Here is a 144,179-nt window from a genome sequence, read left to right as displayed (position 1 = left end):
CAGTTTTGTGCTCAAACAGTAATTCTCTCTCTCTCTCTATAAGTATATGGGTAAATAGAGATAAAAGATGTACCAAAGAAAGTTTATTTTCTTTCTTTAAAATTTAAAATTTTACCCCCTGATACCAACACTCTTTTAAATGATGAATGATTATCTCATAGCTCACAGTCATTGGTGGGATCTTCTTTTCCTTAGAGAAAAATTTCAGGAAAAATAATTAAGCTTTGCATCTTCTTCCCTTTTTAACCTGGAGGTCCTGCTCTAAATGATGGGAACATATATAGAGGTTTGTCAATTACTAGTGCCACCATTAGTTCATGCTATTGATAGTAGCTAAAATTAATTAGCATTTCCTATGTTCCAGACACTGTGCTTTAAATACCTTCATCTCTTTCAATAATCTCCCAATAATTCTTATGAGGTTGATGCAATTGTTGTTGCTATTTTATAGAGAGAGAAATGAACCACAGAGAGGTTTAGTAGTTGGCCTACACCCATAAACTTGTGGCAGGGCGGAGTTGTGTGTCTAAGCTGTACACCCTCAGAGCCAACTCTTCTAAGTACAAAGCTGTGCTTCCTGATGCACAACCTTGCAGGATGCGTGTGGACCTAAGGAGCCAACTTGAGTCTTTATCTCAGGTCTGCATCTAAACATTTCGGTGACCTCAGATTCCTCCTGTCCCTCTGGGAATTGGTTTCTTCATTTCTTAAAGCAGAAAACTAATCCTTAATCTATTTGCCTCACCATGATGTATGGATCAACACTTTGTACAAATTATTTCAAAAGAATTATACGAACGTAAGCTGTTTAAAAAAATACATTGCAAACAACTGAAATGCTCAATATTGGTTTAAATCCCTTTAAGCTTAATGTAAAACCATCCTCATGAATTTTTAGTCTTCTAGAGACCCCGTCCTTTGGGAGACAGTATTTCAGATAACCAAAGTTTTAGAGAAAGAATGAGTGGCACACGGCCTTGGGAATACCTAAGGAATTGGACCAGATAGAAGTGACACGGAGTCCCAGTTCTTTAACACACCAGCTGTGGGAATTTCTGAAACTAATGTTTTCTCCCTGAAGTATAATTTCCCCAAATGTGAAAATAGCCATAGTCAAGATATTAACATGTTTCTTTTAATAGCTATTTATAGAGTTCTTAAGGCATGACTGATCTTGGGCAGGTAGATCTTGAGGACACAGAGATAAGCAAAATAGACATATTCTCTGCTCTCATGGAACTTAGTTTCACAGGGATTATAGATAGAGACATCAAACAAAGAAATACAAGCAGTTCTGGAAAAATCATGTAGGCATAAATTGCCTGACATGAAGTAGGTGCTTAGAGACGTAGAATTACTGTTGGGTACAAGACCAAAACTTCCGTTCCTTTCTTTCACAGCACTTTAAGAGTTCTGAGTGTCTAGGGAGGATGAAGTTGTTTTTGCAATATACAGAATCCACTCATTCCTGCTACTGTAGGCCCACCTAGGCATGATGTCTTGTTTTCACAGAAAATGATAAGTTGGCCCTGAAATATACCTTGTCCCTATCCCTCTACATGCTCGTGAGTCCTTAGACCTTACATACATTTTTGTTCCTTTCCTGGCTGGGCACCCCTGAGGTGAGCTCTCTGGTGAGCAATGGCATGAGGTACAAGTACACAAAGTCATGCTTCAAGTGCTTGACTCTGAAGATATCCTATAAATCATAGAGAATTATTAGAATTATTAGAGGCTTAAAAGACTGTGGATATGCCTTTATCATCTCATCCTGTGCCCATCTTTGGAACCAGTGCCAACTCTGTTATAGAGAATTTGCTTCCAACCCCAGGCTGATGCTTCAAGTTGGTCAAAATTACCCTTAGTAACCATCTCTGAAAACCTCATTCTGGAGATCCACCTACTGAGTTCACTGCTTCGCTAGTCAAGTCCAATGTTGCCAGGTTATCACCAAGCATTAGAAGAGATCACTGTGTATTTTACTGAGCAGCAGAAGAAAGCATTGGATTGAATTAATGCACCATGATGAATCTTCAATGCCCAACAACAGGCTTGGTGTGGAAGTTGCTCACACTCTCTGAGGCATGCAGCAACAAGACTGGCTATGCAAATCTTATCTCCCACCAAAGTCTCCCTCTTGGTTCTTGACCAAGGCCCAGAGAAATAAGACCCTTGAATTAAGTACTCTCTGAAGAAAGATAGGTCAAAGTTGATGATAGTAGCTTAAGACAAATTCATAAGAGATCATGCAAGCACAGCCCTTGAGCTCTGGATTGTCCAAAGTACCACACTCTTGGCTAAATTTGTCACTGAAGGAGTCTAGTCACTTTTCCTAAAAAGCACCAGGGCAGTCTCTGCAGGGAATTGTGACAGCCAGGCACAGAACAGAGCTGGCCAACTGTATTTTCCATCTAAGGTCCTACATTAGGTGATAATTCCAAGTGGCTATGAGAAGCAGCGGTGGTTCCTATATTCTGCTTATATTTGGAAGTAAGAGATATCCTCTTCCCTCCCAGGGATTGAAACAGTTTTGGGGAAGGAGGATTCTCCAAGAGAAAGATTCTGTACTTCTTCCTATTATGGTATTGGGGACAGGGGCGATTAAAATTGAAATTAACCAAGGTTGTAACTTGAATACATGGAAGCCATGCACATTACTCTGGAGTGCTGGTATTGCACAGTACTAAGAAACTGGACCCTGGAGCAGCCTTCCTTCATCTAAAATCTGTCTTTGCCACTCACTAGCTGTGTAATCCTGGACAAGTCTCCTCTCCAGCTCCTGGTCTTATTTGCTGTTCTCCAACATGGGAGTGGTTATAATAGCAACTCAATTCCCATCATTTTTATAAGGATTAATTGAGTCAATTGGAATCTGCTTGTCATATAGTAAATTCTCAATGTGTAATGGCTATCTTTCTTATATTTATACCTCTAGTCTTAAGAACGCACTACTTACCTTCTCTTCAATACAGGAATTCAGAGATATTATTCCTATATCCCTACGCATAATGTGTGAGCTCTGAATTGGTGTATATAATGAATCCTCCATCTTCAAATCCAGTAACAACTTTAGATATATCCAAGAATTACATATAAGCCTATTTATAAGAAGGTGTTCATATAGTGAATAAGGTTAATTAGAAGGGTGAAATATCATTCTTTAAACTCACTTCACCAAACTGGCTCCGGATTCAGTGAGGTAAAAAGGGCTTTGTATCTACTAGAACCAGTCCAGGCGCTGCAGTCCATTCTAATTCTGCACACTTTTTCTGACTCCTTTGGGCAATGCTGAACTATATAATCCCAAAGTTCATTTTTTAATTGTCACACTTTCTGAATATAAACCTTGGTTCCCGTAACCAGGAAGAGAGTCAGTTAGTGATTAAGAACAAGATTAAAGTATTTCAGGGTGATTTATACTGAAAAATCCTGTTCTGTTTGTTGTTTAGGAGCATATTAGAATGGAAAATCCATCAGAATCAATCTGATGGATCAAGATCAGAGTATAGAAGAAAGGTAAGCTATTGCACTTTCATCTTACTCTGAGCAGTCATCCAGAGTGCTGGAACAGTGTGATGACAATAATATTCTTCCTGGTTCATTGTTTCTTCTAATCCCCAGCAAGATTCACAGATCAATACGATGACAACAGATAAAGACAAACTACAGAGTTTTCCAGAATAGCGAGCATTAACTTACTATGTGGAACTCTTTTCATTGTACTGAACAAGAAGTACAACAAAGGAATTTAGGTAGTCTTGAGACATTTGATTTAAAAGAATTTCCTAATAGATTAAGTTGTGAAGTCTTCTTGAAAGACCTGCACAAATGGGTTCTGTTAACATTCTTGGGCAAGTATATTCCTGCTGAAGGAAGGAGAGGGAACAGTGCCAACATTTATTGAGTGTATCCTATGTACAAGGGGCTCTCTGTGCCAACTTATAATAATCATCTTGGTTCTGTGAGATTCTATTGCTTATGCTGTACAGATAGTGACACCAGTTTCTGAGTGGAGAAATGTCTTGCCCCCAAAGCTTCACTAAATAGTGGAGCAGGAATTTGAACTCAACACTATGTGAATCTAAAGCCATGAAGCTGTAAAGGTCCACTCCAGCCTTAACATGTAAAATTCTTTTTCTGAAAGGCCTCTCAAGAGAGGAGTAATTTCAGATTGTCTTGGCATGATGTTAAAATCAGTTTGTTTCTGCTGGGCAGATGGTAATAGTATCTCCTCCTCTTAAATTTTAACCACATGAATCATTTTGCCTCTGGCTCCAACCTACCTCTCCAGGCTTACCTTTCACCTTATGCACCATCTTGTCCACTGGAATTCTCCCCATTCAATAAACATTCCATGTCCTTGTATGGATCTGAAACTTTGCACATACTGTTCCATTTGCCTTGACTGCCTCCTTCCATTTTCTCTACATAACAGCTCTTCCTCACCCTTCAAGATTCAGATGATATATTGCCTCTCCTAACTCACTCGGGAAAGTTATTCATGATCCCCTCTGGCTCCCATGACACTTTGTTTCTAGAGATTTTCAAATTATGTTGTAAGGAATCTGTGTATTCACTCCCTTCTCTAGTGGTCCTTGAATTTTTTGAAGACTGGGACCATGTACTATTGATTAAATAGACCTACTGTCTATCCCTGTGCCTGCAATATGGCATATGATTGATTAGATGTCTTTGAATAAGGGAAACAGTGAATGAGTAGGTCAAATAGAGTTTCTCCAACAAGGAGAAAGTCGGAATCATCAAAATGTTGGGCTCAGAGGAAACAGATCTTAAGTACCACCATCCCTGCCCTACCCTCAGCATCTCTATTTTCTGACCTTTTTGCTACTTTAGCATTTCCCATTTTCATCTGTTAGCCTTCTGATTCACTTCTCAACCATCATCTCTACTCCTTGACCTACATAGACATTTCTATCATAGCTTATCTTCAAACTGGTTATTTCCAAAACAGTATCAAACAGGAAAGATGTGATTATAACTTTGCTTTCACAAATAGCTTGAAAATCTGGCTAAATTGTTGCTGTTATTTAATGGGGCCTGGAGTGATGCACTTTACCATAAAAGCAGTATGATACTAGTGGAAGAGAAAAGCATGTAAAGTCAGAAGGCCTGACACAAAATCCTGCCTTTACAACCTAAGTACTCTACACAAGTTGTGCCCTCTATGCTGCAGGCTGTCAGCCAAGACGGTGCATATGGGCTGAAATCCAGTGGATATTCTGTTTGCCGAATCTTGTGCTGCAACCACCCAGAATGTGCCTTGATAACTCACACTAAGGTACAGTATAGGGTAGCAGGCAAGTAGGCTGTTTTATATTGTGTAAATTACTTAATTTCTCAAGCCTTGAACTTTTTTCCTGTATGTGGATAATAATACCCAGTCTACTAATGGGTTTATTAATTCCTTCATTCATTGATTCAATCCTTCTAAAACCTTATTGAGGATCCAGTCTAGTGGCTAAGAACTTAAACCTTGGAATCAGACATCAATACATGACCACATTTTTATGTTATCATTATTTAGCATTTCATCTGAGGTGGGTTGACATTTTCCAAAATTCAGAAAAGAAAACACCAATGGAAAATACATGTATATAATCTTAAAAAAGACAACTAGAATACAGTCCTTGATTTACTCACCTAAAGAAGGCTCACCAGACTATTCACTACCCAATCGTAGATATCCATTCCACATCGTTGGGTAATTTCTCTTCTTCTCACATTTCTTAGATCTCATCTACTCCAAGGCAATGTTTAGAACAAGTCTCCTCATATTTGGGGTAAAGCACGAATTATGAATAGGACAATTTGTGGGGAGAATGCAGTCTGCCCTTGTCTTGGGAGAGAGCCACTTTGAAGTGGAGAATGTTTACATGAAGTCACCCAGATTCCCCTTTACCCACATGGATAAGCAGAGGGTTATTTTTCTACTGCAATCCATTCTATTCTTTGGGAGCTTCCATTATTTTAAAGCTCTTCCTTATACTGGGGTTTCTTTTCTAAATTCTTTCAGCTGGACTGCAACCCAAACTTTCTCTCTCTCTCTCCACTCTCCCTTCCAAACCTTCTCATCCTCCTGGATTCTCACTCCTGTAATGGATATCACCATGTAGTTACCTAAGCCAGATATCCATATGTCAGTTTAGACTCCTTCATCTTGTTTGTTCATTCAGTCACTCATCCAATATTATAAATTGTGTCTCCTAGATATCTGTGGCACTTACCCTCTCTTCTCCCATTCCTGATGTCAAGGCGTTGTTCAGACCTTTAACATGTTCCCTGGACTGCTTCCTTCATTTTTTGACCAATTCTTCTCGATTTCATCCTTCCCTTAAATACTAGGCTGGCCTTTCTGAAAGGCAGCGAAACCTCATGGCCCATTTTCACCTGTTAGCACTTTGGCACACAGATGATAGTGAAATATAGTAATGGACTCTTGAAACTGACACAATGTTATAAGCCAATATGACCTCAACAAAATAGCTTAAAGGCAAAAAAAAAAAAACATGCACCCAAATTTTTCTAACAAAAATGCAATTGTTGTATATACGTTATTATATCCTACTTTAAAAAAAAGACTTTGATTAACTTCAATTATTTCTGGTAAAAACAAAAAAAGTACTTGTGGCTATTCATTTCTATGTATTTCCTGTCATCAAATGCTTTGTAATCCACAATTTAATAATTGCAAAATAACCCATCATACGGATATATTTGTGACCTATATAATCATTTATTCTTGGAATTATAGGGTGTTTCTGGCTTTTCTGGGGTGAGCTCTTCCAGGTGGGAAGACCTGTTCTAGATTCTAGTTATTAGCACTGGGCCATTGGTTTCAAAGCATATAATTTGAAAACAATAAGATAAGTCATATGTGTAATAATAGGAGCTGAAATGCCAATTTTGTTTTATGCACTTATTTCTCTTCGTAAAGTTCTCCTGAGAAAATTACAACTCCCAGCTCAGAAGAACTAAGTAATGATAAAACACAAGAAATGCATTTTTTGAGTGTTTAATCTGTGCCAAGCCCCAAAGGGAGCACTCTCTTTGATCTCCGCTGACTTTTACAAATATACTGAGATGAAGGTATTATTAGTCCCACTTTCCAGATAAAGGAGCTGAGCCTCCAAGAGCTTCGGCAACCTCCTCAGGACATTCCTAGTAAGTGTTGGAGCCCAGATGCAAACCAGACCTGTTTCATTCCCAAGCCTGTACTCTTAATCAATAGGATGGAATCCTAAAATGGGTTTTAGAATGCCTGACTAAATGAACGAATAAATGAAGGACCCTTTGGTACAGACTCGGTATTATTATTCACATTTTATATGGATGATGGAGGCTTGGAGAATAGTTTCTGTGTAAATAAGGAAAGTGTGCCCCTTTCAGGCAGGTGCAGCCATGGGTCCAGTGCTGGCAAAGAGAGGCCATACTTTCATCCATGTTTTCTTTTCAGGGTAGAACCTATAAATACCTCTTAAGTTCTAGAGTAAGCATTGGACCTCAGGTCCTCCGACTTTATGTTCTGTCCCCCTTCACTAGACAGCATGCTGCTTCTCCACTCCTCAAGGACCCCTCTGTGCCCAATCAGATGTCACCAAATGTAATCATATTTCTAAGCTGGTGGTAAACAGGAAGTAAAGAAATCACATCCTCAGGCTATGGATGCCCATGATATGAGTAATAATTACCACAATTTACTAAAGATTTATTAAGTGTCTGACATTATGCTAAGTACTTTATAAGCGTTAGTCTTATTTACCATATACCAGTTAGATGGGGAAAGTAATTCTCATTTTGCAGATGATGAAACTGAGATCCAGAGCATTTCAATAATTTTCCCAGGTTCACATAACCGATTTCAAAGCTCAGGCTCGCCATACTCTGAGTAGTCCTGGAGTATGGTGCTTGTCAGAATTCTCCTGATACCTTCCCATTCTTCTTGAGCCTTCTTCTTTTGGGGCATATTTTCTACGAACATTTTTGGATTTAATTCCTTAACGTCTAAGGTACAAGGCTGACCATTCTCAGAATTTTCATTCTAAAGCTATGAATCCTAAGGTGTCATGGCTATTTTTCTCTAAGGTTCTGATGATTTCTATTTTATTAATCTATTTCTCCTTGTTGACTAGAATTGAAGAATCCTGGTCTTTTCCTAAGTTTTGGGAGATAAAAGTTATCAGCAAATTACAGATTTATCAGCTGAGCTGCCTCAAGATGTGTAAGTCTATCAGTTATTTTCATGGTGGTTGAAGTTCCATGTCTTTGCCATCATATCCTCTGAGATAATTCTCTAAATTGTGTTACAAAAGCATTACCCATGTTATCTCTGAGTTGTGGGAATGAGGGGGCGGGCTAGATAGGGATCTGTAGTGTTTTTTTTCATTTTATTTTTGTTAATCTCCCCCTTAATATTTTTGCAGAAATACTTTCCATCTTGTTTCTTCTACCCTCAGTTGTCTGGATTCCTACACAGCAAGCATCTTCCTGACACACACAATACTCCCATCCCTTGTTCCAAACTCATGCTCACTTTCCCAATAAGAGGATGAACTTTGTTTAAAATACGTCAGATGTGACAGAAGTGGTGAGGATTTAGCAAGGTATGTTTATAAAGGAATTCATTTGATTGTGGAATCAATACAGGAAGTTAGGAGAAGAAGAACTTGGTCAGAGATGGGAGATGAGAAATTGGGGGGAAAATGTTGATTGCATCAGAAGACAAAATTTTGTTTACTTTGCAAATTTGCCAGTTGATTCCTTATTATGTTATTATTAGTATAGTACCATTCACAGAGTGATGCTTAGTGTATTTATCTTTTCAATCCTATGCTTTGAAACCAATTGGAGAACTTATATAATAAACTGTGAAACAACAAGGACAACAAAGTAAAAACCCATAGGTTTAAGTTTCTGCTCCATCACTTATTAATTTTCTGATCTTGGGTTAGTGATTCAGCTCCTCTTATCCTTATTCTCTGTTTCTTTCTCTGTACAATGTGCAGATAAGAACTCCTAATTGGGATAAAACAAAATTCGTTATAGAATATTTTAAAAGGGATTTCTAAATGAATTTAAGGGTTTCAGAGACCTCCCTATCGAATATTAAATGGAAATTTTATTTGATAAGGTCTCAGCTATAAAAGGCTTTATGGTCAAAAACCTACCTGATTTAAAAATTTACCACTATTATATGCTGGTTGTGTGATACGGTATTTGCTTCTTTGAACACTGATTTTCTCATCTGTAATATGGGGATAATATCCACCTTCCTCATGGTGAGGGTTAAGAGAGGTGATGCATTTGAATGTGTCTAGGGTATTCTAGGCATCCAATAAATGTTATAGGTTTTTTTTTTTTCTTAGCCATTTTGTTGGGGAAGGCTGATGAGGAGAAGTAGTGAAGAAAAGTGGAAAGACTAGAATTTAAGAAAGATAAAGTTTTTGAATCTGAGATCTACTGCTAGGTGACCTTGGACGAGTCAATTAACCTCTCTGATTTTAATTTCTTCTATAAAAGTGTGTTATATTACCTGTATTGCACTGTTTGAGCTACAGGATGCAAGACAGCTCTGCAAGTCTAAAAGCCTATGCCATTGTAGATTTTCATCATTTTTATGAACAACATTTTGACGCCTAACAGATGAATTACTGTCTGACCTTTAGACACTCAAATATTAAGCATCTGAGAAATTTCTACCTGTATGCTGACATATTTTTCTGGATTTTACTCACCTATTTGTAACGTTCTTCTTCCATTTCAAAACAAAAAAACACACAAAAAACACCAAGAACAAAACAAAACTCAAATACTCAAACATAGTATCCACCATCCACCTCTGAGTTCATCCCAAACTCGGTGCAGATAATAGGTAGACCTTGAGGCTTAATTTGCTTGCAAATTCTTGGTGGATAGTGATGCTGAAAAATTGGTTTTCGAGAAGAGGAGCGATTGTGGAGCTTGAACATGTTCTTGAAATACTTTTGGGAAGAGAACCAAGGTCCCAGCCATCCAGCAACTGGAAGAGAGAAAGGGCAGAGCTTTGAGTTTCTTACCATGGCATCTTCCCTGGCATAGTGGTTGAGGACCTGCTGCCCACCTGGATGTCTGTCAGCCCAGCCAGGAACATCGAAGACCTAGTGATTGATCACCAGCCATTGCTCGACCTCCTGTTTGTGTCTCTGCATCTCCTGCCAGCTGTACGTGTTGAGGATTTTTCTGGGCATGTCCCACTTCTCATTTGCCTCCTGCTTTACAGAAGCGTCAGTTTCTCAGTTGCTACTGGCTTCCAATTCCCCTGATGCTTCTCGCCTCGGTAGGGCTGATTCTTTCTTACAAGGCTCCCACTGCCCTCATGTTTTTCTTCAAACTTCATCATCATTGAACCCCTGGGATTTCTGAGTTGACTCATGAAGTTTCTAATCCTTACCTCTGATTGTAACAAAATGACCCTTTTCCTATACTTTTATCCCATTGCAGTATGATGCCTACACAAAACACTCTTTAGCTTAGTTGTCTCTTCACAAACCTGAGAGCGAACACTTTCTCAGCCTCTAACTTCTCTATCTGTCCTGAGTCTTTTTCCCCTGATGGAGGCTGGAGCACCATTTTTCTTGGATGTTAGACAACATTTCTCTCTTGACTACTCCTCTCCTTCTTGGCTGATTTCTTAGTAGCCTCCTCCTTCATCATTGAATGTCCTATAGTGTAAAGCTGGGGCCAATGACAATTGGACTGAATGTTGTGGCCTGCCCCTGGGAAGAGAGGCTAGGCTAGGGTCACATGACTCCCCTTCTCTGCATCCTGGCTAGATTGGTTTCACCAGCTGTCTGGCATGCGTGGGAGTGGAGAAATTTAGATTTGCCAATTCAACATAATAGGGCTTTTAAACTTGTTTAAAAATATTTTTTAAGGAAAGATTTTGTTTTATCAAAAAAAAATCTATGATAAACCATTTTATCTCTTTTATTTCCCTTTGAAAGCCAACTAAATCTGTCAAATGACTAAAGGTAATAGAAATTGACATTTGTTGGAACACATTATGATTTACAGAAACCTCGTCACATGTTTATCTGATTTAATTCTCACATTGATCTCTTCAGGGAAGTGCTATTACTGCCCATTTTCCAGGTGAGAAAAGACAGGCTGAAAAACTCAGGTAACTGCCAGAGTCACTGTGTCAGTGAATAGCAAATTGGGGTGTGAAATCAGATTTTCTGATTCTAAATCGCAAATTCTTTTCACTGTATTCTCCAAACCTAGAGTCTGGACATATACATGTAATAATAACTTGACTCAGTGGTTGAAAAGAGCTAGAAGAAGACATTCCAGGGTGGGAGAGGGGGTGCAGGGTGAGGGACAGATCTTAATTTTAAGAAAACAGTGAGCATGAAATAATAGAAAAAGCCCTTTCTTCTATTTGGGAATCAGTCCTCACTAAGTCAGTAATTCAGCCCAAGATATAGGTACTAAGGGTTTTATTCCAGTGCTATTTATAATTATTAAAAATCAGAAATGGACGAAATCTCCAACAGTAAGAAAGATGGCTAATTTATTATGTATATATTGAACATTATACACATATTAAAAACAAACTTCTTATATTTTTAATGGTAGGCACTAACATTTGTAAAATAAATGAAAAAGTTAGTAGTTAAAATTCTATTTACTCAAAAGTATATGGTCGGAGGGAAAATGTTGGCATTAGTTCTCTTTAGATTATACTATTAGTGAAGTTTTTTTCTTCATTACGGCATTTTCCAAAATTTATACAAGTGAATATATGTTATTTTTATAATTTAGAAAGACCAGGTTTTTTTTAATAGGGGGCCAAAGAAAAAAAGAAAAAGCAGGGATTTTGGAGCCAGATGTGTCTGGGATCCTATTTCAGCTCTATTACTTATTAACTTAGAACATCATGTAAATTCCCTTACTTCTTTGGGCTTTAGTTTTCCCATCTGTAAAATGAAAGAGTAAGCACAACGCTCAGGATTACAGTGAATTAACATAAGTGCTATGCTATTTACAGAAACCCTCAGTAGTGTCCATGATTTCTGGATGGGAGTTTCACAAATCCAATATACATATATTTGGTACATTTGGTAGGTTAAATACTAAAATTCAAGATAGCTCTGTAATTTCAGTGTAAGTGAAGTTTGAGGGCAACAATCTGGCTGGAAGTTTGCTGGGGGCAGGGTAGGGGCTTGTCTAGGGGAGATGGCTGGCACCTTATCTAATCTTGAGGTAATGTCATCTTGTCATATCACACAATGCAGACACACTGGTGGGAAGTCTGTGTGTGTGTTGAGGGAGATAGCTAAAGACCTTCACATCCATCCTCTGGTGTTACCATTGGCAACATTTAGTTCATAGCAGGGGCTCTGTAATTGTTATTTTCCTGTCTATGCCTGCATGGATACCAACTAGACTATCAAGATGGCTATCCATTCCTTTATTTATTTATTTATTTGAGGAAAACTGGCCCTGAGCTAACATCCATGCCCATCTTCCTCTACTTTATATGTGGGACGCCTACCACAGCATGGTGTGCCAAGCAGTGCCATGTCTGCACCCGGGATCGGAAGCAGCGAACCCTGGGCCGTGGAAGCGGAACGTGTGCACTTAACCGCTGTGCCACCGGCCGGCCTATCCATTCTTTTAAAACATTTGTACCTATTTCATTTTGGAGGCAAGGAGGTTCTTTAAAATACTGGAAACTTCATAAACTTTAGAGCCAGAAATGTCTAAGTATTCTTGCACAAGATTCTTATTATCTATGTACCTCAGCTTTCTTATTTTTTAAAAAGGGGTGAACAAAAGCAATAACCATAAATTTGTAGACAGGACTAAATTATATTATATATGGCAAGAACCTAGTCTAGTGTCTAGTAAATGGAGTAACTCAATAGATGTAGCAGCCACCAGTATTATTATTGTACGTATGTAATTTTTCCCTCAGAAATGTAGTTACACGCGTCTGTTGGTAATTCTCTCACCTCCCCAGGCTTCACTTCAATTTCCTTTTTTTTTTTAAATAACTTAAATGACCATTGCTATTAAGGCCCAGGAGCCTGATCATTTCGACAAAGTTTGTTTGAAAAGCACCCCAGGTAGCTACTGGTGCTTTGGCTTTGAAGAGTCTCATGGTTCCAGTGTAGACATTCAGGAAGGACTGCTTTAGTCACAGGGACTCCCAGCACCCAGCTGGTCTCCTGACAGCTGCCAATTGGCTGGCCTGGTCCTGCCATGAGCAGGATTCAAATGGGGCAGCCTAGCCTCATATTCTTACCACCTCATCACAACCACTTACTCTTGTGGTCTCAGCTACTGCCTTAGCTCATGCAGAGAATGGAGAAAGGGAGACCTAATCCTGACAGGAAAACACAAACACCCAAGATTTTCTATGTTCAATTTGTCAAAGAAGAGATGAGAATGGCTAGACAACAGAGCAGGGAGTTAAATTCTAAAGTCCAGGAGCACAGCAATTTTGCCTAGTTGATTCCTCACTCTATTTGTAGAAACTGTCTTAGGATTAAGTCCTCACTAAATATTTGTTAAATCAGTGAATAAAGGCATGAATGGATGAGCAGAAAGATGGGACCAAGTTTGAGCTTTGCCAGTGACATTTAGCTGTTCTTTCAGGTGCATTTCTAGAGAGAAAGAGTGAAGAGAAGAGACATTTGTCAAGCTTTTTCATGCCTCTGTCATATTACTTACCTCATTTTACTTAGTTCTCACCATAGTGGTATATGATAAGTATTATTAGCTCCTTTTCTTAGGCAGGGGAAATCAGACAGCGAGATTAAATATTGTGTCAGGGATTAGATTGCTCAAAAGTGGTGGAATGGAGATGATCTCTTAAAATTTTTCTCCTAAGGACTCTCTAATATTCAAGGAAAATAAATGCATGCACTGGTGGTCAAGCTTCAAGTAACTTCAAATTACTGGTTAATTCAGTTTTGTTGTAAAACTTCATGGCAATTTTGATTCCTGTTCAGTAATATCCAGGATAGTCTCATCTCAATTTTGGAAGATACTATAGGTTTACTGCTTGGTTTCATGAGACACTTGGCTCATGGTCCCCAGGACGATGAATGTTGCATAATGTCATTCAGTCTCTAGGACATGGAGGCCACATCTAGAGGTACTTAACACCCTTCTCACATATCCACTGTGGATGCCTGGGGTCAAATTTCTGGGCAAATGTTATTGTAACATGCTCATTTCTCGAAATAGACTCCATCACACAAGTGAAGTTTTGATTCTTTTCTCTCCTATTTCTTATCTTTTTATTCTCTACTCCTTCACCTTGTCCTCTCTCTCTTTCTTTTCCTCTCCTCCTCCCTCTTTTCTTCATTATCCTTTTTTCTTCCTTTCTGTGGACCTTTCAGAGATTAGTAAACTATGTCCCCTTCACCATGTCTCTTCAAGTGAAGAGAAAACTATCACTGTGTTTCTCAAGAACTCAAGGGTACTTCCCCTAAGTGCATCTGTAAAAAGTCTATATGTGTGTGTATGTGTGTGTGTGTATTTCAAAGTGAAGATTGAAGATTTAACTGACCAGAGTAAGCTTCTCTGTAGGCAAAATCTAGAGAGGTCTTTGTGTGTGAAGATAGAAATCCATTATGGTGATTCATATGGTAGATGGAGGCTTGTTGACAATGTAAATTAAAATAAATTTATTGGGTATTTTGAATTCAACATTTTTTACCTCATTTTCAGCACCTTTATTATATCAGCCCTGAATATAGAATTAGAAACTTACTAATTAAGATAAATACTATGCATCTTCTAATTATTATAGCAAAACCACTTGCCTTTTTGTAAGAATTAAAGATGGCAAAATTTGACTTTCTGACAAAATGGAGCAGGAAGGTTGTCTGTGTTAGAGTTAATTAAAATTCAGAAAGAACTTGTGGATGATCAGAGTGAGATTTTATTGATCAACGATCATTGCATCTCTTGGATCTCTTGGCTCTAAAGAGAGAAGAAATCTTATTATTACCAGAGAGTTTTTTAAGCTCATAGTTCACAGCTATTTAAGAAGAAAATTACTAGGTTCAATTTTCTTCCCAAATGTTTATGCTTTTAAATCTGGAACCTTGGAGCTTGCCCCATGGCCCAGTGATAAAGTGCGCTCAGTCTGCTTCTGCAGCCAAGGGTTTCCCTGGTTTGAATCCTGCGCAGAGACATGGCACCACTCATCAAGCCAAGCTGAGGTGGCATCCCACATGCCACAAATGGAACGACTCACAACTAAAAGATACACAACTATGTACTGGGGGGCTGTGGGAGAAAAAGGAAAAAAAATAATTAAAAAAAATAGAGGAATTCTTTACTGGGGCCGGCCTGGTGGTGCAGCAAAGTCCACATGTTCTGCTTCAGCGGTCCAGGGTTTGCCGGTTCGGATCCCTGATGTGGACATGGGACCGCTTGTCTAGCCATGCTGTGGTAGGTGTCCCACGTATAAAGTCGAGGAAGATGTGCACAGATGACAACTCAGGGCCATTCTTCCTCAGCAAAAAGAGGAGGATTGGCAGAAGATGTTAGCTCAGGGCTAATCTTCCTCAAAAATAAATAAGTAAATAAATAAATAAATAAAATAAATAAATCTGGAACCTACATAAAAGTTTCAAGAATAGACAAGTGAATACTCTTACATCTACTGTCTAGATTCATCAATTGTCAGAATTTTACCACATTTGCTTTATTTCTTTCACACTACATGTGTAAGGACACCTGTATCTTTCTATCTATCAATCTATATCCATCTATTTACCTATGTACATAGCTATCTATTCATCTATGAATCTAATTTATTTGTTTGAGTAAGGACTCATGGGTTCTTTTAAAATCAATGGACTTTTATCCATTCCTATTATTATTCATCTTGCAAATTTTACCAATTATGGTCAAAGGAAGCCCTGTCAAACTGACTTCTTATTCTTTTCATATATCCTCATGAGCTTTTGAGAAAATCCTTGTTTCCTGGCATACAAAGATGTACCAGGTTCACTTTTCCTGCCCCTTCCGTGGAATCAGCCATTTGGTTTATATTAACCGGAAATTTTATTTAGAAACCAAGATCTTGGAGTGACCGGAAAATCTCCACAACTTGACTGTGCGTATGCTTCCAGAAAATTCCTCGTGGTCCCAATGTGTCCAGAGAGGATTACAATACGTTGCACAAGTGATGAAGTCACTTTAGGCCAATAAATGTCTTTATCGGGCTAGTCCAGAAAAATGGGACCAATTTATAGCACAGAATCCTCCTACTTCCTTTATTACAGTCTCTCTTTTGGCATTTTTATCTGTAGTAACGAAAGAAAAATCCAGTGTCAGAGCGGGAAGAGACACCTAGTTTCATATTGCTTTATGAGAGAAAACTGATGATCAGAGAGGGCAAGTGAGTAGTCCTAACTTACACAGCAAGTGAGTGGGAAATGGGGGCACTGTGCACCCTTCTTATGGGTTGTTGTGAGGAGTAAGGAAATGCATGTAGCTCAATGTATGGCATAATGGAAGAATCACTAAATGTTAACTGCTAAAAATAGTTTTGTGTAACAAAATGCTCAACAGTAATGAGAGTGACTGCCACGAAATGATGCTGGGGCATCCTCTGTCATTTTATTTTCTCTGTAACAAGTAAACTCTGAGGTTCTTATGCCATATAATGGCAAGGGGTAGCAATAAAAGTGCTTGATTTGGGATGTTCTTGCCAACATTTAGTGTCTGGAACTACTTTTATCAGAATAATTTTAAAGAACAATTACAACAAAAAACTAGAAAAGCATTATGTTCTAGCCTATATGAAATCATTATGGCTTTCCAAGGGTCAAAGAATTCAAAGTCATCAAGTGAATTATCAGGTGGATTTAAGACTGAACTTTTGCCACCACTCCCTTTTAATCCTATATTTTCCGTACCTCCCAGATTAAACACTCAAGATGACAAACACATTTAGCTAACATTTATGGAGTTTCTACTCTTGGCTATGTTCTTCACATCTGTTATTTGTTTCTTCTTCACAATAGACAGGTAGGTATTTTTACTCCTATCTTACAGATGAGGAAATTGAACATCTGAGAGGTTAAGCACCTAATTCTGGGTCATATATTTAGCAAGAGACTGAAGAAGTGGGATTTGATTCCTGGTCTGTATGAATCCAAGAAACTCTGCTAATTTTATCATAGGCAAGTAAGTATGAATAGTGTTAAATATTCATAGCTAGCGTGTTTGAGTGATATGGGATTTGCCAATCATTTCAGTTGGTTGTAAGAGTCCTTATTTTGCTCCTTTTTGGCCTTTGTAATTCCAATCTAGTAAAAGGAATTTCCCTCAGTAATTATAGTATAGGTTTTTAGGAAGACTTTTTGAAAGGCTAAAGGGAACACTATAGTGACATCATGTTCATGAGTTTATTTATCCAACAAATATTTGCAAAGCTCCTTTTACAAGCTGGCTGTTGAGGATATCGAAAAGACCTAGACAAAATACTAATGCTTAAGTGTTTTTATTCAATGTGCGAGAGAAACATTTATAGGTTGTTATCATATCATAGAAAAGAGAGGGCCCAAAATGTCTTTGGGAATTCAGGGAAGACTTGGTGGAAGTGACCCTAAGGTGAGGTTTGAAGAATGAAAAGGTCCTAAACAGACTTTTTGGAAGTGGAGATTCCTAAATGAAAGATTTGCCCTGCAAAGCTAGTACTGGGACACTGTCACTGCCTTCTAGCCTACTCAGGGATGGCCCCAAGATGAGGGGCTTCCTCCACATAGAGATGAAGGGCAAGTGGAGAAATATTGGCTATAACACAGCCTATTCTCTTGTGTTCTGTCCCACCTCCAATAGAACATTCTTGGTATTTCTCTGACCATGAATTCATTTTCCTCTGTCTCCAAATAACCGCAAGTCCATTAAAAACATGTTTCATTCTGTATCCTCAAGCTACCTTCCTTTCTTTTCCTTCACTCTTGCCAAATTCTTGAATGCAGAGTTTTTAGTACTGATACTGTTCTGAAGAACGCACTCAGTTCCGTGTAAACTGGCTTCTAGCCCCATCAAACACAGAAACGTCTCCACTGGGTTACCACGACTGCTTAGTTGCTCAAACCAGGAGCAACTAAGGTTGCTGAGGTTGAGCTCAGTATTCAACCTCTTCATCTCGTAGCATTTGACCCAGTTCAGCAGCCCACTCTTTCTTCTTCTGGCTCCTCGATACTGAACTCTCTTAGATCTTTGCCTTCTCCAGTCATTCATCAGCTTCTCCTCCTGTCAGGTGAACATTTGCTAAGATTCTGCCTCCTTCGCAAATACCTTCTCTCCTTGTGCAAGAGCATTGACTCTCATTCTTCAGGACAATGGTGTATCAGGTCTCTACCTCTAGTTTTGATCTTTTACTATGGCTCTAAATCATATTTGGCAATCTGGTGAAGCCTATAGAATTATTCTTGCAAAGGTTTTTTTAAACACAAAAAACAGAATACATAATATTATTAAAAAGTTCAAGTATATTAGAAGTATGATTAAAGGTCTGAGGATCCTTCTGCTCTGTCCAACAGAACTTTCTGCCATGATGGCAATGTTCTATATCTGTGCTGTCCAAGACAGTAGGCACTAGCCATACATGCCTATTGATGACTTGAAGTGTGGCTAGTGTTGAAATGTGGTTACTGAGACTAAATTTTTAATTTCATTGAATTCATTCAAATTTAAATATAAATAGCCACATGTAGCTAGTGGCTAGTGCATTGGATAAGTGTAGATCTAAATATTTCTTTCCTCATACCTGCTAGATAACAGTTAGCAAATTATACTCAATCTGCCTCAACACTAATTGAACTGTATTCTAAAACAGCCTGTCATCCTGACATCTCTTTTAATATTAATGCATTATTCATCACCAGAAATCAATTTTGGTGATTGATTTTGTTCCACCCTCTTACATGTCATTTTCGCCTAAATATAGTAAATATTTATTAAATATTCACTCTGTCTCAGGCATTGTGTTAACTCATTTATGTACCTTATCAAATTGTATAGAAAGTATGATGTGGTAACTGTTGTTTGTTACAATTTGTAATAGATTAGAGAAGTAACATAACTTAACTTACATGCTATCATACTCATATCATTAATTGACAGACCCAGTTGTTTCTAGGTTTATTAAAAATACCTATTTTTCACATAAGGTCAAACAGACACACTAGGAAGTCAGGTTCTTTGCAATTGGCTGGAATTTGTTGATTTCTGGATGATACTATGAATTAAACATATGGCAATCAGAAGCTCCGGGTGGCAGTTATCTTTGTCTTTAAAAAGTAAAAACTGGAAAGAGAAATTTGCCTTTCAAAGAAGATGACAATTATTGATAGAATGTTTGATTGTGGAATCTCTACTTATTTAGGTATAAAGATAAACTGGTTTATTTTCTTTAATGACTGCTACCTCCCATGCTCTTTGGGACCTCCCTTTCCAGGTGGACAGTGAGTTTCCTTAATATGATCACAATCAGATGACTTAGCTATGCTGTCATTTTAGTTATTAAAACCACCTCATTTGGGTCACTAAAGCAAGGCACTTTCCATTTTAAAAGTCTTATATTTTGAAAGTCTCCAAGTTAAAAGATCTCACATGCATTCCTGATGGGAATGTAAAATGGTGCAGACCCATTTGAAAATAGTTTTGCAGATTCTTATAAAGGTGCATGTACACATCATGTGAATGATGCAGCAGCTGCACTCCTGGGTATTTGTCCTAGAGAAATGAGCGCTTAGTTTCACATAAAAGCTGAACACAAAAGTTTATAGCAGCTTTACTTACCATACCCCAAACTGGAAACCACCCAGATGTCCTTCAACAAGGAGATGGTTAAACAAGCTGCAGTACATACTTACAATGGAATAGTATTCATCAATGAGAAGGAATAAATTATTGAAATATACAACAACTTGGATGACTCTCAAGGGCATTATACTAAGTGGAAATAAAGAAAAAAAAACCCTCAAAATGCTATATACTGTATGATTCCATTTACGTAACGTTATTGAGGTGAGAAAACTATAGTGATAGAGAACAGATCAGTGGTAACCAGATATGAGTGCTGGGGTAAGGATGTGACTATTGACAGGTAACATGAGAGAGATTTTTGTTGTGGTGATGGAACGGTTCTGTATCTTGATTGTGGTGATGATTGAATCTACACATGTGATAAAACTTTATAGAACTGTACACCGAAACAAACAAATAGACAAAAGGATTGCATACAAATACTGGTGAAACCTGAATAGTGTCTGTAGCTGACTTGAAAGTATTGCATCATAGTCAGTATTCTGGTTTTGACTATGTACTATGGTTACGTAACACGTCATTATCCGGAGAAGGAGAAGCTACGTGAAGCCATGGGAAACTATAATTTTTGCAACTTTTGTGAGTCTCAAATCTTTTAGAATAGGAAGCTGTTAAAAAATCAACCTCATATTCAGTGTAAAGCTTTTCCCACCCTGCCCAAAGACCTTGCACGTGTTGATCTAGTGACTGGAGGTGCTTTCCTCTCTATTCCTTCTGATGTTGGAGTGGGAGGTGAGAATAGAAATAAGAAGCTTCTGTTTATAGCTGCTCTTAGTGAATTAGCTTCTCTGTCTTTGTTGTAAATACTGTTCCCTTATATCAGAGTTTCCCAACCTTAGCAGTATTGACCTTTTGGGTCAGATAATTCTGTATTACTAGAGGTGAAGGGGTGGTGGTGCTGTGCTGAGCATTGCAGGATGTTCAATAGCATTCCTGGCCTCTAACCACCAGATGTAGACAGCAGGCTCCCCCAGCTTCCCCTGCTAAGTAATGACAGTCAAACTGTCTCTAGATATTTGCCAATTGTTCCCTGGTGGAGAATCACTGCCTAGATCCTCACTCTCACAAGGGCAAGGATGGTGTGGATGGATGAGGCTCCCACAGGCCTCATCAAGGAAAGAAAATTCAACTCCAAATAACTCTTGGGCTTTTGGCTACAACTTCTAGCTGACTCATTGCTGTTGATAAAATGCTGTCCCTACACTGTGGTGGTGGCAGGAAGCATGCAACCACCAACTTTTTCTTCCTGCCTGAGTCTCTCTAGGGCTTACTGGATTGCTCTTCTCCCCTGAAAGAGCTGTAATTGCCTATTTGGGCCAGGCCATGACACCACATTAGGTTAACCAAAAATAAAATATTTGTAAATATAGTGCTATGGAGGGAAATAATACATGGCTCAGGCCCATCTTCTCCAAAAAGCCTTCACCACCTGGTATAGCTTTACCCTTTAACTCCCTCTGATATCTGTAGTATACTCCATTCATTTGGCATATAGCCAAGGTGATTTGGATTGCTAATTACTTAATGAACTATGTCTAGTATACCAACTGAAACAAAGATTATAAAATATCCAATGGCCCTAAAGGAATGAACCTGAGAGAGCCCATAGTTCAACTCCCTGATTTAATAAGTTAGGTCCTGAGAGATTGGGACTCACCCAATGTCACATATAGAATAAGTTATAGAACCAGGCGGGACCCAAGGTCTATAACCCAGAGTCAATGGCCTTTTAATAAAGTATTTCCCAAAGGTAAGGATGTTTGACCCTTATATATTGGATATATAACATGGCAGTTGAGTGTTAACTATGGACCCAGATAGATACGAGTTCACATTTTAGTTCCACAGTTAAACCTGCTATGTGACCTTGGAAAAATAGTCTCCTCTCAGACTCTTATCTATAACATGGAGATTATGATAGAACCTAATTCATAGATATATTGATGAGAGTTTACTGAAATTATCTATGTAAAATGTTTAGCACAGTACTTGAACTATAGCCAACAGTTTGTCATCCTCATTCTTATCTTCATCATCATCATCACAGCAAATATTTTGGAGCTTAGGAAACTCTTTTACATGCACTTAATCTTCTTTGCATGTAGGTGTTAGAGACATTTTATAGATGAGAGAACAAGTACAGAAAGACACTTGACTAAATTCACACATCCTGTTAAGATGAAAACACAAACATAGGTCTTCTGACTCCAAAACTCAAGCTTCTCCTGCGAAGCTTCCTACATGCCAGCAATTAAGTGGTCATCACTGGATGAATGGATCAAGAAGACATGGTGTATATATATATATAATGGAATATCACTCATCCACAAAAAATGATGAAATCTTGCCATTTTGACAACATGTTGGACGTTGAGGGTATTATGCTAAGTGAAATAACTCAGACGGAGAAACACAAATTCCGTACCTTTTCCCTCATGCTTGGAAGTTAAAATAACAAACACATAGATGCAGAGAACTGATTGGCAGTTATCAGCGGTGAAAGGCAATGGAGGGAGACCAAAAGGGTAAAGGCACACATGTGTACGGTGACAGATGGCAACTAGACTTTTGGAGGTGAACACGATGCTGACTATACAGAAGTTTAAATATAACGATGCACACCTGAAATGTGTATATGTGTGTGTGTGTGTGTGTGTTTAAAGTTATGCACTATAGAGACCAATGCTACCTCAATAAAAATGTTAAAAATAAAGATTTTTGTATTTCATGGCTATCCTGGGGCTTTGCATTTATATGATAGGTGTTAAATATATTCTGGGTCAATTCTACTATTGTTTCTTGTCTGTTGATCCCCCTCCTCAAACTACATTTAGCTAAGAATTCTTAGAGGGTGGGTTCTTATTTCAGATATCTTAATAAGCCACACACATATGATTTGGAGCTGAACCCCTGACTTGTTTTTCACAAATATTCATTGATGCAGACCATGCTATAGTATGCAAGGGAGATGTGATGGGAACTCTGATATGTAGGCAGCCTATTATCTCTATGCAAAGGTCAGAAAGAGTCCCAAATGAGAGCATAGGTAAGCCAGGTGGAGAGGGGCAGGAAAAGATTGCCAGACCAGGATGCATTAAATGCCCTTTTCTATTTTGATTCTGGGCAAAAAAGCATACCAAACCAAACAACAACAGAGCAAAGAGGAGAACACAAAAGGAAGATTGTGGGGGTATCTGCAGGTAGACAAAGTGATTGAAGAAAAGTGTACTTTTACCATAAGATTAATAAAAATGGCTTGGTTCTTTATTTTTGTTGGTGCATCACAGGTAATAACAACAACTCTTTTTTAATGAGGTTTTGACATGGAGTTTAATTTTATATAACTTTTTTGTTATTTTTCAACGAAAACTTCCTCTGAGGCTTGAGCCACAGACATAAAAAAGGCTGTTGGAGGAACTGAAAATGAAGGCTGGTGTGCCTGGAGTTGTTAAGTGAGAGTGTGACAGCACATGGAAAGAGTTAAAGAGGTGACAGGTGCAAGATCACACCTATACTTCGATGGGGTTTGGATTTTATTTGAAGTACAGCTGGCCACAATTAAAATGTTTTAAGTAGTTAAGGAACATGATATACTTTGAGATTTTAAAAGATCATTCATTCTGAATGCTGAGTAGAAAGAGGTTAGTGAACACTATAAGTTCAGAGTCCAGTTGGGGAGATTTTGTATAGTCCAGGTCTAAGAGGTGATGGTGGACTGGATAAGAGGAGTGATCATTGAAATTGAGAGATTGCACAACTGAATTAATTCTTCAGGATTCTTCTCTGATATGTTGCTTTTCTAACCAGGAAAAAACATAAAATTGAATTTTAAAAAGGCCCAGTGTTCTAGGTGTTAAGTTCTCACACACTCTTCCAATCCACCTTCATATCAGTTTGTCAATTTGCATTCACTCTCCAAGGCTCATGTCTAATGCCTTTTCCTCATCTCACTCTTCCCTTACCCCAAGATTAATTTCATCACATGCTCTTGTAACACCTAGATCTCTTCATTCATGAAGTTTTTCACAACCATGATTAAATTATGCATTGGTTAATGAATTATTTAATATGCATCTCCCAGTGTAGACCAGAAACTCCTTGTGGACAGGACATGCATCTATCCTATTCATTTCTGTATACACAGAGCCTAGAATAATGTCTTTCGCATTATAAAATAGGATGGGTAGGTGAATATATGATGGGGTGGTTTACAAGTATCTGGTTTATCTTATAGTGAGTCAGAGAAGTCTTTTTATTTTAAATAGTAGAGAAAAGGATAGGTGATAGTTTGAGTTTCAGAAGAGAATAAAATGAAAGAAAAGCTCAATCTTTCCCATAAAAGAAAGGTGAATACACCTGCCACAAAACAGTTCAGTGTGTTTGTCTCCCACCACTTGGCAACAGAAAAAGAGATTATTCAAATATAGTTGAAGATGATGTTGTTGCTCTGAACCAGGTAAAAGAACAAATGATCTGTGGAGTAGCTCCTTGTATATTAGAGCCTCACCTCCTGATGATTTTGTTTACCCCTCCCACAGGGCACAGAACAAATCTGGAGCCCTCTGGATGGATACTTACTATGGAATGCAGAAACATGATGCAGAATCTCAGACTTAATATGCACATAATTGCATCTCTGAAGGGGGTTGGTGAATGTGCAAGAGTTCTTTCCTGTTTAACTGTGAGCACCATTGTCATCACTGAGTGTGCCAGAGTGTGAGTTCTGAGGACACATGATAACCTCCTTCTCTGAAGTGTTTCTCTGCAAATAAGAAGCAGAGGAAACACAAAGTGGCTTTGGGCAGGGTGACAACAGGGAAATGGGAGCCAATGTTTTCATTTTTTCAATAGAATCTTGAACTTAGTTTTACCAATATACCTTGGTCAGATTACCTTGGTCACCAGGCATAAATTGAGGGAGCAGGTAAAGATTTACTGATGAAGAAGGCATTGCAGAAGTTGGCTAAATGACAGACCTCGAATGAGGTACTTTGGAAAATAGTGCAATTGTTTTTAGATGAGAATAATGTATTTAAGAAGTTCCTAATGAAGTACAAATTTTTGCTTAGTCCTCTTTCAAATGGGTGAATTTCATTTTCTTTAAAAATTGAGTATAATTAACATTAAAGTCTCTTTAAATATTTCAATATTCACTTTAGATTTTCACTATTTCACATGCATTTGTGTAATTAATGTGTATAGATATATATTTTCTCTCCGATTTATAAAATCTCTTAAAGGAGCTTTCCACATCCAGGCCCAAAAGTAACTGATCAAGCAGGTTAAGGTTCAACATTTAAAGATCACTGGTCTTCTGCTAAAAAATACACTGTCCCTGAGCATAAGCCTTGTTTGCCTAGTCTCCACCCACCAGAGAAGAGCTAGGGTACCTCGTTATTGAGTGACCCTAAAGAAAAAAAGAGTTTTTTTCTATAATGTAGACCCAAGGCTCTGTCAACGCACTTTTCAGGCTTGGCATTGAATTACACATGTCTTAAGATGAGAAAGTTTCAATACTAGAAGAATGAGTGGACAGTCTGAGTACTATAAAGATATCTAGTGTCTGTTCTTTTGCTCATCCATTCATGGGAGCATGTTACAGCTGACCTTGGATGCAGGGAGGGAATGCACAACAGCACAAGCTTCCATCCCTGGCTCCAAGTGAGTCAGCATTATGGACTTCTCTGTTGTCTAATATTCTACCAGGGAGCATTTCATTGCCTTACGCCACAGACTGCAATATATTCTTTTTGTTTGTTTGTTTCATAATTAAATCTCTGGGTTCAGAAACAAAGACCTGGTGGCAGAAAGGAGTGTGATGACTTGAAAGTAGCCATGGGGGCTGAAGCAGAGGGCACAAGGGCCAGAGTGGTACAAGGTGCAGCAATATAGGACAATACATTAAATTGATCCCCAGTTGTGGGGAGTTAGCCATGTATGTCAAACCTAAGAAAATAACAACTAGTTGCCTGGGAGAATTGGACATTGAAATAGTAATAATATCAAAAAACACATCAAATAGAGAAATTGGGCAGAGGATGAAAAGGGAAAAAAGGCTTTCTTGACTTCCTGATTCTCATAATAAAGCCATGCATCACCTAATGATGTTTCAATCAATAATGGACTGCATATGCAACAGTGGTCCCATAAAACTTTGATGGAGCTGAAAAATTCCTATCACCTAGTGATGTGATTGCTGTCAAAACGTTGTAGCACATGTTACACACATGTTTATGATGATGCTGGTAGAAACAAATCTACTGCTCTGCCAGTCAAATAAGAGTATAGCCTGTACCATTATGTACAGTACATAATACTTGGTAATGATACTAAACGACTATGTTACTGGTTTACATATTTACTATACTATACTTTTATCCTTATTTTAGAATGTACTCTTTCTACTTATAAAAAAAGTTTACTTTAAAATAATACTCCGGGTTATACCAGCAGCAGCCTCATATATATCATGTTGCCTAAGTGCAATAGGCTATGCCATATAGCCTAGGTGTGTAGTACACCATACCATCTGAGTTTGCATGAGTACACTCTATTATGTTCACACAATGGTGAAATCAGCTAACGACACACTTCTTAGGATATATCCCTGTCACTAAGTGATGCAGGTCTGTATAAGCCCTGGATGGATCTGGCAAGAGCCCACATTTCTCCTGCTGGTGGATCTATAAGCAATTTCTCCTGCCTAAAATAAAGATTGCAAGTGGGAGTGTTGTATATCGGTTGGTTTTCTCTGTCTTATCTTGTCCAACATGCAGAGATGCTCAAGCATCGTTTGTTCTCCTAGAAATAGCATCATTTGCTCTCTAGAAACAGCAACCAGAGCTCTCCCTGGGCAAACTTATGACTTCCAAGGCATTCCTTCCTTGGTGTCAAGACAGGCCAACTTTGTAGTTCCACAAATGGAGTAGGTTATGTACAAGTAAATAAACTTGGGAGATTTAGACACATGATGTAGGGGAAATGTGAAATCAGTTCAAAAATGTACTTGGTGAGAATAAAGATGTATGATGGAGTAAATTTGTACTTGCTGTTTGCTAGTCAATAAAACAGTCACTTTCCTGAATTTAATAACTCAACTGCTTTCTCTCTCTCACTCTGCAGCGACTGGTATTTGCACTTGGTGATGCATATGACTGCATTTCCATTACTTGTTCAATAAAATACTCAGAGGATAAGAAGGAAACCCTCTTACTTCCACAACTTCCCAGACCACTCAGCACTGAGTTAGAATTTAGATAATCCTTCCTCCACGTCATTTGATTTCTGCCCTCTGTACTATAGGGTTCTGATCTATGGTTGTACAAAGGAAGATAGCTTAATCAGCGAACCTTCTGCTACTTTAAGGTAAATGACTCTTGAGAGTTATGTTACACCTCTACTTAAAATTCTTCAATGGATTCCCATGGCTCTGGTTGGACCAATCCTGATGATTTCCAACTGACTTTCCCTGCATTAGCCCTTCCCTATGCACCCTGCCCTGCCTTGTACTATTCCGGCCCTTGCTTCCTCTACTTCAGCTCCAAAGGCTTCTTTCAAATCATCAAACTCCCTTCTGCCACAGGGTCTTTGCTCCTGAACCCAGTGTCTCAACTGCTCTCTCATTCTTCCTACCCTCACTCCTTCTCACCTGGTTAGCTGCTACTCACCTGCACATCTCAACACCATTATCACACCTCCGGGAATCTTCCCCACTAAGTCAAGGCCTCCTGTTATATGCTGTGTAGCAATTATTACAGATGTAATTTTACATTTATTTGTGTGATTGCTTAATTAATCTCTTTGTCTTCCACAGAAGCCCTCAACAACCTTAAGGACAGGGACTGCCTGACATGGTAAAGACACTCAATAGAGATGTGCAGATGGAAGGAAGGAAAAATGGAAAGAAGGAAGGAAGGCAGGGAGGGAGGAGAGAAGGGAGAGAGTGAGGTAGGGAGGGATGAAGAGAAAGAGAGGGGGAGGGATGAAGGAAGGAATAGATCTATCTGAATATAATTCATTCTAATTAGATACAAAGGTGATTTTTATCAATTATATGAAAAGCACTTTTATATTCTAACTATGAATTATTAAAATACTTACCAATACTTAAGACTATCTACTGAACAATAAGAAATGAGCAACACCCTTCATGGGCATTATTCCATTTAATCCTTATAACAGCCCCATGGGGCAAGCACTGTAATTAATCTTATTTTGTAGATGAAAAGCTTGGGGCTTAGGGAGGACAAGTAACTTGCTTGATGTCACAGGTAGGAAATGAAAGAAAAGTTTTCAGACTCAGGGATGACTGACTGCATAGTCAATGATTATTAATTTCCATGCCAGGAAATTCAAAATAAAGGTGAATTAAGAGGCATTAGAAGAGAAGGGCAATCACTTCTCAGCTTTTGGGCAAAGATCAAGTGCAGAAGACATGGTCAGTTGGCATTTGTGGAATATCTTTAATAGTTTCCCAGAAGCTGATGGAATAAGTATTAACATAATTATCTTTCCATCTCAGCAAGAACAGATGCCTGGGGAGGGGAAAGTGAGAGGAGCCTATGACAGGCACATCAGCAACTTAGAAAGAGTTCCTGATGACTAACTTCTACTCAACAATCCTGAAAGAGTATGCAGCTCAGAGAAATTTCACTTGGGAGGAGTCACGGTGAGATTTAACCTTCCAGAAAGGACAGGAACTGCATTAAACATGGAAGAAAATTATAAGAAATAGTTTTGAGATTTTGTGGTGACTTAGCATGAATTCAAACAAAGAGAAATTCACCTCTGCTGTGGCTATTTTCATGAGGTCGTCCTGGACCCTGTGTCCTCTAAGACTTCACTCCTCTTGTTCAAATTAGGCTGTGAGAAATTGTGTGCATATTCAGTTCAACATTAAGGAAGGGTGACTGGATTAGAAGTCAGAAACCTAGATTCAAATTTCTACTCCATCACTGAATACTCTGCAATGAAATTGTCAAGGTCATTTATACAATTCCTACCTCAATCTGTAAAATTGATATGGGACATGATATTACCCGACCGCTGTGCATCAAAGCATATTTTGGATGATCAAATGAAGTAGGGCAAGTGGAACAGTTTCATAAGCTGAGAACGCTCTTTCAGATGCTGGCGATTATTATTATTATTATTATTATTATTATTATTATTATTATTATATGAGGGTTCCTCCCATTCTAGAGCCACCAAAAGTAAGAGTGGCCATGGATTCACACAGACACAAAATATGGAAAGAGACTCAATGATTTGAACAATGACAGGAGCACTTTTCCACAGATGAGAGGCTAATGAGTCACAGGGGAAAAAATAATTTCTCCTGTTCCAACAAGTAACACCCACGGTCACGCTGCATGTCTGACTGTATTAAATCCCCTGGGACCACCATGCACATCTCAGGCTGGAGGGATAATACAGAGCCAGGGGTTCTAAGTAATCAAACTTCTGTTTAACCATGTGAGCACATAATTCGTATTGTTGGAAATCATACCAGATATAAGTATACCGTCTGTTTCTTAAACGGTACATAATAAAGGACTTGATTATTTCCCTGCTAATCACCAACATTAAAGACACCGAAAATAAAGGAGATTGAACTTCAACTTTATTGAGGGCAAGACTATACTCAGTATGTACTTCTTCTTTCTTGATTTCATGTATGAAACTTTGCAAACACACAGCAATGTTGAAAGAATTTTGCAGTGAACATATGTATAGCCATCACTTAAATTTCAACTTGAACAGTTTAGTAAAATTGTTCCATTTCATATCTATCCATTAACCTATCTCTCTATCCATTAATCCCTCTTAATTTTTCTGCACTTCAAAGGAAGTTTCCAGTGGCTTACTTTTAAAAATAAACCTAAGATTATCCAAAGAACAAAGGATATTTCTCCTCCTGAATAGAGAATTGGTGAAAATAGAGCAGGAGCTTCATCATTAAGGGAATTTTGCTATGTTAAGGGAATATAACATAGTTACCTTTGTGAAAAATCAATTATTAACTCAAAATAGAATAAGTCTTCTTATGCATGCACTTATCTTTCATTATTTTTCTTACATGTATATATGTATTTTTGCTCTTTATTCTCTTTCATTTTTCAGCCTTTATTAAGCACCTACCATCAACTAACTACCTATCAGACATTGGGCTAGGTGATGTGAATAACAGAGGCAGGATGGGGCCAGCCTGGTGGCACAGTGGGTACGTGCCCACATTCCACTTTGGTGGCCCAGGATTCGTTGGTTTGGATCCCGGGTGCAGGCATGACATCAATTGGCAAGCCATGCTGTGGTAGGCATCCAACATACAAAGTAGAGGAAGATGGTCACAGATGTTAGCTCAGGGCCAGTCTTCCTCAGCAAAAAGAGGATGATTAGGAGCAGATGTTAATTCAGGGCTGATCTTCCACAAAAATAAATAAATAAATAACATTCAACAAGTTAAAAAAAAAAAGATATGCAGGAGCCTGGCCTTTTGGAGCTTACAATATACTGGAGAAGACAATCAATAAATATCTAAATGGAAGAAAAATCAAGATAATCACATATAAAGAAAATAGGGTGTTAGGAGAGAAAATGATAAGTAGGGAACTAATTTAGATAGGGGGATCAGGGAAAGATGAATGTGAGAAGATTTTTAAGGAGCCTGCTGTGAGAGTATGATGAGCAGGATCATCAGAAGCAAGTGCAAATGTCCTGAGGCAGGAATAAGCTCCTGTTCAAACAATAGAGAAGGAGGTCTGCCCAACTGTGGCACAGTGTGCTAGGTTCTGTCCTCACTGTCACTTCAACTTAATTTCTTCAAGAGTATGTTTCACCTTGTCTTTTCAGCAGTAATCAAAAATAATTTCCTGCTGTTTGCATGAGCCTAGCTTTCTCTGAGAAGTCTTCTCTGATTTAACTGAGCAGGTTACCTCTCCTTTTATAAGCTGTTGAGCCCTGTACAACTCGCTAATAAAACTTATTTGTGCCTGTACATTCACCAGACTGAAAACTCCATGAGACCAGTATGCTGTACTCACCATTTTATTGCCAGCATTAGACCAGTGTAGGACATTGACTAGGGTGTGCAATAAATATTTTAATTATTAAATAGACAATTAATTAGAGTAATGCTATATAAGCCTGGACAGTTAAATTGGGTTTCAAATTCAAAAAACCATAAAATTCCAGGCTTGAAACTATACGCTTGTTTAAAGAGACTACATGGGTCAGCAGAGAATCTCTGAGTTGGAGTACAGTGTAATTGGAATTGGGCTCTGGAAGGAGCCTTCTTGAAGCCATAAAGGGAAGATTTGAAGAGTGAGTGGCATGGAATTGAGGAGACCAGAGAGTTGACCACTGCAACAATTTTGGTGAGAAATAAGAGGAACCTGGGTTTTGCTGGTGGTACAAATATGAAACAAAAAGGAATAAATGGAGACACTTGTAGGGGCTGGGTCCATGGAACATGCTAAGTAATTAAGCATTGGGGAAACCTAAGTACAAGCCAAAGTTCTGATTGTAAGTGGTGACATTAACCACAGGAGGAGAAGTAGAAGAGTGAGCCAAAGTGAAGGGTTGCTTTTACATGTCTTAGATTATGGTATTGAAAGAAAACCTAAGTGGACATGTCTAGCAGGTAATTGGAGGAAATGTCCTTCTAGATCTTGGAAGGGAAATAAAAATAAAAGATACCAGCTTGGACAAATTCTCCAGAGAGTTCACAAGTAAAAGAGTAGAGGGAGGAGAGACCTCATCAAGATAGAGGTGTCAGCAGACTCTGAATTCATCTCTTCCCATGAACACAACCAGGTTACAACTATTTTTTGAAAAATTACCCTGGATAGAAAAAACTGAAACCTAGATAAACAGAACCCCCACAAGGGACAGTCCTCACTAAGGTGGAAGAGGAAGAAATTCCTTCTGGAGAGGAAAAAAGCCACCTTTGAGAGCAGCTGAGCTTCTCAGTTGGCCAGGCAGGAGACACCCCAAGGTATGCAGCCCTCTCTGGAGGAGTGAGGTGAAAAGGCCCACCTCCTAAAGGGCTCATGCACAAACTCACTCACTGCAGCAACCTAAAATCACAAGAGAGAAGGCTGACAGTCCTTTGCTGAAAGAAGGCTCACCTGGTGGGCTCTGGGGGCATCTTGGTGAGAGGAGGGACATCTCCAGAGACTGAGACATTGGTGGAGGCCATTATTCTGACCTGGTCCAGGGGTGCTGACACAGACCCTGGTGGGCACTGTTGAGGTGCTTCCCTTGGCCTGTCAGCCCAAGGATCTGCCACATCCACTAGAGCACAGATTTAATCCAGTTCAGCCAGAGCAGGCAGCCCACCCTAGGGACTGGCCCCACCCAACAGTAAGTCCTCAGGCTACTTTTTAGTCTGCATTTACTGGGTGCCTTGATCCTTACAGGTAGGCAAGTGTATCTGACCCTGCAAGTCAGGGCCTGTATGAGGAGCAGGTGAAAGGTGGGGGGCATTGTTGAAGAGATGGGCACCTCTGCAGTGTTGTGTCAGGGTATGCTCCCAGGGGTTGGGAAGTGTGCATGGGCCAGGACTGTGTTGATGGTGTGTGTGGTCCTGTGGGGGATGAGCCTTATCAGTGGCAAAAGACCTGTGCTTCACAAATAGCCAGAAAAGGGTCAGTCCCACCTTCCAAAGCCTGAAACAATTGAGTGCTCCCATGCCTAGGGCCAGCCCCACTCAGCTGTACTCCTAAGAGAAGTGAAAATAAGCTTGTAGGCCTGAGGAGTAGCACAACTGTAAGCCCCTGAGCCTAGCAACCAGCTACACTGAGTCGCAAAACAATTAAGAAGAAAGATGCAATAGGAGTGCTGATAGACTTTGTAGCCAAGAGGCTAAGGTTCTACAAATCAGATTTACAAACAGCTGGCCAGGGAGGGAGAGACTAGACTTCCTGGGTACCTACAGTAAGAGCAACCCTGACACAGCAGGAAGACACAAGTAGCCCACAAAGGTGTCACTCCTGGATCATTTGAACTGGTGACGAGAGGGAAGCACACTGCTGGGCCTCAAAAGGCATCTCTTACATAAGACCACTTCACCAATGTCAGGAGACATAGCTGACTCAACTAATACATAGAAATAAGCACAGAGAAAGAGGCATAATGAGGAAACAAAGGAATACTTTCCAAGGAAGGAACAGGACAAAACCCCAGAAAAAGGACTAAATAAAACAAAAATAAGCAACCTACTCGACAAAGAGTTCAAAAACATATCATAAGAATGCTCACAGATATTGGGAGGTGACTGGATGAACACAGTGAGCTCATCAACAAAGAACTGGAAAATATAAAAAAAGAACCAATCAGAAATGAAGAATACAATACTGGAAACGAAAAATTCACTAAAGGGACTCAATAGCAGAGTAGAGGATGCAGAAGAATGGATCAGCGAGCTAGAGGAAAGACAAGAGGAAATCATCCAAGCTGAACAGAAAAAAGAATTAGAAAGAATAAGAACAGTCTAAGGCAACTCTGGGACAATGTCAAGCATGACAACATTAGTATTATAGGTGTCTCAGAAGGAGAAGAGAGAGACAAAAGGGCAGAAAATTTATTTGAAGAAATAATAGATGGAAATTTTCCTAACCTAATGAAGGAAACAGACATCCAAGTGCAGGAAGCACAGAGAGCTCCAAAAAGATAAGCCCAAAAAGGCTCACATCAAGACAATTATAATTAAAATGTCCAAAATTAAAGATAAAGAGAGAACCCTAAAAGCAGCAAGAGAAAGGCCACACATGACATACAAAGGAAAACCCATAAGGCAATCAGCGGACTTCTCAGCCAAGACCCTACAGGTGAGAAGAGAAGGGCACAACGTATTTAAAGTGCTAAAAGGAAAAACCTACAGCCAAGAATACTCTATCCATCAAGGTCGTCATTCAGAATGGAAGGAGAGAGAAAGAGCTTCCAAGACAAGCAGAAATTAAAGGAGTTTGTGATCAAGAAACCAGTTCTACAAGAAATGCTGAAGGGACTTATTTAAGTGGGAAAGCAATGACCACAAATAGAGATAAAATAAATGATCAAAAAACAAAAAAGAGGCAATAAAATCACTTGTAAAGGTAAAAAAATAGTAAGGTAGAAGAACAACTATCTGTGAAGATAATATGAAGGTTAAACAACAATTGTACTAAAAACACCTATTTCAATGATAAGATGGTAATGGACAGACACACAATAAACTAGAGACTGATTTCAAAAACATAAAATGTGGGTAGAAGGGAGTGAAAAATTAGAGCTTTTAGAAAGAAGTCAAGCTAAACACTCAATGTACACTGTTATATACATAGAATATTAAATAGGGTCCTCATGATAATCACAAATAAGAAACCTACAATAAGTAAGCAAAAAATTAAGGCAAAAAAATTACACATATTACTAAAGAAAGCCCTCAAACCACAAGGGGAGAGAGCAAGAGAAAAAGAGCGGACCAGAAAAGAACTACTAAAACACCCAGGAAAAAATGTAACAAAATGGCAATAAATGCATATTTGCCAATAGCTACTTTAAATGTCACTGGACTAAATGTTCCAATCAAAATGCATGGGTTGGCCAATTGGATAAAAAACAAGACCCACGCATATGCTGCATACAAGAGACAGACTTCAGATCAAAAGGCACTCACAAACTGAAAGTGAAAGGATGGAAAAAGATATTCCATGCAAATGGCAAAGAAAATAAATCAGGGGTAGCAATACTCATATCAGACAACATAGACTTTCAAACAAAAACTGTAACAAGAGACAAAGATGGGCACTACATAATAATACAGGGAACAATTCAACAAGAAAATATAACACTTGTAAATACCTATGCTCCTAACATAGGAGCACTTAAATATATAAAGCGATTATTAACAGACACAAAAGGGGAAATAGACAGTAACAATAATAGTAGGGGACATTACACTCCACTTACACGAATGGATAGATCATTCAAACAGAAGATCAATAAAGAAACACTGGCCTTAAATAACACATTTGACCAGATGGACTTAGTGGATATATATAGAACATTTCATCCAAAACCCACAGAATGTACATTCTTTTCAAATCCACATGGAACATTCTCCAAGACTGATCACATATTAAGCAACAATCAAGTCTCACTAAATTTAACAAGATCAGAATATGACCAAGTATCTTTTCTGAGCACAAAGGTAAGAAACTAAAAATCAACCACAAGAAGAAAACCAGGAAAGCCACAAAACTGCAGTGAGTAAACAAAATGCTACTGAACAACGATTGGGTCAATGAAGAAATCAAGGAAGAAATAAAAAAATTCCTGGAGACACATGAAAGTGAAAATACAACATGCCAAAATCTATGGGATACATCAAAAGTGGTTCTCAGAGAGAGGTTTATAGAAATTCAGGTCTACCTCAACAAAGAAGAAAAATTCCAAATAAACAATCTAACAGTGCATCTAAGGGTACTGGAAAAAGAAGAACAAACAAAGCCCCAAATCAGCAGAAGGAAGGAAATAAAAATCAGAGCCGAAATAAATGAAATAGAGACCAAAAAAAAGAGAAAAAAATGATAAAACCAAGAGCTGGTTCTTTGAAAAGATAAACAAAATTGACAAACCCTTAGGTAGACTCACCAAGGAAAAAAAGAAGTCTCAAATAAATAAAATCAGAAATGAAAGAGGAAAGATTACACCTGAATACTCTGAAATAGAAAAGATAAGAGAATACTACGAAAAGCTATACGCCAACAATTGGATCATCTAGAAGAAATGCATAAATTCTTAGAAACATACAACCTTCCAAAACTGGACCAAGAAGGAGTAGAGAATTTGAATAGACCAATCACCAGTAAGGAGCTCAAACAGCAATCAAAAACCTCTCCCAAAATAAAAGTCCAGGACCAGAGGGCTTCCCTGATGAATTCTACCAAAGATTCCAAGAAGACTTAGTATCTATCCTTCTCAAACTCTTCCAACAAACGTAAGAGGAGGGGAGGCTTCCTAACTCATTCTACGAAGCCAACATTATCCTGACACTGAAACCAGAGAAGGACAACACAAAAAAGGAAAATGACAGGCCAATATCACTGATGGACATCGATGCAAAAATCCTCAACCAAATACTAGCAAATCAAATACAACAATACATTAAAATGATCATATATCATGTTCAAGTGGGTTTCATTCTGGGGATGCAGGGATGGTTCAACATCCACAAATCTATCAACGTGATACACCACATTAACAAAATGAAGAATAAAAATCACATGATCATCTCAATAGATGCACAGAAAGCATTTAACAAGATCCAGCATCCATGTATGATAAAAACTCTAAATAAAATAGGTGTAGAAGGGAAATACCTCAATATAATAAAGGCCCTATATGACAAACCCACAGCAAATATCATCCTCAACAGGGAAAACTGAAAGCTATCCCTCTAAGAACAGGAAGCAGACAAGGATGCCCACTGTCACCACTCTTATTTGACATAGTATTGGATGTCCTAGCCAGAGCAATCAGGCATGAAAAAGAAATAGAAAGGATCCATATTGGAAAAGAAGAATTCACACTGTCACTCTTTGCAGACAACATGATTTTATATATCGAAACCCAAAAAGAATCCACTAAAAAATGTTTAGAAACAATAAATGAATACAGTCAAGTGGTGGGATACAAAATCAACATTAAAAAATTGGTTTGTTTCTATACACTAACAACAAAGTAGCAGAAAGAGAAATTAAAAATACAATCCCATTTACAATTGCAAAAAAAAAGAATGAAATACCTAGAAATCAACGTAACCAAAGAGGTGAGAGGTCTGTACACCGAAAACTATAAAACATTGTTGAACGAAATCAAAGAAGATGCAAAGAAATGGATGGATATTCTGTGCTCTTGGATTGGAAGAATTAACATCGTGAAAATGTCCATACTTCCTAAAGCAATCTATAGATTCAATGCAACCCCTATCAAAGTTCCAACAACATTATTCTCAGAAATAGAACAAAGAATCCTAAAATTTATATAGAACAACAAAAGACCCCAAATAGCCAAAGGATTCCTGAGAAAAAAGAACAAAGCTGGAGGTATCACACTCTCTGATTTCAAAATATACTACAAAGCCATAGTAACCAAAACAGCATGGTACTGGCACAAAAGCAGAAACACAGATGAATGGAATAGAATCTAGAGCCCAGAAATAAACCCACAGGTTTATGGACAGCTAATATGCAACAAGAGAGCCAAGAGCATATGATAGAGAAAGGAGAGTCTCTTCAAAAAACGGTGTTGGGAAAATTGGACAGTCACATGCAAAAGAATGAAAGTAGATCATTACTTTACACCATGCATAAAAATCAACTCAAAATGGATTAAAGACTTGAATGTAAGATCTGAAACTACGAAACTTCTAGTAGAAAACATAGGCAGTATGCTCTTTGACATCGGTCTGAGCAGCATATGTTCAAGTACGATGTCTGACCAGGCAAGGAAAACAAAAGAAAATATGAACAAATGGGACTCCATGAAAGCAAAAATCTTCTGCACAGCAAAGGAAACCATCAACAAAATCAAAAGACAATGTAACAATTGGGAGAAGACATTTGCTAACCATATATCAGATAAGGGCTTAATATCCAAATTATACAAAGAACTCATACAACTCAACAACCAAAAAAACCAACAACCATTAAAAAATGGGCTAAAGATCTGAATAAGGATTTCTCCAAAGAAGATATACAGCTGGCCAACAGGCATATGAAAAGATGTTCAACATCACTAGCTATCAGGCAAATGCAAATCAAAACTACGATTAGGTATCACCTCACTCCAGTCAGAATGACTATAATTAACAAGACAGGAAACAGCAAGTGTTGGAGAGGATGTTGAGAGAAGGGAACACTTGTGCACTGCTGGTGAACATGTAAACTGGTGTAGCCACTATGGAAAGCAGTATGGAGTATCCTCAGAAAATTAAGAACAGATCTACCATGTGATCCAGCTATCCCACTGCTGGGTATTTATCCAAAGAACTTGAAAACGCAAAGGCATAATGATACTTGCACCCCTATGTTCATTTCAGCATTATACACAATAGCCAAGACTTGGAAGCAACCTAGGTGACCATCAAGGGACGAATGGATAAAAAAGATGTGGTATTTATACACAATGGACTACTACTCAGCCATAAGAAATTATGAAATCCCGCCATTTGTGACAACATGGATGGACCTTGAGGGTAGTATGCTGAGTGAAATAAGTCAGAGGGAGAAAGTCAAATGCCATAAGATTTCACTCATAAGTAGAAGATAAAAACAACGACAAACAAAAACAAAGCAATAGAGAATGGATTGGTGGTTACAACGGGGGAAGAGGGGGAGGGCAAAAGGGCTGATTATGCTCACATGTGAGGGGATAGACTATAATTAGTTTTTGGGTTGGGAACATGATGTAATCTACACAAAAGTCAAAATATATTATGATGTCCATCTGAAAGCTATATAAGGCTATAATCCAATATTACTGCAATTAAAAATTTTAAAAAAAGAAAATAGAAGGAATATTTGGAAAGCAATGAACACTGCTGGGAGTGTTTCCCATGAAAATCCAACTTAAAAAAAGGCACAAAATGTAAGAGCATTTTTCCTTCAAAAATTCACCAATATTTCACTTCTTTTCTTGGTCCTTTCTAGACTTTGGTAGCCATGACACAAGAAAATAGCACTGAAGTGAATGAATTCATTCTTCTCAGATTTAGTGCCCAATACAAGTTGCAGTGTTTCCTCTTCATTGTATGCCTAGTGATCTTGTGACCTCCACAGTGAATATTTTTTGGAATGATTGTACTCATCAAGACACATTCCGGACTTCAAACACCCATGTACATTTTCATACAACATTTGGCTTTTGTGGATATTATACCTCTTCTCTCCCTCCCAAGATGCTGCAAAATTTCACGGTAGAAAATAAATCAGTATCTTTCATGGGGCTGCATCATACAAATTACTGGTTTATGCAATATTTGTGACCAGTGACTGTTAAATCCTGTTTGCTATGATAGTGGACCATTATGTAGCCAGCTGTAATCCACTTCACTCTCCCATACTTATGTCTCAAAGAGCCTGCATCCACGTGGAAGCTGGTTCAAATGTCATGGGCTCAATAAATGCTTCTGTAAACACAGGTTTTACATTTTCCCTGTTCTTCTGTAGATCCAATACCATACATCACTTTCTGTGATGTTCCCCCAATTCTCACTCTTTCACGGTCCGGCATTGATATCAACACCATGTTTGTTGTCTTTGTGGGATTTAACTTGGTATTCATTGTATTGCTTATCATCTTTTCTTACATTTACCTTATGGCCACCATCCTAAACATTTCTTCTACTGCAGGGAGGAAGTGTACCTCCCACCTGACGGCAATCACCATTTTCTACAGAAACCTGTCAAAAATGTAATTTCAACCTCATTGTAGTAATTCCCAGGAGAATATGCAAGTGGCTCCATGTTTTATGGAATTGTGATTCCCATGCTGCATCCTCTGATCTATAGTTTGAGAAACAAGGAGGTAAAAGATGCTCTAAATGTGACGGGAAAAATTCTCCCAGATTGCACCAAAATTGTTAAACTTTAGCTCATGAAAGCATCCAGCAGATATGTTTCACCATGTTTTAATGTTTCTGAATATGGAACACATTCACATCCTAAAACAACGCTATCTCTTTCAATAGATATGTGCTTAGAATGCAGGAAATATGATAACATGTCATTGGATTAATTTTCCCTTGAATACAGTTTGAGAAAAATATCTCATACTATTCATGAAGAACAGCATTATTGAGATTAAAATATTAAGTATGTATAGACTTTATGGAGAACCTATTTGTTTAATTTCAAATATATTTCAAATTTAAAACACATCCTTAAAGCCTAGAAAACTCCAATTTAGTATATAATCAATATTAAAATTGAAGTTCATTATTCCTCATTCATTTAAATATGTTTCCTAAATTGTCTACAAAGAAGCTGTTCATAAATTCTGTTCCAAACACTGTATAAACCTCTAATGTAAAATTAACATGCTTATTTGGAAAGCATCTTATGATTTATGCTGTACATTCTACCAAATATTCCTCTACTAGTTTTGTTCTCTAGCACTTTAAAACAGTTATTTCTTCTGTGATTTTATTACTTCTTTTTGTCATCAGTTATCCTCTTTATTCTGAATCCATCTCTTTCTTGCATAAGTTATGGAAACTCCTGGATAAATTTTCTATATCTCTCTCCAGTAGAGACGGAAAATCTCGACTGTAGATGGATCTGGAAACTGAAACAATAGTCATTCATTTATGAAAGAAAAGGAAAAGTGCAGTTCATGAAACTTCATGGACAGACATGTTCATTTCAGGATGATTTACAAGAGCCAAGAATAGGACACAACCTAAGAGTCCATCAATGGATGAATAGATAAAGAAAAGGTGAATAAAAAAATATTATTCAGCCATAAAAAAGAATGAAATCTTGCCATTTACAAGAATATTCATGAACTTTGATGGCATTATACTAAGCGAAATAGAGTAAGACAAATGCCATATGATTTCACTTAACTGTGGAATCTGGTGTAAACAAAAAACCCCACCAAGATCAAAGATAAAGACAGCAAATTGGTGTTTTCCAGATGGGTGGAGTGGAGATGCATAGGAGCAGGGGGTCAAAAATTACAAACTTGTAGTTATAAAATAAATAAATCATGGGAATATAATGTACAACATGATGACTGTAGTTAATAATACTATTATACAGAATGGAAAGTTGTCAAGAGTGTGAATCTTAAGTTATCCTGATATGTGGTGATAGATTTTAAGTAGACTTACAATCGCGATCATTTAGCAATAGATACAATTAATGATTAATTACGTTATACACCTGATACTAATGTTATATGTCAATTATACCTCAATAAAAAGCTATAGGATATTTTGTCCAATGCAAAAAGTATGATTGTGATAAGATAATAGCAGTATTTATATATATTTAAATGCAATTATAACTAAAATTCAAGACAAAATACCTTGTAATTTAATATGCACTTTTCAGATGGAAGTGAAAATTTGTTAGTAAATTGTCTGATTCAGGATTAGACTAAAGATATAAATAAATTCAGACTTGGTTCAAAACACACATGTTACAGTGCACATGAACCATTCTCAAAGATAGACCATATGTTGGGAACAAAACAAGTCTCAAGAAATTTATGAAGATTCAAATCATATTAAGCAGCTTTTCTAACCACAGTGGTATGGAATTAGATTCAATTAAAGAAGAAAGTTGGAAAAGTTGTAAGTAGAGTGGAGACAAAAACATTCTACTGTACAACTATTGGCTCAATGGAGAAGTCAAAGGAAAAATCAAAAAATACCTCGAGATGAAAATGAAAACAAAACTTACAATAACTTATGGGATGCAGCAAAACTAGTACTAAGAGGGAAGATCTATAGCAATACAGACCTAACCCAAGAAACATGAAAGATGTCAAATAAAAAATTTAACACTATACCAAAAAGAATGAGAAAAAGAACAAACAAAGCCAAAAGTCAATAGATAGAAGGAATTAATAAAATCAGAAGAGAAATAAATGAAATTGAGACTACAAGGATAATGCAAAAGATCATTATAGTAAGAGCTGGTTCTATGAAAAGATAAACAAAATTGACAAACCCTGAGAAGGCTCACTAAGAAGAAAAGAGAGAAGACTCAAGTAAATGTAATCAGAAATGAAAGAGAAATTAAAATTGACGCTTCAGAAATATGAAGAATTGTAAGAGAATACTGTGAAAATCTGTATGCCAATAAACTGGATAACCTATAAGAAATGGATAAATTCTTAGTATCCTACGACTTCCCCAAACTGAATCAAGAAGACATTGAGAATCTGAGTAGATCTATCACAAGGAAAGAGATTGAAACAGTAAGCTAAAACCTCCTGAAAAACAAAAATCTGGTACCAGACAGCTTCTCTGGTGAATTTGATCAAAGATTCAGAGATTCAATACCTATTCTTCTCAAACTCTTCTAAAAAATTGAGGAGGCCAGGATGCTTCCTAACTCATGTTTGGAGGCCTACGTTAGCCTGATACCAGAAGCAGGTAAGGCCAACGCAAAAGAAGAAAACTAACAGGCCAACATCCCTGATGAACATAGATGCAAAAATCCTCAACAAAATGTTAGCAAATTAACACAAAAAACATTAGAAGATTCAAACACCATGATCAAGTTGGATTTATTCTAGGGATGCAGGGATGGCTCAGTATCTGCAAATCAATCAATGTGGCACACCATATCAACAAAACAAAGAATAAAAATCACATGATTATCTCAATAGATGCAGAGAAAGTATTTGACAAGATCAACGGCCATTTATGAGGAAAACTCTTAATAAAATGGGTATAAAAGAAAAGTATCTCTGCATAATAAAGACCATATAAGACAAATCCACAGCCAATATCACATCCAAAGGTGGAAAACTGAAAGGTATTCCTCTAAGAAGAGGAAAAATACAACAATGCCCACTCTTGCCACTCTACTTTGTCATAACACTGGAAGTCCTAGCTAGAGTAGCTAGGCAAGAAAATGAGATACAAGATAACCGAATAGGAAAGGAAGAAGTAAAACTGTCACTATTTGTAGATGACGTCATTCTCTATATAGAAAACCTTAAAATATCAAAGTAAAACCCCTCAGAAATGAGCATCAAAAAGTAAAGTTGCAGGGTACAAAATCAACATAGAAAAATCAGCTGCACTTCTGTATACTAACTGCCAAAGTAGTAAAAAGAGAAATCAAGAATACAATCCCATTTAAAATCTCAATAAAAACAACAAAATAACTAGGTAGAAAGTTAACCAAGGAAGTGAAAAACCCATATGGTGAAAAGTATAAGATGTTGAAGGAACCTTAAGAAGACATAAAGAATCCATGATCATGGATTAGAAGAAGTAACAGAATTAAAATGACCATATTACCTAGAGGAATCTACAGATTCAGTGCAATCTTTATCAGAATCTCAACAACAATTTTCACAGAAATAGAACATAGAGTCCTAAAATTTAAATGGAACATCAAGAGACTCCAAATAGCCAAAGTAATCCTGAGAAAAAAGAATACTGGAGGTATCACATTGCCTGATTTTGAAATATACTACAGAGTTAGAGTAATCAAAAAGCATGCTAACTGCAGAAAAAGAGACACTCAGATCAATGGAACTTAATCAAGAGCTTAGAAATAAACGCACACATCTATCTGGGGCTAATTTTTGACAAAGGATCTAAGAATAGAGAGAAAGTCTTGCTGGTAAATGGTGTGGAGAAAACTAGACAGCCACATGCAAAAGAATTAATGTAGATGATTATCTTACATGATACAGAAAAAGCAACTCAATATGGATTAAAGACTTGAATGTAAGACCTGAAACCATAAAACTCCTGGAAGAAAACATAAGCAGTACGCTCTTTGATATCTATCTTAGCAGTATATTTTTGAATATCATGTCTCTACAGCAAAGGGAAACTGAGGAAAACACAAACAAATGGGACTACATCAAACTAAAAAGCTTCTGCACAGCAAAGGCAACTATTAACAAAAGAGAAAGACAACCTTCTGATTGGGAGAAGATATTTGCAAACTATATGTCTGATAAGGGGTTAAGATATAAAAGATATGAATAAATCATACATATCAAGAAGAAAAAACAACCTGAACCAAAAATGAGCAGAGGATAAGAACACACATTTTTCCAAAAAACATATACAGTGGCCAAGAGACATGAAAATATGTTCAACATCACTAATTATTATGGAAATACATTAAAACTACAATGAGATATCACCTTGCACCTGTCAGAATTGTTGTTACTGAAAAGAAAAAAAAGTAAGTATTGGAGCAGCTGTGGAGAAAAGGGAACCCTCATACAGTGCTGCTGGGAATTCAAACTGGTGCAGCCACTGGATAAGTGTAAGCATATTTCTCAGCAAATTAAAAATAGAAATGCCATATGATGCAGCTATTCCAATTCTCAGTATTTATCCAAATAAGATGAAAACAATAATTCAAAAAGTTACATGCACCCCATGTTCATTGTAGTATTATTCATACTAGTCAAAACTGGTAACCAACCCAAGTCCCCTCGATTGATGAAGGGATAAGAAGCTGTGATCTATATATACAATGGAACATTACACAGCCATAAAAATTGATGAAATCTTGCCATATGCAACAACATGGATGGGCCTTCAGGGAGTTCTGCTAAGTGAAATAATTCAGACAAAGAAAGAGAAATGCCATATTATTTTACTCATATGTGGAGGATAAAAACAAACAAACAAACAAACACATAGACAAGGAGAGCAGATTCTTAGTTACCAGAGGGGAAGGGGGCGGGGGAAGGCAAAAGAGGTAAAGGGGCACAAGGGCCTGGTGACAGATAGAAACTAGACTTTTAATGGTGGACAAAATGCAATCTATACAAAAGCAGAAATATGATGGTACATACCAGAAATTTACATAATGTAAACCAATGTGACCTCAATAAAATAATAAAAAATAATGAAAATATATACAGAAATTATTTTCAACAGAATGAAAATAAAAACACTACCTATCAAAATTAGTGGAAACAGGTAAAGTAGGAATTACCGGGACATTTCCAGCATTGATACCAAGCAATGGACTCTCTCTGATCATTGTGATCTGAGCCCATTAATCACAAAGAGTTAGGGGTGGAGAAAGGAGTTTTAATTTGATTAGCTGGCATAACTGAAGGCAGATGAATAGTGTCTCCAAAAACCTGCCTTCAAGGATTACAGAATCTTGAGGCAGTTATATAGGGAAAATGGGCAGTAAGGAGGGGATTAGAAAATGTCAGCCTTAGGGCATGGGGAACTCCAGGGTCTGTTGTTGTGCTTTTCTTCTGTCAGTGATGATGAATATCGTGTAGGCGTATTTCCCGCCTGCGGTCAATCTGTTCATGGAAAGAACCTCGTCAAAGAAAGTTTTAACTTATCAAGCTATAGGGGAGTGCATATGTAAGGGGAGACCATAAATCAGGAGAGCATGTGAATTATTTCAGAGTACATGCAGAACAGCGAGTAGTCACACAGAGGAGGGGCTAGGGTCATTAACTGTAACAAGATGTCCTCATCTATGTTCACCTACACAACCACCAATAAAAGAAGAGATAAAAGGACTTTATTCCATGACTTCAGGTTCTATCTGAAAGAAGCTAAAAAAAGAAGTCTAAATAAAAATCATGTAAGAACAATGTGATAAGTAGAATAATGCCCCCTCCTGAAACACTTCAGATCCTTATCCCTGGGACCTGTAATGTTACTTATTCGGTTAAGGGTTTTTGAAGATTTGATTAAATTAAAGATCAGAGAGGAAGAGATTATCTGAAATGATCTGGGTGGGCCCTAAATGCAATCACCTGTCCTTACAAGAGAGAGAGAGGTAGAGGAGATCAGAGAGAAAGAGACTGAGAGAGAGAAGGCAATGCAAAGACAGAGGCAGAGACTGAAAGGATGTCCACAAGCCAAGGAATTCTGGCAAAGCTAGAAGTGGCAAGAAATGAATTCTCTCCTAGAGCCTCTAAAGGAAGTGTGGCATTGCTGCCATGTTGATGTGGGCTCAGTTTGTGGTAATTCATTACAGCAGCTGCAGTTAAACTAATACACAGAAGAAAGGGAATCATAAAAATCACAGAGGAAATCAATTAAATAGAAAACAGAAAATTCAGTTGAAACAGCAAAGGGTTCCTTGAGAAGATGAATAAAATCAATAAACTTGCCATATCAGAAAAAAGAAAAACAACAAATTACCAATATCAACCATTAGAGAGGTGACAACACTACAGATTCTACTCTAAGTGGAAGTGGCCCGAACTAAAAATAGACTCAGACTGCTCAGTCTTTTGAGATGTTAAAATGGCTTGGCTGGTTGTTCAGGTACCTGGAAGAAACAAGATAGGAAGAGCAGAGACAAAGAGATCTGGGAGAGAAGCATGTGGAGGGAACTACGGTCTGTGCACAAAGTATGCAGATCTTTGTACCTTATTTCGGTGCCAGCAGATATCACCTACTGCAAAAGGCATTGACCAGGTAAACAAGATTTCTTGACCTGTTGGTGTTGGCCAGTCTTTGTGCTCAGTCATCTCAGTGGTAGCACAATGGACCCATGAATAGAGTAGCTATGGTGGCAAGGATGGAGGCTATGGATGAAGCAAACAATATGAACTCTCTCTCACCAAGGCTGATTGAACAGACTTGTGGCTACTGCTGAATGTTCATCTTCTTTTAACTGAGACTGATTCTGGACCCTGGATATAGTCCCACCCCTTGAAGTGACTAATCAATCAAGTAGTATTGAGTTGATTATATCAGACCCCTTCCATGTTAGAGGAAAGAATATTTTGATTTTTACTAAGATTAACCCAAATTTCAAATATAGGTTTGCTCTCCCAGCCTATGATGCTTTGGTTATCATCATATGAGAGCTCACAGAATATCTAGCGTATCATCATGGATTCTGCCTGACCCCATCTCAGTCTAAGGGACACAGATTATGAAAAGAAGAAAGAATAAGCACATAACCATCAAGCCAACATGCTCTCCTAGTGCTGTGTCATACCAAAGCTACTGGCTGGCGAATGCTCAAATGTCTTCATGAATAGTGTTAGTGTAACAGTTTTGGAATGATACCTACCGGGTTGGGACACTCTTTTTCAGGATGCTCTGTATACTTTGAACCAATGGCGTACAGTGTCCTTGATAGCTAGAATATATGAGTCTGGGGTCCAAGAATTGGTAGTAGAAGTAGCCTGTATCATAATAACTCACACAGACTCACTCAGGGAGCTTGTGTTTCCTGTCACTTTGAATTTAAGACTGATATAGCTTAGTCTTAAGCTAAGTAGCTGCCTTTTATTGGCCAACTTGCTTTTTCTCTGTCATTTCCTCACACTTACATGGTGGCTTCCTTCACCTCCCAAAGAAAGTATTCAAACTCAAATCCTGGTTTCAGGTTCTGCTTCTAGAAAATGAAAACTGGGAAACCAACGTGGCCCGAAAGGCAAGAAGATAAAAATATCAAAGCTTAAATGGTTATAAAGAAATGGAATATCTTTGTTCTATTTCTTTTGCCAGTATGTTTCTGACAACAAAGATAGGGGATCTTCCTTTGCTTGACATGTAGAATGGAACCAACCTTTCTTCTGCATCCCTATGTTTCTGTATGCACATATGTGTGTGATATTTAAGTGTTTAAAATCTGCCTTATAAGTTGAACTTGTATTTGGAAAAAAAATAAGATACATTCAAAAATAATAACACTATTTATGCCTTTTTGGTAGAATCACAGACAATTTCTATACTCTTTTTTCAACTTGGGTATACTTTCCAAAGAATTATAATAATCATAAATAGTTGTGTTATTTAAAAATCAAAGTTAAAATTTCTTAAAATGAATTTTGGCTAACTACCTTTCCATCCTCATAAGTGATTGCTGAAGGAGTTATATCTGTAAACCTAGACATCCAGATCTGATTTGCTAAATCACTATTACACAAGGTGCAATATTTTCTATGTAAATATGAAGGGGCTCTCTAGTGTCTAAAAAGAGAAAGTATAGTCTTGGTTCCTGCTAAAGAGAACACTAAAGGTATAAGTAGGAAAGCGCAGACTTCAGCATGGATTGCAGTGGGCTGCAGTGTAGACAAAAAGAGAAGGGACAAAATAAACCTTTTTTCAAGCCAAAAGTGTCGTGCAAAGTCCTGTTGTAGAGCGAAAGGAGAGTATGGGGGATTGCTGACCTCCCTGGACCTAGAAGAAGTAGTAGTAGCATCAGCCTTATTGATATATAGAAAGCAGAAGTTGTATACGATATTAGGGATAGGAACAAGACGGTTGGGGCGCAATAGGTGAGCCTCAGGTGGCTTACAGGATACTTAATGAAACTCACGTCCCAAGCTCCAAAATTTGGGTTCTGCAGTTACTCAGAGTACCAGACTTTTGGAGTTCACTTTATTGTCACCTTTTTCATGAATCTACCCTTGTGCCCAGATTGCTGTCAGATCCTGGGGCACTGGACTCTTTGATATTTTAGTGGGTACCCCCTCATTATGGACATCACAAGTGTAGACAAGAAAGCGTAACTACAAGGCACAGTTCTCTACTAGATAGAATTCTTCTGAAGACTTGTTGTATACAATAGTCCCCCCTATCCACAGGAGATACTTTTCAAGATACCCAGTGGATGCCTGTAACCACGGATAGTACCAATCCCATATAGACAATGCTTTTTCCTATGCATACATATGTGAGTTGCAGCAGCAAAACTAGCATGAATTTCTTTTTCCTTCACAATTTTGTACATAGAAGATTCATTCTTACTGTAGATCTTAGTAAACTCAGCTTAAGATTTTTTGTATTTCCTTATTAAGTTGAGAACTTTTACCCTTTCACTTAAAGGAAGTCCTTTACAGCTTCTCTTTGGCACATCTGAGTTGCCAGCATCACCACTTTTGTATTTTGGGGCCATTGCTAAGTAAAATAAGTGTTACTTGAACACAAGCACTGCAATACCATGTCAGTGGATCTGATAACCATGATGGATATGAAGTGACTAACCTGTAGTGTATACAAGGCGGATCCGCTGGACCAAGGGATGATTCATGTCCCAGGAAGGACAGAGCAGGAAGCATGAGATTTCACTATGCTACTCAAGAAAAGACCAAGAGGCGGCAGTATATCCACATCAATGAGGTCAGCTGTAGCGACTTTCAGTCTCTTCAAATTCCTTTCATCTTCCTACTGCAAATCACAACAGAAAATCTAAAACTAGACCCTCAATATCCTGACCACACCTCAGGACCACCTTTGCCTGTGTAATCTTCAGATATGCCTAATTACACACTCTGCTAGCAACACAGAATGGAATTTCTCACAATAGATTGCTCCTGAAACCCTTTTTGTTAATTGATTTCCTGAATCAGAAACCCCCTTTTAGGAACATAAGGAGCATCACTGAATCTAAGATTTGCCCATTAAACAATTCTAGTGTTTTTCAAGAGGATATATTACCCTATGTTTTATAAGCATGGGAGTGACATTAACATATGTTACTTGTACCTCCACAGCTCCTGCCACCAAAAGTCAAATATTTGAAGTAGAACAGTAGGACTGCTTATTCAGAGAGTAAAACTACAAGTGAGTGAAAAATCATTGAGATCAAAAATATACAAAGTCATTTTTGAGAGTTCTGTCCTGTTACGCTGGAGAGAAATATGCTTAAATTATTGCCTTATCTGAAGATCGAGTAGATCTATTAGAAGAGGAGTTTTCAAGTAATGCAACCACACACACAAAGAAAAAACTCTAAAAACAAACGCTAAAGGTGGAATTTCCTATCCAAATGTATTATATGGGAGTATTCTTCTTATGGCAAATCTCATGCATAACAGGATGCAGAGGTAAAGAATGGAACTCAAGGAGGTTCCCTGAAATTGGAGATGAGTAAATGTCGTCCCCACACCACAGCCATCCTGGGTGCTGGTTAGACACCCCATGTCCCTGTTTCCATCCCAGTGACACACAGGAGGCCATAAGGGAAGTGAGCAGAGTCATGCAGTGATTGGCACCCTCTGATTAATTGGGAACCCCACAGGGCACTGGCTAAATGCTACCCCTGAGGATTAGAAATGGAAATCAAGTGGCTGCTTTCCTCCAGGTCCCTTTTCCTTCTCATAGCAAAGAACCTGGTCTTGGAGACAGAGACTAAATCCTATGTCTAATGAATTTGCTACTAAAGAAAACTTCCCCAGCCTCAAGGTTTTCTCAGGAGGGATTGTGATGCCTTTAGCCAGGCTCCATCCAGCAGCAATTCCAGAATCATCAAGGAAGAATTTAGATTTAAGTAAGACTAGAGAAGCAAGGTAGGTACTGGACATAACTCCACAGGAATACACAATGATTGATTAAGGTGAGAGTGTGATAGACAGTAACAGTCGTCGTCCCCAGGTGTACCACCTTCTCTCCTCAGCACCCTACACCAGGAAAAGCATTTCACCTTAGCATGTTTAGGGCTGTGCCCCCTTTTTCTTTCTCTCAAAGAGGAAAGAAAGGTCAAAAGTGGCATGAATAGATGCTTGAAGGAAAAACAGTCGGAGTGGAGGATGAACTGTCATTTCCAGGGTGTTGTGACCAGAGAATCAATTATGTCAGATGGGCAGCTCATCAAATAGACAAGAGAATTACAGAAGGTAAAAAAAGAGATGAGAGAGAGGATGGCAGAAATGAAAGGCAAAATTCTTCTAAAGTAGAAAACTGAGTGGCTCCTGACAGTTATAAGTGCTAGAAAATTAGAGGACAGATGGAGAATAGTCACATTGAATTTGATAGGCTTTTGGTAAATGGAAAAAACACAATCCCTTTGTTTGAAGAGATGAAAATTATTTTTTAAAAAAATAGAAAGGAAGATGCTCAAAAAGACACATAAATGCCTATTAACACAGGAAGAAAACGTGTTAAAACAAAATTGTGTTAAAACAAAAAGGAATCATGTTTAACCTGTGAAAATGGCAAATAGCATTAGTGGATTCACAGTCACCACTTCCCCTGTGGCTCTCAGCCCAAGTCCTAAGAGGATTATTACTCTAACTGGACTTTTCTTTTTACTAATTTGTGATTAATTTGCAGCTTCTACCATCCCAGCTCTAAATGCCCTGTCAAGGAGGTTCCTGGTACAGGTAAAGACCCTAAGTGATTAACAGGAATTCACCTTTGCTTCAGTAGGGAAATAAAGTTTATAGAAACAAAAGATTCATTATCATGTGGAAGTCCATGAGAATGAGCAGATCAAATTTTAAGGTTTATGGCCTTTAGAAAGATGCTTCCCAAAGGGTGTTGAGATTCTTGGGTGATCTTGTCAGTCTTACTGTATGCAATCAACTTTCACTCAATTATGTCACAAATTTTTATCACACTTTCTGTATATGGTTCCCTTAGCTATTGAACTTGGCCATCTGGCCTTAATTTAAGAGCTTTCTTTTTCTATATTCATTGTGCATATTGTAACTCAAATAGAGTGATGAACCCCTTTTCTGGGGGAAGTGGGTATATTTGAAAATATGACCCTATAAAGAAAACCAGCTTCTAGTATTGGAGATAGAAATGAAGTATCTGGGAAAGTAGTGGATCTGAGACTGAACAAGTTTGCTTGAATGTGAAAGTAGAATATCAAAATTAGTAACATCTAGCCACCATCCAGAAGCCAAAGGCCCTCACAGCTGACCTAACTCAGAGAAACCACCTCACCAATATAGGGCACATTCTGAGAAGTTGGGTGGTGGGCAGAGAGGTTTTATAGTCCTTTTGACAGAAGTTTGAGTCCACTGGCCTTTGAGACCTCTTTAGGATATCTCCTTAGGACGCTAATCAAATCCTCCTACAAGAACTGGCTACTCCCATAAATCGTTGGACTAAGTGGAATAATGATCATCATTTCTCCTCTCCTTCAACTCTGTACACTTGCAAAGACATGTAGTATGGTGGAATGGTGGTTAGAGGGTGCTCTCCTAGGCCCGACAGTAGGAAAAATCTGAGGTTATTTTGCTTTGCACACTTTGGGCTATGTACCCTAGCTATGGACTGAATCAAGAGATACAACAGAGTCTTCCCAGGCTATCTTCATTTATTCTTGTAACTTGTGAATATTGTCATCATTACCAGCAAGACCAGGGTGAGGTCTTGAAAACAGAGAAGACCACAGTGCCCTGCCTGAGCTAAGAGAGAAGAGGACATGCGATCACTGGCTGAGGACGGCAGCAGGATGGAAATAATTAGGCTAGCCAGAAAGTTACCATAGAGACCAGGGAAGCCAGAAGACAATACAAGTTCCCTCACATGATCCCACGATACACCTCCCATTCCACTCACCATAAAGTCCCTGAATGCCCCTTCCTCATACCTCAAGAGGCCAACCTGGGCAGAGTATGGAGAATAAAAGGCATCTGAGAGATGGGACATTCAGAGATGATCAGTTCAAGTGCATTTAAGAATTTAAATGCAACGTGGTGGCCTGTGTTACTTAGCTGCATATGGGCCCACCTGGTAACATCAGTTATAGAAAAAAAAATTAAAATATAGATTGTTTGAATATCTACCTGAGATATGAATGGATTTCCCATGCTTCATGTGTAATTTGCAATCTGACGCCACAGTCTGGTTTCTCCAAGGGATCCTGATGGAGCTTCTCTCTGGGTGCTCTTTGCAAGGTTAGCCTCTCAAATGCTGTGGCATGGTTCACTACTCTGACCATTATTCTCTTCCTTCCTTCTTTCCTTCCTTTCTTCCTTTGTTCCTTCCTTCCTTTCTCCCTCCCTCCCTCCCTTCCTTCCTTCCCTCTTTTGTCTCTTTCAATCATTACAATAAATGAGAGCAGGTGAGGCATAGCAAGAAGAATTGACTTAGACCTAGAAGAGACGACACCAGCCCTCAGAGCCACTGTTACCTGCTCTGAGACTTTGGACAATTCCTGAACTTCTCTGATCTGATTCAATTTCTGTAAAATAAGGATAACACACCCAGGTTTGAACTACTGGTGTACATATTAAATAAAATAATAAATATGAAATAATATTGGTGTATTTCATAGTGCCTTGAAATCTTAAGGCATAGTTAGTCTAGATACTAATAAAAAAATCATCAGTTTATTGCCCACAATATACCACTGGAGGGTGTAGATTTGAACAGGACCCATGCCTCACCTTGAGCTTTTATTATCTAGTGCAGTAAGGCCTCAGATTCATCCTCTGGGTCCTGTTCTGGCTTCTTAGAAATCAGTTTACTTCATGCTGAGAAAGAAAGTTTAGACTGAGGAAAATCATCAGGTTTGGTTCCAGTCTCTTACCCTAAATGAATCACCTGATCACATACAATTCTCTGATCTGTGAAAGCAGTCCCTGCACAGAACACTATTTCCTCACACCCCAGGTAGACAAGAAATACAACACACACACACATGGGGACTGAAATGGATCTTGCAGTGAGCATGTGCCTCTCCAAACTCCCATCTTGGACATTTCCATTATGTTCTCAAGTACAATGCAGAGTCTTTAATGATCCACTTGCATAATGTGTGCAATATTGTACATAAATCTCCCAGCTTGTTGACGTCATTAATTTAGTCTATATCCTTGTAGTGGGAAATTGAAGTAATCAAGCAAACTATGAACTCCCAAAAATATGCTAGTGAGGGCTCTGGCATTAGCTAGATAAACTGGTGACATTAGGCAATGTGATTGAAAAATAACTCTCCTTCCACCTTGTTTTGCTAAAACCATTCTCCCACAGACATATAAATGTGTACTATATGATGTAAATATAACATTATAATATATATTTTAAGTTAAGCATAAGGATAAACCTCCCATAGGCCCCACTGTGCTTGGGTATGGGGAAAAGGAGTCCAAGGGAAGCAATATGTGAATAAGAGAGAACTTCACTTACACTACTGCACACATATTGTGTTTAAGGATCTAAAACCCTTAGGACATTCTAAATATTTCTCTATAAAACCAACACCAGAGTTCAAAAACTAACTATTTGCATGGTTAAAAGGAATAAATGATCTACATTTTTTTACCCCTGCTTCCTTCTCAAAGGTGAAATCAGGTCCAAATATATTGCTTTTCTTAAGGAGGAAAAGAAAGGAAAAATAGACTCTGAGATTTCTCTCCAGAGATTTTGCAGTGGGAAGATACAATTCAGCTCCTTCTCTCTGGTAAGATATGCAAACTCTCTGTGAGCAATTATCTGACACCAAGGTACAAGCAGCTGCAGGGCTGCTTTCACTCTGGGCAAACATCTTAGAGGGCGTGGCTCTTTGTTTCTGTCTGTTATGGAACAAAATCAGAGTGAGATTGTAATGAGGATGGGCGAACACCCCAAGTCTCATTAACTAGGAAAGGTTAATTCAGGGAGCAGAGGAGTGACCTTTATTTCAGAAAGTCTTTTAATTTTCTTTAAATATTACTCCGAATGCTATCCATATATGTTAAATCTCACTGTTAAGGTTAAACAAAGAAATATATTCTTAAAAACTGGTATTTTGATAACTGAAGTGAGGAGATGATACTCAACACAGCCTGATCCCTGATATGTAGCCCATGAGAGTTTTAAAGAGATAAAATCAACTGAGCCTCTCCTATGCATCTTGCATCGGGTACTAACAGTCATTCATTTGAAAATATGTCTTAGACATGAGGGATGGTTCTGGGTTCTCAGGATTCAACTGTGATAGAAGCAGACGATACCTTCTTCTCATGATGTTTATGATGGAGACAAAAATATATAATAAACAAGTATGGAAAAATAATAATAGGGAGAGAGAACGAAGCTTAGCTAACAATAAGAAGTTACAAGGAAATTAAAAAAGAAAAATAAGCCAGACGCTAAAGCACAGAGCGGGGACAATATTACTGAGTGTGGCCACAGAAGAATTTTCAAAGGAGGAAATTAACATTAGAGCTGAGTGTGGGATGAGAAAGAAACAGACGTTCTTCTCAAACTCTATTATTGCATATTTGGCACAGAAGAGTAAATGACTTGAGTTAAAAAAGAGCTTGAACATAGGGGTGCATACATCTTTCTGCATCTGTGTTTTAATGTTCTTTGGATAAATCCCCAGCAGTGGAATAACTGGAACATATGGTTGTTCTGGGGGAAATGGGTGATTACTCAAATGTCTATGGTGATGATTAGGCTTTGGGTGGTGAACATGATGTATTCTACACAGAAATAGAAATATAATGATGTGCACCTGAAATTTATATAATATCATAAATCAATGTTATTTCAATAAAACAGAAAAGAATGAGCTTGATTTGTGGGAACAACTCAAGAAAAGCTAAAGGTTAATGCTTATTTTCCGCATTGCATAAATGAGAAATTTGAGGATCAAGAAGTTGAAACAAGTTGCCCAAAGCTACTTTACAAATATGTAACATGACTGGGAATTCTTTAAAATTGATTTTCATTTTGGAATACACAAGTTATTTATATTTCATTAACGGAAAATAGAAAGGTGTACGTAGGAAATCTCACTTCCCATTTTTCCTGGTCCACGCCATTCCATCCCTCATCCCCACTTCCTAGAGCTAACTAAAAATGGCTTACTTGTGATCTCTTGGGGATAATTCAAGTTTTCATGCAAATGCAAGCAAGTATAATTTCATACTATATCCTCCTTCTTTATCCAAATGAAATACATTACATACACTTTATTTTATTTGCCTGTTTCACTTAAAAATATGTCCTGGAGACCTTTCCAAGACAGTACCTAGAAAGCTTCTCATATTGCCACATGCTACTCCCCACTATACGTGAACAATAGTTTATATAATCAATCTTTTGGTGGAAACCTAAATTGTTTCCCAGTCTTTGGTAGTACAACAATGAAGAACCCTGTGGCTATGTCATTTTGTGTAGGTGGTACAGAATAACTTATATAATTTGCTACATCATCTTGAATTGGAGGAATAGATTTCTACACTGACCAGAACTTCGAGGGCATTTAAAACTTCATCCAAGGAGTAATTTATAGACATTTGGCTGTTAGCCCAACTAACAAATGAGAAATATAATTGCTGTATTAGATTTAACTTTTGGCATGATACTTAATGTTAAAGAAATTAATCTTTGGTCTGGGAAATAAATGGCAACTGTTGTATCAATCTGTCCTCTGTCTGTTGATTTTGGCCATGAGGAAGACTGAATTTTGCTTATTATCATGTTTTTGTTTTTTAAGGTGGCCAAATATTCTGACCCTATTTTTTGTGGCTTATAGATGACTGTGTCATAATTACAAGGGCTTTCTCTAATTCAAGTTGATAACAATTCACCCATTCATTCCTCAAGCAATATTTTGGTTTTCTTTTTTACGTCTATATCATCCCACCATCTTGAGTTTCTCCTTTTGTATGGTAATGAGATATGGCTCTAACTGCCAACAACTGGGATATGAATTCAGATCTGCCCATGCTCTTCGGCTGTGCCCTAAAGTCAGTCAGTAGACCCCCAAGCAAATCTACCCAACGCTAAAATACATCTATAGCCCAGTCAAAACTAGTTTGGTAGCCCTAAGTGTCACAGGTTTTGCAGGGCTCCTGGCTGACTCTTTTGGGACATGCTGTTGTTCTCTAGCCTATTCTAAGGGCTGACACCCACAGGAATGGAGTATGTAAAAGAAGAATAAAGAAGGGAGTGAGCAGCTGTTTCAGGGATGATTCTTTTGTTTATAGCATAAGCATGCCATGGTGTGCTTGAGAGTCACCTCACTTTCTATCAGAAAACCTAGGTCTCAGTCCCACATTGGGCCCTTCCTAGCTATGAGATGTGCAGAAGCCACTCCATTACTCTTGACCTTAGTTACATCCACTATAAGAAAAGGAGTTTGGACCCTTTCTGCTTTGATGGTTTTCATATCAGTGAGTTACTTACAAGTCTACGAGGGTGCAGCCAGCATTCACTTGAATCCAGTGATATGTCGACTGTTCTGTTACATTCTAGGTAAACTGACAACAATAAAACAAACCAGTATTTCCTGCATAACAAGCACTCACTGTTCTAGGCACTTTGCAGCTTATGAATACATTTCACTCTCCCAAGAAGTCAGAGGTAGGTGCTGTTTTTATTCTCATTTTGTGAATAGGGAAATCGAGGTGTGAAGTCTCAAAGCCACCCAACAGAAGGAAACATGTGACGGGGGATAAATGAGAGAAGAAAGCAATAGTGGCCTTAATTGATTGCAATTAAAATATCTTATCATTTTAAAGTTTTCAAAAGCACATGGTCTTGGGAGCACATTGCTGAGATCCTGCCGAGGGCCTCACAGCAGGCAGATTCAAGTAAGGATCTTCCCAGCATATCTATCTCTAAAGGAAAGACTCGTTGCAAATGTATTTATTTAGAGATGTACATGATGACAAATCAGTAAAGCATGAAAAAATATGGAGAAAGGGTATCTCTGAACATGTGAAACACTAGTGCAAAGCTTTGAGTCAACAACCAATAGGAGATGTTTGAGGCATTGAAGGAAAGCTGCTATGTATGGAATGCAGCTTCACTAGCTGCTCCAGCTTTCTAACCAACTCAGCCGCACAGGGGGATTAAGGAAGTCAATGTGAAACTTCTGCCTGCAAACTCAGGTATCACAGGGCTGAACATAAAGGAACATCAGAGATCATCTAATAATCCACAATGCCCTCTGGATTTCTGACAATGTCTCATGAATGACCAGAGATTGAGGGCAGGGCTTGATAAACAGAGTCTGAGCAAGCAAGATTCAAGCTCCACACTCAAGCCTCATCACTACATCTTCCAGGTATCTTTTTCTCATCTTCAGGTCTTCATCCAGATTGATTTGAGGCAAGGGCTTGATCATTGGCCAAAGTTAAAAACCAACTGCGCCCCAACCCATTCATTCGATCTGGAAGAACACCAAAGCTCAGAAAGGGTAAATGGCTAGCACAAAGCCAGATTTAACCAAGGACAGAGCCATTGCAAGAACTCCCACCTCCTGATTCCCATTTTGTGGCTCTTTCCAGCATGCCATATCATACCCACCCTTAACCCCCATCAATGTTATTCTAGATATTTGATAATCCTTTGAAAATGCAGTGTCATTGGAAGGTGATTTTCATCACCTTGTGGTCTCTACCTACCTAATGAGACTACAATAGAGATCTGTAGATCTTGCTCAGGGTAATAAATTCTCGACTGGCCTCAGTGGAAGCTGAGAAGACTAAAGGAAGTCTTTGGCAGCAATAATTCTGCCAACTGGTGCCTCTACTGGGAGTATTAGTTCCTGGAATCTCAACAAAGGAATTCAGAGATGATGCATGTGTTTGCCATGAAAAGGCTAGATGTCCACTGCCTTTCCCCTCCATTACCACCACCCCCATCCTTTTTCCAGTCCTCATTACCTCTCACTCTAAACTATTGCACACATCCTGTCATTGTTGTGTCTGCCTCCAGCCTTTCCCCATTCCAGTCAGCCCTCAACTGTAGTGTCTCTTTCATCATCTTTCAAGTAAAGCTCTCATAGAAACAATCTCCTCCACACAGTCTGAGACTCTTCCACCAAATGAAATTGTAGAAATTCCAAGATCTCCAAGAATATTTTGATCTTTGGTTTCTGTCAGCTATGGAACAAAATCAGAATGGGATTGCAATGCAGGAGGGAGAACACCCAAAGTCTCCTTAAAGGGGAAAGGTCGAGGCAGGGGACAGGAGAGTGGTCTTTCTTTTAGAAAGTCCTTTAATTTTATTTCATTCCTTCTCCAAGCACTATCCATATAAATTAAGTCTTATTGTTTAGTCTAAGCAAAGAAATAGATTCTTACACACTGGCATTTGGATGGCTGAGGTGAGGAGATAATGCCCAACATAGACTGATCACTGATCTGTAGCCTGAAAGATGTACAGTTGACTGAGCCTCTTCTATGCCTCTTGTGTTGGGCGCTAACAGTCGTTTGTACACAAAATATGTTTTAGTCGTGAGGGAAGGTCTGGGACGTTGGGAGTCATCTGGGATAGAAGCAGACAGTGCCCTCTTCTCTGGATGTTTATACTGAAAGAAACTCAATGTTTTTATTTTTTTAATTTTTTTTTTGGAGGAAGTTTAGCCCTGAGCTAACTGCTGCCAGTCCTCCTCTTTTTGCTGACAAAGGCTGGCCCTGAGCTAACATCCGTGCTCGTCTTCCTCTACTTTATATGTGGGATGCCTACCAAAGCATGGCGTGCCAAGCAGTTCCATGTCCACACCTGGGATATGAACCCGTGAACCCCAGGCCGCCCAGAAGTGGAACGTGTGCACTTAACTGCTGCACAACCAGGCTGGCCCCAGAAACTCAATTTTTAAGCAAAAGTTAAGTTAAAAAAAAGTCAGTGAGAGACAGCGATGTTGAGTTAATGATAGGAAGTTATGAGGCAACTAAAAGAGAAAAATAGGCCAGAGTCTAATATGGGCAATGGGAACTTTATGACATAGAGAGCCAGAAAAGGATTTTCTGAGGGGGAACTTATCATCAGAACTGAGCGTGGGACAACCAAATACCGGTGTTTTCCAAAACCCCAGTGATAACACATTTCCCACAAAAGCCAAAGAGTTGTAAGTGACTTCAATCAAGAATGACCTTGATTTGTGGGGGAACAACTGAAAGAAGGCTCTAATTCAGTGCCAATAACAAGCAATTTGATGCTCACATAGTTGAATTAATGTGCCCAAAGTAACTTTACAGATGTGTGCCACTGTTTGGACTTCTTTCAACTTTATTTTACTTTGGGAATAGGCAAATTAATTGCATTTCTACAAAGCTGTAGAGAGAGGCAGTCATTGTATGTCTCGCTTCTCCCTTTTCCATGGACGCACCATTCCCTCCCTCATCTCCTTCTGTGGCCCTGAGTAAAAGTGTACCCTAAAGTCAGGCAGCAGCCTCCACATCAAATCTACCAAAACACTGAAATACAGATATAGCCCAGTCAAAATTGTTTTAGTGGCCATCAGTGTCACACATTTCTTCAGGGTTCTTGATAGGCTCTTTTGAGACACCTAGTTGTTTTTGTAGCCTGTTGTAATGGCTAGAACTCATATATCTGTGGTTTTTAAAAGGACAATAAAGAAGGGTACGAGCAACTATTTCAAGTAAGCTTCTTTTGTGTATTACATAGAATATTAAGATCAAATTTTCTCAAATTGACATTGAAAGCCTGTCACAATCCATCACTAACACTGCAATTCTCATTTTAACTCCAAATTCCTGCTTTCATTCATTCAGTGACCTGGAATTTTTTAGTTTTCCTCATTCTCACTATACAATATATTTTTACAAAATATTTGCTCCTCTTATTACCTCTGCCCATCTGTTCACTGCTTATCACTGCCATTGGAACTGCACTCTATCTTTCATGGTCTAATACCATGTCATCTTCTTATGAGGTCTCAGTGATCATCTCAAGAAAACTACTATTCTTCCAACTTTGACTCAATGCATTGTATTGCTTATACCACTTTCACAACAGTTTTAAGATGTTGACTTGTTTCATAGTTATTTTTGAAGTTATCTTGTTACCATTATAGATTATCAGCTCTCTGTGGGAAGAACTAATCTATTGATATTTTTAACACTAAAGTACTAATGCAATATCTGTGGTACAGCGAGTGTTTTGTACTATATTTGATGAAAGGACAGGACCGAGGGATCCTTAGTATACTTCCTTCTAGTTTAGAATCAGCCCATAGAGAATAGATCAGAAATTGAAGGGAGAATTCTTTATGACATGTCTGAAGAATCTTCCCAAGCAGAGAGGGAATGGTGGAGGATCTTTAGGATGCAACCAGACAATAAATTGAGATCAACTAAAATTAGAACTGAATGACCCCATGAAAATAGCATGAACTTTAGCCATGAAGCCAGTTGCAATCATGTCTTATTTCCTGGCCAGTCACTTTCCAGCTGTGTGACATTGAGCAAGATTCTTCTTGTCTATTCTGACTCTCATCTGCCAAATGAGGCTAAGATTCTTCTGTAAAGACTGCTTGAGAAATTTCATTTAACATTGTGCAACATAGTAGTTAGGCAGTAAAAAGTAAAACCACAACTACAAGAATCAGAAGATCACTGCAGAGCTGACCATTCATTACACACCATCAGCCCACAGAGACAGGAAATTGACACTTGCAGCAGCAAACAACTCTCAGAATCAAAGGTGGAGTCTTATTTTGTCAGCTGAAGAGTTTGCTAGGCCTTCAGAAGGCACCTTTCTCCCACCATGAGAATTTGTTTTTCAAGCTTTGTAATTATGATCAGATCTAAAGAGGCAAGTGACATGAGAGTGTTATCAGCATATCTCTTCCAAAAAAAAGTTCACCTAGAACTAAATACCTAAGGACACTTCTAATTAGGGTGGAAGAGGACAAACAGGGATAGGGATGACCCTGAAATGAGGCACAAGGTCTGAGACTGCTAAGATTAGAAGGGAGCTTGGGGTTTAACTGAGACTTGCACCCATCCACCCTGCCCCCTCCATCACAGAGAATATAAGACAGAGTAGAATGTGAACACCTCTGGGTCTTAGCTGGCCTTTGATCAATTCATTCATTCTGTACTCATCAAGTACTGACTGGGCCCTCATTAGTGCCTGATGTGGGAAATACAGGGTTAAAAATGCATGATCCCTGCCATCAAACATTTCAGTCTAGTGGAGGAAAAAGACAATAGTGATGACAGTACACACAAGATATGACAAGAGCTACAATCACAGTATGCCTGAGAGAAAATGAGAACCCAAAGAGAAGTTCCAGCTCTGTCAAGGTTGAGCTTGAAAAAATAAAAGTACTACTTAAACTGAGTTTTGAAGAATGAGTAGGAGTCCCCTAGAAAGGTAGGGTAATGTGCATGGGCAAGGGACAGTGTCCTCCTTGTGACTCCACCTATTGTCTAGTGTAGGATTGCGGAAGTTGGAAAATGGCATCAGATGGTAAACACTGGTGGGCAGACATGGAACACAGTCCTCTCTTGAGTATGAGAACATTTAGTACAACGCTCTGCACGTTTCTTCCCAGGAGATTAGTGTTTATTATTAAATCTCATGTTCTGTATGGATCTAATCTCCTTATGTGATAAAACAGAGTCAAAATTACACTTTGCTATGGTCAGAGAATAGGACTGAATCACTTATCTCAGCAGGGAAATCAGACATGGCCTCCATTTATCTAAGAGCTGGAAGGAACTTCAGATATTATCTAAAGTAGTTTTCTTATCTTGGAACCCTGAACGGCTGAAAGAAAAATTTTGTCTTCACTCAAATCGTAAAAATAATGTCTATTTCATAATGAACACTGTATTATCAAGTTCTGCCAGGCAATCTTATTACTCAAGTTTTGTGTTTGCAGTTTTGAACGTCTTGGTACCAAATGATTAAACAAAATGATAGCTTTTGGCTTCTGAGTACCCTTTAGGCTCTCCAAGTACTCGAGTCTAAGAACAAGTATATCTGATGCCATCCTTCAATGAAAGATGAGGCTATGGAGATCCAGAAAGAGGATATGGTGTTATAATGTATCCAGCTCATCAATAATGGGCACTACAACCCCAGATGCCTGGATCAATGTTTGCTTTTTCACTGTTCAACTACTCCCTCCTTTGAATGGGCAGTCATGAGACCCATGACTTTCAGGATCTCTAAGTACAGATAACTTCATAATTCACAGGGGTGCAATTTAGCTTTGTGATCAGAGTTTCAGCTTCCAGTTTGTCTTGGATCAGGTCTGTACCCTATCTCTCTGAGAGACAAGCATATAGGACAGGGATAAATGACTACAGCTTAGGGTAATAAAAATAGCCTTTCAAGACTCCATACTCTCTGACCTTCTCATATCACAGAATTTGTGACTCCACACATAGAGGAGGGAGGTACTTTTTACATTCCAATGAGATGGTGTTGGAGGAGCTCATCAAGATGTGACTACCAGTTGACCCATGAGCTGGACTCAAATAATTGGAGGCCCTGCACTCCTCCCATGACATTGGGTTGTGTGCTCTGCATGCCCTCTCCACTCCCAGAATCTACCCCAAGGATACAACCTTGAGATAGCAATGTGGTAATGAAAGTATCTGGAATGTGTGTATAACTGAACCCAGGCAAGGCCCCCTGTATATATGACTGAACCCAGTCAAGGCCCCTATATACACTTTAGCATTTGGCAGGCACGTGCAGAAATCTCCTCATCTTGCAGCTGCCCAACAGAAACCTTGTGAGCAAGTTCCTTTGCTTCTTAAGCATGTCCACTACCAAATCTGGAGTGGGCTGCCTCTTTTTTCAGTGTCTCCCTGCCCTTGACATAAGGTTCCCATTTTAAGTTACACCCTGGAAGCTCCCTGAGAAGCTCATACCCACAGGTGGCACCATGAAACTTCTGATCCTAAAGTAAGTATTGCTTATTTGTTTAATTGAAGAAAGGGAGTAACAGGTTTCCTATTAGGAAATTTTTTAACGCAGAGCAAGTGATCAATTTGTGCTTTGCTTTATATGTATTGGATACTTAATAAATAATCACTTAATGGATGACACATTAATGTTACCAAAAACACCCATTTAATGTAATAAATAGTCTAATTTAGAAGTGGGAGATAGATGAACCACAAGCTGTAGGGATCCATGTAACTCTAGAACCTGGCTATTCTGAATAGTCTCCTGGGAAGAATTTGATAAAGGGAAACTCTTCAACTCCACACCAGACTAATTGAATCAGAATTTCCACAGCTGATGCTGAGAATTCAACATTTACAAAAACTCTCCAGGTAACTCTGATGATTATCTAATCAACCCAAGTGAGCTCTTGCCGTAGTTTTCAAAGCAAAAGATTCTAAGTTAAATGATGGAATCAGCTGTGGCAGTCAGTTATAATCCTCCATGACATATAACACCTCCTAGCATCAACGTAAGTGAGACCAGCTGTCTCTTTTCTTCCTCCAACTATTTCTTATGGTTTGGACTCTACTTATTCATCCATTGAACAAATTATTAAATGACTGCCATGCTAGACCTGGGGATATAAGAGTGAACACAATATAAATTTCCATTTGATCATGGACCTTGTAGATCTCAGTCACTGAAGAACCACAGGAGATTTACCCAGGATTCTTTCCTGCATTTAAAGCTGAATTTTTTTTTCATTGAATCTCTTTACTTTTCACACTTGCTACAGACAAGTATTTTTGAGTTCCTGGCCCAAATGTTGGAAAGTAACCACATCCAACAGCTCTTAAATTTACATCTCCTCCATTCCAAATAATAGCCAATTCCAGAAGAATATCACTGGTACATTTTGGGTTGGGTAGCTATCCTGGACCAGCCACTATGGCCTGGACGAGAGAGGTCACAAAACAGGGTCACAGTTGCTCTAATGTAACCATATCATCAAAGAATAGTTGGGTCATTCCATTAGAAAGGCATGAGAGACACACATTTCAATACATTTCACCACACTTTTCTGAGAGTAATTCCTGCACATCAGAGCATGAATGCTGTGCCATTCATTTGGACTGCACAAACTGTTATTCTACTTATTGTCTGAATTTTAGCTCTGTTCATATAATTGAGTTATTGTTGTCATTCTTTCATTATTCACTCATAAAACATTTATTAGGCATTGATCTTGTCCAGGTCCTGAGGATAAGAAGAAGAAACATAGCGCTGTTCCTCTTGGAGCTCACAGTTTCGTGAGAGAGACAAAGATATAGACACATAATGATAATTAAGTGGGATAGAGGCATGCACCAAGTACCAAGGAAACACAAGAGAGTTAGGGAATTCTTCACAGATTTCCTTAAATGGGTCTTAAAATATCCAAAGGAGTTTTCGAGGTTAAGTAGGTTGAGGGGGCTCCAAAACAAAGCATATTATAAAAACAAAGTTAAGGTCTGTGTACTAGAAGGAAGTTTCAGGGTTGAGAGTTAAAGTAGTAACTCTAACTAGATTAGTCACTACATAATTAACTTCCCAGCACTGCCACTTAAAAACTGTGTAAAACTGGTCAACTTACTAAAATTTTATGTACTTATAGGATTATTGTGAGGATTAACTTTTCTAATGCATGTAAAGGGTTTAGGCACATCTTGAGTGCTTAACAAATGATTTATTATTATTAGTGTTATTGTTATCATCATCATCATCCTGTCAAACGGATGTGCTACTCCTGAGTGTGTTTGTTTTACTTATGAGAGGAGAACCCTTTGTTTTTTTAATCATCATTCCACAGAGATGGTGATTTAGACTTGGCCCAGGGTACAAAGAAGTAAATTCAAAGATCACAGGCATCATGTTGCTGACAAGGTCATGGTGGATCTCATGGGACAAGTGGAGGAAATTCCGATGTAACGTAACTCCCACAAAGGCACATGCTGCTTTTGCCTCATTGCAGACTTTGATCATGAAGATTCAATTCTGCTTTGATTAGTAAAAGACTCACTAGCTACACATGTCATTCTGCCCAATCCCCAGCGTAAGACTATAAACCAGAATCCAATTACATTCTTCCAGAGAAGTATTTGAAAACATGAACCAATCTTGAAAATCACAGCACACCACATGGAGAGCTACATTCCAACTTTAGAACAATTCCCTACATTTTCTTATGACTTAGGCTCAAGAGATGAGATCAATGCCCCCTTAGGTTTTGTAAGAAATTACAGGATTCTTCCTATTCCTTCTTCTCCTTTCTTTATCACTTCAATCAATCACCACCAATGAGGATGGTAACATTAAGAATCAGAATATCCATCACAAGCCATATTCTTTGCTGATTCTATTCATACTTTCCTCAGGCTTGGCCCAGCATTCCTACTTTTTCAGACTTGCTTCTTCCACACAAGTAATGTTCTCCCTGCTAACATCAGCCAGTCACTGTACAGGTGGGTGGGAAGGCAAATATGAAAGTTGTAGTCTCTGTCCCTAAGTGGATGATCCCTGTCTGATAGCACAGCCAGATGATTAAAGATAGACACAGTCAATGTAGTACGAACCAGCACAAAGCTGGCAAAAATAGATGCTCAACAAGTTTTCAACTGATAGACCTTTACTTGCTACACTGAACCACACAAAACTAATTGTATTTCACTAGTTTGACATTCAAAAAACAGCAATTATATATCATTCAACCTAATATAGGTTCCGATAACATTAAGCATTGGGTATTTTGAGAGTACAGTCGTATGAGTACATGGACCAAGAAGCTGCTTCTTTAAAATTCAGTTTTATTTTTTTCCTGATTAGTAAAGCAATACATCAGAGAAGAATGGTGAAGAATGATTCAATAGTACAATCTCTCCATTTCCATGGTCACTCTTTTCCAATCCAACATCCTCTTACCTGGACTATGCAAAAGCTCCCTAAATTGTCTCTCCATTTCTATTCTTCTCCAACCTCTTTCTACACAATCCAGATTGAATGACCTTTCAGTATCTCAGAGCAGATCATGTTCCTCAGCTACTTCAAATCTGTTAATGGTGACCAGTTGTACTTCAAAGAAAATGCAAACCCCATCAAGATACCAGTAAGATCTTCCATCTGTTAGCTCTTTAACTCTTTTCCTGCCATTTTACCACTCATTAAACAACTCCAAGCACAGAGACGCTCATTTTCACTTCCTCCAACAAGATTTTTTTCTTTTTTTGAGGAAGATAAGCCCTGAGCTAACATCTCTTGCCAATCCTCCTCTTTTTCCTGAGGAAGACTGGTCCTGAGGTAACATCCATGCCCATCTTCCTCTGCTTTATATGCGGGGTGCCTACCACAGCATGGCTTGGCAAGAGGTGCCGTGTCCACACCCGGGATCCGAACATGTGAACCCCGGGCCACTGAAGTGAAATGTGCACACCCAAGTGCTGAGCTGCTAGGCCGGCCAGCCAGCCCCACAAGAACAAGCTTATTTTTTTAATGGTAACTCAGGCTTCAGAGAAAATTTGCTTCGAACACAGCAAAAGAATTATATTAATTTCAACTCTATATCAAAATCTTATTAAATAGCTGTCATCATTATTACTCATGCAGTACCAACAAAAAGCAAAGAAATATGTTAAAAGTATCTTCTCCTTCAGGTGATTTGAATATTTTGGAGGTGGCTTCACCTTCTCTCCTTTGTGATTTTGTCTTTGCTCTACTGTTTTCTGGTTTGGTTTATTTTTTGGCCCAGAATCAATCTGACAAAGGGCATTTAATAAGTCCTGGTGTGCTGATCCTTTCCTGCCCCATGCCACCTATATGATCCCTGCTGTCATTCTATCTTCCTCTGACCTGTGCATAGATAGAGTAGGTTGTCTAGATTTCAGAGCTCACATCACATCTGCCTTGCATGCTACAACATCATCTGCAGCAATGAGTATTTGAGAAAAAAAAGTTATGAGTTCAGGTTCAAACCATATGTATGTGGCCTATCAAGAGTATCTGAGATAAGAACCTGCCTTGTAAGAATTTTTAGCTGGATGTTTCTTGGGCACAGGGATCAACACATAAGAAACAATAGAACATTTGGCCCAGAAAATATTTAACATCTACTGTAAAAATGCAAAGCCTCAGGAAATAGCTATCACATACAAAAATCTTAACTGGAAGGTAGGAAACTTTGGAGGAGAAGCATGAGTCTTGTATCAGAAGACTTATGCGTGTGTTTTCATGTAATAGGCTGTGTAAATTTAATGAAGTGTCTCTCTGAACCTGTTTACTCAGCTATAACCTACCCCCAAACCTACCCCCAAAGAAGATTAAACGTATGTGAAAGAGTTTTCTAAACTCCGAAACACCTTGCTGTGATGATGAGGATGTAGATGATGAAGTGTTTGCTATGGGGCAAGCACTGGGCTAAACATTTTAAATATGTTATATCAATTAATTCTCACCAAACTATCTATTAACTAGATTCTACTACAATCTCCATTTTATAGAAGACGTTCGGAGAAGTTACAAATTTTTCTCAATGTCACATACCCTGTTTAATTGGGGAACTGAAATTTGAAACCAAATCTATCTACCTCCATAGTTAATGCTCAACTCCCATGCTATATTTCCTATCAAAAGCTGTTGCTTTTTGGAAATACTTTTATTAAAATGTTGCTGACCCTGGCTTATTGAATCTGAGTACAGACTAAGTCAATAACTTATCCCATGTGTGACATTGGGGTGGGTCGTAATAGATCTGTACCTCACCTGTTAAAGGGTTGAACTCTATGCTTTCTCAGGTTCATTCCTTCTAGGTCATTTGACATTCTACAATCTTTGTTTCAGTTAGTTTGCTTGAAATAGTTCACAATGTAATTAGCAATCCAAGTCACATTGACTGTATGCCAAATAAATAGAGGAAACTACAGATAGAAGTGGGTTAAAGGGGAAAGATCTCTAAGGGATACAGCAGGTAAAGGTTTGTTGGAGAAGGTGGGCCTGAACTATTTATTATTTTCCTCCATAGTCACTATATTTACAAAGATTTTGTTTTTGCTTAAGGTAATGTGGTGGCATGGTGGAGTAAAAGTTGGCAATTACAGGCCCTTCATTTGAGAAGAGGAAGCCAGTAAGCCACAGAGAAAGGCAGACAGGGAGAAAAGTCAGTGGCCTCATGTTTACTGTAGACCACCACAATGTAGGGACAGCATTTTGCCATCATCAATGAGTCAGCTAGAAGTTGTAGCCAAATGCTCAAGAGTTTCTCGGAGTTTAGTCTTCTTTCCTTGATGAGGCCTATGGGGACCTTATCCATTCACTCCATCCTTACTATTGTGGACATGTGCATGTAAGGCAGAGATTCTCCACCAGCGGTGATTGTATCCTCAAGCTAACAACTGACAAATATTTAGGGAACCAGCTTGAATATCATGACTTTGTGGGGAAATAAGGAGAGTTTTCTATGGACATCTAGAGGGTAGAGGTCAGGAACACTGCTGAACATCCTACAATGCTCAAGACAGCCCCCTCACCCATCAGCAATAAGGAATTATCTGGCCCAAAATGTCAGTAGTGCTAAAATTGAGGAACTCTGATATAAGGGAAGAGGAATCACAAGAAAGCAAAATCAGCTAAACTCACTAATGTCAACTATGAATAAAATATTCATATTTCTACTTTCTCTTGCACTCCAATAACAAAAGGAACAGAGAAGAAAGCACCTCTACTTACTAGGTCAACTCAGCCAAGGTTTTTTTCAGGAAGGGAAAAGTTAAACTGAGTATGAGATTGATTTTCTAATAACTTCTTATTTTCAGAGGATAAGGCTCACAAGAGATGCAAAAATTATAGTATAGAGTTCTCATGTACCCTGAAACTAGCTTCTCCTTCTCCCAGTACTGACATGTTACATAACCATAGTCCATAGTCGAAACCAGAAAATCGACCATGATGTTATACTCTTAACTCAGCTGCAGACATTATTTTGATTTCATCAGTATTTACATGCCCTCTTTTTCTTTGTTTGTTTTGATATACAGTTCTATAACATTTGATGACATAGCCTCAAGAAACTACCACCATAATGAGGACATGGAACTATTCCATCAATACAATAAAACTCTCTCATGAGTTGCTACTCAATAGTCACATCCTGACTTCTTAATCAGTTTGGTTGACCCTATGTGAAAAATTAGTACTTTTAATAAAACTAGAAACACCTGGATCTGCCGATTAATGATGTGAATATGAAATCATACAAGGTAATTTATTTGACCTCTGCAATCTGTTACAAACTGTAACAAACAATAGTTCCCACTTCACACTTTTTTGGGGAATTGCTAGTATATACAAAACAGTTAATACAATGCTCAGACACAGTGACTATTTAATTAATCTTTTCTATGTTTAGGAGAAAATGGCAAGTAGAGAGTGAAATAAAAGATAAGTGAGGTTTGGATACCTAGTGACAAATAATGCATTGATAATAAAAAAGATGTCAGGAGAATGAGCTATTTTAGAATAAGTTTCAATCAGTTTTGAGGCAAATTGAGTATAATTTGCTAACTGTCATGTAGCAGGTATGAGGAAATAAATATTTAGATCTGTACTGATCCAATGCACTAACCACTAGCCATATGTGGCTATTTACATTTAAATTTGAATTCATTAAATGAAATTAAAAATTCATTCCCAGTAACCACATTTCAACACTAGCCACATTTCATGTCCTCAATAGGCACATGAGACTAGTGCCTATTTTACTGGACAGCCCAGATGTAGAACATTGCCATCACGGCAGGAAGTTCTAGTAGACCATGCAGATAGATCCTCAGACCTTCAATCATCCTTTTAACATACTTGAACTTTTTTATAATATTACATATTTTGTCTTGTGTGTTTTAAAAGCCTTTCCAAGGAGAAGTCCATAGGCTTTACCAGATTGCCAAATATGATTTAGAGCCACAGTGAAAGATCTGAACTAGAGGCATGCACCTTGAGAAACCCTTGTGGTGAAGTAATGAGAGGCAACACTGTTGTACCAGGAGAGAAGGTACATGCGAAGGAGGCAGAATCTTAGGAAATGCTCAAGTGATGGGAGGAGAAGCTGATGAATGGCTGAATAAGGCAAAGCACCAAGAGAGTTCAGGATCCAGAAGCCAGAAGAGGAAAGAGTTGTCTGGTTAACTGGGCCAGATGCTACATGGAGATTAAGAGGGGGAATACTAAGCAGGAACTCCTGGTTTGAGCATCTAAGCAGTCATGGTAAATCAGGGGAGAAGTTTCTGTGGTTAATGGGAATAGTAGCCATTTTACATGGATGTAACTGAGTTCTTAGGAATGGTAGGAGTACTTGAAGACTGTTTTTGTCAGGAAGTTGCAGAGTGAAGGAAAAGATCAGAAGGTAGCTTGAAGATATAGAATGAAACATTTTTTAATGGCCCTGTGGTTATCTAGAGACAAAGGAGAAAGAGCTGATAGTTGGGGAAATGCCAAGAATGTTATATTAGCTGTGAGACAGAGGGCACGAGAATAGACTCTGTTATAGGCAATGATTCTCCACTTGCCCTTCATGTCTATGTCAAGGAACCCCCAATCTGGAGCCATCCCTGGAAGATAGATTAGGCTACAAGGCAGTGATTGTGTATCAGTATCAGCTCTGCGGGGAAAATCTTTCATTTGGGAATCTCCATTTCCAATAATTCTGTTCCAGGGCGTTTTCCTTCTTCAAAACTCAGCCTAAGGACTCCTCCATCGAAGCTTCCCTGAATTCCTAAAGACAGTTTGTGCCCTCTCTTTTCTGTGATATCATAATATCCTATAAATTCTTCTCTCTCACCTTGAACCAAGACACTTGAGGGTTAGTGTTTTGTCCTGTTCTTATTGGTATCCTCAAATCTAGCTTGTAAAGGAACCTTGGCAAATATTTGTTGACTTAATAAACTAACGAACATTATGTCTATATATTTCTCCCTTTAGCCTTTCCAAAAGCCTTCTTGAAAAACCTGTTCCCTCTTTGCTGAGGGGAATTCCCTTTACCAGCTTGGAATTACTAAGGCCAAGAAGGGGAAAACTAATGACATTTACAACCAACAACCAAATGTAATGATTGACAAATCCCATGTCACTCAAGCAAACTAAGCATGAATATTTAACACTAGCCATACTGAATTACCTATGGTCAATTAACAGAGGATCAAGGAATCCTACAGACAAGGGATCAATTTCCAATTCAGGCCCTTGCTAAATATAAGATCCAGAATGACCTTAAGTACCAAATAGACCTTCAATTTACTCATCTCTAAGATGAGAATGAAAATACCTATCTGTATATTGTGAAGAAGAAAAGAAAATAACAGATGTGAAAGACATAGCCAAGAGTAGAAACTCCATAAATTTTAGCTGAATATATCTGTCATCCTGAGTGTCTAATCCAGGAGATACTGTTTGTGAATAATGCTCCAATGAATAGATGGTGCATATATCTGTTTGAATTAGTGTTCTCATGTTCTTAGAATAAATACCCAGAAGTAGAAGAGCTGGACCATATGGGTTTCCTATGTTCAGTTTTTTGAGAAATCTCCATGCTGTTTTCCACAGTGGCTGCACCTGTTTGCATTCCCACCAGCATTGTATGAGGGTCCCCTTTTGTCCACAGCCTCTCCAATACTTGATAGTTTGTTTTCAATAACAGCCACTCTTTCTTGCTACAAATGAAGTACCTGAGCAACCAGCTAAAGGTCACTGGCAAACCTGAAACTCAGTCCCAGAACTTTGGCCACTCATTCATGCATGTATTTATTCAATAAATATTTACTGAGAATCTAATCCTAGGCCAGACTCTACAAATACAGTGACAAACCAATCAGGCAAAATTGTGACCCTCCAGGACCTGATAATTTAATTTATTGCTCTATCCTCTAACCATTCTCCTATCTTCCTTGACAAGTTGAACAGAAAATAATCTTGGGTATTCAGGTTTTCTTTTTCAGGATTAGGTCTCCATTTCTCCATTCTCTTCATGAGACAACACAGTAGCTGAAAGCACAAGAGTAAGTGATTTTGAGGAGGCTGTAAGAATATGAGGCTATGCTGCCCCCCTTAAATCCTGCTCATGGGAAGGCCAGGGTCAGTCAATCACCAGCTGTCAGGAGACCAACTGAGTGCTGCGAGCCTCTGTGACTAAAGCAGTCCTTCCTGAATGTCTGCAATGAAACCATGAGATGCTTCAAAGTCAAAGAACCACTAACTCATTGGGATGTATTTCAAATAAACTTTGTTGAAATGATAAGGCACCTGGGCCTTGATAACAACGGTCTTTTAAATGACGTTTACAAAAAAACAAATAAACAAAATGAAGTGAAGCCCAGGGAGCTCAGAGAATAACTAACAGGGCCAGGCACCCATCTTCTTGAGCAAAACTGGAAACATATAAAGTAATAATAACAGCAGCTGCCACATCTACTGAGTACCTCTGGGTATTTGGGCCTAGCCTAGATTCTCGCCATATATAACATTATTTAATCATCTCTACAAACTTATGAGTATAGTTTTTATTCATCTTTTTTTATATAATAAGAAAGCTGAGGTGCAAGGATAATGAGAATCCAATGCAAGAATACCCAGCTTGGATATTTCTGGCTCCAAAGTTTATGTTGTTTCCAGCATTGTAAACAGCCTCCCTGCCTCCAAAATAACAAAAGTAAGGATGTTTTAAAGGAATGGGTAGCTATCATTATTGTCTACTTGGTGTCCAGGCAGGCACAGACAGAAAAATAGTAATTACCCAGCCCCTGCTACGCACCAAGTGCTGCCAATGGTAACGCCAGTGGAGGCATGTGTAGGTCTTCAGCTATCTCCCTCAACACATGCACACACCAGTGAATCAGCATTGTGTGATATGACAAAATGACATTATCTCATGATTACATAAGGTGCCAGCCAACTCCTATGGATAAACATTTTACATGCCCACAACAAAATTCAAACCAGATTGTTGTTCTCAAACTTCACTTACACTGAAATTCTGGTTCTATCCTAAATTTATGCATTTAAACCACCAAATGTACCAAATGTATATATCTTGGATTTGTGAGACTCCCATACAAAAATCCTGGAAACTACTGAGGGTTTTTGTGTAAATACCAACCACTTATGTTAATTTACTGTAATCCTGAAAATTGTGCTTGATCTTTCATTTTATAGATGGGAAAACTAAAGCCCAAAGAAGAAAGGCAATTTGCATGATGTTCTACAGTTAATAAGCAGTAGAACTGAAATAGGAACCCAGACACATCTAGATCCAAAATCCATGCTTTTCCTTTCTTTCTTTGGTACTGTACTTTATTTTTCCAAAAAGAAAACTTGATTTTCTCAAATTATAAAAATAATATACGTTTACTTGTAGAAAATTTGGGACACATCATAAAGAATAATGAAGAAAAAACTTCAATAATACTATAATCCAAAGAGAATTAATGCTGACACTTTGGTGTTTTCCCTTCCAATCATACACTTTACATAGAAGATTACCAGCAGATTTTTTTCACATGTTATATTGCAAACATGATTCCATGCCATTATAAATTCTATAAAGCTTTATTTTTGATATCTATATAATAATCTGTCTATCTATCAATCTATCTATCTAAAATAAATCAGCCTTCTTCCTTATTGTTAGACATGTAGGTAGTTTCTGATTTTTAGCAATCATACATAGCACTGGAATAAAACCCTTAGTACATAAATCTTGGCCTGAGTTACTTGCTGAAACCCTTGGCACTGATTCCCAAATACTAGAATGGACTTTTTCTATTATTTCATGCTGCTTCTTTCCTTAAAATTAAGACCTTTCCCTCCATCCCTACCCCATCCCCAACCACCATGGAATGTCTCCTTCTGTCTCCTTTGTAAATGACTCAGTCAAGTTCTAGACATAGGGAAATCTCCAGAGCTTAGGTTTCCTGAACATAGTTTAAAGAGTTGGGATTTGGAATCAGAAAATGTGAATTCATGCACCAGTGTTCTTCTCATTGACCGAGTGACTCTGACAGTTACCTTAGATCTTAGGCCTTAGTTTTCTCACCTGGAATATGGCGCACTAGTAGCACTTTCCTGAAAAGATCAATGTGAGAATTAAATCAGATAAAGCATGCCACAGGGGCTGAGTAAATCATCATGTGTTCTAGAAAATGTCAGTTGCTATTAACTTTAGGCATACTGACAATTTAGTGGGCTTTGAAAGGGAAACAAAATAGATAAAGTAGTGTATTGTTGATGTTGTCTTTTGGTAAACCCACACATGTTGAATTAACAAATCTGAATGTCTTCATTCACTGGCAGGTCAGAGAGTGGTGAGTCCAACCCAGCATGAAACAGAGCAGGGGAGTCATGTGACACTCCACAACATTCAGTCCAACTGCCATTGGCCCCAACTCTATCCTAAGAGATATTTAATGATGCAGGAGCATGTTAGTAAGAGAGGAGCACCAAGGGAGAGAAGTGAAGAGAGAGAAGTCCTACCTCCCAGGAGGGAAGATGGTTCAGACTCCATCAGGGAAGAATAGACTCAGGAGAGACAGAAAGTTACAGGCTAGGAAGTTGTTCACTCTTGGGTGCATCAGGAGACAACTAAGCTAAAACATTTTCTGAGTAGGTATCATACTTCAATTGAATGAAAGGAGAGAAAAAGGTCATTTTAATGATACAATCAGAGGTTAGGAGTAGAAGTTTTGAGAGTCAACCCAGAAATCCCAAGGGTTCAATGATGATGAAGTTTGAAGAAAAACATGAGGGCAGTGGGAGTCTTGTAGGAAAGAGACAGCCCTATCTAGGTGAGAAGCATCAGGGGAACTTGAAACCAGAGGCAAATGAGAAAGCCGAGGCTTCTATGAAGCAAGAGGCAAATGGGGACTGTTGTGAGAAGCTCAGACAAATCCTCAACAGGTACAGCTGGCAGGAGATACAGAAACACAATCAGAAGGCTGAACAGTGGATAGTGATCAGTCGCAAGGTCTACGATGTTACTGGCTGGGCCAACAGGCATCCAGGTGGCCACCGCATCCTCAATTACTGTGCTGGGGAATATGCTACGGTAAGGAAATCAAATCTCTGCCCTGTCTCTGGACTGGGTTTTGGATGAACTCAGACGTTGATGGCTACTATGTTTGTGTATTCTGGGTTTTGTTTTGTTGTTGATGTTTCGTTTTGTTTTCCAGTAGAGTCACTGTTTTGTTAGAAGAAATTTACAAATAGGTGAATAATATCCAGACAAATATGTCTCTCCACAAGTAGAAATTTCTCAGACCCATTTCATTGGAAATTCTAAAACAAAGACAGCAGTTCATCTGTTAGGCATCAAATGTCATTAATAACAATGAGGAAAACCTACAATGACATAGGCTTTTAGAATTTGCAGAGCTTTCTTGTGTCCTGTAGGTCATTCAGTGTAATACACGCAATACACCCCACTTTTACAGAAGAGAGGAAAATCAGAGACATTAAAAAACTGGCCCATTTGTTCATTTTTTCTTTTGTTTAACTTGCCTGGTCAGACATGGTACTTGAAAATACGCTGCTAAGACCGATGTCAAAGAGCAAACTGCCTATGTTTTCTTCTAGAAGTTTCATGGTTTTGGGTCTTACATGCAAGTCTTTCATCCATTTTGAGTTGATTTTTGTGCATGGTGTAAGGGAATGGTCTACTTTCATTCTTTTGCACGTGGCTGTCCAGTTTTTCCAACACCACTTATTGAAGAGATTCTTCTTTCTCCATCATATGCTCTTGGCTCCCTTATTGAATATTAGCTGTCCATAAATGTGTGGGTTTATTTCTGGGCTCTAGATTTTGTTCCATTGATCCGTGTCTGTTTTTGTGCCAGTACCATGCTGTTTTGGTTACTATGGCTTTGGAGTATAATTTGAAATCAGGGAGTGGGATACCTCCAGCTTTGTTGTTTTTTCTCAGGAATCCTTTGGCTATTCGGGGTGTTTTGTTGTTCCATATAAATTTTAGGAATATTTGTTCTATTTCTGTGAAAAACATTGAAACGTTGATAGGGATTGCATTGAATCTGTGTATTGCTTTAGGAAGTATGGACATTTTAACGATGTTAATTCTTCAAATCCAAGAGCATGGAGTATCTTTCCATTCCTTTGCGTCTTCTTCAATTTCTTTCAACAATGTTTTATAGTTTTTGGTGTACAGATCTTTCACCTCTTTGGCTAAGTTTATTCCTTGGTATTTTATTCTTTTTGTTGCAATTATAAATGGGATTGCATATTTAATTTCTCATTCTTCTACTTTGTTGTTAATGTATAGAAATATACCCTAATTTTGTAACTTGATTTTGTATCCCGTGACGTGACTGTATTCCTTTATCCTTCCTAAAAATTTCTTAGTGGATTCTTTAGGGGTTTCTAGGTAGAAAATCATGTCATCTGCAAAGAGTGACTGTTTCACTTCTTCTTTTCCAATCTGGATCCCTTTTATTTCTTTTCCTTCCCTGATTGCTCTGGCTAGTACTTCCAATACTATGTTAAAAAGAGTGGTGACAGTCAGCATCCTTGTCTGGTTCCTGTTCTTAAAGGGATAGCTTTCAGTTTTTCTCCATGGAGAATGATATTTGCTGTGAGTTTGTCATATATGGCACAGCAAAGGAAACAATCAACAAAGCAAAAAGACAACCTAATAATTGGGAGAAGATATTTGCAAACCATATATCAGATAAGGGGTTAATATCCAAAATATAAAAAGAACTCATACAGCTCAGCAACAAAAAACCCAACAACCCAATTAAAAAATGGGCAAAAGATCAGAACAGAGATTTCTCCAAAGAAGATATACGGATGGCAAACAGGTATATGAAAAGATGATCAACATCATTAGCTATCAGGGAAATGCAAATCAAAACTACAATGAGGTATCAACTCACTCCAGTCAGAATGGATAGAATTAACAAGACAGGAAATGACAAGTGTTGGAAAGAATGTGGAGAGAAGGGACCCTTGTACACTACTGGTGGGAGTGCAAGCTGGTGCAGCCACTATGGTAAGCAGGATGGAGTGTCCTCAGAAAACTAAGAATAGATCTACCATATGAGCAAGGTATCCCAATGCTGGGTATTTATCCAAATAACTTAAAACACAAAGGCATATAGTTACATGCACCCCTATGTTCATTGCAGCACTATACACAATAGCCAAGTCTTGGAAGCAACATAGGTGCCCATCACGGGACAAACGGATAAAGAAGATGTGCTATACATACATGATGGAATACTATTCAGCCATAATAAATGATGAAATCTGGCCATTTGTGACAACATGGATGGTCCTTGAGGGTATTATGCTGAGTGAAATAAGTCAGAGGGAGAAAGGCAATTACCATATGATCTCACTCATATGTAGAAGTTAAAACAACAACAAACAAACACATAGCAACAGAGAATGGATTGGTGGTTACCATGGGGGTAGGGGGGAGGGCAAACGGGGTGACTAGGTTCACATGTGAGTGGTCGGACTATAATTAGTTTTTGTGAGGTGAACATGTGTAATCTACACAGAATTCAAAATATATTATGATGCACATCCAAAAGCTATATAATGTTATAATCCAATAATACTGCAATTAAAAAATAAATAAAATAAATTTAGAAAATTTAAAATATAAAATGATAAAAACTGCAGTATCTGTGAAGCACAATAAAGTAAAGTGCAGTAAAAAAGAAAAAGAAGAAAGTCTGGCCCAAGGTCACCTAGCAGCTGAGCTCAGAATCAAAACCTTTATTTTTCTTAAACTCTAGTTTTTCCACTTTTCTTCACTGCTTATCCTCATCACTCTCCCACATCAAAATGGCTAACTTAAAAAAACATTGTAACATTTATTGGATGCCTAGGATAACCTGGATACACTGAAATGCATCACCTCACTTACACATCACCAGGAGGAAGGTAGATATTATCACCATATGACAGATGAGAAAATTAATGTTCAAAGAGGCATGTAATATATCACAAAGCCAGCAAGTAATAGTGCAGAGGGATCTCGTCAAGATGGCGGCATAAGCAAACTCTGAACTCATCTCCACCCATGAACACAGCCAGGTTACAAATATTTTTGGAAAAATTACCCTGGATAGAAAACTGAAAACTGGATAAAAAGAAACTCCACAATAAAGGGACAGTCCTGACTAAGGCGGAAGGGGCAGAAATTCATTCTGGAGAGAAAAAAGTCACCTTTGCGAGCAGTGGAGTTCTCAGCCAGCCAGGTGGGAGCCACTCTAAGAATGAAGCCTTCCCTGGAGGAGTGAGGTCTGGAGCAGGGGCCAATACTGCTATAAGAATCCTTCAGACTCAGCACAACTGAGAGGAAGGTCTTACTATCTGGCTCCGCTGGCTGTTAACTGCATCAGGGAATACCCTCAGAAAAGCTATTGGATGAAAGCTGAAAAGACCCAGGTCTTAAAGGGCCCACGCACAAACTCACCCATCTCAGCAACCTAAAATCACCATAGAGAAGGCTGACAGTCATTTGGTGAAAAGAGGCTCTCCTGGTGGGCTCTGGAGGCATCTCGATGACAGGAGGGATTTCTCCAGAGAGAGAGATATTTCTGGGGGCCATTGTTCTGACCTGGTCCAGGTGTACTGACACACACCCTGGCACATGCCATTGAAGTTCTTCTCACGGCCTGTTAGCCCAGGAGGCTGCCACGTCCACTAGTGCTCAGATTTAATCCAGCTCAACCAGGGCAGGCATACAACCCTAGGGACCCACCCCGCCCAACAGCAAGCCCTCAGGCTACCTGTCAGCATCCACTGACTGGGTACCTTGCTCCTCTACAGGCAGGCGAATATGTCTGCTTCTGTGGGGCAGGATCTGCATGAGGACCAGGTGAACTGTGGAGCAAACTGTTGGAGAGGTAGGGACATCTGAAGTGTGGTATCAAGTTATGCTCCAGGTGGTTGGGAAGTGTGCATGGACAAGGACTGTGTTGACGGTGTGTGTGATCCTGTGAGGGGTGAGGCTTATCAGTGGCAGAAGACCTGTGCTTCACTAATAGCCAGAAAAAGGATCAGCCCCACCTTCCAAAGCCTGAAACAATTGAGTGTTCCCATGTCTAGGGCCAGCCACATCTGCCCTCCTAAGAGAACTGACAACAGCCTTCTAAACCTGAGGCATATAGTAACTTTAAGCCCAGGAGCCTAGCAAACAGCTACACTTGCTACCAACCCAGTTAACAGGAGAACTGTAACAGGAGTTTGCTGGTAGACATCTAGCCAGTGGTGCTGAGGCTCCCCGGACCAGATTTACAAACATCTGTGCAGGGAAGGAAAGATTAGACTCCCTGGGTACCTTCATTAAGAGCAACCCTGCCACAGCAGAGGGACACAAGTAGCCCACCAAGGGCTCCCTCCTGGATCTTTTGGACTGGTAATGAGAGGAAAGCACACTGCTGGGGCTCAAAAGGAATCTCTTACATAAGGCCACTTCACCAAGAACAGGAGACATAGCTGACTCAACTAATACATAGAAATAAGCACAGAGAAAGAGGCATAATGAGGAGACCAAGGAATACATTCCGAGCAAGAGAACAGGACAAAACCGCAGAAAAAGAACTAAATGAAACAGAAATAAATGACCTTTCTGACAAAGAGTTCAAATAAAATCTCACAAGGATGCTCACAGATATTAGGAGAAGACTGGATGAACACAGTGTGCTCATCAAAAAGGAAATGAGGAAAATAAAAAAGAACCAATCAGAAATGAAGAATACAATACTGGAAATGAAAAAATTCACTAAAGGGACTCAATAGCAGAGTAGAGGATGCAGAAGAATGGATCAGCGAGCTAGACAAAAGACTAGAGGAAATCAGCCAAGCAGAACAGCAAAAAGAAAAAAAGAAGTAGACAGAATGAGAACTGTCTAAGGGAACTCTGGGACAATATCAAGCACACTAACATTCATATTATAGGTGTCCAGAAGGAGAATAGAGAGACAAAGGGGCAGAAAAATTATTTGAAAAAATAATAGATGAAAATTTTCCTAATCTAAGGAAGGAAACAGATATTCAAGTACAGAAAGCACAGAGAGCTCGAAACAAGAAAAGCCCAAAGAGGCCCACACCAAGACATTTTATAATTAAAATGTCCAAAATTAAAGATAAAGAGAGAATCCTGAAAGTGGCAAGAGAAAGGCCACAAGTGACATACAAAGGAAAGCCCGTAAGGTAATCAGCAGTCTTCTCAGCTGAAACCCTACATGGAAGGAGAGAATGGCCTGACTTATTTAAAGTGCTAAAAGGAAAAAACCTACAGCCGGGAATACTCTATCCATCACGGTTCTCATTCAGAATGGAAGGAGAGAGAAAGAGCTTCCCAGACAAGCAAAAATTGAAGGAGTTTATCACCAAGAAACCAGTTCTACAAGAAAAGCTGAAGTGACTTATTTAAGTGTGAAATCAATGACCACAAATAGGGATAAAAATTATTTAAAAAATAAGCCCCCTCCCCGCCAAAAAAACAGAGAATAAAATCACTGGTAAAGGTAAAAATATAGTAAAGGTACCAGATCAACCACTCATGAAAATAAGATGAAGTTTAAAAGACAAAAGTACTAAAATCACCAATTTCAGGGATAAGAGGTTAATGGATAGACACACACTAAACAAGAGATTATATATGATTTCAAAAACATAAAATATGGGAGGAGGGGAGTTAAAAATAGAGGTTTAAGAAAAAAAAGTTAAGCTAAAGATTCTATCAACTGAATATAGACTGTTATATGCATAGAATATTAAATACGATCCTCATGTTAATCATGAATCAGAAACCTATAACAATCAAGAAAAAATGTAAGACAAAAGGAATGAAACATATTACTAAAGATAGCCATCAAACCACAAGGGAAGAGAGCAAGAGAAAAAGAATAGAGCAGAGAACTACTAAAACAGCCAGAAAAAAGGGAACAAAATGGCAATAAATACATATTTATCAACAGCTACTTTAAAGGTTAATGGACTAAATGCTCCAATCAAAAGGCATGGTGTGGCCAATTGGATAAAAACAACAAGACCCATATATATGCTTCATAAAGGCACACACTTTAGACCTAAAGCCACCCACAAACTGAAAGTGAAAGGATGGAAAAAAATATTCAATGCAAATGGCAAAGAAAAGAAAGCAGGGGGAGCAATACTTATATCAGACAACATAGACTTTCAAACAAAAAGTGTAACAAGAGACAAAGATGGGCACTACATAATGATAAAGGGAACAATCTAACAAGAAAATATAACACTTGTAAATATCTATGCACCCAACATAGGAGCACCTAAATATATAAAGCAATTATTAACAGACACAAAAGGAGAAATAGACAATAACACAATAATAGTAGGGGACTTCAACACTCCACTTATACCAATGGATAGATCATCCAAACAGAAGATCAATAAGGAAACACTGACCATAAAGGACAAATTTGACCACATGGATTTAGTGGATATATATAGAACATTCCGTCCAAAAACCATGGAACGTTCTCCAGGACTGATCACATATTCGGCCACCAAACAAGTCTCAATAAATTTAAGAAGATCAAAATAATACCATGCATGTTTTCTGACCACAAAGGTATGAAACTAGAAATCATCTACAGGAAGAAAACCAGAAAATCCACAAAAATGTGGAGATTGAACAAAATGCTACTGAACAATGATTGGGTCAATGATGAAATCAAGGGAGAAATCAAAAAAATTCCTGGAAACATGAAAATGAAAATACAACATGCCAAAATCTATGGCATACAGCAAAAGTAGTTCTAAGAGGGAGGTTTATAGCAATTCAGGCCCACCTCAACAAAGAAGAAAAATTCCAAATAAACAATCTAACAGTGCATCTAAGGGTACTGGACAAAGAACAAAAAACAAAGCCTGAAATCAGCAGAAGGAAGGGAATAATAAAAATCAGAGCAGAAAGAAATGAAAAAGACACTAAAAATAATAGAAAAAATTAATAAAACCAAGAGCTGGTTCTTTGAAAAGAAAAACAGAATTCACAAACCCTTAGCTAGACTCACCCAGGAAAAAAGAAGGCTCAAATAAGTAAAATCAGAAATGACATAGGAGAAATTACAACTGATGCCTCCGAAATACAAAAGATAATAAGAGAATACTATGAAAACCTATACACCAACAAATTAGTTAATCTAGCAGAAATGGATAAATTCTTAGAAAGATACAACCTTCTAAAACTGGACAAAGAACACATAGAGAATTTGAAAAAGCTAATCACAAGTAAGGAGATTGAAACAGCAACCAAAAACCTCACCAAAAATAAAAGTCCAGGACCAGATATCTTCCCTGGTGAATTCTACCAAACATTCAAAGAAGACTTAATACCTATCCTTCAAAAATTCTTCCAAAATATTGAAGAGGAGGGGAAGGTTCTTAACTCATTCTACAAAGCCAACATTATCCTGATACCAAAACGGGGCAAGGACAACACCAAAAAAGAAAATTACAGGGCAATATTGCTGATGAAGATCGAAGCAAAAATCCTCAAAAAAATACTAGCAACTTGAATACAACAATAAATTAAAAAGATCATACCACATGATCAAGTGGGTTTCATTCCAGGGATGCAAGGATGGTTCAACATCTGCAAATCTATTAATGGGATACATCACATTAACAAAACGAAGAACAAAAATCACATTATCATCTCAATAGATGCAGGGAAAGCATTTGACAAGATATGGCATCCATTTATGATAAAAACTCTAAATAAAACGTTTAAAGAAGGAAAGTACCTCAATATAATAAAGGCCATATATGACAAACACACAGCAGACATCATTCTCAATGCAGAAAATCTGAGAACAATCCCTGTAAGAACAGGAACCAGACAAGGATGCTCACTGTCTCCACTCTTATTTAACATATTATGGGATGTCCTAGCCAGAGCAATCAGGCACAAAAAAGAAATAAGAGGTATCCATATTGGAAAAGAAGAAGTGAAACTGTCCTCTTTGCAGATGACATGATTTTATATATGGAAAACCAGAAAGAACCCACTAAAAATCATTTGGAAATTATAAATGAATATAGTGAAGTCACAGGTTACAAAATCAACATAGAAAAATCAGTTGCATTTCTATACACTAACAACAAAGTAGCAGAAAGAGAAATTGAAAATACAATCCCATTTACAATTGCAACAAAAAGAATAAATTACCTAGGGATAAACTTAACCAGAGAGGTGAAAGATCTGTACACTGAAAACTATAAAACATTGTTGAGAGAAACTGAAGAAGACACAAAGAAATGGAAAGATATTCCATGCTCTTGGATTTGAAGAATTAACATTGTTAAAATTTCCGTACTTCTTAAAGCAATCCACAGATTCAATGCAATCCCTATCAAAGTTCCAATGTTTTTCACAGAAATAGGACAAAGATTCCTAAAATTTATACGGAACAACAAAAGACTGCAAATAGCCAATGGTTCCCTGAGAAAAAAAGAACAAAGCTGGAGGTATCCCACTCCCTGATTTCCAAATATACTACAAAGCCGTAGTCACCAAAACATCATGGTACTAGCATAAAAACACACACAGATCAATGGAACAGAATTGAGAGATCAGAAGTAAACCTACACATTTATGGACAGCTGCTTTTTGAGAATGGAGATAAGAGAGTCTCTTCAATAAATGATATTGGGAAAACTGGAGAGAATGAAAGTAGACCATTCCCTTGCACCATGCACAAAAATCAACTCAAAATGGGTTAAAGACTTAAATGCGAGACCCGAAATCATGACACTTCTAGAAGAAAACATAGGCAGCACGCTCTTTGAATCGGTTTTAGCAGCATCTTTTCAAGTACAATGTCTGACTGGGCAAGGGAAACCAAAGAAAAAATGAACAAATGGGATTACATCAAACTAAAAATCTTCTGCACAGCAAAGGAAACCATCAACAAACGAAAAGACAACCTAACAATTGGCAGAAGGTATTTGCAAAACATGTACCAGATCAGAAGTTAATATCCAAAATATACAAAGAACAAATACAGCTCAACAACAAAAAAAACGACAACCCAATTGAAAAATAGGCAAAATATATGAGCAGAGATTTCTCCAAAGAAAATATACGGATGGACAACAGGCATATGCAAAGATGCTCAACATCACTAGCTATCAGGGAAATGCAAATCAAAACTACAATGAGGTATCACCTCACTCCAGTCAGAATGGATATAATTAACAAGCCAGGAAACAAGGGTTGGGGAGGATGTGGAAAGAAGGGAACCCTTGTTCACTGCTGGTGGAAGTTCAAACTGGTGCAACCACTATGGAAAGCAGTATGGAGTATAATCAGAAAATTAAGAATAGATCTACCATATGATCCAGCTATCCCAGTGCTGGATATTTATCCAAAGAACTTGAAAACACAAATGCATAAAGATGCATGCACCCTTATGTTCACTGCGGCATTAGTCACAATAGCCAAGACTTGGAAGTAACATAGGTGCCCATCAAGGGATGAATGGATAAAGAATATGTGCTATATATACAGGATGGAATACTACTCAGCCATAATAAATGATGAAATCTGGCCATTTGTGACAACATGGACAGTCCTTGAGGGTATTATGCTGAGTGAAATAAGTCAGAGGGAGAAAGTCAAACACCGTATGATCTCACTCATAAGTAGAAGATAAAAACGACAAAAAATAGCACACATAGCATTGGAGATTGGACTGGTGGTTACCACTTGGGAAGAGGGGAGGGGGGGCAAAAGGGGTGATTAGGGCCACATGTGAGGGGATGCACTATAATTAGTGTTTGTGCGTGAACATGATGTAATGTATCCAGAATTTGAAATATGATATACATCCGAAAAAAATAAAGATTAAAAAAATAATAAAATAAAATAAAATATATTAAAAATATAAAATGATAAGAAAATGCAGTATCTGTGAAGCACAATAAAGTAAAGTGCAGTAAAAAAAAAAAAGAAAAGAAAAAAAGAAAAAGAAAGTCTGGCCCAAGGTCACCTAGCAGCTGAGCTCAGAATCAAAACCTTTATTTTTCTTAAACTCTAGTTTTTCCACTTTTCTTCACTGCTTATCCTCATCACTCTCCCACATCAAAATGGCTAACTTAAAAAAATATTGTAACATTTATTGGATGCCTAGGATAACCTGGATACACTGAAATGCATCACCTCACTTACACATCACCAAGAGGAAGATGGATATTATCACTATGTGACAGATGAGAAAATTAATGTTCAAAGAGGCATATAATATATCACAAAGCCAGCAAGTAATAGTGCAGAGGGATCTCGTCAAGATGGCGGCATAAGCAAACTCTGAACTCATCTCCACCCATGAACATAGCCAGGTTACAAATATTTTTGGAAAAATTACCCTGGATAGAAAACTGAAAACTGGATAAAAAGAAACTCCACAAAACGGGACAATATATCAGAGAAGAATTGTGAAGAATGATTCAGTAGTACAATCTCTCCATTTCCATGATCACTCTTTTCCAATCCAACATCACCTCTTACCTGGACTATGCAACAGCTCCCTAATTGTCTCTCCACTTAAATTCTTCCCCAACCTCTTTGTACACAGTATCCAGAATGAATGATCTTTCAGTATCTCAATGCAGATCATGTTCCTCAGCTACCTCAAATCTGTTAATGGTGACCAGTTGTACTTCAAATGAAAGGCAAATTTCATCAAGGTACCAGCAAGATCTTGCATCTGTTACCTCTTTAACTCTTTCCATGCCATTGTACCACTCATTAAACAACTCCAGGCACACAGATGTTCATTTTCAGTTCCTCCAATAAGCTTTTTTTTTTCTTTTTGAGGAAGATCAGCCCTGAGCTATCATCTGCTGCCAATCCTCCTCTTTTTACTGAGGAAGCCCGGCCCGCAGCTAACATCTGTGCCCATTTTCCTCTACTTTATATGTGCACCACCTACCACTGCATGGCTTAGCAGGTGGTGCCATGTCTGCAACAGGCATCCGATCCACCACACCCTGAGCAGCCAAAGCGAAACGTGTGCACCCAACTGCTGCCCCACCAGGCCAGCAATACAACAAGCTTTCTTTTTTTGTTTTTTTAACTGTAGCTCAGGCTTCAGAGAAAGTTTTCTTTGAAGAATAACCAAAAAAAATGTGAATTTCGACTCTATATCAAAACGTTATTAAATAGGCATTATCATTATTACTCATGCTGCACCAAAAAACCCAAAGAAATATGCCATTTTTATTAATCTTATGTTAATAGTACATTCTCCTACAGGCATTTTGAATTATTGAAGGTGGCTTCACTTTCTCTCCTTTGTATTCTTGTCTTTTCTCCACTGTTTTTTGGTTTGGTTTATTTTTTGGCCCAAAATCAAAGTGACAAAGAGCATTTAATAAGCACTGGTCTGGTGATCCTTTCCTGCCCCACTCCGCCTGTATGATCCATGCTGTCATTTGATCCCCCTTCTGACTTTTGCATAGAGAGAGCAGGTTGTCTAGATATCAGAGCTCACATCACATCTCCATTGCATACTAGAACATTGTCTGCATCAACGAGTATTTGAGGAAAACAAGTTATGAGTTCAGCTTCAATCCATATGTATGTGGCCTATCGAGGTATCTGAGATAAGAACCTGCCTTTTAAGAATATTTAGATGGATTTTTTGGGGGAAGAGGGATCAACATATAAGAAATAATAGAACATTTGGCCCAGCAAATATTTAACCCCTACTGTAAAAATGTTAAGCCTCAGGAAATAGCCATCAAATACAAAAATCCTAACTGGAAGGTAGGAAACTTTGGAGGAGAAGCATGAGTCTTTTTTTTTTAATATAAATGAGTATTTGTTATATGTCGACTGCTTTTTCACTTTACAAAAGTAATGTAATAACACTTTAAAGCATTTTCCCTGCTAATCCTTTTGGAGAGAGAAAACAGTTAACAAACATAATAAAACATGTACAATAACCATGATTTCAGAATTCTCAAAGTTTGATAGTTATGCTCTTTCTTTTAAAATTCAAGTCTCCTCACTAAGATGCTTATTTTCCTCCTGGGAGATAAGCTCTTGGAAACCTCACACTAAAGGTGAAAGGTGGGTAACTCTGCACATAAAGAGAGGGACCTTCCTGGCAATATGACTTGAGGAGATAGACAAATAGTGGTGAGATGCATCTCTGAGAAGCTGGAATTCGGGACACTCCAAATTCTGCTGATGTTTGACTCAGCCCACAGCATAAGTATTCTTCTCAGGCCATTTCCTTGACAGAGATCCCCTGTTGGAATAAGGTATCCCATGGATAAATTTAGGGAGTCAGAATGCTCAATTTCTGAATTTTCTCCTTCCGAACTGCTAAGATTTTGTTTGCGGTGGGTATAGAAATGGGGTCAGTGTAGATCTTCTAATCTAATTAATCTATTTCAATCATCCTCTTTTATTTTGTCAGTAGGCACAGCTCCTTCAGCATACGTAATTGCTTTTCCAGATTTTCATCTTGCTTTTCATCAGAGGGCTGGGTTGTTTCATTTGCTTCACTCCTCATTCCACCTCTCCTTATCCGGCTGAGCATTGTGACGCCATACGCTTCACCCTTATATATATATATTTTTTCATTTATTTGTTTATTTTAGGATGTCCATCATAATATATTTCGAATTCTGTGTAGATTACATCATGTTCACCACCCCAAAACTAATTATAGTCCATCCCCTCACATGTGAGCTTAATCACCCCTTTTGCCCTCCCCCTCCCCCCTTCCCCTATGGTAACCACCAATCCAATCTCCAATGCTATGTGTGTGTTTGTCATTGTTTTAATCTTCTACTTATGAGTGAGATCATATGGTATTTGACTTTCTCCCTCTGACTTATTTCACTCAGCATAATACCATCAAGGTCCATCCATGTTGTCACAAATGGACGGATTTTGTCATTTCTTATGGCTGAGTAGTAGTCCATCACGTATGAATACAACATCTTCTTTATCCATTAGTCACTTGATGGACACCTAGGTTGCTTCCATGCCTTGGCTATTGTGTATAATGCTGTAATGAACATAGGGGTGCAAGTATCTTTCTCCCTTTGTGTTTTCAAGTTCTTTGGATACATACCCAGCAGTGGGACAGCTGGATTATATGGTAGATCTATTCTTAATTTTCTGATTATACTCCATACTGCTTTCCATAGTGGTTGCACCAGTTTGAACTTCCACCAGCAGTGAAAAGCGTTCCCGTCTCTCCACATCCTCTCCAAAATTTGTTGTTTCCTGTCCTGTTAATTATAGCCATTCTGACTGGAGTGAGGTGATACCTCATTGTAGTTTTGATTTGCATTTCCGTGATAGCTAATGATGTTGAGCATCTTCTCATATGCCTGTTGGCCATCTGTATATCTTCTTTGGAGAAATCTCTGTTCAGATATTTTGCCCATTTTCTAATTGGATTGTTGGATTCTTTGTTGTTGAGCTGTATTAGTTGATATGTTGATCTGTGTATCTGTTTTTGTGCCAGTACCATGCTGTTTTGGTGACTATGGCTTTGTAGTATATTTGTAAATAAGGAATGTGATACCGCCTGCTTTGTTCTTTTTTCTCAGGAATCCTTTGGCTATTCAGGGTCTTTCGTTGTTCCATATAAATTTTAGGATTCTTTGTTCTATTTTTGTGAAAAGTGTTGTTGGAACTTTGATATTGATTGCGTTGAAGCTATAGATTGCTTTAGGAAGTATGGGCATTTTAACGATGTTAATTCTTCCAGTCCAAGAGCACGGACTATCTTTGCATTCCTTTGTGTCTTCCTTGATTTCTTTCAACAATGTTTTATAGTTTTCAGTGTATAGATCTTTCACCACTTTGGTTAAGTTTATTCCTAGGTATTTTATTATTTTGTTGCAATGGTTAAATGGGATTGTATTCTTAATTTCTCTTTCTGTTACTACATTGTTAGTGTATAGAAACACAACGGATTTATGTATGTTGATTTTGTATCCTGCCACTTTACTGCATTCCTTTATTGTTTCCAAAAGTTTTTTTAGTAGAACTTTTAGGGTTTTCTAGATATAAAATCATGTCATCTGCAAAGAGTGAGAGTTTCACTTCTTCTTTTCCAATGTGGATCACTTTTACTTTTTCTTGTCTGATTGCTCTGGCTAGGACTTCCAATACTATGTTAAATAAGAGTGGTGACAGTGGGCATCCTTGTCTGGTTCTTGTACTTAGAGGGATAGCTTTCAATTTTTCTCCATGGAGAATGATATTAGCTGTGTGTTTGTCATATATGGTCTGTATTATGTTGGGATGTTTTTCTTCTATACCCATTTTATTTAGAGTTTTCATCATAAATGGATACTGTATCTTGTCAAATGCTTTCTCTGCGTCTATTGAGATGATCATGTGATTTTTATTCTTTGTTTTCTTACTGGGGTGTATCACGTTGATAGATTTGTGGATGTTGAACCATCCCTGCACCCCTGGAATGAAACCCACTTGATCATGGTGTATTATCTTTTTAATCTATTGTTGTACTCGATTTGCTAGTATTTTTTTGAGGATTTTTGCATCGATGCTCATCAGTGAAATTGGCCTGTAACTTTCTTTTTTTGTGTTGTCCTTGTCTTTTTTTTGGTGTCAGGATAATGTTGGCTTCATCAAATGAGTTAGAAATCCTCCCCTCCTCTTCAATTTTTTGGAAGATTTTGAGAAGGATATGTATTAAGTCTTCTTTGAATGTTTGGTAGAATTCACCAGGGAAGCCATCTGGTCCTGGACTTTTATTTTTGGTGAGGTTTTTGGTTGCTGTTTCAATCTCCTTACTGGTGATTGGTCTATTCAAATTCTCTACTTCTTCTTGGTCCAGTTTTGAAAGGTTGCATGTTTCCAAGAATTTATCCATTTCTGCTAGATTATCCAATTTGTTGGCATATAGCTTTTCATACTACTCTCTTATTATCTTTTGTATTTCTGAGATGTCTGTTATAATCTCTCCTCTTACATTTCTTTTTTTATTTATTGGAGCCTTCTCTCTTTTTTTTCTTGGTGAGTCTACCTAAGGGTTTGTCAACTTTGTTTACCTTCTCAAAGAACCAGCTCTTAGTTTCATCAATTTTTCTATTTTTTTTCTTAGTCTCTATTTTGGTTATTTTGCTCTGATTTGTATTATTTGCTTCCTTATGCTGATTTTGGGCTTTGTTTGTTGCTCTTTTTCCAGTACCTTTAGATACACTTTTAGATTATCTACTTGGGATTCTTCTTCTTTGTTGAGGTAGGCCTGAATTGTTATCAACTTCCCTCTTAGAACTGCTTTTGCTGTATCCCACAGATTTTGGCATGTCGTGTTTTCATTTTCATTTGTCTCCAGGAATTTTTTGATTTGCCCTTGTATTTCTTCATTGACTCAATCGTTGTTCAGTAGCATTTTGTTTAATCTACACATTTTTGTGGCTTTTCTGGTTTTCTTCCTGTAGTTGATTTCCAGTTTCATATCTTTGTGGTTCAGAAAAGATGCATGGTATTATTTTGATCTTCTTAACTTTATTGAGACTTGTTTTGTCGCCAGCATGTGGTCAGTCCTGGAGAATGTTCCATGGGCATTTGAAAAGAATGCGTATTCTGTGGTTTTCGGATGGAATGTTCTGTATATATCTACTAAGTCCATCTGGTCTAATGTGTCATTTAAGGCCAGTGTTTTCTTATTGATCTTCTGTTTGGATGATGTATCCATTGGTGTAAGTGGAGTGTAATGTCCCCTACTATTATTGTGTTACTGTCTATTTCTCCTTTTATGTCTGTTAATACTTGCTTTATTTATTTAGGTGCTCCTATGTTGGCTGCATAGATATTTACAAGTGTTATATTTTCTTGTTACATTGTTCTCTTTATGATTATGTAGTGCCCGTCTTTGTCTCTTGTTACAGTTTTTGTTTGAAAGCCTATTTTGTCTGATATGAGTATTGCTACCTAGGCTTTCTTTTCTTTGCCGTTTGCATGGAATATCTTTTTCCATCCTTTCACTTTCGGTTTGTGAGTGTCTATAGGTCTGAAGTGTGTCTCTTGTATGCAGCATATATATGGGTCTTGTTTTTTTTTATCCAATTGCCCACCCCATTCCTTTTGATTGGAGCATTTAGTCCATTGACATTTAAAGTAGCTATTGATAAATATGTATTTATTGCCATTTTGTTACTTTTTTCCTTGGTGTTTTAGTAGTTCATCTCTGTTCCTTTCTTTTTCTCCTGCTCTCTTCCCTTGTTGTTTGATGGCTATCTTTAGTAATTTGTTTGTTTTCTTTTGTGTTACTTTTTTTCTTGCTTGTTATATGTTTCTGATTTGTGATTACCATGAGGATCCTATTTAATGCGCTATGCATATAACAGTCAATATTGAGTTGATAGACTCTTTAGTTTGTCCTCTTTGTAAAAGCTCTACTTTTTCACTCCCCTCCTCCCACATTATATATTTTTCAAAACATATAGAGTCTCTTGTTTAATGTGTGTCTAGCCATTACACTCTTATCATTGAAATAGGTGATTTTAGTACATTTGTTTTTTAACCTTCGTATTATCTGTACAGGTAGTTGATCTGCTGCCTGTACTCTATTTTTACCTTACAAACAATTTTATTGCCTGTTTTGTTGCTGTTGTTTTTTTGTTTTCTTGATAATTTTTTTATCTCTATTTGTCATCATTGCTTTCCCACTTAAAAAAGTCCCTTCAGCATTTCTTGTAGAACTGGTTTCTTGGTGATAAACTCCTTTAATTTTGGCTTGTCTGGGAAGCACTTTATCTCTCCTTCCATTCTGAATGGCAGCCTTGATGGATAGACTATTCTTGCCTGTAGGTTTTTCCTTGTAGCACTTTAAATATGTCATGCCATTCTCTTCTCACCTGTAGGGTCTCGGCTGAGAAGTCCTCTGATTGTCTTATGGGCTTCCCTTTATATGTCACGTGTTGCCTTTGTCTTGCTGCTTTTAGGATTCTCTCTTTGTCTTTAATTTTTGACAATTTAATTACAATATGTCTTGGTGTGGGCCTCTTTGTGCTTCCTGAACTTGGATGGCTGTTTCCTTCCTCAGGTTAGGAAAATTTTCATCTTATTTCTACAAATAAATTTTCTGTCCCTTTCTCTCTCTGTTCTCCTTCTGGGACCCCTATAATCTGAATGTTAGCATTCTTGAGATTGTCCCATAGTTCTCTTAGACTGTGCTCATTCTGTCTCATTCTTTTTTCTCTTTTCTGTTCTGCTTGGGTGATTTCCTCTAGTCTTTCGTCTAGCTTGCTGATCTGTTCTTCTGCTTCCTCTACTCTGCTATTGAGTCCCTCTAGTGAATTTCTCATTTCCAGTCTTGTATTCTTCATTTCTGATTTTTTAAATATCTTCCAGTTCTTTGCTCATGTGCTCACTGTGCTCATCCATTCTTCTCCCCATATCTCTGAGCATCCTCATGATATTTTATTTTAACTATTTGTCAAGCAGGACACTAGTTTCAGTGTCATTTAGCCCTTTTTCTGGGGTTTTGTACTGTTCCCTTTCTTGGAAAGTATTCCTTTGTCTCCTCATTATGCCTGTTTCGCTGTGCTGATTTCTATTTATTACGTGTGTTGGCTATGTCTCCTGATCTTGGAGAATTCGTCTTATGTATGAAATGCCTTATGAGGCCCCACAGTGTGCTTCCCTCTCATTGCAAGTCTATAAGAACCAGGAGTGACCCCTTTGTGAGCTCCTTGTGTCCTTCTGCTGTGGCAGGCTTACTCCCACTGCAGGTACCCAGGGAGTCTAATCTTTCCTTCCCTGGCCAGCTGTTTGTAAATCTGGTTTGGGGAGCATCAGCACTGTTGGCTACAAAGTCTATCAGCAAACTCCTATTATAATTTTCCTCTTCATCGGTTTGGTACCCAGTGTAGCTCATTGCTAGGCTCAGGGGCTTACAGTTGTGGTAGGCCTCAGGCCTACAAGGCTGTTGTCAGTTCTCTTAGGAGTACAGCTGAGTGGGGCTGACCCTATGCACTGTGGCTCTCAATTGTTTCAGGCTTTGGAAGGTGGGGCTGATCCTTTTTATGGCTATTTGTGAAGCACGGGTCTTCTGCTGCTGATAAACATCACCCCCCACAGGACCACACACACTGTCAGCACAGTCCTGGTCCATGCACACTTCTCAACCCCCTGGAGTGTACCCCAATAACACACTGCAGGGGCCCTCACCTCTCCAACAATGCCCCCCACATTTCACCTGGTCCTCCCACAGGCCCTGCCCCACAGAGGCAGACACCCTTGCCTGCCTGTTGAGGATCAAGTCATCCAGTCAATGCAGGCTGAAATGTAACCTGAGAGATTGCTGTTAGGTGGGTCAGCCCCTAGGGCGGGTTGCCTGCCCTGACTGAACTGGATTTAGTCTGTTCTCTAGTGGGTGTGGCAGACCCTGGGCTAACAGCCCAAGGGATGAACCTCAATGGCACCCACAGGGGTCTGCCTCCGCATGCCCTGACCAGCTCAGAACAATGGACCCACCAATGTCTCAGCCTCCGGAGAGGTCCCTCCTCTCACCAAGATGCCCCCAAAGGCCACCAAGTGAGTCTCGTTTCACCAAAGGACTATAAGGTGTCTCTCTGTTGATTTTCGTTTGCTGTGATGAGTGAGTTTGTGCATGGGCCCTTTAAGACCCAGGTCTTTTTGGCTTTCAGCCAATAGATTTTATGGAGGTATCTTCATTGCAGTTAATAGCCAGCAAAGCCAGACAGTAAGACCCCGGTCTCAGTTTGGCTGAGTCTGAAGTGTGCTTATAGCAGTATCTCCCCTGCTCCGGACCTCACTCCTCCAGGGAGGGCAGCATACCTTATGGTGGCTCCCACCTGGAAAGCTGTGAAGCTCCGCTGCTCCCAAAGATTTTTTTTCCTCTCTAGCAGGAATTACTGTCTCTTCTGCCTTCAGCAGGAGTGTCCCTTTTTGTGGGGGTTCTTTTTTTATCCAGTTTTCAGTTTTAAATCTGGGATAATCCTTCCAAAAATTGTTGTAACTTGGTTGTATTTGTAGGAGGAAGCGAGTTCAATGTCTGCTCACACTGCCATCTTGACAAGATCTCGAAGCATGAGTATTATATCAGAAGACTTATGCTTGTGTTTTCATGCAACAAGATGTGTGAATTAAATCAAGTGTATCTCAGAAACTGTTTACTCAGCTATAGATGTAACTAACACTTAACTCGAAAGAAGATTAAATGTATGTGAAAGACTTTTCTAAACCTCAAAACGCCATGCTGTGATGATGAGGATGTAGATGATGAAGTGTTTGCTATGGGGCAAGCACTGTGCTAAAAAGTTTGAATACATTATATCAATTACTCCACAACACTATCTATTAATTAGATTCTATTTTAATCTCCATTTTATAGATGACATTTGGAAAAGTCACAAATTTTTCCCAATGTCACATACCCTGTGTAATTGTGGAACTGAAATTTGAAACCAGATCTATCTACCTCCACAGTTGATGCTCAACTCCCATGCTACATTTCCTATCAAAAACTGTTGCTTTTGGGGAATACTTTTATTAAAATGTCCCTGACCCTGGGTTATTGAACCTGAGTACAGACTGGGTTGATAACTTATTCCATATATGACATTGTGGTGAGTCCCAATAGCTCTATAGCTCACCTGTTAAAGCATTGAACTCTATGCTCTCTCAGGTTCATTGACTTTAGGTCATTTGACATTCTATGATCTTTGTTTCAGTTAGGATGCTCTACATAGTTCAATGTGTAATTAGCAATCCAAGACACATTGACTATATGCCGAATGAATAGAGGAAACTATAGATAGCAGTGGGTTAAAGGGGGAATATCTCTAAGGGATATATCAGGTGAATAAGGTTTTTAGGAGAAGATGGGCCTGAACAATTTATCATTTTTCTCCATAGTCACTATATTTACAAAGATTTTGTTTCTGTTTAAACTAATGTTGTGACATAGTGGGGTAAAAGTGGGCAATTACAGCCCCTTCATTTGAGCAGAGGAATCCAGTAAGCCACAGAGAAAGACAGGCAGGGAGAAAAGGTTGGCTGCCTCATAGTTACTGCAGACCACTACAGTGTAGGGACAGCATTTTGCCATCAGCTATGAGTCAGCTAGAAGTTGTAGCCGAATGCTCAAGAGTTCCTTAGAGTTTAGTCTCCTTTCCTTGATGAGGCCTATAGGAACCTTATCCATCCCCTCCATCCTTGCCATTGTGGGCACGTGCTTGTAAGGCAGAGATTCCCTACTGGGGTGATTTTGTCCCCCAGTGAACAACTGGCAAATATCTAGAGAACCAGCTTGAATATCATGACTTTGTGGGGAAATAAGGAGTGTTTGTTATGAACATCTAGAGGCTAGAGGCCAGGAATGCTGCTGAACATCCTATAATGCTCAAGACAGTCCCATCACCCACCAGCAATAAAGAATTATCTGGCCCAAAATGTCAATAGTGCTTATGTTGAGGAACTCTGATATAAGGGAACAGGAATCACAAGAAAGCAAAATCAGCTGAACTCACTAATGTCAGCTATGAATAGAAGATTCTTACTTTTACTCTCTCCTCCACACTCCAATAACAGAGGGAATAGAGAAGAAAGCCCCGCCAGTTACTAGGTCAACTCAGCCAAGGTTTTAGTCAGGGAGGGAGAAGTTAAACTGAATATGAGTTTGATTTTCTAACAACTTCTTATTTTAAAAGAGTTTAAGACTCACAAGAGATGCAAAAATTGTAGCATAGAGTTCTCATGCACCCCGAAGCTAGCTTCTCCTTCTCCCAGTACTGACATGTTGCATAACCATAGCCCATAGTCCAAACCAGAAAATTGACCATGATGCTATACTCTTAACTCAGGTGCATACATTATTTGGATTTCATCGGTATTTGCTTGTCCTATTATTCTTTGTTTGTTTGTTTTGGTATACAGTTCTATAAAGTTTTATCACATAGCTTCAAGTAACTACCACCAAAATTAGGACACAAAACTGTTCCATCACTACAATGAAACTGTCTCATGTGTTAGTCCTCAATAGTCACATCCTGACTTCTTAATGAGTTTGGTTGAGCCTATGTGAGAAATTAGTACTTTTAATAAAACTAGAAACACCTAGATCTGCTGATTAATGATATGAGTATGTTACCATGCACGATAATTTATTTGACCTCCACAATCTATTGCAAAGTGTAAAAAACAATAGTTCCCACGTCATAATTTTTTGGGCAATGTGATAGTATATATGAAACATTTAACACAATGCTCAGACACAGTGAATATTTAATAAATATTTTCTATTTTTAGGAAAAAATGGCACGTAAGAGGGTGAAATAAAAGATGAGAGAGGTTTGGATACCTGGTGACGAATAATGCATTGATAATAAAAAAAGATGTCAGGAGAATGAGCTATTTTAGAATGGGGTTCAATCAGTTTTGAGGCAAATTGAGTATAATTTGCTAACAGTCATCTAGGAGGTATGAGGAAATAAATATTTAGATCTATACTGATCCAATGCGCTAGCTACTAGCCATATGTGGCTATTTACATTTAAATTTGAATTCATGAAATGAAATTAAAAAGTTATTCCCAGAAACCACATTTCAATACTAGCCACATTTCAAGTCCCCAGTAGGCACATGAAACTAGTGCCTTCTGTATGGGAAAGCCCAGACGTAGAACATTGCCATCATGGCAGAAAGTTCTATTAGACAGTGCAGATCGATCCTCAGACCATTAATCATCCTTTTAACATACCTGAGCTTTTTTATAATATTATGTATTTTGTGTTTAAAAAACCTTTCCAAGAAGAATTCCATAGGCTTTACCAGATTGCCAACTATGATTTAGAGCCAGAGTAAAAGTTCAAAACTAGAGGCAGACACCTCAAGAAACCTTTGTGGTGAAGTAATGAGAGTCAACACTTTTGCACCTGGAGACAAGGTACATGCGAAGGAGGCAGAATCTTAGGAAATGCTCAAGTGATGGGAGGAGAAGCTGATGAATGGTTGGCGAAGGCAAAGTGCCAAGAGAGTCCAATATCCAGAAGCCAGAAGAGGAAAGAGTTGTCTGGTTAACTGGGCCAGATGCTACATGGAGATTAAGAGGGGGAATACTAAGCAGGAGCTCCTGGTTTGAGCAGCTAAGCAGGCATGGTAACCCAGGGGAGAGATTTCTGTGGTTGATGGGAGTAATAGCCAGTCTACATGGAAGTAACAGTGTTCTTAGAAATGGTAGGAGTACTTGAAGACTGTCCTTTCAAGAAGTTGCCAGAGTGAAGGAAAAGAACAGAAGGTAGCTTGAAGATATAGAATGAAACACTTTTTAATGGACATGTGGTTATCTAGTGACAAAGGAGAAAGAATTGATGGTTGGGGAAATGCTGAGAATGTTGTATGAGCTGTGAGACAGACACAGAGCAAGAGAATAGACTCTATTATAGACAATGATTCTCCACTTGCCCTTCATGTCTGTGTAAAGGAACCCCCAGACCTGGGGCCATCCCTGGAAGATAGATTAGGCTACTAGGCAAGTGATTGTGTCCCAGTATCTGCTTTGCAGGGCAAATCTTTCATTTAGGAATCTCCATTTCCAATAAGTCTCTTGGTGGGCCTTATTGTTCTTCAAAACTCATCCTAAGGACTCCTCCATCGAGGCTTCCCTGAATTCCCAAAGACAGTTTGGGCCCCTCTCTTTTCTGTGATATCATAACATCCTATAAATGGTTCTCTCACACATTGAACCAAGGCACTTGAGGGTTAGGATTTTGTCTTGTTCTTATTTGTATCCTCAACATCCAGCTTGTAAAAGAACCTTGGCAAATATTTGTTGAATTAATAAACTATGAACATTATGTCTATATATTTCTCCCTTTAGCCTTTCCAAAAGTCTTCTTGAAAAACCTGTTCCATCTTTGCTGAGAGGAACTCCTTTTACTAGCTTAGAATTACTAAGGCCAAAAAGGGAAAAAAATAAGGACTCTTACAACCAACAACCAAATGTAATGATTGACAAATCCCATGCCTCTCAAACAAACTAAGCATGAATATTTAACACTATGCATACTGAATTACCTATGGTCAATTAACAGAGGATCTTCGAGTCATACAGACGAGCGATCAATTTCCAATTCAGGCCCTGGTTAAAAATCTTAAGTACCAAATAGACCTTCAATTTACTTGTCTCTAAGATGAGAGTGAAAATACCTACGCATCTATTGTGAAGAAGAAGAAAAAATAACAGATGTGAAGGACATAGCCAAGAGTAGAAACTCCATAAATTTTAGCTGAATATATCTGTCATCTTGAGTGCCTAATCCAGAAGATAGCCCTTGTGAATAATGCTACAATGAAGAGAGGGTGGATATATCTTTTTGAATTAGTGTTTTCATGTTCTTTGTATAAATACCCAGAAGTACAAGAGCTTAATCATATGGTTTTCCTATTTTTAACTTTTTGAGAATTCTTCATCTTGTTTTCTACAGTGGCTGTACCTGTTTGCATTCCCACCAGCATTGTATGAGAGTCCCCTTTTCTCCACAGCCTCTGCAATACTTGTTAGGTTTTTTTTTCAATAATACTCACTCTTTCTTTCTACAAATGAAGTACCTGAGTGACCAGCTAAAGGTCACTGGCAAACCTGAAACTCGGTCTCAGAACTCTGGTCATTCATTCATGCATGTATTCAGTTATTTAATAAATATTTAGTGAGAATCTAATCCTAGGCCAGACTCTACGAGTACAGTGACAAACCAATCAGGCAAAATTATTACCCACCTGAACCTGATAATATAATTTATTGCTTTATTCTCTAGCCTTTCTCATATATTCCTTGACAAGTTGAAAAGAAAATAATCTTGGGTGTTCATGTTTTCCTCTTTAGGATTAGGTCTCCATTTCTTCACTCTCTGCATGAGACAACGCAGTAGCTGAAAGCACAAGAGTAAGTGATTTTGAGGAGGCTGTAAGAATATGAGGCTATGCTGCCCCCCTTAAATCCTGCTCATGGGAAGACCAGGGTCAATCAATCACCAGCTGTCAGGAGACCAACTGAGTGCTGTGAGCCTCTGCGACTAAAGCAGTCCTTCCTGAATGTCTGCAATGAAACCATGAGATGCTTCAAAGTCAAAGCACCACTAACTCATTGGGATGTTTTTCAAATGATGTTTGTTGAAATGATAAGGTACCTGGGCCTTGATAACAATGGTCCTTTAAATGACTTTTAAGAAAACCAAATAAAAAAAATGAAGTGAAGCCCAGGGAGCTGAGAGAATAACTACCAGGGCCAGGCAACCACCTTGTTGAGCAAAATTATAAAAATGTACAATAATAATAATATTAGCTGCCACTTCTTCTGAGTAACTCCGGGTATTTGGTGCTAGCCTAGCTTCTTGCAATATATAACATAATGTACTCATCTCTACAAACTTATGAGTATAGTTTTGTTCATCTTTTTTTGTAGAATAAGAAAGCTGAGGTACAAGGATAATGAGATTCCAGTGCAAGAATACCCAGCTTGGATATTTCTGCTCCAAAGTTTATGTAGTTTACAGTATTGTAAACAGTCTTGCTGCCTCCAAAATAACACAAGTACAAATGTTTTAAAGCAATGGGTAGCTATCATTATAGCCTACTTGGTATCCAAGCAGGGACAGACAGAAAACTAACAATTACACAGTCCCTGCTATGCACAAAGTGCTGTCAATGGTAAAGCCAGTGGAGGGATGTGAAGGTCTTCAGCTATCTCCCTCAATACACACACACACACCAGTGGGTCAGCATTGTGTGATATGACAAAATGACATTATCTCATGATTACATAAGGTGCCAGCCAACTCCTCTGAAGAAATGTTTTCCATGCCTGTGTCGGTGTCGCAATCCAATGTACACATCAGGATAGATGCAGAGATGGCTGATGGCCACTCTGAGTTTATTATAACCAGCATTTCAATATATACATAGCTTACAACTGTTAAACATACACAGATGTTCAGGACAATGTAATTAGTGAATGCCAAGAATTCTTAGTGATTTCTCAAGGAGCCCTCCCTCGGCCTCTGTTTTGATATTATCATGTTATTGCTGTGCTCGTATATTTCTAGATCAGAGCATGCAAGGCCTCCTAGGCAATGGCTCCTCCTGCTCCTGATATCATTTCTCCATCTGTGCCCCCAGGCGACCATGCCTGGCTTAGGTTGCCTCCCCCTGGAGGTCTTATCTGTTATTGGCTAACCGGCCTTCTCACCTCTGGGTCACAGTTTGTTGGCAAGCCTTTTCCAGTGATTATTAACCCTTCCCGTGTCAGGAGTGGCTACAACCTGTAACAAACTTCCAACCAGATTGTTGCCCTCAAAATTCAATTATGCTGAAATTCTGGAGCTATCCTGAATTTATGTATTTAACCCACCAAATGTACCAAATGTATAGATCTTGAATTTGTGAGATGCTCATACAGAAATCATGGAAACTACTGAGGTCTTTTGTGTAAATACCATAGAATTTATGTTAATTTACTGTAATCCTGAAAATTGTGCTTAATCTTTCATTTTATAGATGCGAAAACTAAAGCCCAAAGAAGGTAGGTAATTTGCATGATGTTCTACAGTTAATAAGTGGTAGAGCTGAAATTGGATCCCAGACACATCTAGATCCAAAATCCATGCTTTTCCTTTCTTTCTTTGGTACTGTATTTTATTTTGCAAAAAAGAACTCTTGTTTTTCTCAATTTAGAAAAATAATATTCATTCATTTGTAGAAAATTTGGAACAAACCATAAAGAATAACGAAGAAAGAAACATCAATAATACTATAATCCAAAGAGAGCTAATGCCGACATCTTGGTGTTTTCCCTTTCAATCACATCTTATACAGTACACAGAATTTTATCGCAGATTTTTTCACTTGTTATATTGCAAACATGAGTGCATGCCATTAAAAATTCTATAAAGCTTTGTTTTTAATATTTACATCATATTCAATATATAGATATAATAAATCAGCCTTCTTCCTTATTGTTAGACATGTAGGTCATTTCTGGTTTTTCGCAATTATACATAGCACTGGAATGAAACACTTAGTACATAAATCTTGGCCTGAGTGACTTGCTGAATCCCTTGACACAGATTCTTGAATATGAGAATGGGCTCTTTCTATTATGTCATGCTGCCTCTTTTCTTAAAATTAGGACCTTTCACCCAGTCCCTACTCCCCCTAACCAGAATGGAATGTGTCCTTCTGCTTCCTTTCTAAATGACTCAGTAAAGTTGTAGACATAGGGAAATGTCTAGACCCTAGGTTTGCAGAGCAGAGTTGAAAGAGTTGGGATTTGGAATCAGAGAATCTGAATTCATGCACCAGTTTGCTTGTCACTGACAGAGTGACTCAAGCAGGAACCTGAGTTCTTCAGCCTTTGTGTTCTTACCTGGAATATGGCACACTAATAGCACTTTCCTGAAAAGATCAATGTGAGAATTAAATCAGATAATGCATACAACAGGGGCTGTGTAAATCATCATGTGTTCTAGCAAATGTCAGTTACTATTAACTTTAGGCATATTGACAGATTTAGTGGGCTTTGAATGGGAAACAAAAGAGATAAAGTAGTGTATCATTGATGTTGTCTTTTGGTAAACCCACACATGTCGAATTAAAAAATTTAAATGTCTTCATTCACTGGCAGGTCAGAGGGCTGGTGAGTCCAATCCAGCATGAAACAGAGCAGGGGAGTCATGTGACACTCCACAACATTCAGCCCAACTGGCATTGGACCCAACTCTATCCTAAGAGATATTTAATGATGAAGGAGGATGTAGTAAGAGAAGAGCATCATGGGAGAGAAGTGAAGAGAGACAGGTCCTAACTCCCAGGAGGGAAGCTGTCTCAGACTCCATCAGGGAAGAAAAGAATCAGGACAGACATAAAGTTAGAGGCTAAGAAGTAGTTCGCTCTTGGGTTCATGATGAGACAACTAAGCTAAAAAGTTTTCTGAGTAGGCATCATACTTCAATGGAATGAAAGGAGAGGAAGAGGACATTTTAATGATACAATCCGAGGTGAGGAGTAGAAATTTCAGGAGTCAATCCAGAAATCCCAAGGATTCATTGATGATGAAGTTTGAAGAAAAACCTGAGGGCAGTGGGAGTCTTGTTAGGAAAGAGACAGCCCTATCTAGGTGAGAATCATCAGGGGAACTTGAAACCAGAGGAAGATGAGAAAATCAAGGCTTCTATGAAGCAGGAGGCAAATAGGAAGTGTTGTGAGAAGCCCAGACAAATCCTAAGCAGTTACAGTTGGCAGGAGATCCAGAAACACAATCAGCAGGCTGACCAGTGGGTAGTGATCAACTGCAAGGTATACGATGTTACTGGCTGGGCCAACAGGCATCCAGGTAGCCGCCAGATCCTCAACCAGTATGCTGGGGAAGATGCCATGGGAAGGAAATCAAATCTCTGCCCTGTCTCTGGACTGGGTTTTAAATGAACTCAGATGTTGATGGATACTATGTTTGTGTATTCTGGGTTTTGTTTTGTCATCAGTGTTTTGTTTTGTGTTGAAATGGAGTCACTGTTTGATAAGAAGAAATCTACAAATAGGCGAGTAATACCTAAACAAATATATCTGTCCACAAGTAGAAATTTCTGAGACCCATTTCATTGGAAATTCTAAAACAAAGACAGCAGTTCATCTGTTACACATCAAATGTCATTAATAACAATGAGGAAAACCTGCGATGACATAGGCTTTTAGAATTTGCAGAGGTTTCTTGGATCCTGTAGGTCATTCAGAGTAATACAGGTTATACAAACCACTTTTACAAAAGAAATGAAAATCACAGACATTAAGAGGCTGGTCCAAGGTCACCTAGCAGCTGGGCTCAGAATCAAAACCTTTATTTTTATTAAGTTCTAGTATTTCCACTTTCTTTCACTGCTTATCCTCATCACTCTCCTCCATCAAAATGGCTAACTGAAAAAAAATCTTGTAACATTTATTGGATGTCTAGGATAACCTAGACAGATTGAAATGTTCTTCTCGGACTTATAGGTTGTTTCTGGCTTTTCTGGTGTGGTCTCTTCCAGGTGGGAAGACCAAGCCTAGATTCTAGTTATTTGTACTGTGCAATTAGTTTTAAATCATGTAGTTTGAAAACAATCAGATGGCTCATATGTTCAATAATAAGATTTGATGTGCCAATTTTGTTTTATGAATTTATTTTCCTCTGTAAGTTCTTTGGAGAAAATTACAACCCATCTCAGGAGAAGTAAGTAATAATAAAACACGAGAGTTGAATACTTTGGAGGGTTTAATTTGTGCCAAGCACCAAAGGGAGCACTTTATTTTAACTCTTCTGATTTTTACAACAATACTGAGATGAAGGTATTGTTATTCCCATATTCTGGTTAAGGAAACCAAGGCTCCAAGAGCTTCCGCAAACTCCTCAGGACATTCCTGGTAAGCGGTGGGGCCCAGATGCAAACCAGATATGTTTCATTCCCAAGCCTGCACTCTTAATCAATAAATAGGATGGAATCCTAAAAAGGGTTTTAGAATGACTGACTAAGTAAATGAATGAATTAGTGACCCTATGGGACAGACTACTTATGTATCATTATTCACCTATTATGAGGAGGAGGGAGAGTTGGAGAATAGTTTCTAAGTAAATAACCAAAGGGTGCCCCTTCCAGGCAGGTGCAGCCATAGGTCCAGAGCTGGCACACAGACACCATACTTTGATCCATATTAGTCTTTCAGGGTGCAACCTGTAAAAACCTCTAAGTTGTAGAGTAAACATTGGACCTCAAGCCCTCTGATTTTATGTCCTGCTCACCTTCACTGGAGAGCATGACACTTTTCCACCCCTCAAGGACCATATCATGGGCTGTTTTGCAATAATTACAATGAGGATTGCAAAGCATTTGATGACAGGAAATATATATGAATAGTTACAAGATATTCTTTGTTTTTTCCCAGAAATAATTCACTGTAATCAAAGTTTTTTTTTTAAATAAGATAAAATAACATATGCACAACAAGTGCACTTTTGTTAGAGAAATTTGGGTGCATATCTCTTTTGCCTTTAAGTCATTTTATTGAGGTAATATTGGCTTATAACATTGTGTAAATTTCAGGTGCATGTATTATATTTTGATTTCTGTGTAGACTGCGTCATGTTCAACTGATAGGTGCTTACGAGAGAGGAAGGGGTTGAGGGGAGGGCAAAAGGGGTAAAGGAACACATATATAAATTAGCCACAAGTTTCGTATAAGGCAACAGAATGTTCTGAGCTAAATGAAAGAAGCAAATGCAGTATTTTGATGTGTGCCCATGAGTAGCATGTATGGAACAAAGAAAGTAGGTTTATTTTTCTGTGTGCTGGTCAGTCCACTCCTTATCACTGGACACCACACTCAAGGAGGGACACTAAGAAACTCAAGTTCCTTCTCATGAGAGTCAGAGGTCAACGTAACAGGGAAGGCATGAGAAAAACTTAGAGGAAATACACCAAACTCCATTTCAACTATTTAGAGGTCTGCAGTGTGAAAGAGGGTAGAGTTGTGTGCAGCTCTGAAAGAGAGAATCCCAAATGCCTAGAAATGAGCAAAGCCAACAGAGACAAGACTAGGGCAGTGAGAAGAGGATGTGTACAGAGATAGAGTATGGATATGATTCATGTCATGAGTAAGTGCCAACCAAAAATGAGCATCCCAGCTTAGCTGTTTCCTTTGTCTTAGGACAATAATGGCAAGTATGTGTGCTCAATTAATTTCACCTACTGTCATGGACTGAGGATGAGAAGAGGAGAAGGAGGAGAAGACGATGAGAGGAGGGGAGAGGTAGGAGAACAGAAAAGAAAAGGAGGAGAGGGAGACAGTGTCTTGGGTGCTGAGCTAAGAAGTCTGGATTAACCACAGCCTGTTTTACATTTGGGGAAATATAGTTCAGGGAGAATAAATTACTTTCTGAAAGTCATGCAGCAAGTGTGTCAAAGAACTGAGTCTCCAAGTCACTTCTGTCTGGCCCAGTTCCTTAGGTTTCCCCAAGACAGGGCGCTACTCTTTCTTTGTCTACCACTTTGGTTCCCTGAAATACTGTCTTTCAAAGGACAGAGTCTCTAGAAGACTAAAAATTCACTGGGATGGTTTTACATTAGCATTAAAGAGATTTTAGCTAACATTGAACATTTCATTTTTTTGGAATGTATTTTTTAAACAGCTGACATTTGTGTAATTCTTTTAAAATAATTTGCACAAAGTGCTGATTTTTATATCACTGTGAGGCAGATAGAATAAGGATTATATTTCGGCATTAAGAAATGGGAAAACGAACTCACAGAGGGGCAGGAGGCATCTCAGGTCACATAACTGGTTAATTGCAGACCTGAAACAAACACTCAGGCTCAGTCCTTAGGTTGACATCCATCGTGTGCATCCCACAAGGCTGTGTGTCAGGGAGCACAGCTCTGTATTAAGAATAGAGGGCTCTGAGGGTAGACAGCCTGGACTCACAACCTAGCACAGCAACAAGTTGTGTCGGTTTAGGCCAGTTACAAAACCTCTCTGTGCTTCAGTTTCTCTGTCTATAAAATAGCAACCACAATAGCGCTAACCTTATAAATATTATTGGGAGATTATTGAAAGAGTTGAAGGCATTAAAAGTGCAGGGTCTAGAATATAGAAAATGCTAAACAAATTTTAGATACTATCCATAACATGAATCAGTGGTGGCACTAGTAGTTGACAAACCTCTAGATATATCCCCATTATTTAGGGCAGGAAGCCCTAGGTTAAAAAAGGAAGATGATACAAACCTTAATTATTTTTCCTAAAAGTTTTCTCCATGGGGGGGTGTCCTGGTGGTGCAGCAGTTAAGTGCACATGTTCTGCTTATCTGCAGCCTGGGGTTTGCCATTTCAGATCCCAGGTATGGACATGGCACCACTTGGCAAAAAGCCATGCTGTGGTAGGAGTCCCACGTATAAAGTAGAGGAAGATGGGCATGGATGTTAGCTCAGGGCCAGAGTTCCTCAGCAAAAAGAGAAGGATTGGCATTAGTTAGCTCAGAGCTAATCATCCTCAAAAAAATAAATAAATAAATAAATAAAAATTTTTCTCCGTGGAAAAGAAGACCCCAGTAGTATCTGACAACTATGAGATAATCATTCATTATCTAAAAGAGTATGGGTCTTTGAGGGTAAAATTCTACCATAAATTTTCTTTAGTACATCTATATAGATATATATGTATTTACACACACACACACACATACATATATATATATATATATATGGAGAGAGAGAGAGAGAGAATTACTCGTTGAGCATGAAAGTGGGTGTCAGGAAGCACAGGTTTAACTCCAGCATTTTTCAATGTCTTGCTGATGATTTCAGACCTGTTAATTATCTGGGCTTTTGTAACCCCCTACTCTGTACAATAAATGGGTTGAAAAAGGTGATCAGGCTGGGAGGCACCACAGACATGACCTATTAAAATTATTGATGGCCATCAGAATTCCAAGGTTTATGGAGGCTCGAGAGATAAGCCCATCAGGACTTTTCCAAGGCAACAGATCCCTTAAAAGTTGCACCAGTGAGTTTTGAAATGAAACTTTTGCTTTCTAGAATTCTTTTCATAACTCTTTCTTTTTTGTTTCAAATTTCTCACCTTTCTTACCTCTGAACAATCCTAATCTCTTTCTTATACCCTGTTCACTTTCTTAAGTATCCTGATTTTAAACCCATTCTAGTCATTAAACTAAGAGATACTTCTTTCCAGCCTTTGCACTGACTCTCCAGTATAATGTGGCAAGCTTGTAAACGAATGCTAGCATTAAACCTACACACACATGCACATATGCATACTACTTGTCCACAGGACCAGGACCCCTCCAGAGCAGACAAACACTAATGGCCTTGGAGACCCTGTGTCTTGTTTCTGAAGATCCATTGAGCAGCTCACGGGAAAGTCATCCTTTGAGCTAATCTAAGTGAATTATATTGGTTTTTGTTCATCATTTTATAGGCTAAAGCCCTTTGCACATATAAATGGGTGATGACATTGAAAACGTTTTGTAAATTGTAGCACTAACTAGAGGAGCACAGATCCATATGTACAAAACATAACCAGTTCTCCAAACATAACCAGAGCTCAATCGACATCTGAAACAGTACTGATAGTGTAAAAGACAACTACTGGAATTTTGTATCTCTTTACTGACCAACCCCCACTCAGAAAAAAGAATTTATTCTAACTGAATTCCATAACAGTTTGAGGACAAGTTAAAAATCACTACTCATCTTTCACTTCACCAGAGGAGAAAAAAAGTTATTGTAACTTTTTAAAATGTTTTGTTTGTTCATTGTATTTTGCTTATGATTCCACCCAAGTAAATTTATTAATAGTAATAATTTTCTATTCACAAAATTAAGGCATTCGTAAGTTGATATAATAGATTCTTAATTATTGTTCCTTTTTCCCTTAAAGAATCTAATTCATTCCTTGAACATTTATTTCACGGTCCCAGTTGGTGGAATATTTCCAAGAATTGTGGAGGAAATTAGAGGCTATGAATATGTTCAATGTCAATCTGGGATTCTTTTCCCTTCACCTTGCCCAGATCTTGATTTTGGAAGCCACGGCTTGGTTAATACTGTGGCATTTTGGGAATGGCTGGCCTATTACAATATTCATTTCCTTTCTCCTCACAATTTCTGAGGTAAGCAGGCATTCTAAGCACAGGCGGTAGCTTTAGGGGAAGACTTAAAACTTTTTCTTCGATCTTTAGATTGGTGTCAGCTGCTGTGTGATACTTCTTGGCAAGCTGCTCATCAGTGTCTCACAAGGAAATTACCAAATCTTGCTGGGCCCGAGTTCTGCTGTCTGTAAAATGAGGATAACAAATATGCTTATGGAAATATTCTGAGGGCTAAACAAGTTAACCAAACAATTAAATATTTACCATAAACCTTGCATATGGTAAATATTTAATTCATGACAGTTGCTACTCTTTACCCAATTTTATCCCTACAACTTCAGTATCTGAAGTTCTTTTCTGAACCAGGCAACACTGATCTTTATCTTTCATTCATTTACCAACCAAGATTTATCAATGCATCGAACCATGAATTCTTTAAGAGCAGAGATTATAACTTATTATATTAGGATTAAGAATGTGTGAATTTTACCATAAAGGAAAACCAGCAACTGGAACATAGCAGGGCATTCAATGAATCCCTGTTGAATCAAGTATGAATCTCTGAACATGGCCTTCTATGAGCACAACATTGTGTTGTGGACATAAAGACAAATGCTTTTGGTCCCTGCAATTGGAAAATGAGTCATCCACTGGAGGAGGCTGTCATTCAAATTGCTAAACATACTGTATGACAGAATGACATTGACGCCAAAGAGAGGAATGAGTATGTCTTGTTGGAGCAGAGAGAGGCATATGATTCTGATTGGAACAACGGGGGAAGGTTTCATGGAGAATTAACACCAATGTTAATTCCAGAATTTTATACTTTAATTTTTTTGAAAAGCTTACTTGTTTTATTCCTTGAAAAGCAACTTTTGGAAACAAGAAGGGAAGCAAACATGTATTTAATGCTTAGCACAGCCAGTCAACTTACATGTATTTAAGTTGCATAACAGCTCCATGAGTAAGGTGTTCGTATGTCTGCTTATCAGATGAAGAACTGAGGTTCAAGTTACTGATAACTTAGCAAGAGTTGTGCAGCTCATAAATGTTGAAGAATGTTTAGAACCCAAATGTGCCTGACTCCAAAGGTCATGCTTTTTTCACTCCACACTGGAAGATTTTCACAGTCACAAGGAGATCTTTCTCAGCTGGAGAACCATCTACACAAACAAATGGAGGGGGGAAAGAATGTGACATGTGGGAAATAGAAAGTAAGCTTAGCTCTAGATCAAACGAGATCCCCACTCCTTTTCTCAAACTGGCTCCTGAACCTACTATCAGGCTAATTTATGAATTACTTCTTGACATCCCAATTTCTCTAACAACAATTTGGTCTCTTCTAGGCTCAGAGTTGCTTTTTGCAGCATGACATGGGACACGTATCCATATTTAAGAAGTCCAAGTGGAACCGCCTGATGCAAAAATTTGTGATGTGTCATCTCAAAGACAGGATGTTCAGGGACTATGATGGGATTCTTAAAAGTCATTTCCTAAAGCACTGGTTTCTAAATTTCTTGGTGCACTCATAGCAGTAAAAATGTTTGTACAACCACACAAATAAATGTAAACGTACCAAAATTGTAGATTTTTTTTTGAGGAAGACTAGCCCTGAGTTAACTACTGACAGTCCTCCTCTTTTTGCTGAGGAAGGCTGGCCCTGAGCTAACATCTGTGCCCATCTTCCTCTACTTTATATGTGGGACGCCTACCACAGCATGGCATGCCAAACAGTGCCATGTCCACACCTGGGATCCAAACCAGCGAACCCCAGACAGCTGAGAAGGGGAGCGTGTGCACTTAACTGCTGCGCCACCAGGCCAGCCCCTAAAAATGTAGATATTATATATTTATATATAACATATATTATAAATATAAACATATTATATAATTATGTACACTAATATGTAATATAATATTGTAATATATATGCTGAAGTTAGAATTTTATGAGGAAAAAGTTTATTTTTCTCTAAGTAATTCTAATTTTTTTTATTACACCAGTAAACTATTTGGCCCAGTCCCTGGCACCCCATTAAGGAACTACCTCACAGGAGAAGGATAGTGTCTTTAAAAATGAACATGTGCCTCTAAAACCATAAGAGGGAATGTTCTTAGAAGAGGTCTGGACATTTATTGCAGGGAAACTAGGGGAATCCAGTGAGCCTGATTAGTTCCTGGAGAGTCTGGCTATGAAGAAATAAAGGAAAAAATGCAGGAAAAGAGATAAACATGAAGAGAAAGAAAAAGAATGGTCATGGAAGGTCAGATGGCTCTGTTCAAGAGTCAAGGGTTATTAAATGTAGACTACTGACAAAACAGGCGGTGATGATGGCGGTTGGTCTCATCCCCCTAAAATAAGCTCCAGGAAACAAGGTGCACTGTCCTATGCAATGCACACTGCAGTGCAGCACTTGGAAGAATGCCTAGCACATTGTACACCTTCAATAAGTATTTGTTGAATGACTAAATGAATGAACAAAGAAAGAAACCAGAACAGAAGAGAACTGCCAAGAGTGGCTTCTAGCCCTCCTCTGATAATGCTCATTATGTACCTTGAGTGAATAAAATAGTATATCTGGCCTTCAGTGTTCTCATCTCTATCCTTAGGAGTTAAATTGGATCTCTGCTTTTTCTATGACACTCTTGGATTTAGTGACTGTATACTCTGGCCTGAACTGAGGTGAGGGGGTGGGAAGGAATGCCTTTGAGCCTTCCACTAAACCAAATCCTTGCATTCAAGCCAGACCAACTTAGGAAAACTCATAAGCACTGATTCAGAACCTATTTGTTTTTCCTTAACGTGCTGGTTTTATATTGAATTGGAAGAAGTTTAGAATCATCTAATCTGGATCTGGATTCATATTAGAAATATGTCAGCCCCTAAATGTTTACAGTGAATAATCTATTGCCATTTTATGTGAGAAGTTTCATTTAACCAGAAAATAGATCTATTCCTGGTTATCTGGTTTCCTAGCCGCTAGTGACTTGGAAGTGGCCAACTAATAAGAGAGTGACGGAAATGCTGAAGTCAGACCCGCAGAGTAGTGAGCAGAAACTACTGACAGCAAGTGACAAGGAAGGCAGACGGGAACTCATATTAGATGAGAGCCTACCAAGGGCAAGGTTCAGAACTATCCCCTTTAGGAAATTGTCTCATATAATGCTCATGAGCTGGGGGATTATGGCACCCACTTTTTGAAGCCAACACTGATGTTCAAAGGGTTAATTAACTATTTAAGCCAAAGTCCATAAGCTGATGAGTAGGAGAAATCATAATACAAAATTAAATCATGCAATCTCCAGAAGATTCATTCTCGCTTCTCAATTCTGACTCATTTTAAGTCATCTGAGGAGGTTTTAGAAAACACTGCTGCCTCTCTAGAAGTTCTAATTTAATTCATTTCTGGGGAGGTCTGGACATCAGCACTGTTTTGATAGCTCCCCAGGTGATTCTAACCTGCAGCCAGATTTAAGAACTGCTGCTCTAACATCAGACCCGCCTTTGTAGGAACTCAACCACTGGTTAGCTGGGCCACTTTGAACAAGTTACTTAATGTCCATGAACCTCACTTTCTTCAATTGTAAAATGGACATAGATGATGGCTTTGACCTGACAGGGATGTTGTTAGGATTATGTGTGATACTCATGTGTTGTGCAGAATGCAAAGTATGACTAATGGGAAATGCTCAATAATTGTCAGCTGTTGGTAAAATTAGGAACAATCTTTCCATAATCAAAATGAGGACCCACAATCATTAAGAAAAATGTTTACTCGTGATGTTACTAAGAAGATAAAGAAGTAGGCCATAAATCACAGAATCATTAAATTGGAAGAATCTTAGAAGCACCTCGTCTTCTTATCTACTTACATTCTAATTGAGCAAATTGAGGCTTAAGTAGATTGAACAACACAGGGTTGGATCTGTATTCAAATAAGAAATATATCTGTCACTCAAAATGGTTAAAGTAAATAGTATATTGTCATTAAACGTGACAAGTTTCATTTTATCAGAGAATTTCTGTAGGCAGACTATTCTGCCCTTTATCCACCAGTGTTAGTTGAAGTATATCTTGATTCACTCAGAAATCCCTATCACAGAAATAAAGCAGAGATGGTTTCCATGTTATTGTGAGATTCAGGTAATGCACCCTTTGACCCTCCTTCCCTTGTTCTGAGAAAGTCAGAGGAAAAGTGAGACTCATGTGCCCTGGAAGTAATTGACAGTGGATTTGGTGACACTGTATAGAATATTACACATCAGCCCGAACCTTGCTGATGCTTTTTAAAAAATCACACCTTTCCCATTGTCCTAAATTCGTACACAGCTCTCTCTATAAATTTTATTTCCAGAAATAATTTTGTACTGGTTGAAATAAATACAACTTTGATGACTCATGAACAGAGTAATGGGAAATAGCTCTGAAAGCAAATCATGTATACTCTCCTTTTCATAGAAAAAACAATGCTTTGTGAGGAATATGAATAAAGGCTTGAGCTATGTGAGGAGAGAAAATCACTTGTGGGAAGGAAAAGTGAGCTGGTGGGAGGTAACATGGAAAATTAAGATATAAACATCATCTTTGCCTTATATAAGCATCCCAATTTTAAATTTAAAACTTGATTTTGTATCAATTTACCTTCCCCCTGAAAAACACACAGATTATATTAATTCTTTGGAATATTCAGCACTAGCTGTGCAAAAATATGTATGTTCTGTTGATTGCAGTTTTTGCACAATAAAAGGGCCCTTCTGAAATAGGGAAAGAAATGTCACACATTATGGACTTCTGTGCAATGCTTAAATCAAAATGGACTCCTTGTAGTATATCTTTCAACCCCACCCCCAGCATGTATATTTCAAAACCTACAAGAATCACGTGTTATCATAGGGATAAAGAGTCAGAACATTTGAAATTAAGACCTTCCTTGAAAATCTGGCCCATGCTCTTTCCATGACTCCATCCTGAAACACTTTTTTGGGAGGGGGTCAAGTATGCTATTTCCTGTAATCCTCCCAGTAATCTCATCCGTTTTACAGATAAGGAAATTGCATGATGCCACACACCTAGTAGCAGGGATTTAAATTCAGGATGGTTTCAGTCCAGAGTCTGGATTCTCTATACTGCACCTAGACGTACCTTGGATATAAAGAATGATTTAGGGCAATTTCTGCATGGAATTTGGTTCAGGAACAGCCTGTTTTGCATGAAGCTGGTAATGGTACTTCCTTATGGTCTCCAGTAATAGTGGCTTCCAGACACAGGGACCAGGCTGGAGGCAGCAGCTTTTGATCACACCAATAATTCCTCTGACCACTATTCTAAGCTCCAAGATCTTGAGCTGTCAAGGTCTACTCCCGATCTATCATGAATCAAAACCTGTCACTTACATTAGCAATTTCCACAGTTAGCCATTAGCTAAAAGGATGCAATCAGATACTGGTTGAGGGCAAATGATGGTTCTCAGAGGTTTTAATTGAAAAACAGTATCATTGCTTATGGTACTGTTCTTGTTAAACTGTCTACTGCTCCCACTAGATTCTATGTTTCATAAGTGTGAGAACACCACTTTATCCTGTCTATCTGTATATTCCAAATGCCTAGCTCAGTATCTGACATATGGCACATACTTCAGAATAAATAATGAATAGGTGAATAAATGAGTGAATACACAATTTTAAGAGTGAGTGAGTAGTGTGCACTTTGAGAGAAGCTTGGAGTGTGGTGGGGCACCAGAAGGGGGAATAGAAATTGAGTGGCACACATTGAGTTTGAAATATCATGAGACATCCAAAAGGAAATGTTTGGAAAGTGACTGCTCATTCAAGCATAAAATTCAAGAGAGATCTAGACTTGAGAGAGAGATTCCAGTGTAAGGGTATTAGCAAGTGTTAGAATTGAGAAGAGGATGCCTCTCCTGATGGATTGGGGTAAGGGGGTGAGTTGCTATGAGAAAACTCAGTGAATACTCTGGAAAGGCAACACTTACAGATTTTCAAACATACTCATCTCTCTCTACTATTGATGAATCAATCAACGTAGTCCAACATAAAAAAATAATACCAACCACATTTAAAATGCATGTCATTTTAAATTTTCTGATAGCCACATTTTAGAAGGTAACTTTATCACAATATATGTATTCAAATATTATCATTTCAACCTGTAATCAGCATAAAAGTTATTAATAAGATACATACATCCCCTTTTCATTCAGAGTCTTCAACATCTAGTATGCATTATACTCTTTCAGCCCATCTTAATTTGGTCACATTTCAAGTGCTCAATAGCCACTAGTGGTTAGGGACTACGTAATTGAACAGTGTAAATCTAAAACATGCATCGGACAGTCATGGATAGATGTCAAATACTGAGGAAAAACTACATCTACTGCTTATTCTTCTATAAATGATTAACATAATAGGAGAAACGAGGGGAAACTAAATATTTCAATGTGCCAACATTTTATGTACAGCATCTCATGTCTCCCCAAATGTCCCATGGATATAAATGTCATTATACTCTATTTATTGGAGATGAAATTGACCCTCAAAGGGGATGAGTAATTTGTCCACACCACACAGCAGTATTTATTTAGTTTATGAATCAGGTTGATGTGTTTCTGAATCCTTTGTTTTATTAACACATTCAGACTTTCATTCAGAGAGATAAAACCACAAGCAACCTCATCAGACATGATTCAAGCTTGGCTTCAGCTGAAATATTTTTACTCACATTTATTTTTATACCAGAGCATTGAAGCCTGTTCATGCAAAGATCTGAGTCAAGACCCTTACAAGATCATTTCAGATCCATAATTCTTTTGATATTTTCACTGAAATAGGATTCTTCAAAATGAAGGGCCAATTTTTTTCCACAGAATTAATTCAAGTCTTGGAACTGAGATTTCTTTACTTGTTTTACAACAAGGAAGGATACTCTCTGCCCCATCTATCTTTAGACTTTTTCTTCAATCTGAATCATGAAACATAATGATGGAAAAGCATTCTATTTCAACAGGTTTTTATGATTTTTTCATTATCAAGAGTAGTTTTATCCAGGATTATGTTCCTGAATCAGATAACTATTTGTTCATAGACTTTGAGAGCCTCTGTCCAGTGAATTATTCTGTGACCTGGCTGTGGGGACAAGTTTGAGAAGCTCAAGTATCTTATTTTGACTTTGGAGATGTATGCAGGAAACTCTGATAGCAAAGGATATTTCAGGAGAGAAATCTTGCAGCTAATCAACTCTCTCTTCTCCTCAGGGCATATCAAGAAACTGGTGGAATCATGGACACTTCCAGCGTCATGTAAAACCAAACATCTGTTCCAAAGACCAAGATATTAACCTGGGCTCAATTATTCTGTTTGGAGACATTCAACCTGTTGAGGTACATTTAGAAATCAGGGGCACCAGAGAAATGTTACTGGAAGTGGTTCTTGGAAAGGTCTACAGGTTTGCTTTGTAAAAATCAAGCTGAAGGTTCCAGCTTCAAGCATATTCTGAGGGCACCTCTCCTTTTATGTCCAGGTTACAAATTTGAAATGACAGAATCTTGGGTTATAAGAACAGGAGGAGATGTGGAGTGTGTGACTCTATGACCATAAAAGTCATCCAATCCAACTTCCTGCAGTAGGAAATGTGATAACCCCTATCACTGTGCTTCAGCAATCCTGGTGGCAGAGGGATCCCTGCGCAGCACCTGTCACTACCTCTGAGACAACCCAAGCTAATGTTAGACAATGAAACTAGATGACTGAGGTTGACAATGACTCTTCAAAGTTTAAGAAGCATATAGAGATATTCACTTAGAGAAGGCATGTCAGTATATTCAATAATCACTAAATCACAAACAACAAAATAGCTAATTATCTCAAGTAATTCCAGATCATCTAGAAGATACTATGTTGTTATTTTCAGCTAACATTCATTTTGGTTCATTTACACATGAACCACTGCCCAAGTGTCTTGAAGATACTTAGAGACACCAGCTCTAATTTGGACTTCATAAACCACAGAAAACAAAGCAAAATATCAATTCCAGAAATTCTCACATGTTGATCATTTTTTAAACCTCAACTTAAAGACATAAAGTCAAGAATAATTGCTAAGTTTCTTAGGGGGTGATCTTCTGTCAACAAATCAGGTTTAGGGACAGCCACAGAAGTCTGTCTTCTCAGAGGGAAATGATGAATCGTCAGAATCAGGTACTTAGGAAGAGGGTGCTGTCTCTTTCTAGACGAATTTAGGAGTTTTATAAAATAAGAGTACAGATTTGTCAGTCACTGCCCAAGCCCTGTGGTACAAAAAACAAAAATTATGTACAATGTTTTGAAAATAGGTTTTCCCAGCTTTTTGCAACTCATCTTCTTCCCCAGCTGATTAGGAAATGAAATATGCTGCCTAGAGTTGTAAAGAAAATCGTTAGCTTTGATCACAAATCACTTGCTTTTGACCATGGTTCTGCAAACAGTTTGGGCCACTGTGATGTCTGTGAACTCCTATGCTCATCACGAAAACTGTGACATTTTAAATTTCTCTAATTATCCCCCCAGAGAAAGAGAGATTTGTCTCACTGAAGTTCGCGAAGCAGCACAACCCTCTCCAGAAGTGCCTTCTTTAGAGTCATATTCAATATGCGTGTTGCCTCTTCACAAATGGTGGAAGCCACCTCGCAGGTTTTACAGCTGCTCTTGGGACTTCTCACTTGAAACCTCAACTTCTGTACAATATAGCTTCTAAGCTACCATAGAAGACATTACTTAAAATTATTTACATTTTTAAATTCAGTTGTTTGACATCAAAAAATAGTTCTGATGAGTCTTGAAGTTTTCCATTCTTCTCATTTTACTGTGAATCTTTCTACCACTTTCTTCAAATATTCCGTCCTTCAGCAGTCATTAATTGAATCCTCAATGTGCCAGGTCCCGTGCACCTGGGAGGTTCAGAGTCCTCCTGTGGAGACATTTTCAAAATCACCCCTTCACCTTGGTTCGCTAACTCCAAAGCATTTTCTAGCTATTCTTTCTTCCATGCTTCCCATTACTTAAATATTTGGAAGTTTGAGAGTAACTGCAAACAGCTATTATTACTTCATCACCATGATATTTACTTCTTATTTTTGACAATAAGAGAAGGATGTAAAAACTCTACTATCCACAAGAGAGGAAAACTATATGTAAGAGTGAAGTTATCAAGGGAATGAGGAAAGCAAGAGTCAACCACTGCCTGGAGTGATAAGTAATTGAACATACAGCAAAAATACAGAGTGAATGTGAATTATCATTTATTTATTCATTCCTTAGATTAAACATTGAGAGTCTGCTAGTTACTGGATATACAACCATTACTTCTATGTCTTCTCTCAGGGTATTTGCTGTCTTTGTGCACTGAAAGACTAAATTAACTGAGAGAGACCCCAAGAAAATGAATGAAATTCCCAGTCATGGGATTATATATAATATGATCACGTCTTCTCAACAAAAACCACAGCATGACATTCATGATGAGAACACAAAGGAGGAATGATGAAACAGATAGGAGGAGCCATGCCTATATTTTTCCTACATGACCATTCAATAAACATCTCTTGAGTGAATAAATATAGATGGAGACTGAGCTTCCAGCAGAATTCTATACACTGCAGTTAAAGAAGATTTGGGAAAACTCATAAGAAATTTTCTTCTGAATCACCACTCCACTCAACATAAGGACAAAAAATTTCAAAATGGTTTCCATGGGATTGAAAAAATGATCGCAATGCCCATGGTCAAACGTCATACACCATGCATGCAAGAATTACCCACATTTAATTAAAGCAAAAAGATGCCACAGGATTTCCTCCCATCCCACTTCTGGTTCTTCTAGTGCCTCAAATGTGACCACAAGTGAACTTTGATCAGATCACTGTTTCCATAGATATTCTAGACACTCATAGACCCTCTCATTCATACACACAGATGTCCTTCACTGTAGTAGCCAGAGGTATTGTCTTTCATCTAAGTTTTCTTCTCTCTCCATGCAGTATGGCAAGAAGAAAATCAAATACATCAACTATGAGAAGCAGCACCTGTTATTCTACACGGGTGAGTCTCCTTGCAGCCACATTTCTTCTCATTCCATTTCCTTGAGGCAAGCAGTTGTCAAGCCAGAAGGCAGACTGGAACCCGCCAACAGAGACAAGCCACTGTCTTATTGTGACTGAGAAAAGCAGCATGTCTTCTTTCAGACTTCCTGGGGTGAAAATCTGGAAAGGAAAATGGAAAAACAAATAGGAATTTTTAATAGTCATCTCATCACTCTGGGTATGAGGCAGGGAAGGAGATGCTCCAAGAAGGATGGAAGGCAGGATGCCAATCAAGGGGATTTGCATCTGGGACTCTCATCCTGGGGAGACTAAAGACCTGTCAAGAAGAAAAGAATAGCGGTATTGGATCAGGAGAAAAGACAGATAGCAAAAGAATGCCAAAGCATGGACAGTATGATGCCAGGAAATGTAGAGCTCTGGGAATAAAAGACAGCTATAGAGCTTCTGTGTGAAAGAAAGTTGGCTGTTCCCAGGGGTTACACATTACTGTAGAAGATATCTTTGTGGACAATAATATATATACATAATTTGGATATACATGTGTACCTGCTATGTATCTATATCTATCTATTGATCAATGAGTAAGATATACACACACACACACACATATATATATATTTATATATTAGGTCTGAATGTGGTCGAGGCTGAAAAGAAACTAGGGTAACTATTAACACTGGCAGTAATGAAAAACATCAGTGGCAAAAATGCTTTGCTCTTAATCAAAATCAAACACATAACAGCTCACAAGTAAAAGTTCATGGAACCTCAAAATATGCTCATCTAAACATTCAGGAAATAAGCCCAAATCAGGGAATGTCTCAAACATCTCCTGTAGATCAGTGGTTCTTCAGCAGGAGTAACATTGCTGCCAATGGGACATCTGACAATGTCTGGAGACATTTTTGGTTATCATAACAGAGAAGAAAATATGGTAATAGCTTCCAGGTGTGTAGAAAGCCAGGGACGCTGTTAAACATCCTACAGTACATAGGACAATGCCTAACAATAAAGAATTATCTGGCCCAAAACGTTCACAGTGGTAAGACTGGGAAACTCTGTTGTGGATGCCTGATTTGCTCAGATTTTGGTTGCCAGTGGTCATCGGTAACATGCCTGAAAAGAGTGGCATGTAAGCTCATATTTTGAGATATGGGGGCAACTTCCTCTGCTGTGCATGCTGGAATTTTGCAGCCCCTTCCTGTGGTAGTCACCTTCTCCTTTTCTTGCATGATCAAAAAGAGGAATGAGGACAACAGTGCCCCATTTTGACCAGAATATGACCCCCAGCCTAACTAGATGTGTGTTCATGTAATAAAAAAACAGTTGAAGTTTCATTTCTGAACTCATCTCCCATGCCTGTAGTGCTGCAATATGCCCTTAGCTTATGAAGAATGAATAAAGGGTGTGGATTGACTGCAGAATGCCCACCTCACAAACTATACTACTCTCAGCAGCTATTTCACTATATCCTTTCCCTTCAAATGACAACTTAGTAACATGGGTACAAATGAGTCATCCTCAATTTGTCAAAGAGAAACTGAGTTAGTCTTTTCTTAAACGTGGCAAGACAGATTTTATTCAAGCTACTGCTGTAGGAAATGGAAAATTCAGTATAAGTGGAGCTCAACTCTGGTGAATCAAGAAGTGGGAGACCTTAAAGCCTGGCACATGAAAAGGAAATTACTGAAAGACGTTGAGGGGAGGGGAAGCTCCTCAATGTGATTAGGAAATCTGTGTTAGGCTCCTACCCTCCCACAGAGACATGGATGCAGGGCCCTATCCTTCCTGATGATTATCTTTCCAAAGGATGACTCCCAGGACCTTGAGAAAGATATTTCTGCATGTAGAAGATACATCTCAAAGGGACAGAAAAGGTTTATAGTTGTAAGTTTTCTAGCAGAAATGAAAAGGGAGGTCAGACGCCCATAGTCACGTTTTGGCTTAAACAAGCAGTACCTTCTGTTGACAGTCTTGACTTTTCTCTGGAGGGACTTTAAGGGGGCAGGGCTCATCCCAGAGATGTGGCTTTGAGCTGTTAGAAGCTATGCTGGTGTTTGTTCCAGTCTCTTATTGTGGAGGGTGGATGAAATCTTTCTTGCTCAGAGTTTGCAGTTTGAGAGCTTGTAGACCAATGCTGAGGCCTAGTGAAGAAGAGGATTCAGAGGACTTGACTAAAGTTTTGTCAAGGAGAGAGTCTGTCAAAACCAAAAGGGTCTCCATAAATGCCTTTGTGCTCCAGGCATCCTCATTGGTCTTAGAAGAGAAGCAGGTACATAACCCTTTACCCAGGCGATGAGTACACCTTCTTTATTTCTGCCACCTTGACATACTGTGACAGTGATGAATCCTAAAGAATGTGAAGGACTGATGGATTCCATAGACCTTGAGAAAACTTGAAAGCTCACAGAAGAAGCTCTTCCAGGATGCTTCCATCAAGAATGGCTCAAATCTTCAAAGCTTCTCTAGTCTCCTTGTGGGAGTTTGAACCAAATTCCTGGTTCATCCTAAGAGACTGAAAAAGCCTGGTGGAGTCTAGGATGTGGTTATGCATCTCCACCTTGCATTCTTTCTCAGGTTCAAAATTCCAGGTGTGGTACGGGGAAAAGATAGACTCCTGCTCACTTGCAATCACAATCTGCTCATTTATTCACCATCTTTTCTTTTGTACTTCTTCAATTGCTCTTCCCTTCTTCATGTCGATATATGTGAACGTGCAATCCATACAACAGTGGTACTTCCGAAGGTATTGGGGCGTGAGTAACTTGACTCATTCTCTGAAGCTAGATCAGGTTGAAAATGGGAAATGAAAATGCTTTGTCCCTTCCAGATGTAACTTCCTTGAGTAACAGGACATAAGATTTAGCAAGTATGTGAAGGGACCCTAGCCTAGAAAAGGGGAATTGAAATTGTGTTCAGGGCATCTAACTTTTGAGCATTTGTCTCTGCAGGAATTTGCCTGGATCAGCAGTTTTTACATCCGCTATTTCATCATATTTGGCCATTTCTATGGAATCTTTGGAACCCTAGGGCTTATCTATTTAGTCAAGTAAGAAAACAAGAATATCCTCTTATTCCAATAACCTGAATGATCCTCTTACCTTCCTTGTCTAATCAATTCGTGATGGGCATAAGATTATGACACTATGCCCCCTTCTCTATAACTGCAACATTATCAAAAAAGTGTGAAAAAAACTGGTAGAAATAGTTTAATACAAAGAGCTACTTGGAAAAACATTAGCCAATCTTCTCTTTTTTCCCCACTTTCTTCATTCCTAATTGCAGTATTCCATCTAATCTCAAATTATTTAAAATTACAATCCAGTTTGACATCCATAATCTTTCCCAAAGATAATAGAATGAGAGGAATATTTTAAAGTTACTTTATGACTAGAGATTTCCCAAAAACCAAAGTCAGAGAGATTGAATCACTTTCCCAAGTTTCTAAAGCCAGTAAGTGCCATTGGCAGTACCAAACCAGAGATTGGAACCAGCTCTACCTGATGAAAAATCTCAGGCTGTCAATCCTTTTGCATATGCAGTTAATTTCCCTAGATATCTTTTGATCCTGCACCAATGTTTACAGCAAATTATTGGGCCACTGCTCTCATACAATAGGCAGTATGACAAGTTATGAAAACAAATGTTTAAAGTGTCATCTCTAGAAAAAAATAGCAACAAATGATTACCATTTTTGAAGAATTGTTGAGTCTCTTCCATTTCCTCCAATTCTTAGCTAGGTCTTGCAGGCTGGTGATTGGAACCATAGCACCCCATGGAGTCACCACTTCCCCTTTTATTCTCTGAAAGGTCTCTTGAGAGTCGCTGGATAGTATATGTCACCCAGATGAGCCACGTACCAATGAAAATGAGCAGAGAAGAGAATCGGGACTGGCTCAGCACTCAGGTAATAATGAAGATCCTGGAAGAAGATACTTCAGACCATACTGATTAAGAGTCTGGTTACCTCAAGTGATAATAATTAAGAGGCTGGCCAGGTGGCATAGTGGTTGGGTTTGCATTCTCCGCTTTGGCGGTCTGGATTTCTTGGGTTCAGATGCCATGTGCAGACCTACACAGCACTCATAAAGCCATGATGTTAAGGCCTGTGACATAACATATAGAGGAGGACTAACACAGATGTTAGCTCGGGGAGAATATTCCTCAAAGTAAGAGAGACAGATTGGTAACAGATGTTAACTCAGGATCAATCTTCCTCAACTCCACTGAAAAAATAAATAATAATAATAATTCATACTTACCAAATGCTTGCCTGTGGCCTCGCACTGTCTACTTCTTTGCATGCAACAACATACGGGAGGTGCTATGATCATTACCATTTTATAGATGAGAAAATTGAGGCATGAAGAAGCTGAGTAACTTAACTAAAGTAACACAGTTAATAAGTGGTAGAAGCAGGTCTTAAACCTTAGCAGTTGGATTTCAGAGCTCTTGCACTCAAGCAAAGGTCAATAAATTTCAGTCCAAGGGCAAATCCAGCTCACTGCCTGTTTTCATAAGTACTGTTTTATTGGAACACAGCTATGCTCATTCATTTACATATTATCTATGACTGCTTTCATGCTATGACAGCAGAATTGAGTAGCTGTGGCAAAGGATTAAAATATTTCCTGTCTGGCACATTGTAGAAAAAGTTTACTGACTCCTGCTTTAAACTTCCACATGACATGGCCTTTCAAGTGAATCTGAGACTCCTAGAATTACAGAATGAATTTTTCTCCTTGAAAGACCCTAGAATTCACCTCCTTTCATTGTATAGGGAGAGAGGCCTAGAGAGAATACATGACATGCTCTCCAAGCATGCCAGGAATGATTAACAGAGTTGTGATCAAGGCGGCACACCCCTGTCTCTTAAGCCTTCCAGTAGCATGGGATGATTAACTCCAGAACCCAGCCAATATGCTGCTTGCTTCTCCTAGCTCATTTCCAAACTCAAGGGACCTTTCATGAAGTAAAGAATAGTGGTTCTCAAACCTTTTGGTCACAGAACAAATTGACATTTTTTAAAGTTACTGAGAAGCTCAAAGAGCTATTGTTTGCATAGGTCATATCCACTGATATTTACGGTATTTGAAAATAAAAAGGAGATATGTTTAAATATTGAGTTTAAAATAGCAAGAATAAAACCAATGTACATAAACATCAGATTAATGATGCCATCCCATGTTTAGTAAACTCTGGAAAAATCCACCATTCATGGATGAAAGAATCAGAATGAAAAGGGTAAATAATGTCTTATAAGAATTACAGGAACAGTTTTGAAACTGCAGATCCCCTGAAAGAATCCTAGGGAACCCCAAGTTTTTGTGACGTACACTTTGAGAAACATTGACATAGAACAAATAGAAAAATTTCATTCGAAATGACAACAACCCCAACTGGAATTAAACCTTAAAAAGGCATGGAATCAAATGACATTCATGAGGGTTCTTAATGTTGGCAGTCTGGAGAAGCCAATGAACTCCTTTTCAGAATAATGTTTTCTAAATTCACAAAGTAAAATTGCAAAGGAAGCCACTTATATTTGACTGCACTCCTATGCACCGAACTATTGAATGCCTTACTTCCCATTTAGGAGTCCTCTCAATGGAAATGGATTCTAACCCCTACAGTCTTTACTAGGACCTTACAATCCCACTTCCAACTTCTAAAATCTGCATTCATGACACCTCTGACTTCTGTATTCAAGGGCTGATAGGGACATAGCCCCTTCACATCCTACATATGTTTTGATATGTATTGCCTTGCAAAATGTGTTGTTGCTTTTTTAAATTGTAAGTTTCTTGAAACCTAGGACTGTGTATATTTTTTATACCTCATTGTTTCTTACACAAAATAGGTACTCAATAAGCACTTGTTGACTGAGTAAAAGAATAAATACAAATTTTTTTGTTTGACCCTTGGGCTCATTTACATCTAGCATAAGCTTTTTCTTTGCAGGTCTTGGCCACCTGTAATGTTGAACAGTCCTTTTTCAATGACTGGTTCACTAGGCACCTGAACTTCCAAATTGAGCACCAGTGATAGAAACAGTGAGAGCAGTGATCAGAGGGGCCAGGGCTGTCACTTATAACATCACCTCCTGGGGCTGGCCGGGTGGCGTGGCAGTTAAGTTTGCATGTTCCGCTTCTCGGCAGCCCAGAGTTCACCATTTCAGATCCCTGGTGCGGCCATGGCACCACTTGGAAAAAGCCATGCTGTGGTAGGCGTCCCATGTATAAAAGAGAGGAAGATGGGCATGGATGTAGTCTCAGCGCTAGTCTTCCTCAGCAAAAATAGGAGGATTGGCAGTAGTTAGCTCAGGGCTAATATTATTCAAAAGAAAAAAAAATAACCTCTACAGTCCAGAGCAGAGCACTATGCTAGAGATATCAGAAGGAAAATACGAACCAGAATTCTCTAAAGCCTGCTATTTTTCTATTCACATCAATGGTAAGGAAGGGAAGAAAGAAAAGAAGGACATGTAATACTTTTGAGTAAATGGAGTGAAATCCTGGAAAAGTGCCAGTGCCTGAATTTCCTGATTCTATGGACTTAGGAATTAGTGGTTATTGTCTTTGCATTTGGTTTGTTTGCAAAACCCAAGAAAAATTAGATCACTTGGATAACAAGTTACATTGAACTTAATTACAATTTAATTATCTATCTATATCTATATCTTTAGAGTCAAGGTCACAATATACTCCATGAGAGAATGCAATCCCTCCTGCAATTTCCGAAATGTACCTGGAAATAATTTACCAACGGGTCAGTTAGGTAGACATGCCCCAAAGAAAGAGAAAATGACAATACTTTGAGAGTCAGTCAGTCTAGAATATTCAGGGGAGGAATTTTACAGATCTTCTCCGTCTAAGCCATTTCTGTGATAGTCAGAGAAGGAAAGAGATCTTATGTCTATGCATGATATGTGCTCATCCTTGCTCTCATGTTAGTTTTTTAAAATCTCAGCAATGAAAGAAAGTGTTATTATTCTTATTTTACTAAGGAACAGATTAAAACCCTAGAAGGCCATCTCGCCGTTAGTTAAAACCCTTGAAGATCATCTGGCAATTAGTGAAAACCTTGGGTAAAATCCCAGCTCTCCTCAATTCTTATTCCTGTCTTAGGACTTCTCCCCACATACCATGACTAGATCATTTTCATGATACAGTAGTTAGATGGATGGAGAGAAACAGAAATGGAGGTGGAGTGTGGTTATCTCTAACTCTCAGGTCATTCAAACTGGTAAAAAAAGAAAACCTGGTTTATTGCTAGTTGTGTTGTGGGGGTAAGTGAGTAAAAAAAAATGTAAAAAATCAGAAGAGGTGTTGATAAAGAATATACTTCCATTTGACCTTGCCAAATGTATGCACTTTCAGTGGAGCTAATATTTATTCTCTTACCTCTTCCTAAACATTTGCCACCTGCATGGCTCACAGAGGGTTAAGAGAGAAAATGACAGTGTTTTGCCAAGAGTGTTTGAACATCCCAGAACAGAAGTATTGTGCAAGGTCAAGGGTGGGTCTGCACTGCTGATATAATTTTATTGAATAATAGGGGAAAGACGCCACTCCTTCGAGTCTCTCTTTAGGTCCAAGTTTTATATCTCTCATCTCTTTTTCCCTAGTCTATTCCCCACAATGCTGCGCCATAATTATCACAAGGTGGCACCTCTGGTGAGGTCACTGTGTGCCAAGCATGGACTGCAGTATGTGAACAAGCCCTTGTTGAAAGCATTTGGAGATATTGTCAGGTAATAAAATAGTCTCTCTCAACTCAAAGTTCTCATTTCCTTCACTGCCAGTCCCCATAATATTCCTTCACTTGGAATTCATTCACCCAACAACCATTCATTACGGAACACCTCTGTATGCCCACTATGGACACGAGACTCTACAGGGCACAACATCAACAACAGTAATGATAATAATAATAATTACTGTTACCTACTGCCTTCTAGGTACTTCTTGGTGAAAATACCCTGCTGCCCTACTAAACTTCAAGCTTCTTAAAATCAGGGCTGCATATTATTTGTCTTTGTATCCCCTGCTGAAACTCTACCTGCTTTAGATTTAAGTGGTGGAAGGGATGGTCAAATCCTCTCGTCCAGGGTTGCAAAGTTAGATGCCTGCAGGGTGTGATGAGACATAAGTGTGCGAATCAGGAAGGGGTGACTGATCAGCTATATCCTAACCCCAGGGGTGACCAACCAAGAGTGCTGAGACCTGGGGAAACTGAAAACCCATTGTCATCCTGAAGCAGTCACAGTTCCCTAGAGAACATTGTACAGGTCAAATTAACAGCCAGTGATCTGGGTTTAATAACTTTCTCTTTCTTTTAGAATTGAAAATAAAATGCAACATTATCTTGAATGATGCCAGCAAGGCCAGGTCCAGTCTCATCTTATCCTTGAATAGTGCTCCAGTTTCAGACTCTCTGCCAATCCACTCCTCCTTTTCTGCCCTGCAGATATTGAGTGCCCCTTCAGTTGCTGCATAACTCTTTGCCCTGTGTCATTTTCTTTCATTTGCCACTTTTTCTTCTGCTTAGAAGCTTCTTTCAACCCACTCCTTCCCTTCTTATCACCTAGTCGGTTTGTGTTTACTCTCCAAGGCTCATGTCAAATGCCTTTTCATCATCTCAGTCTTCCCTGACCCTAACACTAATTCCATCACATGCTCCTGTAGCACCTGGAGCTCTTTATTCATGACCTTTATCAAGGTCATGATTAAATAACATATTGGTTAATAAATTGCTTAATATGTATCTCCCAATCTAGACCAGGAACTCCATGTGGACAGGAATCACTTCTGTCCTCTTCATTTTTGTATCTCCAGAGCCTAGAAAAATATTTTTCACATTAGTGTGGGTAGGTGGATATAGGGCGGGGTGGCTTGCAACTATCTGCTTTATCTTATAGTGACTCAGAGAGGCCCTTTTATTTTAAATAGCAGAGAAAAGGATAGGTGAGGACTTGGGGTACATAAGAAAATAAGTGGAAGAAAAGCACAATCTTATCCATAAAGGAAAGGTGAACACGCCTGCTAAAAATCAACTCAGTGCATTTGACTCCCTCCACTGGGCAACAGAGAAAGACATTATTCAGATATAGCTGAAAATGATAACATTGCCCTGAACCAGGTAAAAGAACAAATGATCTGTGGAGTAGCTCCTTTTATATTAGAGTCTCACCTTCTGGTGATTTTGTCTACCCCTCCCACAGGGCAATGAAGAAATCTGGAGCCCTCTGGAAGAATGCTTACTACAAAACAGGGAAACATGATGCAGAATCTCAGACTTAACATGCACGTAATTGCATCTCTCAGAAGGGGGCTGGTGAATGTGCAAGAGTTCGTTCCTGCTTAACTGTGAGCACCACCGGCATACCTGATTGTGCCAGAAGTGTGAATTCCAAAGAACTCCCCCTTCCCTGAAGATTCTCTGTGCAAATAAGAAGCAAAGGAAACACAAGGTGGCTTTGGTCAGGGTGACAAAAGGGATATGGGAGCCAATGTTTTAATTTTTTTCAATAAGATCTTGAACTTATTTCTACCAGTATGCCTTAGTCAGATTATCTTGATCACCGGGCGTAAAGTCAGAGACCAGGCAAAAGATTTACCGATGAAGAGGTCATAGGCAGAAGTGGGCCAGAGCAGAGATCTATAACAGGGTATTTTAGAAATCAGTGTACTTGCTTTTAGAAGACAATCATGTATTAAGAAGGTCCTACTGAAGTACAAAATTTTGCTTCTTCTTTCAAATGTGTGAACTTCATTTTCTTTAAAAATTAACTATAATTAAAATTAAAGTCTCTAAATATTTCAATATTCATCTTAGATTTTCATTATTGTACATGCTTATGTGTAATAAATGTGAATAGGAACATATATTCTGTCCAAGTTATAAAATCTCTTAAAGGAGCTTTCTACATTCAGGCTCAAAAGCAACTGATCAAGCAGGTCAAGTTTCAATATTTAAAGGTGACTAGTGTTCTGCTAAAGAATAGACTGTCCCTAAGTGTAAGATTTGTTTGCCTAATCTCTGCCGACCAGAGCAGAACGACGTTACCTCATTATTGGATGACCTAATGAAAGAAAGAGATTTGTTTTCTGTAATGTAGACCCCAGGCTGTGTCAAGGCATTTTTCAAGACTGGCATTGAGTTAAGCATGTCTTAGGATAAGAAAGTTTCAATGCTAGAGGATGAGTGGACATTCTCAGAAGTATACTAATATTTTGACTCTGTTCTTCTGCTCATGTAATCATGGGGACATGTTAAAGTTGACCTTAGCTGCATGGAGGGAAAGCATGATAGTACAAGCTTCCATCCTCAGCTCCAAATGAGTCAACATTATGAGTTCCTCTCTTTTCCTATATTCTACCAGGGAGCATTTCATCCCCCTATTCCAAACACTGAAACATACTCTTTTTGTCTGTTTGTTTCATAATTAAATCCCTGGATTCATAAAAAAGACCCCGTGGCAGAAGGGAGTGTGATGACTTGAAGGAAACCATTGGGGCAGAGACAGAGGGCACAAGGGCCAGAATGGTACAAGGTGCGGCAATGAAGGACAAGACATTAAATTGCTCAGCAGTCCTGTGAAGTAAACCAGGCATGTCAAAGCTAAGAACCACTGGTTTTCTGAGAATTGGCACTGAAATGGTAATAACATCAAATAAAAATATAGAATAGGGAAATTGGGCAGAGAATGAATAGGAATAAAAGGCTTTATTGACTTAGTGATTCTCATAGAGCAGCCATGTACCACATAATGAGGTGTCAGCCAATTACGGACTGAATATGCCACAGTGGTGCCAGAAAATTGTGATGGGGCTGGATAATTCCTATCACCTAGTGATGTCATAGCTGTCATAACATTGTAGGATGACATGTTACTCATATGTTTGTGATGATGTTGGTACAAACAAATCCATGGCTCTGCCAGGCAAATAAAAGCATAGCCTGTACAATTATGTACAGCAAATAATACTTGATAACGATAATAAATGTCTATGTTACTGGCTTATGTATGGTTTACTATGCTATACTTTTATCCTTATTTTAGAGTGTACCCTTTGTACTTACGAAAGAAATTTAGTGTAAAACAGTATACCGTGTTATACCAGAAGCAGCCTCATAAGTCTCATGTTGCCTAGGTGCAATATGTTATACCATTTGGACTATGTGCATAGTAGGCTATAACATCTGGGTTTCTGTAGTACACTCTGTGATGTTCACACAATCATGAAATTGCCTAATGACGCATTTCTCAGGATGTTTCCCCGTTGTTAAGTGATAAAGCACTTTTTAAGGCCTGGATGCATCTGGCAAGAGACCACATCCCTCCTGCTAGTGGATCTATAGATGATTTCTCCTGCCTATAGTCGAGGGTGCAAGTGGGATTTGGGTACAGTGGTTGGTTTTCTGTCTCATCCGGTCCAACTTCCAGAGATGCTCAAGTATCGTTTGCTGTTCTGGTCACTAGATACATCAAGGCATTCATTTCTCAGTGTCAAAGCTGGCCAGCTTTGTAGTTCCCCAAATGGAATAGGTTATGTGCAACTGAACAAACCTGGGAGATTTCAAAAGATTATGTAGGGGGTACGTGAAATCAGTTTAAAAATATGCTTGGTAAGAATAAAACATGTATGATGGAGTAAATTTTAACTTGCTTTGTGCTAGTTAATAAGTTTCCTGAATTCACTATCTCAACTGATTGTCTCTCTCACCCTGTGGTGACTGACATTCACACTTGGTGAGACGTGCAACCACATTTCTATTGCTTCTACAATAAGCCTCCCAGAGGAGGAGAACCAAGGCCTGTTACTTTCACAACTTCTTAGACCACTGAGCAATGAGTTAGAATTTACATGATCCTTCCTGCAGGTCATTTGATTTCTGCCCTCTGGACTCTAGCGCTCTGAACTGTCGTTGTACGAATGAAGGTAGGTTAATCAGCCAGGATTCTGCCTCGTTAAGCTAAATGACTCCTGAGAGTTACGTTACAGCCCTACCTAAAACTCTTCCATGGACAAACCCTGAAGATTGCCAACAGATTGTGCCTGCATTATTCCTACCCTCTGCACTCTGCCTCACATTGTACCATTCTGGCCCCTGCTTCCTCTATTTCAGCCCCAAAGGCTTCTTTCAAATCATCACACTCCCTTCTGCCACAGGGACTTTGCCCCTGAACCCAGTGTCTGAACTGCTCCTTCACTCTTCCTGCCCTCACTCCTTCTCACCTGGTTAGCTGCCACTCACCTGCAGATCTCAGCACCATTATCACATCCCAAGGGACTCTTCCAATGTAAGTCAAGGCCTTCTGTAATGTATGGTGTAGCAACCAATACAGGTGAAATTTTACATTTATTTGTGTGATTCCTTAATTAATTTGTTTGTCTTTCACTCTATCCTGCAATATCTATGATGGCAGGGAGTGGGTGACATGTTGGAGACACTCAATAAAGTTGTTCAGAGGATAGCAAGAAGGAAGGAAGGAAGGAAAGAAAGGATAGAGGGAGTTAGGGAAGGAGGAAAGGAGGGGGGTGGAAGGGATGGACAGAGGCAGGAATAGATGTATGTCAATATAATTCATTCTAATTAGATGCAAAGGTAAATTTTAGCAAATATATGAAAATCACTTCTATATTCTAAATCAGAATTACTAAATTTCTTATCAATACTTAAGATCATCTACCAAGCCCTAAGTACTGAGCTGCAGCCTTCATGGGCACTGTTCCATTTAATCCGTATAACAGCCCCGTGGGTAAGTCCTATAATTAACCTAATTTTGTAGATGAAAACCTTGGGGCTTAGGGAGGCCAAGAAACATGTCTGATGTCCCAGGTAGAAAATGAAGGAAAGGTTTCAGACCCAGGGATGACTGACTTCATAGTCAATGCTCATTAATTCCCATGCCAGGAAATTCAAAATACAGGGGAATTAAGAGGCATTTGAAGAAAAGAGCAATTGCTTGTTGGCCTTTTGGCTAAGATCAAATGTAGAAACATGGCCAGTGGGCATTTCTGGAATATGTAGAATAGCTTCCCTGAAGCTGATGGAATAAGCATTAAGGTAGTTATGTTTCCATCTCACTGAGAACAGGTGCAGGCGAGAGGAAGGGGAGAGGAGCACATGACGGGTGCAGCAGCAACTTAGAAAGAGTCTCTGTTGACTAACTTCTCCTTTACAATCCTAAAGAGTATCCAGCTCAGAGAAATTTCACTTGGGAGTAGTCAAGGTGAGATTTAACCTTTCAGAAATGACAGACACTATGTTAAACATGGAAGAACATTATAAGACATGGATTTGAGATATTTTGGTTCCTGAGCAGGAATTCAAAGCAAGAAAAATTATCCTTCCCTGTAGCTATTTTCATGAGCTCTTCCTGGACCTTGTATCCTCTAAAGCTTCACTCCTCATGTTAAAATTAGGCTGAGAAATTGTGTGCATATTCAGTTCAGTGTTAAGTAAAGTTGACTAGATTAGAAGTCTGGAACCTACATTCCAATTTCTACTCCTTCACTTAATGCTCCATAATGAAATTGCCAAAACCATTTATACACTGCCTATCACAATCTGGAAAATTGATACAGAGCATGATATACCTGGCCTTTATGCATCAAAGCATGGTTGGCACACCCAAATGAATTAAGGCAAACAGAACCGTCTCATAAGCTGAGACTCCCCTTCACATGCTGGTTATTGTTGTTATTATTATAGTGAGTGTTCAACTCATCCTAGACCCACCAAAAGCAAGAGAGGCCATAGAGTCACATAGACCCAAAGGATGGTATGATACTGGATCATTTTAACAATGAAAGGAGTACTTTTCCACAGATGAGAGGCTTATGAGTCACAAGGGAAAAAATAATTTCTCCTGTTACAAGAAGTGACACCCACAGTCACCTTGCATGTCTATAATAAATCCCCTGGGATGAGTGTGGACATTTCAGGCCTGAGGGACCATAGACAGCCAGGGTTCTAATGAGCCAAACTTCTGGTTAACCATGTGAGTGAACAATTCTTACTGTTGGAAATCATACCAAATATAAGTACCAATTGTTGCATAACCAGTATATTATAAAGGACTTTCTTGACTATTTCCCTGCTAAGTACCAACCCTAAAGTTGCAGAAAGTAGAGGAGTTTGAACTTAAACACTATTGATGGCAGGACTATACTCAGAATGCACTTCTTCTTTCTTGACTTCGTGTATGAAACTGCAAACACACAGCAACGTTGAAAGAATTTTACAATGAACATCTGTATAGCCATCACCTAAATTTCAACTTGAACATTTTAGTAAACTTGTTTTATTTCATATTTGTCCATCTACCTATCTCTCTACATATTAATCCCTCTTATTCATTAATGTACTGCAAAGTAAATTTCCAGAGTGTTACTTTTAAAAATAAACCTCAGATTATGCAAACAACAAAGCATATTTCCCCCATTCAGTAAAGAATTGGTGAAAATTCTGTAACAGCTTCATCTATAAGGGAATTTTCCTATGTTAAGGGACTATAACATAGTTAACTTTCCACAAAATAAAATATTAACTCAAAACACAATAAACCTTCTCATGCATACACTTATCATATATTTTTCTTCATTCTTCTCTTTCATTTGACAGCATTTATTAAGCACCTACCATGGCTCGAACATTAGGCTAGGTGATGTGAACAAGAGAGGCAGGAGCCTGGTCCTTTGGAGCTTACAATCTCTTGGAGAAGACAGTCAATAAACAAATAAATGGAAGAAAAATCAAGGTGATCACATATAAAGAAAATAGGGTGTTAGGAGAGAGATTGATAAGTAGGGGACTAGTTTAGATAAGGAGATCAGGGAAAGATGGATATGAGAAGAATGTGAAGGAGCCTGCCATGAGATCCCTAGGAGAAGGATCATCAGAAGCAAATGCAAAGGCCCTGAGTCAGGAATGAGCTCCTGTTCAAAGAATAGAGCAGAGCATCTGCAGGACTGTGGGATAGTGTGCTAGGTCTCGCCCTCACTGTTGCTTCAACTTCATTTCTTCATAGTATGGTTCACCTTGGCTTTTCAGCAGCATTCAAAAACAATTTTCTGTTATTACTTTGAGCCTCGTTTTCTCTAGGAAGTCCTATCTGATTTAACTGACCAGGTTAATTCTCCCTTTATAAGCTGTTGTGCCCTTTGAAAATCATGTATATAACTTATTTCTGCCTGTACACCCACTAGACTGAAAACTCCATGAGGGGAGTATGTGGTTACTCACCATTTTATCACCAGCCTTAGTCCACTGTAGCACATTGACTTGGTGTTCACCAAATATTTTGATGATTACTTACATAATTACTCAATTAGAGCAATGCCAGGAAACCTGGAAAGTGAAATTGGAGTTTAAATTGAAAACATCTAAAATGCCAGACTAGAAATAAAAGCCTTATTAGGTTGATTACATGGGTCCACAGGGAATCTTTGAGCTGTAGAGCAGTGTGATTGGAATTGGGCTCTGGAAAGACCCTTCTTGAAGCCACACAAAGGGAAGACTGGGAAAATGAGGGGCATGGAGTTGAGGACACCAGAGTTGACTATTGCAACAACTTGCATGAGAGATAAAAGAAACCTGAGTTCAGTTGGCTGTACAAATATGAAATGGAAAGGAATAAATGGAGACATTGTAGAGGCTGGGTCCATGAACATGGTAAGTAATTAAACATTGGGGAAAACTAATGACAAACCAAAGTTTGGGAGATAGTTGGTGACATTAATCAGGGGAGGAAAAGTAGAAGATGGAGCAAGAGTGAAAGGTTGCTTTTAAACATCTTGAGTTTACAGTATTGAAAAAAAAATCCTAAGTTGAGTTGTCTAGCAGGTAATTGGAGAAAATGCCCTTCTGCATCTTGGAAGGGAAATAAGGATAAAAGATACTATCTCAGACATATTCTCCAGAGAAGTCATCAAGGAAAAGAGTAGAGGGAGAGATTTGATTTGACCAAGAATTTTTTTTTTAAGATTTTATCTTTTTCCTTTTTCTCCCCAAAGCCCCGGGTACATAAATGTATATTCTTCATTGTAGGTCCTTCTAGTTGTGGCATGTGGGATGCTGCCTCAGCATGGTTTGATGAGCAGTGCCATGTCCGCACCCAGGATTCGAACCAAGGAAACACTGGGCCGCCTGCAGCGGAGCATGCGAACTTAACCACTCGGCCATGGGGCCAGCCTCTGACCAAGAATTTTAAGGATGTTTTCACTGTAGATTTAGGGGGAGGAAAATGATCCAGCAAAAATTAATCAGATTAGCTGGGCTCTAGCAGGAAACACAAGAGAATGTATGAGACAGAAAATGAGAGAGGATAAAGATTAGAGAGTGACTAATGAACAGTCAAAGACTGAGAGAAGTCATTATAGAGAACAGCCCACTTGACTTCATTTGACTTAGTTCAGTTTGCCAAAGTTGAGTTGGCTTCATCTGAAGAAGGAACTAAACACCCAGGCGGAAGAATGTGTACTTGAACATGTTACCATCATATTCTAAAAGCATTATTTTACTAATGATTGACAGTGTGGCATCATTTAAAAAAAAAGAGATAAGGATTTTATATTTGCATACTACCAAAAACTTTTTGTAATGTCACAAACATAAAATTAGAATGTTCATATGAAACATAAGTGGAAATGGAATAGGATGCTTATCCACCAAGATGACCCATCCAGGTACTATGGCTTGCCCAAGCCTCATTCAGCTATACTGAAAGGTAGGGGATCAACAGCTTAGCATATCAAGATGTTCCAGCACACATGTTGGAAAATTCTCGTCGACACCGCCTCAGGGGACATGTCTGGATTTTACTGCTTTCCGAAAGACAGAGATACTAGTCAGCCCCTTCAGCTGTATCATTTATTAAAAGATTGAGACACTACCACTCTTGTTGTTAACACCATCTTGTCAGTTCCAACTCATAGTGACCCTGTGTACTGCAGAGCTGAAATCTGTCCAGTCTTTTTGCACCATCCAGCAATCTGTATCAGACAAAACTCTGCTGCTATTCATAAGGTTTTCATAGCCAATGTTTTCAAAAGTGGTTGGTCAGGTCTTTCTTCCTAGTATATCTTAGTCTACATTGAAACCTGTCCACCATGTGTGCCCCTACCAGTCGCATGACTTTCAGCATCATGCAGCATCATGGCAATGTGCAGCCTCCACAGTATGGCAACCTACACATTGGTGGTATGGTTCCCTAACTGGGAAACAAACCTCTTCCATGGTGGTAGGAGCTCCAAATCACTAGACCACCAGGGCTGGCTAGAGACACTACCATATCAGTTGGCAAATAGCCACTACCCTCTACCTTAAGTCCCACAACTCTCTCTCCCTGACACCCCACCCCTTCTACCAGGATGCACCCCTATCTACCTGGGATGAGAGTGAGTGGGTGTGTGGTAAATTTCCATACATTTTAAACCCTATCCAATGTACTGAGAAAGCAATTTATTTACAAAACACAATTATCCTGTCCAAAATAAAATTTAAGCTCTAGGTTTTAGATTATTTGAGCTTGACAATTTCAACAGGATTTACAAAATCTCCCAATAGGTTACTGCATTAACTTCCTAAATGTTCAAGTTCCTCCCCATCTTCTTTCTCATCAGAGAATTTGAACTTGATGTTCTATCTACCTGGAACCCTCTTGATGTTTTCATGAGGTGTATTATTTATCATTGTGGTCATCTTCCATCCAAGCCAATTCATACACAGAATCACTGTGCCCTCCCCCACCACAATCGCCTGTCATTCCCTAACCATTACCCTGATTTAGTTCCTTCATAGTATTTAATACCATCTGAAATTGTCTTATTTATTATTCATATCATCTCACTGGAATGTAAACTTGTGGAAATTAATACAAGAAACATTAACAAAGTTGGAGGTGGGAAGGCCAGTAGGGTGAGCTCTCATGCCTTATGACACATGAAGTACAGCAAACAGGAAGAGACTGGAAGCTTGCATTTTGACAGGAAGTAAAACTGCTTTACTACTGAAGGAAGATTTTTCTCCTCACCCAGCAACAGCCCAGCCAAGGAGAAATGCCACAGCTTAGTCAACGAGAATCCATTGCCACCCTGAACCCTTATTTCTCCCCAGGGAAATTTCCTTTAGAACAACCTCTCCCTACTGCCCCTTTTTCTCTATAAAGGCAGCTCCCTTCCTTTCTTTTCTGGATTTGCCTATGGTTTGCCACAGCATGCACGTTCTGGATTGAAATTCTTTTGGCTATTCCTGAAAATTCATTTTGAGATAAAATACCTAGCAAATTTGTATTTAAGCTGACAAGTTTTAATACAGAAACCCAGAAGAGCACTTTGTAAATGAATGAATGAATTTAAGTATATCCCTTCATTTATTAAATTGAAGAAAAATGGGGAAAATATCATCAGCTCCTTGAGACCAGCAATTTTGTCTGATTTGTTTACTGTTATATCCAAGCACTGACCTTGGCCCAGAGTGGGTGCTCAATAAATCACTGTTCTTGAAGGTCTGCTTCATTCCCACCACAAGCTATCAAACACATCTCAGAGTAGTTCTGTGGAGGCTACAAGGTCCAGGCCTGGCTGGAGTTTCCTAGGCAAAGCTACCAGCAGCATCCAATGGAGTCTTTCTTGGAGAAGAACTGATGCCCGGCTTCAGATAATCCAACAGGTAACCATGGAGAACCTATATTGAGGCTAACATGCAGTGCAGGCACATGAAATATGAGCACACTGTTCTTCTGCCCTCAAGGAGTTGACAACTGTATCAAGAAGCCAAGACTAACATAAATTTAAAACGAAGGTACAATTAAGACTCCCCAGGGCTTTGTTAGAAATAACAGTGCGTAGGCAGCTGTACTGATGGGCGCCTGCGCAGTGGTTTCCTGTGTCTACTACTAGAGTGGGTCACAGGGCTCAGGCCCATCTTGCAAGAACAGCCAGAGAGGCCAGGCAGGTGCACAGATGGGGGGAGGACTAGAATCGCTGTATAGAAAGAAGTGCCAGTGGGCCAGCTCCAGGCCTGGGTGCCTGGATGGAGAAAGGCATCTCCCAGGCTCCTTGCTGCTTGTCCTGAAGAAAGTAATGGAGTGAGCACGTGAGGGGACACTCCACAAGGAATAGAGAAAGGACAAGCTGGAGGAGGACTAGGCTGCCAGCATCCAGCCCCATGGCCACCTCAGCCTCCGTCAGGCCAGCCATCTAGGATGAGATCTTCCCATGTGATGGTGAGCCATGCCGCCTAGAGGACATGAACCTCAATGAGCTCCTGCTGCAGAATGGCATCCCCGCCGGCCCTACCCACAAGGCCCAGAACGTGCTGCCTGTGGTCCAGCTGGAGGGAAGGAGTCCATGGCATCCTCAGCATCCTCACCATCGTCCTCCACTGCCGCCTTTCTGCCCTCTGCGACAGTGTCCAGCACAGGTTGGTGACGGCCCTTTGGCAGGGCCACCAGCCCCATCTGAGGAAGTCCACTTGCCACTGAGGACCACTTGTGTCCACACACCCAGGGAGCCTGTTCTCTCAGGGGAGGTCCTGGTGGGCTTGCAGTGTGGAGAAACACTCTGCTCCCCACCCTCAGCACAGTCCCCCAAGGCTGCAGGTAAAAATAACAGTCACATCAGTGGCACTAGGGGTCTTTCTGTTGGTTGGGGTTGGTTGATGTGCGATTTTTGGGAAGCTCAAGCAATAATAATAACAATACTCACTGACATTTATTTTGCACCAGGCATTAACACATAATCCTCACAAAAAGTTGATGCTCTTATCCCTGCTTTATAAATGAGGAAACTGAGGCACAGAGAAGTTAAGTGACTTTCCTGAGGTCACACAGCTGTTATATGGTGGCAGCAGCAGTTGAATCCAGCTGTCTGTTCCCATAGCCAAGTACAGCCTAGGCACTGGCATGAAGAAGGCATTCCCATAACCTGGCCAGAAAAAAATATCATCTTTGAGATTCCTCCTTCATTCTCTGGTCCTTTTTATGTTTTTACCTCTGGCAGTTACTTTGCTTTTTCATGCCCCTTGGACGTGAGCCCACCAGAGGAGGCATGGCCCCTGATTCAGAGGGCTCTGCAAAGCTTTCTGCAGGCTCAGTTAGAGCTTTATAAAGATCTTCCTTGGCTTATTATGGGTTACAACCTGATAAATCCATCATAACTTGAAAATATCACAAGGTGATATTTCATTTAATATATCTAATCTACCGAATATTATTGCTTAGCCAAGCTTACCTTAAATGGGCTCACAACGCTGACAGTAGCCTGGAGTTGGGCAAAATCATCTAAGGGAAAGCCTCATTTGTGATAAACCGTTGAATATTTCATGCAATTCATTGAATACTCTACTGAAAGTAAAAAAGAGAATAGCTGTCTCAGAACAGGATGGCTGTCAGTGTATTGGTTGTTTACCCTCTTGATTGAGTGCCTGACTGTGGGAGATGCAGCTCACTGCAGCTGTTCAGCGTCCTAAGAGAGGATCATACTCCATGTTGCTAGCCTGGGAGAAGATACAAATTCAAAATATGAAGTAGTTCTACTGAATGTGTATAGCTTTCACACCATTGTAAAGTGAAAAAATCACAAGTCGAACTACCTTAAGTCGGGGACTGCCTATCGGCAGATGGCTTCTGGAAAGGACCCAGGAGCTGGTATGTAACCCAGGGATCCTGTACCCAAGGGATTTTCTCTGCTAAGTGTTTCTTTTTTTTTTTTTTTTTGCTTTATATTATGGAAATTTTTTTCATACGCAAAGTGCAAGACTACTATAATGAACCTCCGTGTAACCATCACTCAGCATCCATAATTCTTAACTCATAACCAATCGTGTTTTCTATAGCTCCTTCCATTTCCATCACCTGATTCTTTTCAATCAATTCCTGGATATCATGTCATTTCATCCATAAATGTTTCAATATGTATGTAAAAAAATTTCTATTTGTGTGTTCAACACATATGTTAAAAATGTAACAAAAATATCCACTTACATCTGTAAGTGACAATAAGTCCATGAGTATTCAAATTAAAAAAAAAAGTAGCAGTAGCAACATTTAAAACTAAGAAGTAGTCAGTGGGAGCTTCCAGAATAAGGCAGTACTGGCAACATGCCTACTGGGCTTTTGCCTCTGTGCATTGGATTTCTGGTGCTGAATTAAATGAGGAATTTAGAAAGGAAGGCAGCTAAGTTTTCATCTAGCTTTGATATTCTAATAGTTTTCATAGCCAAATGGATGATCCTGTACTGGTAGGTCTGGACGCCCTTCAACATGCCCTCAAATTTTGTATTAATAATTTTGATAGTAATTCCTATATCTTCCCTAATGAATGTAGAGTTCTTGAGTGTCAAGAAGTTATCTCCTCCTCACTGCCGGATCCTCAGTGCCTAGAACTGTGCCAGAATCAAATGGGGTACTTGATAAATGCTTGTCTAATGACTGAATGATTGATCCTCTTCTGGCTTTTCTAACAAAACCCCTTGGCCGTATAGAAATTCTGAGACATCTATCATTTTGGACAACAGAAAAATCCAGCAAAGCAGTATCACTATAAACCTTACATTTCCCTGTTCATAGAAATACTTAAATGATTATGGTGATAGGAAATTAGGAAATGCCCCTATGAAAGGGAGTTTACACAGAAGAAAGGAAATCATAAATATAAGAGAGGAAATTAAGTAGAAAACAGAAGAATCAATTAAACCAGCAACAGATTCTTTGAGAAGGTCAATAAAATCACTAAAGTTGCCAGATTGATTGGGAAAATAGAAATTATGCAAATACCAATCTCAACAACTAGAGAGGTGACAACACTACAGATTCTACTATGAGTGGAAGTGGCCTGAACTAGAAATATACTTAGATTACTCAGGCTTCTGAGATGTGAAAATGGCTTGGCTGGTTACTCAGTTACCTGGAAGGAGCAAGATTGGAAGAGCAGAGACAAAGAGATCTAGGAGAGAAGCATGTGGAGGGAACTATGGATGTGTGCAGAAAGTATGCAGATCTTTGTATCTTATACCAGTGCCAGCCAATATCACCTGCAGCAGAAGGCACTGACCGGGTAAACAAGCTGACTTGATCCATTGTGCTCAGTCACCTCAGTGCTAGGCCAATTAATCCATGAACAGAGTAGCCATGGGGGCAGGGATGGAGGCTATGCATCAACCCAACAGCACGAGCTCTCTCTCACCAAGGTTGATCAAACAGCCTTTCTGCTACTGCTGAATGTTCATCTTTGCATAAATGAAACTGATTCTGGACCTTGGATACAGTCCCATCCCTGGAGGAGACTAACCAACCACATGATACTAACTTGATTATATCAGACCCCACCCATATTAGAAGAAGGAATCTATTGATCTTCCTGGGATTAAACCAAATGTAAGATATAGATTTGTTCTCCCAGCCTATGATCCTTTGGCTATCATTGCCTGTGAACTCACAGAATGTCTACCTTCTCATCATGAGATTCTGCCTGACACCATCTCAGTCTAAGGGACACAGTTTGTGTTAAGAAGAAAGAATGAGCGCATGACCATGAAGCCAACATACCCTCCTTTAAGCCTCGTCTTCACAAAGCTACTGGCTAACTATGTGTTGAAATATCTTCATGAGTAGTGTTAGTTTAACAGTTTAGAGAAGATCCCAAGCATGGTTGGGACACTCTTTTTCAAGTTGCTCTATATGCTTTGAACCAATGGTGTGCAGTGTCCCTGAGAGCTAGAATATATGAGTCTGGGATCCAGGAGAAGGAAATAGAAGTAGCCTGTATCATGATCATTCACACAGATTCACTTAGGGAGTTTCTTTCCCGTCACTTCAAATTTAAGACTCATGGACCCTGCATTTCTTTTCCTGAGAGCATTCACTGAGACCTCTCTGGCATGTGGGAAGCTTGGCGGAATTCGCAACCACCCAAAGCATCCTTAAGCTTATGATTGATAGGAATTGGCATATATGTACCCAGCGTCCTGGTCCCTCAGATTGATTGACTCTGAGTTGTGTGTTTTATACTGATTTCCAGAGACTCCTCAACTATAGGAAGCTCTGGTAGACTACAGAAGTAACTACCTTTTATTGGCCAACTTCCTTTTTCTGTCTCAATTCCTCACTCCTCTACTGGAGCTTCCTTGATTTCCCAAATAAATTATTCAAACTCAAGTCCTGGTTTCAGGTTCTGCTTCTTGGAAATGCAAACTGGGGAACCAACCTGGTATGAAAAGCAAGAAGATAAAAATATTAGAGCTTAGATGGTTACAAAGAAACAAAATATGTTTGTTCTATTTTGCTTGCCAGGATACTTCCTAAATCTCTCTTCACAGACAGCAAAGATAAGGAAGCTTACTTTCTCTGATATTGAGAATGGAACTAAGCTTTGGTCTGTATACTTATGTGTCATTGTGTATATTTGTGTGTGATATTTCTGATTCAGGGTCGGTGACCCGAGGAGTTGAAAGAAAGATTTCTTGGACTCCAAAGGCCTGGAAGTAGTCCTCTTTTATTTAGAGAATAGTGTGGAATAACATGGAGACAGGGCCCATGGGGAGTACAGAGCTGCTACAAACATGGGTTGAGGGCAGGGCTAAATTTAAGGCATAGGTGTGTGAGTTATCTCTTTACAAGACAAAGGAAAGAATATGTAAAAAGAGTTGTTAAAACGGTATCAGTGCTGGTAGGGTCTGGTTATTGGGTGGTCCTATAACTTTTAGATAAGAATCAAACCGGATTAAGTAAATGGCAGAAGCTACCACCTTAAATATTGTCTTCAGCTAAAGACAAAGGAGGATGTTGGTGGTGGGGGGTGTCAGCTACATGAGGTTACCTGACAAGCACAATAAACAAGACTTAAGTCCTTGCTGTCCCCAATAAGAGTTTCTAGAGATAAGGTCATTCCCCCTTCCTCCTGATGCAGAGAGGGAGGCTCCCCCCACAGATGGAGACTTCCTTCACAAAAGCAAATGTCTTTCATCAAAAGGCAAGCAAATTCCACTCCTTCAAGCCTCCTTCTCACCTGCAGTTTTTAAAAGTAACCAGCCTAAAGTAATCGTCATCATTTAGGCATGTAAAACCTGCATTGTAAATTCACCTTATCTTTTTTAAAAAAGAAATAAAATGCAGTCAAAAATAGTAATACTACTTTTGCCTGCTTGGTGGAATCAGAGATGATTTCTATTCTCTGTTTTTTTCCTACTGAGGTATATTTTATAGATCTTTATAAAAAGCATAATTACTTTTGTCATGTAACAGTTAAAGTTAAAAGTTCTTAAAGTAAACTTTTGGCTAACTACATTTCCATCCCAATGAGTGATTGATGAAGGAGTTAGATCTGTAAACATAGACATCCAGATTTGTTTTGCCAAATCACTGTTATGCCAGGTGCAATGTTTTCTATGTAAATAAGAAGACCCTCTTTAGTGTTTTCAGAGAGAAAGAATAGTCCTACTTCCTGCTAAAGAGAAGACTAAAGGCATAATTGTGGGAGAGTCCAGACATCAGCATGGGTGGCAGTGGACTGTAGTGTAGAGAAAAAGAGAAGGGATAGTATGAACAGTTATTTCAAGTGAAAAGTACTGTTCAAAGTCATGCCACAGAGCAAAAGGATAGTGGGGGAGATTGTTGACCTCTCTGGTCCCTGAGGAAGCATTGGTAGCATCAGCCTTATTGGTATACAGAAGGCAGAAATTGTATATGTGATTGGGAATAGGAAAAGACAGTTGTGGTGCCATAAGTGAGCCTCAGGTGGCCTAGAAGAGATCCAATGAAGCTTATGACCCATCTGCACAAAGTTGGGCTCTGTAGTTACAAAGAGGACGAGTTCTTTGAAGTTCACCTTTGTCATGAAGCTTCCCCTGTGCCCAGATTGGTGTCATCTCCTGGGAACTGGATTTTTTGATATTTTAGCTGGACCTCTCTCATTGTGGACATCACAAATGTAGATAGTAAAACACACTGTGAGGCACCGTTCTGTACTAGGTAGAATTCTTTTTAAGGTTGGTTCTATACCACACTCCCTTCTTATCCACAGAAGATACATTCCAAGACCCCCAAGGGATGTCTGAAACCACGGATAGTACCAAACTCTACATATGCTATTTTTTTTTTTTTCTGAGTCTTATACATTTGATGTGCAGCAGCAAAGCTAGCATGGATTTCTTTTCCCTTCGCAATTTCACAGATAGAAGATTGATCCTTACCGTAGATTTTAGCAGCCTCTGCATATGATATTTTTTCTTTCATTATTAAGTTGAGAACTTTCACTTTTTCACTTAAAGGAAGCACTTTATAGCTTCTCTCTGGCACACCTGAATTGCCAGCATCACAACGCTTGTGCTTTTGGGCTGTTACTAAGTAAAATAAGGGTTACTTGAACACAAGCACTGCAATACCACATCAGTGGGCCTTATACCTGTGACAGCTAGGAAGAGACTAACCAGTGGATTGTGTATACAAGGTGGATCCACTGGACTAAGGGATGATTTGTGTCCTGGGCAGGACAGAACAGGAAGGCACAAGATTTCATTATGCTACTCAGACCACTGTGCAATTTGAAATTTATGAGTTGTCTATTTCTGGAATTTCCCATTTCATATTAGCATGACGGAGTTGACCACAGGTAACTGAAATCACAGAAGGTGAAAACTATGGATAAGGGAGGACTACTCTATTAGCATAAGCTCTATATTGTCCCTCCCTGTACTGACTAGAACAATTATTTGTATAACAAACCCCTCACTGATATATGTCTTCAAGGGCCACCTTTAAAAGCCTTATGGCATATTAGTGTCAGTTATACTAGGAAGAAAAACTAAGTATAGGTCACTGTAAGGAAGGTCAGGAATCAACCAGTCCAACCCTTAATGTCCTGGTCTGTAAACTGGGAATTATAGCAGTATCTCCTTCACAAGATTGTAACAACAAGTAAATGAGAGAACTCAGGTAAAAATCTTAGCACATTGTCTGTCAAAGGAAGTTGCCAATAAATGTTAGCTGTCATTATAATTAACTCATTAACAAAAGGAGATTAGAAAAACCAGAGCTGGAAGAAATCTTGTAAAAAAAAAAAAAAAAGAATATTTAGCATCATAGTTAAGACTATCTGTTCCTGAATCAGAACTTCCTGAGATCAAACCCGAGCTCTGCCATTCAATAGGTCTCTTGCACTCTCTTTGCCAGTTTCTTCATTTGTTAATGGATATAATTGTCTGGGCTAAGTGACATAATACCTCTCAATTATTTAATAAATGCCACTTTGTAATCTCAATAACTCTTTGGTTATCATGATCACTTTTGGGGTTATTTTGCAAATGAGATCACCATCACGCAAAGCAGTGGCCAGTTGTTCAGTGTTACAGAGCAAGATGTCCTAAACAGAATGAGTCTCGATGTGGCCATATTAAGAATTCACTGATGCAGCCTTTGTAACCTAGCCAAAGGCAAGAAAAG

At 38.8% G+C, this 144,179-nt stretch overlaps 1 protein-coding gene and 1 pseudogene across 1 annotated transcript; both read left to right on the top strand.

The window, feature by feature from the left end:
- The first annotated feature begins 38,573 nt into the window (after nucleotides 1-38,573).
- On the top strand, nucleotides 38,574-39,504 carry LOC139040637 (olfactory receptor 5AK2-like; annotated as a pseudogene).
- A 34,909-nt stretch (nucleotides 39,505-74,413) lies between these two features.
- LOC106826114 (fatty acid desaturase 2-like protein FADS2B) lies at nucleotides 74,414-127,032 on the top strand. Its single transcript, XM_070487375.1, has 11 exons — nucleotides 74,414-75,005; nucleotides 107,467-107,658; nucleotides 108,984-109,083; nucleotides 114,906-115,033; nucleotides 117,668-117,728; nucleotides 120,410-120,486; nucleotides 120,682-120,779; nucleotides 121,541-121,637; nucleotides 123,692-123,771; nucleotides 125,358-125,483; nucleotides 126,954-127,032. Exons 1-11 carry the CDS (start codon nucleotides 74,586-74,588, stop codon nucleotides 127,030-127,032), a joined length of 1,458 nt encoding a protein of 485 aa, XP_070343476.1. The 5' UTR covers nucleotides 74,414-74,585.
- Nucleotides 127,033-144,179: the final 17,147 nt, after the last annotated feature.

This window comes from Equus asinus, chromosome 17, assembly GCF_041296235.1.
Source record: "Equus asinus isolate D_3611 breed Donkey chromosome 17, EquAss-T2T_v2, whole genome shotgun sequence".
NCBI lineage: Eukaryota > Metazoa > Chordata > Mammalia > Perissodactyla > Equidae > Equus > Equus asinus.
This window is presented reverse-complemented; position numbering and strand designations above follow the sequence as displayed.

Bases quoted from the DNA above. Each gene is read 5' to 3' on its own strand.
- LOC106826114 (XM_070487375.1), top strand. From the start codon at position 74,586: ATGAAAGGAGAGAAAAAGGTCATTTTAATGATACAATCAGAGGTTAGG. The intron at 107,659-108,983 runs GTAAGCAGGCAT...GGTCTCTTCTAG, and splicing joins TTCTCCTCACAATTTCTGAG to GCTCAGAGTTGCTTTTTGCA. The intron at 120,487-120,681 runs GTGAGTAACTTG...TTGTCTCTGCAG, and splicing joins ACTTCCGAAGGTATTGGGGC to GAATTTGCCTGGATCAGCAG.